Source organism: Prionailurus bengalensis, chromosome A1 (assembly GCF_016509475.1).
Source record: "Prionailurus bengalensis isolate Pbe53 chromosome A1, Fcat_Pben_1.1_paternal_pri, whole genome shotgun sequence".
NCBI lineage: Eukaryota > Metazoa > Chordata > Mammalia > Carnivora > Felidae > Prionailurus > Prionailurus bengalensis.
The window spans coordinates 214,285,484-214,429,662 of NC_057343.1; the positions used below are offsets into that span (position 1 = coordinate 214,285,484).

The 144,179-nt window shown below is 40.7% G+C and overlaps 1 protein-coding gene and 1 non-coding gene across 3 annotated transcripts; one reads left to right on the forward strand and one right to left on the reverse strand.

Annotated features, from left to right (window-relative positions):
* Nucleotides 1-24,259: 24,259 nt before the first annotated feature.
* NPR3 (natriuretic peptide receptor 3) lies at nucleotides 24,260-103,116 on the reverse strand. 2 transcript variants are annotated; one of them, XM_043600367.1, is made up of 8 exons: nucleotides 100,736-103,116; nucleotides 86,706-86,828; nucleotides 76,300-76,466; nucleotides 40,075-40,210; nucleotides 34,295-34,389; nucleotides 32,790-32,925; nucleotides 30,806-30,890; nucleotides 24,260-29,769 (listed from the first exon to the last, which is right to left on the reverse strand). In XM_043600367.1, exons 1-8 carry the CDS (start codon nucleotides 101,490-101,492, stop codon nucleotides 29,658-29,660), a joined length of 1,611 nt encoding a protein of 536 aa, XP_043456302.1. In that variant the 5' UTR covers nucleotides 101,493-103,116; the 3' UTR covers nucleotides 24,260-29,657. The 2 variants fall into 2 exon arrangements, with proteins under 2 accessions (XP_043456302.1, XP_043456294.1); XM_043600359.1 differs by having other exon boundaries at nucleotides 30,806-30,893.
* A 12,626-nt stretch (nucleotides 103,117-115,742) lies between these two features.
* Nucleotides 115,743-115,848, forward strand: LOC122496496. Its single transcript, XR_006300831.1, has one exon. It is a non-coding gene; the product is annotated as a U6 spliceosomal RNA (small nuclear RNA).
* The last annotated feature ends 28,331 nt before the right edge of the window (nucleotides 115,849-144,179 follow it).

Sequence of the window (144,179 nt, forward strand, 5' to 3'; positions counted from 1 at the left end):
GAATCAGGAGGGATTGGAGTTCTAGTCTAGTCCAAACATATAAAAGACACGGCACAATGACCCTAGCATGAGCTCACAGAAGAAAAGCAGAAGCCAAGATGAAGTGGTCTTTCCATCATTAAGAAAACACACAGAAGTCTTGTAAGGGGAGCTCTATAAAGTTTATGTAACGAAACCAGGTGGAATTTGGTGGTGAACATTAATTGAGTGATAATTTTGGATGGAAAGCAAACATAAATGTTCTGGATGTTTTCCACTCTTGATCAGAAAATGCTTAATTTGTCACAGTTTCTTTGAATTTTGAAGATCATTTGAATCCCTATCTGCCATTGAAAGTTGAATTGAGCAACCAGAGGTTAGCTGATCAGATTTTTTCAAAACATCCATAATTCCAGGTATCTAATGAAGAAGTATAAGAAAGACATTGCCTCCTCACACCCATTAGGATGGCTACTATCATAAAAAAACAGAAAATGAGTATTAGCGAGGATGTGGAGAAATTGGAACCTTATGCACTGTTGGAATGCAAAATCCTGCAGCTGCTATGGAAAACAGTATGAAGTTTCCTTAAAAAATTAAAAATAGAACTACCCTATGATCCAGCAATCTCACTCACAATACCCAAAAGAATTTAAATCAGGGTCTCAAAGACATATTTGCATATCCATGTTTATAGCAGCACTATTAACAATAGCCAAGAGATGTAAGAAACCCAAATGTCCATTGACAGATGAATGCAAACAAAATGTATACACATACAGTAGAATATTATTTGGCCTTAAAAAGGGAGGAGATCTTTCCACATGCTATAACATGGATGAACCCTGAGGACATTATGCTAAGTGAAATAAACCAGTCACGAAAAACAAATATTGTATGATTCCACTTATATGAGGTATCTATTTGTCAAATTCATAGAAATAGAAGAATTGTGGTTACCTGGGAGAGGGAGAGTTGTTTTTTAATGGGTATAGAGTTTTAGAATGGCAAGAGTAAAAAGTTCTGAAGATCTGTTTCACAACACTGTGAATATATTTAACACTACTGAACTTAAAAATGGCTAAGATGGCAAATTTTGTGTTATGTGCTTTTTATCACAATAAAAAAAAAGGACTTCCAATTATCTCATTGGCAATAAACTAGAAAGAAACCTGGTGAGAGACTTCTTCACAGAAAACAAGGAGATGTTTGGGAGAAAGAATGAAGTTTTAAGGGGTCTGGACTTGCCTGTCCTTCCTGGTGACTTGGGAAGTATTGAGTGTAATGAGGATAGAGTCGAGATAATAACCTCAGAATACAAAAGGGATTGAAGAGATGTATGCAAGACTTCCCTTCTGCCAACTTGAGGCTCCTCAATTCTGAATGTCTTGATAGATCCGTATCTTTTGATACCACAGACCCACCCAGTCTCTTCTCCTTAGAACCAATACTACCTGAACTGTCAAGGAAGAGTCTTCATATGATTTACACCTATCCATTCGGGGAAGACTAAAAGAAAGTACTTATATCCTGAGAGCTAAAACACAAGAGTGGATTGGGCTTGGGGGGAAACCTGGGGATCAAGTAAGCCAGCAGATATGCATACATAGTTCTTTAGGTTGGAACAAGACATTAATTCAAAACATTCAGGCTTATCTCATTCCTGTGAGAAACCACAGGATCAGAAATAACTAAAAACAAGACCAGCCAGTGGGTCAGAGCTTAAGAAGCAGAGACCAGTAGTCCAGTCCATAGGCATAAATAGGAGCCTCCATCCCCCAGGTAGTAAGTATGACTAACAGAGGTTTAGGGACTCAGTTAGGTGGTCCAGGAGCCACACCCAGGAAACCTGCAGCAAAATGTAACCAATGCCCCTGTTACAGAGCTCTTCCCAGGAATAATACAGACCATTCTGTACAGAAACTCATCTCACCTAAAGAACCAGATTTAGGACTTTGCCAGTGCTTGACCCTTCCAACTAAGAGTAAGAAAAGGCACCCACTGTTTCTTTCTTAATCTCTTTTCATTCCCTTTAATCAGATTGCAAAGACTTTATTTCTGGCAGTATGGGGGATATGATTGCCTGGACACTGCACACTGTTGAACAGATAGAAATACTGGAGAGAGGGAGAGAGAGAGAGAGAGAGAGAGAGAGAAAGTATCAAACATTCTTGTAAATGTATAACTGAGCTCACAAAAAAAAAAAAATCAAGGGAAAGCTCCAGGGTCCCAAAATGCAGAAGGAACTGAATAAACTCCAGAGCAGTAAGAGCATAAGCCAAAGCACCACTGCCCTTTGCATGAAGGGGTGATGGGGAGTTTGCAGAAACCAGGACTTGGGCTTTAACAGCCATGCAGGAACAGAGAATGAATGTTCTAGAGAAATTTTTCCATGACTAGGTATCTCGCTTGGATGACCTTTGGTGGACTTCTAGCCTGCTTGTCAGAACCAGCCCCCAAATCTTTCTTCCCACTGGCTGGTCCTAAAGATGAACATAGTGAGCTTTCTTCAGTGCTTCTTCTGGGTATGTTTTTATCAGAAAGCAGAAGATATTGAAGACTCTTAAGTGTAGTAACAAACCCTGGAGACCCTCAGAGTCTTCTAGCATGGGCAGCATTTAGTCATCCAAGGCCTTCGGCTTCTAATCTTCTCACCAAGATTTACAAAGTTTAGGGATCCATCTTCCCGCCTGCCCCATTACAAGGCTTCTGGATTCTAGAATCTATAGCCCAGGGGATCCTGAGCTTAGAACCTACCTTGGCTTAAAATGAACAGTGAAGCCTAGAATGTTCTTTCAGAAAAATTCAACAGTTATTCCTTTTAGAAGAAGGGAGCTTGCCGGTTTTTTGTTTGTTTGTTTAGTTAGGTTTTCTTTCCTTATTTTTCTTTCTTTCTTTCTTTGTTTCTTTATTCCTTTGTTTCTTTCTTTTTTTTGCATTGGAAACTAGGTTTTGGGGTTTTTAAAATTTTTATTTAATACATTTTTTTAATTTACATCCAAGTTAGTTAGCATATAGTGCAACAATGATTTCAGGAGTAGATTCCTTAATGTCCCTTAAACATTTAGCCCATCCTCCCTCCCACAACCCCTCCAGCAACCCTCTGTTTGTTCTCCATATCTAAGTCTGTTTTTGTCCCCCTCTCTGTTTTTTATTATTTTTGCTTCCCTTCCCTTATGTTCATCTGTTTTGTATCTTAAAGTCCTCATATGAGTGAAGTCATATGATATTTGTCTTTCTCTGACTGACCAATTTTGCTTAGCATAATACCCTCTAGTTCCATCCACGTAGCTGCAAATGGCAAGATTTCATTCTTTTTGATTGCTGAATAATACTCCATTGTATAAAAATGCCACATCTATCCATTCATCTGTCAGTGGACGTTTGGGCTCTTCCCATACTTTGGCTGTTGTAGATAGTGCTGCTATAAACATTGGGGTGTGTATGTCCCTTCAAAACAGCATACCTATATCCCTTGGATAAATACCTAGTAGTGCAATTGCTGGGTAGTAGGGTATTTCTATTTTTAATTTTTTGAGGAATCCCCATACTGTTTTCCAGAGTGGCTGCACAAGCTTGCATTCCCACAAGCAGTGCGAAAGGGATCCTCTTTCTCCACATCCTCACCAACATCTGTTGTTGCCTGAGTTGTTAATGTTAGCCATTCTGACAGGTGTGAGGTAGTATCTCATTGTGGTTTTGATTTGTATTTCCCTGATTCTGAGTAATGTTGAGCATTTTTTCATGTGTCAGTTGGCCATCTGGATGTCTTCTTTGGAGAAGTGTCTATTCATGTCTTTTACCCATTTCTTCACTGGATTATTTGGGTTTTGGGCGTTGAGTTTGAGAAGTGCTTTATAGATTTTGGATACTAACCCTTTATCTGATATGTCATTTGCAAATATCTTCTCCCATTCTGTCAGTTGCCTTTTAGTTTTGCTGATTGTTTCCTTCACTGTGCAGAAGATTTTTATTTTGATGAAGTCCCAGTAGTTCATTTTTGCTTTTATTTCCCTTGCTTCCAGAGACGTGTTGAGTAAGAAGTTGCTGCGGCCGAGGCCAAAGAGGTTTCTGCCTGCTTTCTACTTGAGGATTTTGATGGCTTCCTGTCTTACATTTAGGTCTTTCATCCATTTTGAGTTTATTTTTGTATGGTGTAAGAAAGTGGTCCAGTTTCGTTCTTCTGCATGTCACTGTCCAGTTTTCCCAGCACCACTTGCTGAAGAGACTGTCTTTATTCCATTGACATTCTTTCCTGCTTTGTCAGAGATTAGTTGGCCATACGTTTGTGGGTCCACTTCTGGGTTCTCTATTCTTTTCCATTGATCTGAGTGTCTGTTCTTGTGCCAGTACCATACAGTCTTGATAATTACAGCTTTGTAATACAGCTTGAAGTCTGGGATTATGATGTCTCCGGTTTTGGTTTTCTTCTTCAAGATCGCTTTGGCTATTCAGGATCTTTTCTGGTTCCATACAAATTTTAGGATTGTTTGTTCTAGCTCTGTGAAGAATGCTGGTGTTATTTTGATAGGGATTTCATTGAATATGTAGATTGCTTTGGCTAGTATTGACATTTTAACAATATTTGTTCTTCCTCCAGGAGCATGGAATCTTTTTCCATTTTTTTGTGTGTGTCTTCTTCAATTTCTTTCACAAGATTTCTATAGTTTTCAGTGTATACATTTTTCACCTCTTTGGTTAGATTTATTCCTAGGTATTTTATGGTTTTTTGTACAACGGTAAATGGGATCGATTCCTTGATTTCTCTTTCAGTTGCTTCATTGTTGGTGTATAGGAACACAACTGATTTCTGTGCATTGATTTTATATCCTGCCACTTTGCTGAATTCATGGATTAGTTCTAGTTTTTTTTGTGGAGCCTTTTGGGCTTTCCATATGGAGTATCATGTCATCTGTGAAGAATGAAAGTTTGACCTCCTCCTTGCTGATTTGGATGCCTTTTATCTCTGTGTTGTCTGATGGCTGAGGCTAAGACTTCCAATATTTTGTTTAATAACAATGGTGAGAGTGGACATCCCTGTCTTGTTCCTGACCTTAGGGGGAAAGCTCTCAGTTTTTCCCCATTGAGGCTGATATTAGCATTGGGTCTTTCATATATGGTTTTTATGATCTCAAGGTATGATCCTTATATCCCTACTTTCTTGAGGGTTTTTTATCAAGAAAGGATGCTATATTTTGTCAAATGCTTTCTCTGCATCTATTGAGAGGATCATGTGGTTCTTGTCCTTTCTTTTATTGATGTGATGTATTACACTGATTGTTTTTGTGGATATTGAACCAGACTTGCATCCCAGGTATAAATCCCACTTGGTCGTGGTGAGTAATTTTTTTAATGTATTGTTGGATCTGGTTGGCTAATACCTTATTGAGGATTTTTTCATTCATGTTCATCAGGGACAATGGTCTATAATTCTCCTTTTTAGTGGGGTCTTTGTCTGGTTTTAGAATCAAGGTAATGCTGACTTCATGGAAAGAGTTTGGAAGTTTTCCTTCCGTTTCTATTTTTTGGAACAGCTTCAAGAGAAGAGGTGTTAACTCTTCCTTAAATGTTTGGTAGTATTCCACTGGAAATCCATCTGGCCCTGGACTCTTGTTTTTGGGGAGATGTTTGATTACTAATTTGATTTCTTTACTCATTATGGGTCTGTTCAAATTTTCTATTTCTTCCGTTTCAGTTTTGGTAGTTTATACGTTTCTAGGAATTTGTCCATTTCTTCCAGATTCCCCTTTTTATTGGTATATAATTGCTCATAATATACTCTTATTATTGTGTTTATTTCTTCTGTGTTGGTTGTGATCTCTCCTCTTTCATTCTTGGTTTTATTTATTTGGGTCCTTTCCTTTTTCTTTTGTGATCAAACTGGCTAATGGTTTATCAATTTTGTTAATTCTTTCAAAGAACCAGCTTCTCATTTCATTGATCTGTTTTTTTATTTCGAAAGCATTGATTTCTGCTCTAATCTTTATTATTTCCTACCTTCTGCTGGTTTTGGGTTTTATTTGCTGTTCTTTTTCCAGCTCTTTAAGGTGTAGTGTTAGGTTGTGCATCTGAGACCTTTCTTCCTTCTTTAGGAAGTCCTGGATTGCTATATACTTCCCTCTTATGACTGCCTTTGCTGTGTCCCAGAGGCTTTGGGCTGTGGTGTTATCATTTTCATTGGCTTCCATGTACTTTTTAATTTCCTTTTTAACCTCTTAGTTATCCCATTAATTCTGTAGTAGGATGTTCTTGAGTCTTTAAGTATTTGTTCTCTTTCCAAATTTTTTCATGTGGTTGATTTCGAGTTTCATGACATTGTGGTCTGAAAATATGCACGGTATGATCTCGATCTTGTACTTGTTGAAGGCTGGTTTGTGTCCCAATATGTGATCTATTCTGGAGAATGTTCCATGTGCACTGGAGAAGAATGTATATTCTGCTGCTTTAGGATGAAATGTTCTGAATATATCTGTGAAGTCCATCTGGTCCAGTGTGTCATTCAAAGTCATTGTTTCCTTGTTGATTTTCTGATTATATGATCTGTCCATTGCTGTAAGTGGGTGTTGAAGTCCCCCACTATTATGGTATTAGAATCAATGAGTTTCTTTATGTTTCTGATTAATTGATTTATATATTTGGGTGCTTCACATTTGGAGCATAAATGTTTACAATAGTTAGGTCTTCTTGGTGGATATACCCCTTAATTATGATATAATGCCCTTCTTCATCTCTTGTTACAGTCTTTATTTTAAAGTCTAGATTGTCTGATATAAGTATGGGCTACTCCATCTTTCTTTTGTCAACCATTAGCATGATAGATGATTCTCCATCCCCTTACTTTCAATCTGAAGGTGTCTTTAGATCTAAGTGGGTCTCTTGTGAACAGCATATAGATGGATATTGTTTTCTTATCCATTCTGTTACCCTATGTCTTTTGATTGGAGCATTTAGTCCATTGATGTTTAGAGGGAGTACTGAAAGATATGAGTTTATTACCATTATGTTTCTTGTAGAGTTGGAGGTTCTGGTAGTGTTTTCTGGTCCTTTCTAGTCTTTCTTGCTTTTGGTCTCTTTTTTTTTTTTTTTTTTTTGTCTTTTCTCCCCTCAGAGAGTCCCCCTTAAAATTTCTTGCAGGGCTGGTTTAGTGGTCATGAACTCCTTTAATTTTTGTTTGTCTGGGAAATTTTTCATCTCTCCTTCTATTTTGAATGACAGCCTTGCTGGGTAAAGTATTCCTGGCTGCACATTTTTCCAATTCAGCACATTGAATATATCCTACCACTCCCTTCTGGCCTGCCAAGTTTCTGTGGATAAGTCTGCTGCAAACCTGATCTGTCCTCCCTTATAGGTTAAGGACTTTTTTTCCCTTGTTGCTTTCATGATTCTTTCTTTTCCTGAGTATTTTGTGAATTTGACTATGGCTATGCCTTGTTGATGGTTGGTTTTTGTTGAATCTATTGGGAATCCTCTGTGCTTCCTGGATTTTGACGTCTGTGTCTTTCCCCAGGTTAGGAAAGTTTTCTGCTATGATTTATTCACAAAACCCTTCTACCCCATTTATCTCTCTTCATCTTCTGAGACCCCTATGATTCTGATGGTGTTCCTTTTTAACGAGCCACTGATTTCTCTAATTCTTAAATCGTGCTCTTTTGCCTTAGTCTCATTCTTTTTTTTTTCTGCTTCATTATTCTCCATAAGTTTGTACTCTATATTGCAGATTTACTGCTCTGCCTCATCTATCCTTGCTGCTGTGGCATCCATTCGAGATTGCAGCTCAGTTATAACATTTTTTATTTCATCCTGATGCTTTTACTTCTTTTATCCCTGAAGAGAGGGATTCTAAACTATTTTCAACCCCAGCTAGTATTCTTATTATTGTGATTCTAAATTCTGGTTCAGACATCTTGCTTGTATCTGTGTTGATTAAGCCCCTGGCTGTCGTTTCTTCCTGGTCTTTCTTTTGGGGTGAATTCCTTCATTTCATCATTTTGAAGGAAGAAAAGGAATTGATAAGGTAAAAAAAATTAAAATTAAAAAATTAAAAACACACATACACACAAATCAAATAAATGATGTTATATTGTAGGAGTATTTTGGTCTGGCTATTGAAAAGAGCTTGATAGATTAGAGAAAAAAAGTGGGGGAGAAAAAAAGGAAAAAGGTTGAAAATTTGAGAAAATGAATACAATGAAATAGAATAAAATGAAATGATGGAAGTAAAATAGAATTTGAAAAATTTACAAAAAAAGTAAAAAATATAGTAGAAAAAATAAAGAAAAGTGTTTTTAATAAAAATTGAAAATAAAAATATTTTTTTCTCTTTCTGTATTCAAGAAAAGAAAAGAAACAAAAAAGAAAAAATAAAAAAGAAAGAAAGAAAATTGAATAGATGGACCCAGAGAACAGACCGAAATACAATTGAAATTACATTAGTTTCCCCTAGGAGTCAAACTGTGAAGCACTTTATAGTCCATAAACTAAGCAGGTGGAGAGATTTGTGGTGTTCCTGAAGAGCAAGGTTGGCCCGGTTGGACGGGACTTAATGTAACAGCTCCACTCTCCACTAGATGGCGCTGCTTAGCTTAAAGGGGTGGATTGTGGCGCTTGTAGGTGTGTGTGCACATGCGCTGGAGGAGTGAAAATGGTGTCACCCAGCTACCCAGTCTCTAGTATCAGAACTCTGTGCAATCCCTGACTAGCAATCGCACACCCATCCTTTGTCTCTGGCTTCTGTCCACTCCCCGCTTTTATACTATCTGTGACCAAGCCATCAGGTTGCCAAGCAGCACCTCCCTCCTGAGTTTTATCTCAGATGTGACTGTATTTCCCAATCCCTCATTTCTGAGGGACAGCAGCTTTGACCCACTCAGATCCACTGGGGGATGGTCTCACCAAACAATGGCCAGGTGCTGGCTGCACCCACAAGTGTTCACAGGACCATGCTGCTATCAACGCCCAGAGACTGCGGCTGGGCACCACCCTGCCCCAGAAAAAGTTCACACAATCATGTAGCAGCAGTGTTTCAGGGGTTATGGAAAACCACAACATACATCTGGCACTAGGCTTCACCCTTAATGACCTTGTTCCAGCACCAGTGAATGTGGTTGTTCTCTGGGACCTGCTGGGACTAGGTGGCTGCACAGACTCTACCAAATGCCCTTCCAGCAGTGGAACTGCTTTTCCCCATGTGGACCGAGAACGTTCCAGACCCCACTCTGCTTCTGGGGATTCGCCCTTCCCACAAGAGCACCACCAGGTATTGAGTTGTGGAGTTTCAGACTCTGTGCTCCCCCTTTTATAGATTCTTAATGGAATTTAAACACTCTCCTTTCTCCTTTCTCCCTTTTTAGTTCAGTCCTTGTGGCTGTTTCCACTTTTCCACTGTCTCTCCAGCTGCTTTGTGGGGGGTGCTTTTCCCATACTCTCCCCCCCACCCCATCTCTGTCTTCTCTCCACAAGCAAAAATAGCTCCCTGCCCTCCGCGGCTTCTCTCTCCCCCAGTTCACCTCTCCATGTCATGTACCTGCTGAATTCTGTGGTTCATGTTGTGCAGATTGTTGTGTTAATCATCAAATCAGTTTTCTAGGTGTGCAGATGGTTTAGTGTTGATCTAGCTGTATTTCATGGATGTGAGATGCAAAAAAAACTTACATGCTATTCCGCCATCTCATTCTTTTTTAAAAAAATCATTATGTCCCCAACATCTAGCAACAAGTACTTAAAACATTTATTGAATTAACAATGAATGATTGCAATCCTTTATACAACATCACATAATCAGTCTTTCAGCACAGAAGGGGGGTCTTTTCTGAATTGTGATCTCAATTGTACTTAGAACATTAACAGCCTGGGTGATTTATTTATTTATTTATTTATTTATTTATTTTTTGTGCTGCATTGGGAATCCCATGCTAAAAGGATGGCTTTTTCCTGTCCTACAGACCAGTCTCATGGTCTTTCTCTGCTTCATTGCCTTTCTCACTTTCTTTTTTCTTCTTTCTGGCTTCCTCCTGCTTTAACAACCTTCAAGTCACATACCCAAGTTGAATTTTGTAGGAGCTTAGGGTTTTTTTTAGTCCATTTTTGAAGTATAATTGACATACAATGTTACATTAGTTTCAGGTGTACTGAAACTACTGATTCCACAGTTCTATACATTACTCAGTACTCACCATGATAACCATATTCACCATGTGAGGCCATACAATTCTATTACAATAGTATCGACTATATTCCCTATGCTGTACTTTTCATCTCTGTGACTTATTTATTTTATAACTTGAAGTTTGTACCTCTTAATCTTCTTCATCTCTTCTGCCCACCCCTTAACCACCTCCCCACTGGGAACCACCTCACCTGCCTGCCTGTTTTTAAAGCCAAATGGGACGTCTTTCCTTTAAGAAGTCTCTGTAGTGACAGCTTTGGTCATGGCTACCTCAAGCCTGGAACCAGCACCTCAAGTATTGGAGGTCCCAGGAAATGATATCAAGCTGTTGGGTCAGGAAACCAGTAGACATCTAGAAGGAAAAAAGAAGTATACAGTTACAATAAAAACAGAGCTCCTTATCAGTGATGTCATTCTCCTCAAAGAAATGAGGAATTTTGTGTTTTCCTGATAAATATGAGAAGATCATTAGCTTTGAGGTGACTCACTGAAATGCACCCAGAGTGGCATGTTCACTAGGAGACCCCCATTGGCATTGCAGGCTGTAAATTATGGTCATTCCTAAGAGGTAACAAGAGAGGTTCTGTCAGCTGTGCAATTACTTTGTTTTGGCAGGACACTTTGGATTCAAGAAAACATTGGCTGGAGTTCAAGGCCAAGATTTTGGATCAGCTGCCACCATAATTTTTCAGAAATGTGATGACTGTACCTCAAGAAATAGTTTCCTAAATAGGCTGCAGGAATGTCTCTTGTACATGTTTGAAAGGAATGAAGCTCTTGGGGACTTAACAGTAAAGCTGAGTTATCATGGGCTTCTCAAGCAAAGGGTGAGAAGCCCAGATCACATCAGGAATCTTCTTCACCAAATGTAGTGAAGTAATGAGAGAGTGGCTTTAATTGAGATAGGACATGGCTGGACTCTGTATCTTCTACATGATATACAAACACAGCAATATAAAAATCTATCAGGGTTACCCAGATCCCTTTTTGTCATTGAAAGTTCTATGCTAAACTAAACAGCATAAGCTTCCTACACTTCTCAGTATCCTGTCTGAATCTAATAATAGTGAAGAGGATAAACATGTGAACATCTAAATGATCCCCAACCCTCTAGAGGGCCAGTAGATGCACTCAGTGTCCATTTCTTGCTTATTCACAGTCCTTCATTTACATATCAGAAAGCATCACTCAGACTTGAAAATTTCAGGGGGTCATTGCAATTTGAATACCTAAGTCTATGGCTTGACAAGGAGACTATTCCCAGCCCGTTTTTATTTAGCATAACATTGTCTCTAGACAAATACTCTATTATTAACACTACATATTGTGGTTGTCAAGGGAAATATTTACAATGTACCTAAGTTTCTAATATAGAAAATAAGATAAAATTTGAGTGGTGGGAAATTGGGTGTGAAATTGAAAGTCAAATATTGAGTCAGAAATACCATCACAGAAGCATAGATACGATGCCTACAGAGGAATTGAACATGCTTGGCCAGTGAGGGTAGAAAAAGAAAACACTAGTCCTTTAAGGGCAGTAGCTGGGCCATGCAAATAACAACCTGAAAAGATGAAGCAATCCATTAATTTACTTTCAATTATTACAGTCATTTTATTGATTTTATGGAATAAAATTAAGAATATTAAAAGCACTGTCCTATAAGAGAATTAAAAAAATTGTGGTGGGTCTCTGAGAGTTTATGTAGGAGGCTGATGCTGGATTCCCCCTTCTATTTAGAAAATTATATTCATTACTCTTGAGGAAGCCTGTAAAATTTCTCTGCTGTACTATGAGTGTGCTTAATTGGTTTTACATCATAAATATAATATTGAAAATGCCACAAGTTAAAGTATTCTACAAATGCATGGACTGAGATGTTACTTGGAAAGCCTATTATTTTCTATATTTTTCATCATGTTGCCAACTTCCCTATGTATGGGTATGTGGTGTGTGAGGGTGGGAGTTGTAAATTTAGGAGGAGATGGGGGTTCTAAGAAGTTCAACAAAAGCAAGGCTTCCAATTATCATATTCCTAAGGGCTCTCAATCTTTTGGACCTCCCCTTCCCATCCCCCAAATTCCAATGTACATACAAACCTCACTAAAATATCTATGGCTTCTTGTAAAGCAATTTGGGACTCCTAGCTGTGGCCATAAAAGCATTTTTGTCTCTTAGGGATTTCAGTCACAGGAATCAAATCTTTGATCTCTTGGGAGACCCTCAGGGCAGCACTTTCTCCAGAGCCATTAAGCTGGGAGGTTTATACTAATATTTGAGGTTCTTTTTAGAGTCTGAGGTCCTTCATTCTCTAGCATAGGCTAGAGGCTTTTGAAACCCTAGGCTCTAGTGCTGAGCTTACTGTTTATCAACCGTGAGACTTTGAACAGATCATGTAACTTCTCAGAATATCAATTTCTTTTTCTGTGAAAGAGAAGCATCATTGACAGGTTGCATTCTGGGTTCACTTAGTAGGAAGGGGAGAATGGTAAACAGTTGGTATGTTGGTGAGCATTTAACAGCCAGGTCTCTGGAGGGAATGTGCCATGATTTATAGCATTTGTTGATTTCTGTGGTGCAAATACTCATAACATGACCAATTTCTTTATTATTATTATTATTATTATTATTATGTAATTTATTGTCAAATTGGTTTCCATACAACACCCAGTGCTCATTGCAACAGGTGCCCTCCTCAATGTTCATCACCCATTTTCCCCTCTTTCCCACCCCCCATCAACCCTCAGTTTTTTCTCAGTTTTTAAGAGTCTCTTATGGTTTGCCTCCTTCCCTCTCTGTAACTTTGTTTCCCCTTTCCCCTCCCCCTTGGTCTTTTGTTAAGTTTCTCAGGATCAACATATGAGTGAAAACATAGGGTATCTTTCTCTGCCTGTCTTTCTCTGCCTGACTTATTTCACTTAGCATAACACTCTCCAGTTCCATCCACGTTGCTACAAATGGCCAGATTTCATTTTTTCTCATTGCCAAGTAGTATTCCATTGTATATATAAACCACTTCTTCTTTACCCATTCATCAGTTGATGGACATTTAGGCTCTTTCCATAATTTGGCTATTGTTGAAAGTGCTGCTATAAACATTGGGGTACAAGTGCCCCTATGCATCAGCACTCCCATATCCCTTGGGTAAATTCCTAGCAGTGCTTTTGCTCGGTCATAAGGTAGATCTATTTTTAATTTTTTGAGGAACCTCCACACTGTTTTCCAGAGTGGCTGCACCAGTTTGCATTCCCACCAACAGTGCAAAAGGGTTCCCGTTTCTCCACATCCTCTCCAGCATCTATAGTCTCCTGATTTGTTCATTTTAGCCACTCTGACCGGCGTGAGGTGATAGGTGAGTGTGGTTTTGATTTGTATTTCCCTGATGAGGAGCGATGTTGAGCATCTTTTCACGTGCCTGTTGGCCATCTGGATGTCTTCTTTAGAGAAGTGTCTATTCATGTTTTCTGCCCATTTCTTCACTGGATTATTTGTTTTTTGTGTGTGGAGTTTGGTGAGTTCTTTATAGATTTTGGATACTAGCCCTTCATCCGATATGTCATTTGAAAATATCTTTTCCCATTCCGTTGGTTGCCTTTTAGTTTTGTTGATTGTTTCCTTTGCAGTGCTGAAGCTTTTTATCTTCATGAGGTCCCAATAGTTCATTTTTGCTTTTAATCCCCTTGCCTTTGGAGATGTGTCAATTAAGAAATTGCTGTGGCTGAGGTCAGAGAGGTTTTTTCCTGCTTTCTCCTCAAGGGTTTTGATGGTTTCCTGTCTCACATTCAGGTTCTTCATCCATTTTGAGTTTATTTTTTGTGAATGGTGTAAGAAAGTGGTCTAGTTTCATTCTTCTGCATGTTGCTGTCCAGTTCTCCCAGCACCATTTGTTAAAGAGAATGTCTTTTTCCCATTGGATATTCTTTCCTGCTTTGTCAAAGATTAGTTGGCCATACATTTGTGGGTCCAATTCTGGTGTCTGTATTCTATTCCATTGGTCTATGTGTCTGTTTTTATGCCAATACCATGCTGTCTTGATGATTACAGCTTTGTAGTAGAGGCTAAAGTCTGGTGTTGTGATGCCTTCCACTTTGGTCTTCTTCTTCAATATTACTTTGGCTATTTGGGGTGTTTTGTGGTTCCATACAAATTTTAAGATTGCTTGTTCTAGTTTTGAGAAGAATGCTGGTGCAATTTTGATTGGGATTGCATTGAATGTGTAGATAGCTTTGGGTAGTATTGACATTTTAACAATATTTATTTTTCCAATGTTCATTGAATGCACATTTTCAGATCACAACGCTATGAAACTTGAAATCAATCATAGGAAAAAGTCTGGAAAACCTCCAAAACCATGGAGGTTAAATAACAACCTACTAAAGAATGAGTGGGTCAACTAGCCAGTTAGAGAAGACATTAAAAAATATATGGAAACAAATGAAAATGAAAATACAACAATCCAAATGCTTTGGGATGCAGCAAAGGCAGTCCTGAGAGGAAAATACATTGCAATCCAGGCTTATCTCAAGAAACAGAAAAATCCCAAATACGGAATCTAACAGCACACCTAAAGGAAATAGAAGCAGAACAGCAAAAACACCTCAAACCCACCAGAAGAGAAATAATAAAGATCAAAGCAGAAATAAACAATATAGAATCTAAAAAAAAAAAGTAGAGCATATCAATGAAACCAAGAGTTGGTGTTTTAAAAAAATAAACAAAATTTGGGGCGCATGGGTGGCGCAGTCGGTTAAGCGTCTGACTTCAGCCAGGTCACGATCTCGCGGTCCGTGAGTTCGAGCCCCGCGTCAGGCTCTGGGCTGATGGCTCAGAGCCTGGAGCCTGTTTCCAATTCTGTGTCTCCCTCTCTCTCTGCCCCTCCCCCATTCATGCTCTGTCTCTCTCTGTCCCAAAAATAAATAAACGTTGAAAAAAAAAATTAAAAAAAAAAATTTATAAACCTCTAGCCAGGCTTCTCAAAAAGAAAAGGGAGAGGACTCAAATAGATAAAGTCATGAATGAAAATGGAATTATTACAACCAACCCCTCAGAAATACAAGCAATTATCAGGGAATACTATGAAAATTATATGCCAACAAACTGTACAACCTGGAAGAAATGGACAAATTCCTAAGCACCCACACACCTTCCAAAACTCAAACAGGAAGAAATAGAAAATTTTAACAGACCCATAACGAGTGAAGAAATTGAATCAGTTATCAAAAATCCAAATAAATAAGAGTCCAGGACCTGATGGCTTCCCTGGGGAATTTTACCAGACGTTTAAAGCAGAGATAATACCTATCCTTCTCAAGCTTTTCCAAAAGATAGAAAGGGAAGGAAAACTTCCAGACTCATTCTGTGAAGCCAGCATTACTTTGATTCCTAAACCAGAGAGAGACCCAGCAAAAAAAGAGAACTACAGGCCAATATCCCTGATGAATATGGGTGCAAAAATTCTCAACAAGATACTCGCAAATCGAATTCAACAGCTTGTGAAAAGAATTATTCAACATGACCAAGTGGGATTCATTCTTAGACTGCAGGGCTGGTTCAGTATTTGCAAATCAATCAATGTGATATATCACATTAGTAAAAGAAAAGATAAGAACCATATGATCCTGTCAATCAATGCAGAAAAAGCATTTCACAAAATTCAACATCCTTTCTTAAAAGAAAAAGAAACCCTCGATAAAGTCGGGATAGAAGGAACATACTTAAACGTCATAAAAGCCATTTATGAAAAGCCCACAGCTAATATCATCCTCAATGGGGAAAAACTGAGAGCTTTCCCCCTGAGATCAGGGACACTACAGGGCTGTCCACTCTCATCGCTGTTGTTTAACATAGTGCTGGAAGTGCTAGCATCAGCAATCAGACAACAAAAGAAAACCAAAGGCATCAAAATTGGCAAAGATGAAGTCAAGTTTTCACTTTTTGCAGATGACATGACATTATTATGGAACACCCAATAGACCCCACCAAAAGTCTCCTAGAACTGATACATGAATTTAGCACAGTCGCAGGATACAAAATCAATGTACAGAAATCAGTTGCATTTTTATACACTAATAATGAAGCAACAGAAAGACAAATAAAGAAACGGATCTCATTCACAATTGCACCAAGAATCATAAAATACCTAGGAATGAACTTAACCAAAGATGTTAAAATCTATATGCTGAAAACCATAGAAAGCTTGTGAAGGAAATTGAAAAAGATACAAAGAAATGGAAAAACATGACCAATTTCAAGCTGATGTCACTGAATGTGGAGCTAAGAAGAGATGTACAGTGTGTTACGTGATTATTTTATATTTCCATACAGATACCTTACAGATAGAATAGATGTACTCTCAAATGCATAGAAAATAGCAAAATAATTTGAAAGTGAAATTTTGAGTATTTATTACCATTGTTTTTAATAAAATGAATTTAATTGTAAGCTTATATAACTTAGCTTTGAAGAATGACTTTGTTAACCAGCTCACAAAGTTTCTGAAACTATAATAAATTGTTTTCATAAGCTAGTACAAACAACTCCAGCACAACTCCACACATATTTTCTTTATATGACAGAGATGAACCAGAGAATGACAATTAATTCTTAAATAAGATCTAAGAAAGCTTTTGGGCCAAGGCTTACTTGAATGAGAAGATACAGGATCTTGGATGGGTAGAAATTAAGAATAAAATGCAAAAAAAGCATCCAGACTAATATACAGGGTTTTGGCTTCGGGGGGGTTTCTTTTTTTCTCTTAAGTCAAAGCAGCTAGAAAAAGCTTAAAGTAAGGAAAAAAAATGTTTCAAAAAAGAAAAAAGAAAAAAAATGTTTCAGTGTGCTTTTCTGGAGGATACACTAAGTAAGAAATACAAATACCATATGATTTCACTCATAATCTAAAAAGCAAAACAAATGAGTAAACAGACAAAAAGCGTTATCTGACCTGTAAATACAGAGAACAAACTGATGGTTGTCACAGGAAATGGGGGTAAAGGGATGGGCAAAATGGGTGAAGAGGAGTGGGAAACACCAGCTTCCAGTTATGGAATGAGTGAGTCACAGGAATAAAAGGCACAGCACAGAGAATATAGTCAATGATACTGTGGCAGTGTTGTATGGGGACAAACGGGGACTACTTGGGGTGAACACAGCATAAGATATAGAAAGGTTGAATCACTATGCAGTAGACCTGAAACTAATGCAACATTGTGTGTCAACTATACTCAAATTTTTCAAGAAAAAAATTTTAAGCAGATAGAAAATGCTTAATAGAGTAAGAAAAAAATATTTCAAGTTTGCAAGTGTATTGTTGCATTATTATCACTATCACTATTGTTGTTATTATAATAAACTGATAATTAGTGCTCTGTTTCACTATAGGAACTGCCTGTAAATGTAACTAAAAGTTTAACACTGGAGGCTGGTTTTTAACGGTTTTTTTTTGTTTTTTTTGTTGTTTTTTTTTTTTTTGAGACAGAGAGAGACAGAGCATGAACGGGGGAGGGGCAGAGAGAGAGGGAGACACAGAATCGGAAACAGGCTCCAGGCTCTGAGCCATCAGCCCAGAGCCCAACGCGGGGCTCGAACTCACGGACCGCGAGATCGTGACCTGGCTGAAGTCGGACGCTTAACCGACTGCGCCACCCAGGCGCCCCTGGAGGCTGGTTTTAAGAAACAGTTATGAAAACCTTTGAAGAGGCATGAGATGTCTATTTTGCCAGTAGTTTTGGTTTAAAAATAGCCTGTTAATCACTCAACTAGTCAGAATGTGAGAGATCTCTCAAGGAAGACAAAGATAAACTATTAGGAATCTGGGGTGGACACAGATTTGTGTGGCCTCTAATAGAATCAGCGAGCAAAGATTTACTAAACAGATGGATATCTCTAAGACACTGAGATACAACAAGGGGGAAGCGTGGCCCAGGATCTATTCTCAGGTTACAGTGAATAAACAAGCAGACATTATGTAATCCCATCAGACAACAGACTAATGTCTCCAGACTGATGGATTTCATAATTTCAACTATCATTTACTAATGTTTAATTCTGTCAAGTAAAGACATAAAAGCGGGGGTGGGGGGACCACTGTTATCACTACCATTTGATGATAGAAAAGGTATTCTCACAGCTCAGACACAAAATCATAGTTGTAATCTCACGGGGAAAAAAAAAGCCAAACAAAGCTTTATATATTCAGTCAATTAGTGTTTATGAACATTTCCCTATTATTGTCCTTGTTTTTCTTATTAAAGCACAAACTGCTAATGCTTCCTGGACAGACAACCATCCTAAAGATGTGACATGGACCAATCTCGTGGTCCGTGAGTTCGAGCCCCGCGTCGGGCTCTGGGCTGATGGCTCAGAGCCTGGAGCCTGTTTCCGATTCTGTGTCTCCCTCTCTCTCTGCCCCTCCCCCGTTCATGCTCTGTCTCTCTCTGTCCCAAAAATAAATAAACGTTAAAAAAAAAAATTAAAAAAAAAAAAAAAGATGTGACATGGAAACCTCTGAGCAGCAGTCCTAAATTCTGCTGTAAAGGTAGCATCTTTTTATCATCACGATCAATGTCTGATAGGGCAGTATGCGACAGAGGATTAAAGGTGAGAGGGTCTTTGAGGGTCATCTAGGTATACTTAGGGTGTGAACAACACTAATCTCATGTTGTTACTGTGGCCACTGCCATATTTCACGCCCTGGCTTTGTCATCTCCTGGCTGGGTGACCAGGGCAAGGTGTAAGACTCTGTCTCAGAGATGATCGCAGTGCCTGCCTCACAGGGCTGTGGCAGGGACTGCATGAGATAGTTTAGCCCTGGAGGGTCCTGGGAAGTTTGATGCCACCAGTGTGAGCCATCATTGCTTCTCTCTGCTGGGAACCTCCCACCCACAACGTTGTGCACACCTCAGGGTCCTCATCTATGAAATGAAGTTAAGGAGTAGATAGAATCTACCACACACAAGGTCACATACAAGAAAGATCCCAGGGCCACAGTTATGGGCCAATCTTGACACTAGGAGCCCAAGAACTTGATGTGCTAAAATAGTAGCAACCCCATTTGTTGACCTGCCACTGCATATCAGGAACCACTTGAACCCTTCAAATGACTTATTATTCTCCTAATTGTACCAAGGGGCAAACTGAGGCAAACAAAGGCCTATGGTTTGCTGAGACCCCCACAGCTAGTTTACAAAAACACAGAGATTTAAGCAGGCCATTTGAGAAAATCTAAGTTTTAACAAAATTTCACAAAGCAGAAACATCATGGAGTATTAACCTTACAAAAACTATACAGAATTTCTTTGGGTAATAATTCCCCTGGTGCAGGAAATGTTTTATTTTGGAATACTTAGTACTTGACAAAGAAGATAAAAGGAAAGAAAAGTTTCAGGGAATTCTTTGAAGATCAGCAGTGTGGAAGTTATAATGTTAAAAGGATAAATAAGGTGGCGACTGAAGAGATGGGACAAAGCTACAAGGTTGTTCAAAACAGACAGAGTGCAAGCCCCAAAACCTGATGTAAATTAGTGAAGAACGCTGGATGTAAAAACACTGGGAGTGGAGGGCTCCCAGCAAATTAGAGAGTATTTGCCCCATCAAAGGCATTAAAATTCCTTTTTTTTCTTTCTGCAAACACTAGCTGTCCAAACAGAATGCATCTGCAGAGACTCCAATCATAATCACTGAGACAATAAATGCCCCAGAATGAGGGAGAGCTCACCTGAAGCCAGGGTGGCCGGGGAGGTCTGCAGAGCAGCAGGTATGAACCATAGGGTGAAAAACAGACCCGACTAGAAAGCCAAGGGTTTTCCCGGCAGGAGGAACAAAAGGGATAAAAAGTTGCAGTCAGGAAAGTGTGAGGAATGTTTTGTGTGTGACAAGGAAATCAGTTTGAGGAAGTCAAATTCAGCACAATTTGAACCTAAGGACCAGCCACTAGTAAGACAGTAAAGCCAGACTGAGGGTGTAGAGCTGTGAACACCAGAGGCGGGTGTGGAATCTGATGGGGAAGAGGGAAGCTCATTAGAGGTTACTGAGCAAGACAGTGACATTGTCAAAGCAGCATCTTAGGAAGACCAACATGGCGGCAGTGAAAAGGAGGAAAAGAGGGGGGTTGTGGAGTTGGGAGGCTGCTCTCCACTACTTTGAGGCTGAGGTGATAAAGGCCTTGTTTGGTGGCAGAGAAGATGGACAGGGAGAGATGGATGAGAATCTGACTGGATGTGAAAGGTGATAAAAAGGAAGCCAGGTCTACTTACAGAAGATGAAAAATGACCACTCTACTGGCCTAAGTGGTTTGGCATGGTCATTGTCTAGAAACAGCCTGACTTCAAACCCCAGCTCTGCTACTTGGTAGCTGGGAGGACTTGGGCAAGTTACTTAACCTTTCTGTGCCTCCATTTACACACTTTTAAAGTGACCGTAGTCGAACTTCATAAGAGTGACACATGGATAGTGTGTCATAGGAACTTCATAGGAGTGACACTGACACATTGTTCAGAAAATGAACCTATTTAAGGTGCTTAGCCCATTTATGGTGCTTAACCCATTTAAGATGCGTAGGTCTCTTGGCATGCAAAGAGCTCTCAATAGCTCACTACTGTTACTGAACTGAGAAGGGCACACACTCTTGCTCATTCTTCATTAAATACTGAGAACAGTCATGAGGGGTATACAGTTAAGACACCAGGTGACAAGTTTCATTTAGTTAGTCTTTTGTTGGATTTTTTCCTAAAAGCATAAAATACCTTTGACACCACCCAGGACGCTCCTGCTGGAGGAGCACAGATCTCTCCTGCATAGCTGGTTCTTTTTCGAACCCTCCATGGAGAGCACCCAGCACTGGCCACCACACTACAGGATAAGGAGGGGGTGACACAGCCTGGAATGCAGTCTCCCAGACCTGTCTTACTTGACCCTCATTCTGAACTATCGGAGGCCCTTCTGGAAGAGAGGTGTTGTCTCTATTCTGGTCTCTGGTGTCCCTGGGCCTGGGAGGTACCCCTATAGGTATTAGGAACTTCAGGGCTGTGATGCAATCATCTTCTACCAGCCTGCCTGATGCCTGGTCTCTCTTGGCCCACTGGAGTAGCAGTGGAATAAGAATCCCTTTTGTCTACACTATGCAATCTCCCCACCCACCCACTAACACCTTTATGAGGTGCTGCAAAATCCCAGAATTCCCAGGAGAGACTTGGACTGAGGTCAGGCACTGGTGGGGAAGATGTTCTTCGGGACCCATGAGGGTCTTTTATATTGGGGGGAGGGCAGGCATTGCTCTGACAGATGACAGCTGCTAGCATGATTGCCCCAGGGTAATGACGTCCAGGGAGCAGTTCTTAGGAATGCTAGGTTCTTCAGTTCTTAGAGGTTCTGATAAGCCAGGGCGAGAAAGCAGGTGTGTGACAGTGCTGATGTGCTAGGCCAGCAGGCGCCTCCACCCCAAGGAGAAAGCAGATTTGAATGAAACTTCTCTGGCCCTCTGAGGGTTGTCACTGGCCCACACTGGCCCTTGTCTGGCCCCTTTGGATGGGGGCCAATGTACAGAAGAGGGACCTCTTCCTCCTTACTGTCATCTCTTCCTACAGCAGGGCAGGGCTACTTGTCACCAAGCCAAATTGTCTTGAAAGGCCTCAAAAATGACAAGCTGGGGGCTTTGTCCCCTTATCCAGGGCAACAGGAGAGTATCGTAATTGTCCTACTGAATGCCTCACTCTATGCCAGGCAGGGTTCTAAATTTGAAGTCTTCACAGCAGTTGTGAGGTTGGGACTATGACAATCCCACTCACCACAGGGTGCAAGTCACAAGAATGGAGCCAGGTTATAACCTGGCTCCAACAGTGTCCTCATCTATGAAATGGGAATGATAGAGCTTCAGCAGCTAACGATGCTCAGGGATGCACAAAGCCTGCAAATGGAATTCTTTTCCTTACTTCTAGTTTGGTGTTAATAGATGATTTTTAAAATTGCTATTCTTTAAAAAAAAACACAGCCATTGGTACCTCTCCTATTAGTAGTCCTATTTCTGTCAACTCCAGAAGCCCATGATTTAGCATTAGTGAAGGAGTGTGGTACTAAATCAATGGTGTTTGGAGCTCTGTAGAGCTCCTCTGGGGAACATAGCCCCCACTAGCCACAGTGATGAAGCATATTTGGCCATTCGTGGGATGTTGCGTATGCATGAAGAAGTTCAGAGAGGGATGAGGAGGTAATGCACAAGATGGAGATTCAAGAAGGCCCAGGTCCCCAGGGTGGTCCCCAGGGTGATATGGAAAAACACTAGGAATACTCTGTACATTATGGACTGAATATTTGTGTTCCCCCTAAAATTCATATGTTGAAGTTCAAATCCCCCAGTGTGGCTCTATTTGGAAATGAGGTCACAGGGTGGGGGTGTGATCTAATAGGATTAGTGTCCTTATAAGAAGAGACACCAGAGAGGCGCCTGGGTGGCTCGGTCGGTTAAGCACCTGACTTCGGCTCAGGTCGTGATCTCATGGTTCGTGGGTTCGAGCCCCACATTGGGTTCTGTGCTAACAGCTCAGAGCCTGGAGCCTGTTTCAGATTCTGTGTCTCCCTCTCTCTCTGCCCCTCCCTCGCCCACACTCTGTCTCTGTCTCAAAAATAAATAAACATTAAAAAATAATTTAAAAAAGAAGAGACATGAGAGAGTCCCTCTCCCTCTCTACTTGTCTACCTCTCTCTCTATTTCTATTTCTATCATTGCATTACCTGCCCCACACACACCCATTTCTGGGATTGGTAAGTAATAAATGTGACTTTACTTCCTCTCTGTGAGTGTATTGAAACTGTGCCTTCAATCAAAATAACCCCAGGGTTCTTACTTCCCCAAAGTGCGAGCTCTGATGCTAAGGGAGCTAGCTGCCAACGCTGTGTAGGTGCCTTGTGCCTCCTCATTCATCAGATCAGATTCTGCATGTTGTCAATTCAGTACACTAGCTCCAGCTTCCCAACATTTCTATCTGCCTATCTCCCCGTGCACACATGAACCCAGGAAAGGACATGTGAGGATATGGCAAGAAGACGGCCATCTATAAGCCGAGAAGCCCTCGCCAGAAACCAAATTGGGAGACATCTTGATCTTGGCCTTGCAGCCTCCATAACTGTGAGAAATAAATTTGTTGGTTCAGACCCCCAGTCTTTGGTATTTTTGGTATGACAGCCTGAGTGGACTAAGACAGCCTGTGTTTCCTGGAGGTTTCCTGGCCCCACCCTTCATTTCTGGCTTGCTCTTCCACACCCTTCCCCCAGCCCCCACTCCAACCTCCAGCCCAGAATCAGCATCCGGCTCAGAATCCTCTCAAACACAAGCCCCCAGTATGAGTGGCATTCGTGGTGCTGTCAGGGGACTCCATGGCAGTGGTAGGAGCAGGAAGACCAGGGAAATCGCTATGTGGTGCTCTGGCTTAAAACAAACCATAAGTAATTTTCCAGGTAATGAAGCAGCTTTTTACAACCTTGAGGAAACTAGAGATGCTTAAATCTCATCAGTCTAATGAGCACACCAGAACCTGAAGAACTCTCTAGTGACAAAACTGACTTGGGACCTCTTCAAACTGGGCAATAGGAGTCAGTGAGGCCAACTGTGTAGCTATGCAGTGTTCTCAAGCTGTAGAGATGCAGGTAATAGGATTTCTGAAGGGTTCTTCCCTTACCCTCCAATTCAAGGTTCACCACTCATTATAATATATTGTTTTCTTAGGGCACCTGGGTGGCTTAGTTGGTTGAGCATCCAACTCTTGATTTTGGCTTGGGTCATGATCCCTGTGTTGTGGGATCAAGCCCTGTGTCAGGCTGCACGCTGAGCATGGAGACTTCTTGGGACACTCTCTCCCTCTGCCCCTCTCCCCGACTCATGCTATCTCTCTTTCTATATATAATAAAATATAAAAAAGTAAAATAATAGTAATTTTTTTTCTTATTTCTATAAATTTCCCTTTGCTGGGCAGAAATTCTTGAGTTCTTTCATGGGTACCATTCAAGCAGTACAATTCATCACATCTACTAATTGATCTTTACTTAAACTCACCCTAGGAAAACAAAGTCCCCAGAGAATATGGATATGTGCAGTGTATGTTGGTTGAATTATAAGCAGGAAAAAGTTTCTGTGGGATGTATTTTTAATGAGAACACCATTGTTATAGTGTGAGCATGTGGCATTCTTGCTTAATAGAAACATTTACAAGAACATACATATTTATATCCAAACACCAAATGAAGTAGATACTTTAAATGACCAGTCTGCACCAGAAATAAAAATATATTATACAAAACAGGGGTTATATCCACAGTCATTAACTTTCATTTTCCACACAAAACAATAAATTAAATCACATTATATGCAGATAGTTCTACTTACATTAGAATAACAAATTGTATGTAGCTTGTGCAGCTCTTATTTTACTTTTCTACCATCCTCATGGTAGATTTATATTGGTTGGTAGTCCTATATTTAAGATAACAATGAGTAATAAATGGCCCAGAAGACAAAGGCTACAAAAGCAATCCTCCACAGTGTCTGTTCCATGTCCTCTTGGTTTCAACCATTCACCACACACAGGACACAAAGCTCAGGTTCCCAGGACCCAGCAAAAAGGTCTGCAAACTCACAGCATCTGCATGTTATTGGGAGCGCCTTATCACTGTCTTATAAGTAAGACACACCACACTGAACTTTGTCAGATGTCGGCATTAAATAATAGAGTATCTGGTTTTGAAATCCAAATTTTCCTCTTTCTCAACATTTTCTGCCCAGTTATTGTATGACAGCTTTGTTCCCCTAGCAAACAAAATTTGGTAGTCTATGTTATTATTTACACCCTTGGTGGAAGGGCCCTTTATTCCTGTGCATAAAATTTAGATCTTTAAACACGTGAATCAAAGCAACAGCATCTTTGCTAACTCTTAATTTTGCTTGTTCAAATCTTTCCCCTAGAAATCATTCCACACCTGATACATCAAAGAGCTATTATAACATACAGATTTTTACTTCCGAGACTCAGCTCCCATTGAAACCCTTTCACCATGTTTGAAGTAGTTTACAACATGAACATTAACAGCATCAGCTGGTTTAGAATTGCTTTCCCTTTGGTATGAATTAACGTTAGTGGTTAATGAAAAATTTGAACAAACTCCAATCCAGCACCCTTTGAAAGTCATTTTAATCCTAGAGTCTAGCTGTGGGATATGCCTGCAAGAGACATTTGTGAGATCTACATGCTGAAAACCAAAGCCAGGCTTGTTGGAATATACGCACATCACAGGCTTGAACTGCCCCGAGAGCATGTGTGGTCAAGTCAGCATAGGGTTCTGATCCAAAGCCAGCTACATTCTTATAGGCAGCACTGTTTTCTCTTCTTTCCCTCTGAGGAAGTGCAGAGGTCCTACTCAAGTCTCTACCTGCATGGGCAAGATGCCGATGCATCTTTGGAGCCATGATGGATGGTGGAGGGGTGGGCAGAGGGAGTAGGGGAGAAAGGGTTGGTAAAGACAGTGGCAGCTTGCAATGCCACCCTCTTCTGTTTCTTTCGGAGGATCAAACTCTTGACTTTTCTTGCTGGGTGTGTCCCAAGCTTCTTGCTGAGTCTGGCTATTGAAGATGGGCTAAACTACTGGGTATTCTGTAGTTTAAAGATCAACTGAAAAAGAAACAGATCCTTCTGAACAGCACCTTCTCATTTTCTATGCTTCTGCACTGCCCCCAAAACATATTCCATGTTTTCAGACAGTTTCAGTTTGTCCCAGTGAAGAAGAAATTCAGCCCATTTTCAGCTTCTCCATGAAGCACTAACCAACAGGGCATAACTAAACAAAACCCATGAAATACAGATTGAGAGGCCTGATTTTGGTTGGTGTTTGGCTTTATCCTGTATCCACTCAGGATCTGGGTTCTTTGTGTCCCAAGAAACATAGGTCCGCATTCCTTTCAATTTATAAACACCCCCTTAATACTGGTGGTATAATATTTTACTTGGCGTCCTAAACAGACTTCCACAAATAGCCCAGTATACTCACTCACAAGAAGGTGGTGATGCCACGGAAACGACTTTCTGAATTGTCACTGTATGAGGTCTATACAATAGCTTTAATTTCCCTGCCAATGGCATATCTTACACTTCCAAAATCAGTACCAACCAGAAGGAAAGTGGTAAATTAGGGAAAAAGGGGACACAGGTACCTGGAATAAGCTAACTCTAGAAGCCTGTGAGTAAAGTAAAAATCTGAATTTTAGAGAAGAGGAGAAACGGGCATTATCTTTCCATGCCTTTCTCTTCTCCCTCCACTAAATATAGCATCTGAAATGTAAAAAAAATAATAATAATAACCAAACTATTTTAAAGCCTATGGAACCATGTATGTAGTTCAGGAAAGGGACAAGCTGACAGTTCGGAGAAATGTAATGCTGTAGGGGCTTCCTCATGGAATCTGTGATCAGCCTGGGGGAAAATATGCACTCTATACAGAAATTTCTTTCTGGATAGAAATCATCTGGAGAAGGCTTTTATTTTTGAGTCCAGGGGGGGAAAAATCCCTAAGAAGGTGACAATGATGACCATAAAACCTACACTTATTTCCAACACCATAAGTATATACAGAAAGTATATACTCATTCTGACCTATATAAACATCAGCTTGTTTGTCCAGATGAAAAATACTGATGAAGTTTCCCTTTTGAAATCTGAACACCCTAGATTTCAGGGTAAAAATTTATAGGGTGATTTAAGAACTAAAGCCTTACTCATTTTACTGTATGATATGTGGCTTCTGGTGGAGTATGAATGACTAGTTGTCAAAGGTGCTGTTTAGCACTTAGGAACTTAAATCCCAAATTATAATTTCCAGAGGTCTTAACCCAGGGTAAGCTTGGGCCAAACATCTATACTTTTAGCAAAGTTTTCCAACGTAATAGAGTTTTCAAAACTTAACAGAGTTTTGGTAACACATGGATGATTTCAAGGAGGAAAGAAGTGAAACCAGACATGTAAAGAAGCAATTAGAACTGCTTTAAGATTGGAAGAGAATGGCATGCACATACGAGAAACCTCATGATTTGTTCCGCCACATTTAAAAGACTCAAAATCTCAATTCTACCATTTTATCTGGGTGTAAAATATTAAGTTTAGAACTATTCTACTACTTGAAGTAGAAATAAAAGATATTTGCTTTAAAAATGTTAGAGTTAATGGGCCCCTATATAAATTCCAGAAAGGTTAGAAACATTTATACCCAAAGACTACAACCAGGTAGAGTGATTTTTCCCCTGTAATAAGCACATAGGCTTGAAATTTAATTTTTTTTTACGAACACGAGATGGTATAAAATGAATATCTCTAAAATACATTGAAAATATCATTGAAAAATAAAAATTAGAGAGAAATAAGCTCTCAATTCACGAAAATAAGATAGACGCAAACCTTCCATTATGTTTTCACTTTAAGGAGTCCTGAGCTGTTAAATGTTTTGCTTTTCTAGATTATACCTCCCAAACTCTCTTCCTACATTGGAATTTCTGGAGCTTGCATTTCTTGCCTTCTTTTTCCATCTTTTTTTGAAGTCAGCACTTTTTCCTTCACATCCACTATGGAGAACTACAGTATAGTCATTTCGGTTGATCATAGCTCATTCTGTTATGTGCTCTCCAGCTGCCTGAATCCTATTTTTTAAACGTGGAGGGAAAATATGCCTTATACAGAAATAATTCATTCACTGAAATAATCCATTGGCCGGTTGAAGTAGGAGTGACAGAGGCAGACTCCTCCTGGGAAGCAACCTCGGCCAGCTTCCAAGACACACAGCTTTCACTCTCTCCGCCTCCACTATTACCTGTGTCAACTACGACCTCCATCACTACCAAGGAATTATTCTAACTCCTCTATTTTCCTCTCTATACATGGTCTTTTATAGTCATTAAGATAATTTTTAAAACTATTTTCCAGATGTTCAAAATGTTATTGAGGAAAGCCCCTAGTGACATAATTACAAGATGGTACACTAATCTGGCAACTTCCTATTCTTCTCTCACTGTTTTCTCCATAAATTATAAGCAAAAATGGCAACCTGAGTTTAAACCTCTGTGCAGAGTATTGGGTGCAAAGTAGGTATTCGGCAAATACCTATTCAACTCTGTTCAAATCCCTTACATATACACCCATAACCCACCATTACACGGGTTATTAGCGGATGACTATTAAGCTTTGTGGAATCAACTAAAAAGGAATATAAAAGCTATCTAGAGTCCCTCTTTTAACCAAAACATCACTGAATTTTAGTAAAACGTCATGTGTGCATTTTTTAAATTTATCATCTCTGTGCTTACTGTTAAATTCTAATACTCTTTATAAAGTTGTTCTTGAGGGAAAAGGCTGCCTTAAACCATACTTAATTCCAATAAATTCCACCCTTTATCTTGAAACTCATCATTTGACCAGAACTGGAAGAGGTCCATCCTGAAAATAACTTGCATTTAAAACAGGTAAATTGTTGTTGTATGGAAACCAATTTGACAATAAATTTCATATTAAAAAAATAATAATAATAAAAAAATAAAACAGGTAAATTGTTATACTCCTGTAGAGTCTGTGATCTGAATACAATTCTAGGTCTCTGTAATTAAAGCAGCAATTGGCATTTGGCTATAACCAAGGGCAAGAGGGAAACAGAAAAAGAGAAGCATCTTTCATCATCGTTGTTTTGTGGTACACTTTACCCATGCTTTTAAAATATAAGTGAAATTCAATTTTCAAAATGAAAAAATAGACACATTTTCTAATAGCAAAATATAAGATTAAAAATACCTAAAAATAAAATGTTAGTGTGAAATAGGGTTTTTTTACATTAAAAAATGAAACATTTTAGATTTGCCTTTCTTATATAAATCCTCTTATCTTATTAATAGTTACAACTTTCCAGAATAGCTTTTATGAGACACTGAAGGAGACAGGCAGGAAATCCTTTTTCAAGATATGACATCAGGACCTGAATATATACATTGGACAGAGCATTCCTCAACCTCAAATCCATCCAGCAGCACTAAAAAAAGGAATGCTGTATTTCCAACCTTGAGATTTTTCATTACATTTTCTTCTTTTTGGATGTTAAATTCTTTCCAAGAATATTCTACTTTAAAAATGATTTTATTCTAGCTATAAAACATTTCATTTAAGAAAACCACACGTTGTAGCCTTATGTGAAATGTCCCCAAAAGCCATCAAGATATGGAGACATTGCATTTTCAAAACATAAATCTAATCATAGGCCCTGAAACAGTATGACTATTTAAACAGAGTGATGTTATATTCTCATATTTGCTTGTCATGAGATGAAAGGCCAGGAGGCATATGGTGATTAATAATAGTTCCTGAGCTTCTAAAGAAATTATACAACAAAATGACTAACTGCTTAAAAGAATGAGTTCTTCAAGAGCGCCCCTTCTGTTCCGTTGATGTCTTTCATCCCATCTATCTCCTTAAAGAATCTCAGGGCAAAAGAAAAGGCTTTCTTTTAAGCCACTGAAAAATGGGATCTGATGGAATCTTCCCGTAACTCTCGATGTTTTCCAACATTACTTTCTTCTTGCTGGCTTCTCCTCTCAATGGTTATTCTGTATTTCTTCCTGGGTAAAGGGAAAGTGAATGCAGTAATAAAACCTCAGTTGGCTACAAAATACTATGGTTTCTCTTACAAAGAATGCCCTCAAGGGACATCTGGGTTTGGGTTGATAAATGAGAAGTGACAGAATATGAAACCCTGGTCAGAGATTAAAGCTGTGTGCCCCAAGGCATTATGCACTTCTTCAATGAGGAAAATTGGCATGCTTTCTGAAATGCCATAGAACAAACCTCCCCCTTTTTCCCTGGGTGCCTTGTGGGTTAAGTCTTGTCTGTTCTGCCACAGAAGCTCTCCCTAACTCCCAGGATGTGCCCTAGATAAAGATCAGACTAAGTATACTGTGACCAAAGGAACAGGAATACAATTGTTCCCACAAAGAATCACATACACCCAGAGTTAAATTTCCATACAGAAATGAAGAAATCTTGGTCTAATGACATGAGAATAAGCCACAAACTCAATCACCAAAGATTACAAAGGAATGAATCGCCCTCATCATTTGGGACTATCAGTATCTTGAACACACATAAATATTACAAGTTTACAAGCTTTGGGGCTTAACCACAGTGATAATTGAGCACATGGATTCTCCAAACTGAGCACACACCAGCCTGAGAGTGTAGATTAAGGGCCACCTCCTCCTCTTCAGAAGGTGAACTCAGACACCTATTTCTGAATTGGAGGAAGCTTAAGAATAGGTAAGTTGTTTCTCCTTTGTCTATATTCCCTCTCTACTTACACATTTGGTGGGTAGTAGGAATTTGTGCCAGAATATTTGTGATCAAAGGATAGCAGTGGCTCTGTGGCCAACAGGGGGATGCAACAGAAAGCCTGACCTGCTACCCAGTATGCTAACCCACTGACCACCAAACCACCAGGGTCACAAAGACCATCACAGAAGAACAGCTTAGTTCTTTTAACCACCAGGCTTTGGGGGTAAGAGCAAGATATAGACAAGTCATAGGGAGGACTGTGCAAAGGCAAGTGACAAGGGCAATAAAGGAGAGTGAATTTTAAAACTTGATAAAAACAGTTCTCACCTGAAAAAGTAGAAGGCCATTAACAAACCAGCTCCTAGTAAGGCCCCCACAACAATTCCTGTCACTGCCGATTCTTCTAGACCACCTGCTTAAAAAAGAAACATAGATAATCAGAGTTCATTTTGAGAAACAGAAATGTCTCAAGTTTCATTCACTGGAAGGTGTATCTCAGTTTCCCACTTGAGGCAAATTTTCCCTTTTTTTAAGAAAGATTTTCTAGGGGATCCTGCACCTTCATTTGTTTGCTAAGCGCAAAGCTTCAGAAGCATTTAAGAAAGGACCAGATGGACGAACATACCACTCGAAGAGAGTGAGAACAATGAGAAAAAGCAGGTTCCAAAAGTATCTGAGGAGCACAAGGACTGAAGTTTTAGACACATCCACACTGAGTTCATAGTCAGAGAAGACAACTGGACAGACCATGGGACTGACCCAGCACATCTTACTTTCACAGATGGATGATGACACTTCAAAGTGCTAGAAGATTTGGTGAAAAATGCACTGGGTTAATATTCTGTTTTTAGATGTTCTCTCACCAGAGCCAGAGTTTCATGTCAAAATGTCCTATATAGCTTTGCAAAGATGGGAATAACAACTTGAAACAATCAAATTCAGTAGTGTCCCAGTTATTATATAAACATGACAAAAAGCTAGCTTTATATAAACAGTATAGTGTCAGCCTTTAATGCATTATCTCATTTAATCCTCAGAACAGCTCTAAGAGTTGGGTGCATTTTTTTCATTTTACATATGGGAACACTGAGGTTTAAAGAGGTAAAGGAATACTCCTAGGGTCACAAAACCAGTAAGTTACAAGGGTGGGATTTCAAACCCATGTCCAATAATTCCAGAGAATGTTCTTGACACACTTCTGCCCTACTCCTCCCTGTAATTATCGCATATACATAAATAACATAGTTTGAAGGCTGGACCCAAAATAATAAGCATAAATACATTAGCCTAAAGTGACCAACTGGCCTGAAAGATCAATATTCACTTGGTTCTCCCTCACTAGCTTATCAAAGGGTCTCTCTAAAGCAATGATTTCCAACAGTCTCCTATTTGTAAGCTCCTTATAAGAATGTCCACTTGTGGGGCGCCTGGGTGGCTCAGTCCATTAAGTGTCCGACTTCAGCTCAGGTCATGATCTCGCATTTCATGAGTTTAAGCCCTGCATCGGGCTCTGTGCTGACAGCTCAGAGCCGGGAGCCTGCTTTGGATTCTGTGTCTCCCCCTCTCTCTGCCCCTCCCCTGCTTGTGCTCTCTGTCTCTCAAAAAATGAATAAATCTTAAAAATTTAAAAAAAAAAAAAAAGAATCTCCATTTGCTGGGGCACCTGGGTGGCTCAGTCAGTTAAGCATCTGACTTTGGTTCAGGTCATGATCTCATGATTCATGGGTTCAAGCCCCACATCAGGCTCTGTGCTCTGTGTCTCCTTCTCTCTCTGCCTTTCACCCACTCGTGCTCTCTCTCTCTCTCAAAAATAAATAAACACTAAAAAATTTTAATTACAAATAAAAGAATGTCCACTTGCTTCTATATTTATGACAAGGCTTCTCATGAATAATATATTTTACACTTATTTGCTAATTTGCAAATTTGGGAGTGTTTAAGTCTGAGGGGTAGGAAGGTACCAACAAACTCTGAAGATCAGACTGAGACTTGCTACCCATTTACTATTTGATCTTTTTATTTTCCCCAACTAGCAAGGCCAGATGCTAAGAGATGATACATAGTAAGAGATGGAGTAATAGGGAGAAGTCATCTAGCATTTTGGGAAAAGATGAAAGAGAAGAAAGACCTGGAAACCTCTGGTGAAGGTGGGGTGCCAGTTCGTGAACTGTTCCCCTGGGTTTTACCACGTCGGAAAAAGAAAGCTGAACGTTCAGAACATGAGCTCCTAGAGAACATCTGTCTTTTAAGCTTGCATAACACTGACATTAAAGATGGTGAAACACAGCACAAGTTAAGTCTCTAAACTTACATGATTTGCAAGGAGAGCTGTTTGTGTGCTCCACGATTCTGGTTTCGTCTATTCTCAGTTTTAAAGGTCCCCAAGGATATTTGACATTCGGCCGCATTTCAAAACGACCTTCTTTTCCAAAGTAATCACCGATAACCTACGTAAAAGCAGAAAACATGCAAACTGAAAGGTCGAAGTTATCTGTTTCCAAAGGAGGCATAGGGTGGGCTCCCCTGTGACACTGACTATAGTGATGTGTTTTTGAGGACTTTGTAAGTCAGGATTTGTGGTCACTGATGGTGCTTTCAAAGGAGGGATAATTGAGGGAGAACTGTGGCTCCCCATGGCAGGAAAGTGGTTACACAGAAAACAATAATCTTGGAACTCATGGCTCTTCCCTCGCTCATCCGAGGAGGTGCTGCTTGACCCGTCTGCTGTCTGCCACAGAGCAGCCCACACACAGGCAGCCCTTTGTAAGGCCCCAGTTACTTTTAGGGATGTGGGAGAGAGTCAGGCATCTCATACCCAGATTAAGCCAGTCCAGGTACACAGCCTCATACCACTCAATTAGCTGGGCACATAAAGGGTCAAAAGTATCTTTTAGGAACATCCTGTTTCACCCTCCTCTGTTTGGAAGATTATTCCCTGATTTCAAGAGTTACATTCTCCTCTCTGCTGAATTTATCCCATTTGCACCCCATTTCCAGACAACTTTTTTTTCACTTGGTTCAGTTTTCTTTGATGCTCACTTCAAGGTTCACCCACGGTTCCTGGTTCAAACAGATGTTCCATCAGCTACCTGGGCCCTGATCTAGAAGTACCTTCCCACCCAGGTTCTCAGGATGTTTCTCTTTTTTTCCTGGGCACCAGCACACTGCTCCTGAGTGGCCTGTGACATCTCCCCCTCTGTCTTCTGAAGGAGGGCCAGCAAGCTCTCCCAGGCTAGCTCATGTCATAGTAAAAAGAATTCTGGATAATCACCAAAATACAACAATCACTGGCATGTACGGAGCATGTCCCAAGTACTTTAACCTCACAGCGAGCCCATAATAGACTATTACTATCCTCCCTTTACAGAGGGAGAGACTAGAATGCACATGAGACTCAGGCCACTCCAAGGGTGAAAAATCATTCAGTACATGCAGCAAGTGTCAGGTCCAGCTGGCTCTGCTCCTCCCACAAAGGCCACATATATGTGTACTAAGAGAAAAGCAGCAAGCCCTTTAGGCCAGGGTCACATCAAGTGCTATGGAAACATCAGCCCTGGATGAGAGACATCAAAGAAGCACATTTGGCCACTGGAAACAGGATTTCCCCACTCAGGATAAACATGGAACCGTTTCTTGAAATCTTCCAGGATCCCCTCAACCAGAAGGGAGCCCTTTCTACTTGGAAACTCCTAGATTTCCAGCTCATTTTTATTTGGAGGCTGCTCTGGGGACAGCTATTTGGACACCAGAACAAATGCATTCCTTGGAACCTCAACAAGCAGAAGGAGCAGCCGAGGCAGAGTCTCATTCGCTCACCTCCTGGGTGCCCGCCTCTGGGTCTGTCATTGCAATCACAGAGAAGTCCCCGTACCGGTCTCCATTGGCATCTATGGACACCTGCCCGGCAATACCTAGAGGATGAGACGGGAAGAACTCCAAGTTAGTGACTTCAAAGGCCTCTGTCTGCCAACAAAAACAAGAAAATGAATTGACAGGATTTTTTAAACAAACTCATGCCACAGGGAAGCTCATCAGACTCTGAGCATTTTTGTTGGCATTTGGAAAGACATTGTAATTTCATCTGTGTCTGCATTCCTAAATTCTTAACATTTCTCCATTTAAAAATGAAAAGAAAAAGAAATAAATGACCGTCTTTGGGGAATATGTTTAGAAAAAAAAAAGATTAAGGCTAATCCTGAAAGCAGCATGCTTATCCCAGAGTCTTGTATGAATTAAAAACAAACAAAAACTGCAAAGAGAGAGAGGCTGGAGGTGTGGTGCACTCCTAGACCTGTCATGAGTTCGTGTTATCACTGGCCAAACATTATAGAAGTCATTCTAGGCCCAGGACTCAGTGAATGTGCATCACTATAGGCACACTCAATGTACAGGAGAGCAGAGGGCCTGCTTCACAGGCCATGGGAGCCAAGAGCTAAAGAAGAGCTAGTCTTCACCTTACTTATGTTCATTAATTCATTTTTTTTGTGTTTTGTTTTGGGGGTGTTTTCCCAGTTTTATTGAGCTATAATTGACATACCTCACTGTATGAGTTTCAAGCATCCAGCATAAAGGTCTGACTTGGGTATATTGTGAAATGATCACTACAGTAAGTTTAGTTGACATCTGTCATCTCATATAGATACATGAAGTCACTCGTTGTTTATCCACATGAGTTCTGGGTCGTTACTAGGTGCTGAACTGGACACATTCCCCACTCAAGACAGGGGCAGCCTGGACTAAGGATTTCACTTGTTCGCACTGGAATCTGACTGCATGTATTTTAATCCTAGCTTTCACATTTACTAGCTCTGTGACCCTGGGCAAGGACTTAGCCCTCTGGGTCTCCACCTTCAGGACTGTAAAAGAGGTACACTAGTACCTCTCAGCCAAGAGACTGTTGAGAAGATTAAATGAGCTCCAACAGGTAAAACACTTCCACCAGAAGTATAAAAGAAGTTAGTTGTTTTCTTCTACTGTTAGTGTGCCTGGAATACCACCACTACTGTGCCCGGAATCTGGGAGAGGGCATCTGACCATGCCCATACCACTCAGAAAAGGAGCTGGCACATCCAGTTGGAGACTCAAGGAGGATTCAGTAAAAGAGCAGATCTTTCATAGGAATACTAGTAAAATCCATGATTTAGACAAGCAGCCATCAGGAAGTAGCAGTATTCTAAGCAGAAAGGCCAGCCTTGTTCATATTTACAAAGTCATGGAAGCTGAAAGGAACCAGAGGGACCGTGACATTCTGGGGTAGGTGGCCCATGCGTGTGGAAGGAAGCAGTGAGACGTAAGGCTGGCATAGGATGGCCAGAGCATGGAAAGCCTGAGTGCCCACACAAAGGATTTCAATTTGCTTTGGCTAGCAACAGTGGCTTAGACAGCTAATCAGTAAAAGAGAATATGTATCATTAGTTGATATTAAATGTCTATACTGTAATTTTCATTAACTAAGCAAGAGAATGCATAGGTCAGCCACATTCTAATTAACTAAGGCAATTTGTTTTCTTTCATTTTAAACTGTGTTAAAGTTCAGTGTAATTCTTAGTGTTTCTATTGATTTGATTCTCTCTGGAAGTAAAATGAATGTCTGGGAAAAGGGATCCCAAGGGAAAGTTCCATCCTCTAGTGTGGTTTGGAGAGGGCAAGTATTTGGGTTTACTGTCCTTTTGGTTATGGTTTGAGGGCCCACTGATTTTTCCAGACTTCGGTCTACTTTGCCACAAACAGAATGGAGCTACCATTCATCTTGATTTTTTTGTCTTTCTAATATATGCCGGTTACAGAGGATACACCTATCTTAAACTTGTTTATTCTTGACAGCCTATACAACGTTTAAGTCACATATGTCATTTTTAAACATCATATTTATCTTGGGGCACCTGGGTGGCTCACTCACTCAAGCATCCGACTTCGGCTCGGTCATGATCCCGCAGTTCATGGGCTCAAGCCCAAAATCAGGCTCTGTGCTGACAGCTTGGAGCCTGGAGCCTGCTTCAGATTCTGTGTCTCCCTCTCTTTCTGCCCCTCTCCTGCTCATGCTCAGTCTCTCTCTCTCTCAAATGTAAATAAACATTTTTTAAAATCTTTTGAAAACATCATATTTATCTCCAAACATATTGTCTATCCAAAACCATTTGTTATCCTGTTCAGAGGTGTTTATAAAGAAAGATGTGTTCTTCTAAGGGTTTTGTAGAGTATTTTATAAGACAAGGTGGCCCTAGTAATCCAAGACCTCATTACACTTTAAGCTATTACAATTCTGCCAAGAAATGGGGTGAGAACCCTCAGGGTGGCCAATTAGCAAGTGAGACTTCACCTGAGAGTATTGTGTATAAGGTGAGATTGTCAAGCTGACAGCAGAATTTTCCTGTACATAAGTAATGAGACTTTCCACCCTCATTTCCATTGGCCTGTAGTAGACTTCAAGGTTTGAGCCACAGTCCTATTTACCTTGTCACTCTGACCTCTCCCACAGAGAGGAAATTCAGCTTCTTCCCAGGCCATTTATTGAGAGCCTTGAAAGACGGTCATTGGTTTCACAGTAATAAAATCCAAATTTGTCAAATAACATCCAGAGTATTTTTCCCTTAACAATTTAATGGTCACTTACAGAATGACCATTTCTCAGAGTTCTTTTGGGAGCTACCCTCAGACTGATCATTGTTTAGCAAATAAAATGGGCTTTCCAAATAATTCAAGCCCAAAACTGACATTGGCTTCAATTATCTTTATATCTGGACAAATAAGAGTCTAAGTTTAGACTCGACTATATAGTTGATTGTTTTAGGACTCATTTCATATTGTCTGTGTAGACCTGGCCCTAGAATGGAATCATCAGGATGACCTATGGGAAAATTTAGTCCATGCCCTCTATACAATGCTGAATTCCAACCCTTGTGGGCACCTGCCCTTCCCTTAACAACCTCCTTCAGAATACCAAGAACAAATGACCACACCATGTAGTAAGGAACAGCTAAAAATGGGATGTGGCCTACCAAGGTTGTGTCCACACACACACTAGTTTCTCAGTGTATTGGGCACAATTTCTGGGAAATCTGACTCTGTCCTAATATGCCCCCTGAATTATCTGATTGGATTCCAGCTCCTCAACTGAAGCAGTCACAAGTTGAGCAAGACAATCCTGGAGGCTTATTTGTTTGTCATGTCCTACAATCTGTCTAAACTTAACGTAGATGCTACTCTAGTGTCAAGTAAGACGTGACATTCACTAAAACCACCACAGAGAAACTAAAGCCAATTGTCATCATATTTGCTGCCCAGACAACTGGAACTTGACCTCTCAGCACTGTCCTACCATTCCTAATAAACGAGGGCAGGATGAGGCAATGGAGTGCATTGAAGTCCCAAATGAATATGTGTGTGTGTGTGTGTGTGTGTGTGTGTGTGTAAGCGTGTGCGCTCCAAATCTAGACTTGGCAGTACTTGTTCCCATCACTGAAAAATTTCATTAATTGAATTGCAAATAGATGTAAGCATAGCCCAGTGTATGAAAGGGCTCACAGGAAGAGTTAGTGTGATGTAGGACTGAAAGGGCTCTTGTCGGTCATCAGCTCGTCCAACTCCTTCATACAGGTGATGACAGAGAAGCTCAAAATCCTGTGACAGTGGCTAGGATGCAGGTTCCCTGAACTCCTGGTCCAGCAATCTGTACTCCATATCAGTGGTTCTTAAATGATACCCATCAGTATACTATACTTTATTTTCCACATAGTCCCCGTAAGGACTCCTTTTAAAGACTTCAGAAAGATCATGTCCCTCAAAACTTTCTGGTGGCTTTCTATCTCACTCTGGGTGGAAACTAAAGTCACCAGCACAGCTTCCAGATGCATGTGATTTGTCCCCCACTCCCTCTCTGACTGTGGCTCCTATCACACTGCCCTTCACATGCTGTGCTTGAGCCCAACAGGCCTCTTTGCTCTTCAGGGGGGCCACTCAGCACTCTCTCGCCAGATACACTCACGGTCTCTGTGTTCGCTGCTCTGTCTGGAATGTTTCTCCTAAACATCTACATAATTTCTTTCACTTTACTCAGGTCTCTACTCAACTTCAACGTACCAGAGACCTTCCCCAGCCACTCTCTTTAAATTAGCAGTCCTCCCACCACCCCCTCCTGTCACTGTCTCCCTACCTGCTTTATTTTATTGCCCCTGAAATGGTGTATTTGTTTGTTTATCACCAGTTCCCTCCACTACCTGGAAAGCTCAACTGATTGCAGGGAGGGTCTTTAGCTCACTGCTGAATCCTCAGCACTTTGAACAGTGCCTAGCATATAGCAGGTGCTCAAGAATATTTGATGAATAAATGGATGCAAGAATATAAAATTGACATCTGCAAGGCTCCAGCAGCTGGGTCATTCTCATTGAGTCCCATGTTAATCTATTTGAGACTATCAGTGAAGTGAAAAGAAACCAGAATTCTATACACTATTAGCATGAATTCAGACCAGGAGACCTTTGGGGAAGATATTTGGCAATATTTAATGCACCTTAAAAGGCACTAACATACTTTTGGACCCAGATATCTCATGACTAGAAATATTCCCCATTGGATGTACTCACAAAAATTCATCAAGATGTGTAAGATACTTGAGATAGCATTTTGCATAACAGCAAAAACTGTAAACAACTGAAGTATCCGTCAATAGGAAACTGATTAAAGAAATCCTTGTACAACCATATAGTAGAAAAATATAGAACCATCATTTTAAACTGTGCTGAATCTATGAGTGCTCATACGGAAAAATTTTTTACCTGACATATAAGTTTTAAAAAAAGATGAGATGGAAGAGTGACATTCATTGTATGGTTCCTTTTGTATACATTTTTTTGATAAGATATATAAGTGCATATGTGCTGGCAGAAGGCACAAAATATTTTTAGACTAAATCATAGAAAATTGTTAATAGTGGTTACATTAGGGAGAGGAGACTAGGGTGGGAAGGAAAACTTTCACTTTTCATTTTGTACATTTTTGTACTGTTTAAATTTTCCAGCCAAGAATAGTCTCATTCTTGTACAATTTTTAAATGTCAACAGAGGTTGCTTGAGTGATGAGATTATGGGCCATTTTTTTGCTGTGGTTCATATACTTCTCTGTTCTAAAGAAAGCCACAGCTGATATTCACCATTTTAGAAATAAAATAAAAACAGAGGGCTTGATTAGACTTGCTTATAATCTCAAACTACCCATGATTAAATTGATGAATGTGTATCTGGGATTATTTCATTTAAAACTGATCACAGAACTCTTCACAAACTAATTATTTGTTGTGAATAAGGCTTGTGACAAATTTAATTTGAAGAAGCATAGAGTTGTTATCTAACAATCAAAAGGAGACAAGGTACTTCCTGTTTCAGTGGGATTCTTTCAAAGCACTTTCACAAGATTTATCTCATTTAATTTTCACAACAAGCCTGTGAGGTAGTTTGAACTCGACATATTATCCTTACTTTACAGCTGAGGAAAACAGGAAACTGACAAAGTCCCATAGGTGTAAGAAAGAAAAACAGAACCAGGGAAGAAGCAGCTTGATCATCTACAGAGTGTTGTCATCTTATAGACTAAATCCTCACCTTCAAATGTTCTGTTCCAAGTCTGCTGGATAATTTTCCCTCCATCCTTCTTGCTATAACCAGCTCTGAGTACTTCATGTAAAGCCAGAACATAGAGGAGGATGGCATCGTGGAATCCTTCAACAAACATGTTAACCTGAAAAGGAAACCCCAGTTGGGTGAGCCCAAACACCAATGACTCAACGTTCATGAATAATGTAAGCAAATCAAATGGTTAACAAGTTAGACTCAAGGTTCACAAGCAATGGCAGAGATGGGCAAAGTGTAGCCAACAAGAATCATGCCATGATTTTCCTGGTACTGGCTTAGTGAGGAAAATCCTTCCCAGGTTTAGGAATTTGGAGAGCAGACAAGATATTACACAAGTCAAGGAAATTGTACCTGTTGACGAGGTTAAGTATTCCAGGTGCATCACACTTGCCCATAGTTCCCTCTATATGGGTGCCTTCTTTCTTCCTCATGTCTACTCTCTACCTCAAGCCAACCTAAGTCCAACCTCCCCCTTTAGATTTTCATCTCCATCAGTCACCATGATCTCTCCATGCTCTGAATATAAAACTGACTAAAAGAACAGTAGGGATCCACTCATTCATGTTTGGATACTATTGAAAGCCTACTCTAGTGCTGGTGTTAAGGATTCAAAGAGGAGTGCTATTCCTACCTGCCTGGCATCTGTGGGCACTGCCATTCCTACCTGCCTGGCATCTGTGTCCTCTCTTCCATCAGCAATGGCATCTCAGTTTCTCTTTCCAGTTTGTGTTTGTACTGGTTCCTGTGGATCTGACCATCTCTACCCACCCTCTGGACTACCCCTCCCCACCCCAAGTTCTAAGGACAGGAATGGAAATATGCTGGGCCATTGGTTTATCCCAGCCAGGTCCTGGCTTAAGTAAGATAGCCCTTCCCCTCAAGAAACTTAAGCTCCATGTGAATTTGGGGAAGTCATTTAATTTCTTTGAGCATTGTTTCATTCAATAAGCATCATTTGAAAGTTCAGATACCATATTTAAACCCATTGAACATGAAATGAGAAAATACAATCTTGAAATTTAGTAGCTTACAAATTCTGTATAAAAGTACAAAAAAAAAAAAAGCACCACACGCACAAAAGCAAGTCTTTTTATTTCAGGAGAAATTGTCAAGAATGGAATGCCGTGGAGCAGAATGAATTCGGCATTCCACAGATGACCACCATAAGTCTTTGTGAGGAGGCATTCTATGCCTCATTCCTAGAAAAGGTTCCCATAGGAAGAGAGCCACAACTGACCTGCATCACCTAGTTCAAATACACAAACATCCATAGAAAACACAGCTCAATGTCCAGTGCTACTTGGCCTCATCTCATCCTTAAGGATGGTGAGTCTTGTTTTTTGTCATAGAAGCAAATGTTTTGCATTTGCCAAAGTCCAGTGCTGAGAGGCTGTTTAGAATAATGGCTAGAGCCTGGGCTCACTACCCAGAGCTACCACTTCCTGGATGTGTTTCTCCACAACTCTGGGCCTCAGTTTTCCCTGTCTGGAAAATGAGGAAAATAGTAGTACTTATCTCGTGGGGTTGCTCTTAGGTTTAAATGAACTAATAGATGTAAAAGACTTCCACCAGTGCCTAACAGAGTTGGCACTCACTGTTGGGTTTTATTGTTGTTATTGTCTACATATAGAGAATTATAAACCTAGGGATCCTGCTTAGCCTTTAATTCCTAACAGCAGTATTCAGAAAATAAGCATTCTACTTATGGTATAACATATCTTATGGACCCATTTTACACTTAATGGAAACTAAGACTCCTTGTTCATGCTTTAACATGCCAAGCAGTGTTCTTACTTCCAGAATGTCACATCCTTAATTCTGCCCAAGCATAAGGTGTGCAGCCCGCACTGGTCAGTTCCACAGACCATCTGGGAGAAGAGAGGTGTCTGATCGCAGAAAAGCTCAGAATTAGTTGCAGGGCCCAAAGTCTAATCCTAGCCCTGACACATTACTTAATCTCCCTAATCTTAAATTTCCTCACTGGCTGAATGGGGGTTTAGTGCCTGCTCATCCCACAGAGCTCTTCAGGGGACTGAATTAGTGATTGCATATAAAACATCAGAAACAGTTTCTGGGACTAAGAAAGCAAATGGTAGACATTGGCTTTCACTCTTAACCATCAGCTTAAGTCTCAGAGAGTCATTATTTTCTTAGGCAAAGAAGAATGATGTACAAATAACATCTAGTCAAAGATGATTTTCTGCTGATTTGGCTACGCTAATTCAATTTTCCAAAGGAATATGAAATTTTCACTTAAGCCATGAAGTCATCATGGCTTAAGAAAGTGTGCATGCTGATGAGTTAATGAATTTTAATAAGTGGACTTTAGGGGCACCTGGGTGACTCAATCAGTTAAGTGTCCTACTCTTGATTTTGGCTCCATTCTCACAGTTCATGAGATTGAGTCCTGAATTGGGCTCTGCACTGACAGCATGGAGCCTGCTTGGGATTTTCTCTCCCTCTCTCTCTGCCCCTCCCCTGCTTGCACTCTCTCTCTCATAATAAATAAATAAACTTAAAAAAAATAACATAGTGGTCTTTAGCGTAATTTCTTAGGCCATGGTAAAAACATTTTTCAAAAAAATCTATCTTCCCTAGGATAATTATATAAAACTCATCCTGCTACACAGGGAAGTCATACAGCCCTGGACTATGGGAAATATAAAGTGGCTCAGAAAAACTCTGGTCTAATCCTCTCAGTACTCTGAGAACCAAAAGAGCATCACTCCCCATTAGTCTTTCTGCACTCTCTAATTGAAGGTTTTCCCTCTCCTTGTTCCTGGGGAGCCTAGTCTGAGCCCTGTTAAATTGTAAATTACCAGCCACTGGGTATCAGCTCTCCACTTATCTTCCTCCCCTTCCTGATTCCTGCTCAAAACCTAGGGCCACCATGCTGACATTGGGCACCCAAAGCACTGGACATGCGCCCCAGCATCAACCACCTTCTGGCCCCTCCTCTTCCTTCCTTCTTGCTGTGCCCTCTAAATTGCCCCTTCTACAATTGCAGATTATCTGGCTGAGAAACATGAATTTGGATTACCCTTTTCCTAACAGGTTTGATGGTAGAAGAGAATAGATAGGTTCTGAACACATGGCCAGGTCTGAAAACTCATTCTATCTTGATTTGCAAATGGATCACAAAATTTACCTTCTTTCCTCTCAAAGTGGCTGAGTGTTTCCCTCTCCTGCCAAAATTAGCAGGAGAGCTGCTGACCTGCGCCGAGGCTCACTGGCACCCTGGGCTGCTGCGGAGGAGGTTTCATAACACCTACCTCATAGGACTTCAAGCCAGAAGCAAAACCCCAGAGACCGTCTTTTCTCGAGGAGAACATTCTCACATCCACATGTGTTTTTTAATGGGAGGAAAGCCCATCAGCACATTATAGACACTAAAAATCACAAGTGCAAACATTTTTTTTAATGAGGAAGAAAAAGAGCCAGAGTATTAAGTTGCTTTGAAACATTTTTCACTCGACCTCCAGGCTGAAAGGAACAAGATCATCTGCTCTGTCCCCCTGCCTGTGGTCATAACAAAATTTGAACCTCGAAACCCATGATCCATGACAGATCATGCTATAGTTACTAATCAAAGAAAATAGGATACCCTTACCTGAGTATTCCAGTATTTAGCATCATTTCTAGCCAAAAAGCTCTTCCGTACCGTCATTAAGCATAAGTCTTAATTAAATTCCTAAATGCAGCCATTCCCCTGCTAGATACCGAACAGAGTTAAGAGAACAATGTAGTTCTTGAGGTGCCTGGGTGGCTCAGTTGGTTAGGTGACCGACTTTGGCTCAGGTCATGATCTTGCAGTTTGTGAGTTTGAGCCCCGCATCGGGCTCTGTGCTGACAGCTCAGAGCCTGGGGCGTGCTTCAGATTCTGTGTCTCCCCCTCTCTCTACCCCTCCCCTGCTCATGCTCTGTGTCTCTTTCTCAATAATAAGTGTTAAAAAAAAATTTTTTTTAAGAGAGAACAATGTAGTTCTTGAGCCCTGGGAGTTTACAATCTCAACCAAATAGCCCCACAGTTCCACAAAACACATAGATGAACTCCATACTAGAAAGTTATGAAGCAGAAAGTTATGAAGCAATGAAGGACAAGAGTCAGAGTAATAATTATTTGTGCTGGGTATCATCAAATAAAGTATCTATCATTTAAACAAGATGGAAGTCGTTCATCATCTTCCACTCACTCTGGGAAGTTTTCCAGAACAAGGTAGCATGCTGGCACTAACTCTCTCATCATTTCATCTCCATCCTCCTGATCTTGCCCTTTTAGTTGGCCAGCATCAGATATTCCAAATGAAAGAAAGCCATTTTGCCACTGGCCTTCCTCTCTGATAGTGCCTGTCAGCCATGTCCATTAGTGTTTTTTTATTTTTTTTTAATCCTCTATCATGGGGAAAGCTGAATAGAAATCTTGTTATATTTTAACTGAGCATATAGAGTTGCCATTCATAACATGGCTCTTATCTGTGACAGTGAGCAAAGTCTTTCTTATTTCTCTTTGGAGGGGCAAGTTGGTAGATTGATAGATGAATTCTTCAATGCCTGAGTTCCAAACAAGTAAGCAAAGTATGCTGCATGCCTCAGCTGTTCTGTAAAGTGAGAATGAGTAACACAGCAGTAATCTAGCTCCTGGGATGTCTGGATATCTGAGAAAGACTCTAAAGCTCTCAGACCGAGGCTACTGGGAGAAAGCTACCAAAGTTAAATGCTAAGGCTAGGCTGTCCTGGGATTTTGCTTGTGGTATCCACATAACTCAAGCATATCACACAGTGGTTCTATCTTCCTTCCCACAAACCAATGGTTCGTAATACAAATGAGGAAAGCTGAGGGTGTTGGGCAACATTTCTCAAAAGTCTTTTGAAAAAGACATGATCCTTAACCTCTTACTCAGTTGAAGGGGAGATGGAGGAAAGGGAAATTTTGATGGCTTTCTGAAAAGGTAAGAAGAGAGACGGGTCCAGGACACCCAGAGACGGGTCCATCATAGCAGGAACAATGGCAACTTGTCTAATTAGTAATAAGACCCTCAAATGAAACTTATCCAGCTGGGCCCCTGTTGATCATGGACAGGGGAAAGAAATTGCCTGGGCATGCTACATGGGTAGGCCAAAGGTTAGAGAACATTATACATTTGATGAACACTTTACAAGTGATCTACATGCAATAAAAACAGAGATACTATTTGTTTTAATTCAACTTTCTGGTGAATTAAAAAATTAAAAATCTATAATTTAGGGGGCACCTGGGTGGCCCAGTCAGTTAAGTCTCTGACTTCGGCTCAGGTCATGATCTCATGGTTCGGGAGTTCAATCTTCACATCAGGCTCTGTGCTGACAGCTCAGAGCCTGGAGCCTGCTTTGGATTCTGTGTCTCCTCTCTCTCTGCCCCTCCCTCACCTCTCAAATATAAACATAAAAATTTTTTTTTACTCTATAATTTAGGATAATAGCAAGAACTTCCATAATCCAATGGACATCACAAACTCTTCAACACCAAAAGGCAGAGTTCTTATTCTTACTGGCAGACACTCCCAATGTCTGCTCTTCTGTACTGGGCCTGCCTTCATGGAATTCACACTTGGTCACTTGCTTATTTTAGCCTTGAGGAAAGTTAAGTTGAAAATCTAAATCCTTATCCTAGTTTAAATCTGAGGAAATGCAAAGGTCAAGTGGCTTATTAACAACAGTGAGGCAGCACATCAGGGAGAGAGCCAGAACCCAGTTATGTGCTAGGCCAAAGCATTGCCATAATATCTGACATATTTCTTTCTCCCTATGCTGGGGTTTTCCCTAAGTTTTTCAAATAACTATCTCTATCCTGGGCTCAGCTCCACCCCTATAGCAATACCTACTAGGATTAACTCAGATCTTATAGCCTAGAGTGTGGCTGCCGACAAACAGAGGTAGATTTTTTTCTCTCTCTCATCACCTAACACATAATGCATCATTAAACAAAAGCAGTCCTGAGAAGATTGTTAAGTCAACTTATGACCCCTCATTTGTCTTCCATACCACAGCAACTGACTGCCCTTTTAATGACTGCAGCAGCAGTGGAGGCTAAATGCAGGCACCACAGTGCTGATACATGGCACTCATTTATTTACACAAGCAAACCTCAGCAAGGAAGGCCATGTGGGGCCTGCTGGTGGGGAGCAACAAAGTAGAGGAGGACTCCATGGAATTGGCCTGTTGGAATTGGTGGCTGTGGAGCACAAGCAAATGATAATGACTTAAAAACTCTCCCCTTGCTCATGCAGAGAATTCAGTCATCTGATATATCTACCCTCTGAATGTGTCACACACACATCATATCCAGATGCTTCTCATCACCCTTACCCTTGATGGCTTAGTTGAGAAATACACATACATAATGACATAATTGTCCCTGGCTTTCAGATGATCAAGTGAGCAAAGTCTGCCCTTGGCCTTGATTTCCACCAGTACCTGACCAGATGTACCTCTGGAAGGCTTGGTGACCAAACCCCCAAGACTGCTCTGGACACTCTCTGGCCTCTCTTCCCAGGGGTCTGTGGTCCTGTCAGGCTCAATGTTGAAGTGGGTAAATGTGTATACCAAAATCCAATGAGAGAAGGGCTGGGGCATGCAGCAGATAGTGAGGTAGGCCCAAGCCAGTACAAGGGGTGACCAAGTCAAAGGGAGATGGAGACAAGGAAACATGAGAGGACAATTTCTGGCTTCATTATTTCCAAAAGGCCAAAATCAGAAAGCACATGTAAACTCTAATTTCTCCAACTTGATGACATCCTTTTAGACAACCTGAGAACTTCAGATCACTTCTCCTGAATTTCTTGAGTCATCTATAGATACGATGGCAAGGAAGAGATGAGCAAAAATCCAAGTTTAGGTGGGTTTTTTTTGGGGGGGAGGGGTGGTAGTTACTTCTTTTCATTTCTGTCTTGTATCTTAAAATAAAACCAGTCCCTTTTTCTTTAAGCAATTTCAAGATGTGGTAAGGACTGAGCTAAGATCCAGAACCCTAATTCCTAGTTCTAGCATTTTTGATTTATTCAATCACTGTGAACAGTCAGCAGCTTAATTTTGTTCAATTTTTAATTCAGAGTTTCCCAAGCTGTATTCCACAGAGGAAGTATTCTCTAAAATGTAATGGATGACTCTAGAAATAGCAGTAATGTGTCTAATAAGTTTACAAAATGATAGGTTGAATAAAGTCAAGCAGTTCTCTTTACTGCCAGATAATTATCGTAACAGCTAACTTTTACTGAACATCTCCTACATGCTAAGAGATATGTAAACACTTAAGTTCTACTGCATTTAGTCCTGACAAAACTTTCATAGATAAGTCCTGTTATTATCCCCTGAAAGAGACTCTAACCCTTTAACAGAATGGAGATATCTTGGTCAATTGATTAGGTCAAAATTCCAGAAAATGTTGGGGCGGACAAGCTCTTAGTAGGAGTCCAAACCAGAACTGCCTAGTTATGACATTTATCTTATTGATATGTTCAGCCAACTAATCCTGGAAAAAAAGCTTTGTGCTCTACTTTGTGTTTTTAATTGACTTGGTAGCTCTACAAGTTGAGTACATAGACTGGAAAGAGCAATGAGAGACTATGAATGAGAAGACTAAGACAATGTTCTTCAAGGTGATGGAGGAATAGAACCCACACCTAGAGAGGGAATGAGATGGCAGAAGATGAAAGAAGAAAGGAGGAGAAGGTACATGAGGCAACAAGCTAACTGTCCCTCGTTTCTTAATCCAGTATTTAAGCCAGAGCTAATACAACATGACTCAGATCAAGTGGATCAGGAGTTCTGATAAGTCATTGACTCAGATAAAGTTAACTGTGTTCCAGCAATTAATAAAAAGGCCTGTTATGCCAAAGGAGCATCTAAACAAGCTGGATGTTAAGGATGAGGGTCCTACTTCAGAGACCAGTCCGTTCCAAGCACATCAGCAGCCAAACCATGTAATAAAAGATCTACTAATGTAATGTTTTTGTAACTAGCACAAAACATAAAATATGATGACTTTGATAAATAATAGTAATAAATGTAGCAAAGCTTCATCTACCCAGTTTCATCAAATAAAAAAAAAGATGTCTCATATCAGCAAAGTTTCCAGGTTCTTAAACATTATTTCTCTAAGTATCAAAGTTTTTGAATAATATAAACACTTTTGATGAAAGTGCTTGTAAAATTAGCCACATACATTCCTGCCTTGGTAACGTAAGTATGCTGAATGTGATATTAACTTATTACGATTCTCCATATGTAAGGCTATGACAATAGCCAGTCCAGTAGGCTTCATTACTATTGAAAAGTGTACTGGGGGGCACCTGGGTGGCTCAGTCGCTTAAGTGTCCAGCTCTTGATTTCAGCTCAGGTCATGATCTCATGGTCATGAGATCGAGTCCCTGCAGCAGGCTCTGCACAGAGTGTGAATCCTGCTTGGGATTCTCCCTCTCCCTCTGCCCTGTCCCCATGTGCACATGTGCACTCTCTCTCTCTAAAGGGAAGGGAAGAGAAGAGAAGAGAACAGAAGAGAAGAGAACAGAAGAAAAGAAAAGAAAAGAAAAGAAAAGAAAAGAAAAGAAAAGAAAAAAGAAAAGGAAAGTGTATTGGGCTCTTTACACAATGCTGACACCAGACTTCTATGTTTCTAGATATTCTCACTTCTTCCATTCTGATAGAACATGAGCTGGGACCCACTTCCTTTTCTGAAATGCTTCCTTCCCTTGGCTACTGATTGTTCTGCATCTCCTTATCTAGCCATTCCTGTTGGTGACTCCAGGGTTCTCAACAGCTAAAGAACTAAGTCTAAATGTTTCAGGGTGGTGAAAAACACTCTTTATTATTAGCCACACTCCCAAAAGAACTTTATGCCTTACTCTTTACAAAATCTCTTAGATTCTCTGAGCATGCCATGAAGTACCTTTATGCATTAGCCCCTGGGCTTGGAATGCCCTCCACATGAGTCTTGTCTCATCCAAAGCAAACTCCTACTCAACTTTACTGGACATTCTCAGATTACCCTCTCCAGATCCACCTTCTACCCTTCTTCAACCAGCTCTGTGCCCTGTGAGGCTGGCATATATGGACAACATCAACTGGGCCCCCTTGCCCTCTAGTTTCCGGTTGGTTCAGCAGATGAGAGGGTAGAAGGAGATAATGGTCAGGATGTGAGAGGCTGCACTCGTCCACCAGATACCACAGGTGGTTCTCCCCAACAGCCACAGACCTCATGGATGCTAGAAACCTCTCCCTCCTCTTGCCCCTTCTAGTCTAGGGGCTGTAACAGCTTCCCACATTTGCAGGCCATGAGGTTCTTTGCCATTGTTTGTTGATTTTCCTTAATTCCACACTTACCTTTGTAATAGTCCCTTTACTGAGTTCTCTTTCATTTCCTTTCAGTGTGTCTTTTATTTCCTCCCAGGATCCTAATGGACACATCAACTTTCTGTGAGCCACTCAAACTTGTTCTTGCTGCATCCTTCCCTGAACCACCCAATTCCTCCTTTCTTCCACAAGTACACTTAGTGCACATATTATCTCACTCACCAGTCTATTTTACTCTTTTGCATGCCTCCATACCCTGACATTCCACAAGCACCTTAATGCACAAACCATATGTTAGGTACCTTAGTTTTCCTAGAATCTAGCCCTGCATCTAACACAGAGACTGTACTCACTTGAGTTGACTCCACTGTCACCTGTCACTACCTGTTACTTTCACTGTGCCTACTTCTAGATGCCATCTTCTTCTCTCAGACTTACTACTATTAATGTTCTGTAAGCTGGAGAAAGAAATCACAAAGCTCATTATAACTGTACTTAAAATGGGGGTAAACAGTTTCTGAGTGAGGATTTGAGAGATTCTCCTATAATAAAATAAATTAGATGTTTGCTTTAGCTGCTCAAAAGCCTTTTTCACATACTCTTTGCTTTTGACTGGGTCTAATGTAGTTGAGATTGCCATAAAATTGATTCAGCAGGTACTTCTAAGAGAAAGACTTCCAGATTTTGACACCCAGTACAGGATTCTCATGCTGAAACTAACAAATAATTCTCAGCTAGTAAATGAATGAACCTTTTTTTTTTCTTTTTTTTTTATGTTTATTTATTTTTCAGAGAGAGAGCATGAGCAGGAGGGGCAGAAAGAGAGTGAAACAGAGAATCCAAAGCAGGCTCCACACTGTCAGAACAGAGCCTGATGCAGGGCTTGAACTCATGAACTGTGAGATCATGATGTAAGCCAAAATCAAGAGTTGGACACTGCCGGACATTTTTTCTTTTAATAAATTTTTTGCCATCAAGTTTGCTAAACACACACACACAGACACACACACACACACACAATAAAACTAAATATTATCTCCCCTACAAGAAGCTTAATTCCCTACACATTTTGAACACTGTTTATTAAAAGAAATTAAGGAATTATTGGAAGATTTCAGGTGTGGTAATAGTATTATAGCTGTGTTTTTAAAAAGAGTTCCAGTACTGGCAGAGTAATTTGTATTAGATTAATTTTTCAAAAAGAAATTAAACTCTCTAAACAAAAAGTTTTAAAAAGAACTAATTGAAGACAATGGGAAGTGACTAAAAAGAGGCCAAAAACAGAGGAAATTTGATCCTTGAAAAAATGGACCACATTTCATAAAAACTAAATGTATATGGTTTTCTTCTAAGCATACTCCTTGTCTTGGGGTATCTAGGACTCAAGCAGAAAGTCACAGCCTTCTTGGCTTTAGAGGTCAGAGGGTGTAGTTCAGAGCTGATATTGAGGACATACAATGAGGGAGTAAATCCTGGGCAGAAGAGAGCCACAGAGAAGGGAGCATTCCAACCTGTTTCATAAACTTCTGTCCTTAGTTGATTTTTTTGTTTATTTATTTTGAAATTGGAAGAGAGGGAGAGAAAGCAAGCCGAGGAGGGAGAGAGAGAGATGGAGGGAGAGAATCCCAAGCAGGACCTATGCAGTCAGCACAGAGCCTGACGTGGGGCTCGAACTCATAAACTGTGAGATCATGACCTGAGCCAAAATCAAGAGTCAGATGCTCAACTGACTGAGCCACCCAGGTGCCCCGAGTCCTTAATTGATTTCTAAACTGCACATATACAAGAAAGACACCAAGGTATCCAGTAGAAAGCAACAGCTGGAAAGCTGAAGAAGCTAAGGAACATTTAAATTGCTGCCTTCTAGAGTTTGTAACTTGAGAAATATCTCAGGCTTTCTGGTAAAACCCCATATGGGCCACACCTTAGAAGTAAAGTCTATACCAAGAGACTAAGGATTCATCCTAAAACTGAAAGTAACCCAAAACAGAATCACCTTAATAAAAAATAAAACCAAGCTTCCAAAAGTTCAAAGTGGGTGGTCAGTAATTTAACTGCCTGCTGGAACAAAAATCACTCTTCAGGGGAACATAACTGAATACACTCTCTATAATATCATCCACAACATCTATTACAAACTCAAAAAAAGTAGACATTCAGGGGCAGGAGAGATCATCTATAGTCAAGAAAATAGTGAGTAAAAAGTGACCCTGAAATTATCCAAATGTTGAAATCAGCAGATAAGAACTTTAAAGCAGATTTATATATGTTCAAAGACTTAAAGAAAAAGATGACCAAAAAGAAGGACCAAATGAGAAATCAGCGGAGAAATGTAAGGTTTAAAAAAGAACAAGTGGATATTCTAGAACTAAAAAGTACAATATTGAAAAAAGAAATATTCACTGGATAAGTTTAAAAGCAAATTGAGTCCATGATCTTAAAAATATCAACAGTGGGGCTCCTGGGTGACTCAGTCAGTTAAGCGGCCAACTTTGGCTCAGGTCATGATCTCATAGTTTGCGAGTTTAAGCCCTGCTTCAGGCTCTGTGCTGACAGCTCAGAGCCTGGAGCTTGCTTCAGGTCCTGTGTCTCCCTCTCTCTCTGTACCCCTCTCCTTGTGCTCTGTCTCTCTCTGTCTCTCAAAAATGAATAAATGTTAAAAAAATTAAAAATCAAAATAAGCAAATAAATAAAAATTAATTAATTTTTAAAAAGATATATCAATAGTAAATATCTCAATCTAAAGAACAGAAACTATACAAAGTGAACATATAAACCCCAACTGTACTTTCTGTATATTCTACTGTATATTCTACCAACAAAAAACTGAAGATGAATTTTTTATTCTACTTACAACAGTATCAGAAGACATAAAATTATTAGCAATAAATTTAACCAAAGACATGCAAAACCGCCACACAGAAAACTACAAACATTATTGAGAGAAATTAAAGATGACTCAAATAAATGGAGAGATATATGTTCACAGATTGGAAGATTTAGTGTTTTTAAGATGTCAGTTTTTCCCCAAATTGGTCTACAGATCAATACAATCCAAATCAAAAATCCAAGCAAGTTGTTTTTTTTTTAGAAATTGACAAGTTGATTCTAAAATTTATACAGAAAAAAGAAAGAACTTAGGACATGCAAAACTTCCCTGAAAAAGAAAAGCAAATTAGAGGACTTGTGTTATCAGATTTCAAGATTTACTGTAAAGCCACAGTATTCAAGACAGTATAGAATTGGTATATATACAAATAAATAGATTAAAGGAACAGAATAGAATCCAAAATCCACACTAATATCGTTATCTGAGTTTTGACCAAGGCATTTAATTCACAGTGGGAAAAACAGAATTTTTTCAACACACGGTAATGGGACAAATTTATTTTTAAAATATGGGAAAAAACTAAAACTTGATTCCTATCTCTCAGCATATACAAAAATTCATTTGATAAGGATCACAGACCTAAACATAAAAGCTAAAACTATAGGGGTGCCTGGGTGGCTCAGTCAGTTAAGTGTCCGACTTCAGCTCAGGTCATGATCTCACAATTCGTGAGTTTCAGCCCCACATCAGGCTCTGTGCTGACAGCTCAGAGCCTGGATCCTGCTTTGGATTCTGTGTCTCCCTCTGTCTCTGCCCCTCCCATGCTCACGCTCTGTCTTTCTTTGTCTCAAAAATAAATAAACATTAAAAAAAAAATTTTTAAGCTATATAAAGCTGTGAAAGAAAACAGGATATCTTTTTATCTTTGGGATTAGCAAGTTTTATTAAAGAGAATACAAAAAAGCAACACACATTAAAAAAAGACTTCATCAATATAAAAAAAAAAAACCTCTGCCATCAAAAAGTATCATTAAAAATACCAAGAAGTGAAAAGTTGAAAGAAAATGTTCATTATACATATTTCTGATTTACATTCAGAATATTTAAAAAGGAACTTTTAAATTCAATAACAAAAGTAATAAATAACCCAATTTAAAACTGGGCAAAACACTTCATCAAACAAGTTACAAAAGTAAAGTAAGCCAACAAGCACATGTAAAGAGGCTCAAAATCACTAGTCATCACGGGAATACAGTTTAAAAACCACAATGAGGTACCATCCTACACCCATCAGAATAGCTAAAAGTAAAAAGTTGACAACCCCAAACGTAGATGAGATTTTAAAACAACTGTAATTCTCATACATTGCTAGTGGGGATTTAAAACAATATTACTTTGGCAGATTTTTAGAAAGTTAAACATAGACCTATGCTGTGACCCAGCAATTTCTTTCTTACATATTTACCCGATGAAAATGAAAGCATATGTCCATAAAAAGACTTGTACAAGAATGCTCACTGCAGCCTTAGTCATAATAGTCCCAACCTGAAATAAAGGGTCCATCAACAGGAGAATAGATTGTAAAATTATGGCATATTTATATAATAAAATATTACTCAGCACTTTTAAAAAGAGAAAAGTGAATACATAAAACATGAAAAATCTCCAAAATGGCATATTAGTGAAAGAAGCCAGGCACAGAGTATACACTGTATGATTCCATTCATATAGTATGTGCTATATGAGTTTAAGAGCAGGTAAAACAAATTTATGATAATAGAAATAACAGTATTTGCATCAAAAACAATAAACTACTTAGGAATGAATAAATTTAACCAAGGAACTGAAATATCTGTGCACTGAACACTTTAAGAGATTGATAAAAAGAAGCTGAAGAAGACACAAATAAATGGAAAATATCCTGTCCATTCATGGTTAGGAAGAAATAATATTGTTAAAATGCCCATACTGCCCAAAGCAAGCTATGGATTCAATGCAATGTCTACTAAAATTCCAATGGCAATGTTCATAGAAATAAAAAAAATATCCTAAAATTTGTATAGAACCAGAAAAGATCACAAACAGCAAAAGCCGTCTTCAGAAAAAGGAACAAAGCAAGAAGCATCATACTTCCTGATTTCAAACCATATTACAAAAATATAGCAATCAAAACAGTATGGTATTAGCATAAAAATAGACACAGAAGTCAATACAATAGAATCAAGAGCCTAAAAATAAACCCACACATATATGATCAACTAATCTTTGGCAAAGGAACCAAGAATACACAATGGAGAAAGGATAGTCTCTTTAATAAATGGTGTTGGGAAAACCAGATATCCACATGTAAAAAAATGAAATTGGTTTCTATCTTACAACACTCACAAAAATTAACTCAAAATAGATTAATTCAAAATGTGAGGCTGAAACCACAAAACTACCAGATGAAAACATAGGAGAAAGGTTCGTAGACATTAGTCCTGGCAATGTTTTTTTGGATATGACAATAATATCAAAAGCCCAAGCAGCAAAAGCAAAAACAAACAAGTGAGACTATATCACATCAAAAAGCTTCTGCACAGCAAAGGAAACAGCGACAAAATGAAAAGGCAACATATGGAATTGGAGAAAATATTTGCAAACCATTTTTCTGTTAAGGGGTTAATATTCAAAATACATAAGGAACTCATACAAGTCAACAGAGAATAATAATAATAATAATCTAATTTAGAAACGAGCAAAGGACCCAAATAGACATTTTTCCCAAACAGTTCATACAGATGGCCAACAGGTACAATGAAAAGGTACTCAACATCACTAATCATCAGGGAAATGTAAATCAAAACCACAATGAGATATTACTTCACAATTCTTAGAATGGTTATTATTTAAAAAACAAGGGGTGTCTCCATGGCTCAGTGGATTAAGCATCTGACTCTTGATTTTGGCTCAGGTCATGATCTCATGGTTCGTGAGATCAAGCCCCACTTCAGGCTCTGTGCTGACAGCATGGGGTCTGCTTGGGATTCTCTGCCCCTCCCCTGCTTGAGCTCTCTCTCTCTCCCTCTCTCTCTCTCTCTCTCTCAAAATAAATAAACATTTAAAAAATAAAAACTAAATGGGGCACCTGGGTGGCTCAGTCAGTTGAGTGTCCGACTTCAGCTCAGGTCATGATCTCACCACTTGTGGATTTGGGCCCTGCATCAGGCTGTGTGCTGACAGCTTGGAGCCTGGAGCCTGCTTTGGATTCTGTGTCCCTCTCTCACTCTGCCCCTCTTCTGCTCTCTGTCTCTCTCTCTCTCTCTCAAGAATAAATTTAAAATTTTTTTTAATTTTTTAATAAAAAGTAAAAAAATGAAACAAAAATCAAGAGATAACAAATATTGTCAAGGATGTGGAGAAAAGGGAACACTTGTGCACTGTATGTGGGATTGTAGATTAGTACGGTCATTATGGGAAACAGTATGGAAATTCCTCAAAAATTAAAACTATGACTACCATATGATCCAGAAATCTCACTTCTTGGGTATATGTCTGAAGGAATATCTTGAAGAGACATCTGCCAACCCATGTTCAATGCAGCATTATTCACAATAGCCAAGACACAAAAAACACCTAAGTATCCATTAATGAATGAATAAAGAAACTGGTAGATATACAATGAAATATTATCCAATCATAAAGAAGAAGGAAATCCTGCCATTTGTGACAATATAGGTGAACCTAGAGGGCATTATGCTAGCAAAATAAGTCAGAGAAAGACAAATGCTCTATGATCTCACCTCTAAGTGGAATCTAAGAAAGTCAAATTCATCGAAACTGAGTTGAATGGTGATTGCCAGGGGCTGAGGATGGGAGAAATGGATGGGAAGATGTTGGTCAAAAGGTACAAACTTTCAGTTATAAGATGAATATGTTCTGGAGATCTAATATATAGCATGGTGACTACAGTTACCAATACTATATTGTATACTTGTATAAAATAATAAAGAGTCTTATATTTAGATACAAACTAAAATATTTACAGATGAAATAGAGAACACCTTGGATTTGCTTCAAAATTATCAGGAGTTGGGGATGAAGGTGGGGGAAAGTTTATAGATTAAATTACACTGAGTTATTGAAGCTGAGTGATGGGGGCATGGAGCTTCACTACATCGTGCTCCCTCTTTTTATATATATTTTAAATTTCCCACATAAAAAGTTTTCTTTATTGGGGTGCCTGGGTGGCTCAGCTGGTTGAGCATCTGACTCTTAATTTTGACTCAGGTCATGATCCCAGCGTCACGGGGTTGAGCCCTGTGTCAGGCTCCACACTGATGGGGCTTGCTTAAGATCCTCTCTCCCTCCCTCCCTCTCTCTCTCTTAAAAAAAAGTTTTCTTTACTAATCAGTTCCCTAAATGAACAACTCCAGCCTGGAAAATAATGGAAATTTTCCACAGTTGGTGCGATTAGAACGTATGAAAATACTAACAATCAGGTCAACATTCATGTTTTGTTCAGTCTAGTTCTTTGTCTTCTATCATCAATCAAAAATTTTTTTTAATTTTAAATCAATAATTTTTTTAAAGACATTTATACATCTTAAATATCATGCTAAAAGAATAGGGCAACATACCAAATGATCACCACACTCTCAGTCCCATTTGGAATCCATCATAATGAACTTATCTGAATCATTCTGGAACATATTTTAAGACAGCCTTTGAAAACTATGCAAATAATGAGTTTCATATGCTTACTAACTACCAGGAAAAATAGTCATTCCTTGTAATTATCCTGAAAGTATGCCTTCAGGTCTACAGTTTGAGAATTCAGTTAAGTCTTCAAATTTCAAGAAATGCCCATAGTTTTCACAAGATTGGATCATGCTACATATTATTATACATTTTGAAGAGACTGGTCTTTTTAAGTCTATCTCATTAAGAAAAGTTTTTTATCCCCTTGAGCAATTAAAAGATACTCCATTTCTTTCTTAAAATCTGTAGAGCTAACATACACTCTGCTAATGTGAGGAGACTCATTACTCTTAAGAAAGTTACCAAAATAGTGACAGTATTCTAGATGCAGATGTGTCATGATTTTGAATCATGGCGGTAGTTCCAATATTTTAAAAGGTAGAATAAGACTGAGCTCAATAAACATATTGGCCACAAAAGAAGAAATTCCTGGTATAGCCCAAAAGAATTACAGAATTACAAAATTCCACAACATGAGGGAATTTAGAGCTCCTTCAGTCCAACCAGTGTATTATGTAAATGAGAAACTGAAGCCCACAACTGTTGCCTGATTCACTTGAAGTCACGCAGATATCAGGAGCTACAACCAGAACTAAAGACTCCAGACTCCAGACCAGCACCATCATCAGTGTTAACTTGCTTATCAAGCAAGGCACCTCCCTAAGGATCGAATTCACACGCAGGGCTAGAACACCAAGGATATCAGCCTCTTTCAAAGACTAACATGACTTCTCTAACATAAGATTTCCAAGACCCTATCTGCATATCAGGAGGAAGAAAAAAAAGAACGCAAAAGTTTATCCTAGCAAACACGTTTTTAATTGTCAGGGTAATAGGATCAAGGCGGAGGGGTGGGGGGGCAATAATATTGGATACCAGATTCTTCAATTGTTAAAGAGAGCTCTAGGGCTGCTAAAAAAATAAAAATAAATTTTTAAATTTTTAAAAAAGAAGAAGAAAAAGAAAAGACAAATTGTAAATTGAAATAAGCTAGAAAAAAAGGGCTTAGCCTCATTAAGTCCACTGCTCATAAAGCCAATTCATCATCATTTAAGAACCTGCTATGTTATTTTAAGAGCTGAGACAGGGAACTTAAAGGGGGAAAGTCCTAATTAGAGACTGTGTTCTCAAAGAACTGAGATGTCAAAAATTCTCTGTCAAATATCACTGTCATCTGATGCAAGGACCCTCCCCCACTCCCCGGGCATAATGAATGCATTAAGGAGGTTGGCAGTCAGCTCACATTCTTCCTCTCCACCCACGTTCTTGCATTCATACTGGGAGATTTCAATGTCCCTGTGCATTATTCATTCATCCAACACCATAGCCTCTTGGTTCCCTGACTGCCATTATCTGACAAATTTCATCTGCACTCAATTTCAACTCACTCTCATGCACATGCCCTAGACCAGTGCTTCTCAGACTTTAATGTGCATACAATTCACCTAGGAATCTTGTTCAAATGCAGATTCTGATTCAGTAGGTTTGAGGAATGGGGCACCAACATTCCTCATTTCTACAATCTCCTAGTTGATACTAATGCAGCTACTCCATGACCACTGTTTGAGGAGTAAGACCCTAGACCTTGTCATCACCTGGAGCTGCTCTACTTTCAAAATCCTTGAAAATCTCTTATTGACTATAGTCTCCTACTTCCTACTTCCTTCTGGGGGTAGAACAAGTTCATTGAATTCAAATTTCCATCCTCACTCACCCCCTTTATGCTTATTCCAGTGAAGTGCTGAAATGGAGCAATTCCCAAAAAAAGGATGAGGCAGGCAGATACCGTGTTATCCAGGTGGAGGAGCCAGTGGGAAACTGGAAGCGGGGCCTGCCACTCAGGAGAGAGGTTGCAATTGGAGATACAAATTTAGGTGCTATCCACAGAGATGAACATCCCACCTAGACAAGTGGATGTGCTGCCCAGAAGTGGTGTTTAGAGAGAAAGGGGCCAAGGGAAGAACCCTGGGAAACACCAGTATTTGTGGAGCAAGTGGAAAAGAGGATTCATGAAAGGACACTAGGGGGGACCCCAGTGGGCAGAGAACTTGGAGACGGTGGTGTCTTGGAAGCCAAGGGAGGGGCAAATTTCAAAACAGAAGGAGACCTTTCCAAACTACTCCCCTGTGAAATCCTTCCGGTCAAGCCAGGTTATTTTGCTCACTATTCCCTAAATGTGTCTAATGGCATTCCAACTTCTAAGCTTGGAGTCACTTAGCTTCACTTAGGAGGCTCATCTGTCCCCATCTCTTCTTAACTATCCTTCCAGAGACACCCACACAGACACTAAATTGTCCTCATTGGACCCAGCACAACGCCTTGACCAAAGGAAGGCCTCGATAAATGCTTGATGGTATCCACACAGATTCAAACAATAACCATCTTCAGGCTTAACTATACACATGGTGATAAACTGGGTCAAGTGGTCAATAAAAATACATGTGCACCTAGAGAGCATATGAACTACACCTGAAATCTGTTCTACCCAAGAAATTCTTGGACATAGGGTTGACATAAATACATGTCACTGCTGAGCAGAGAGAAGGAAAACTGTCCTAAAATTGAAATGCATGTAACTTGTATGGCAACACTGGGCAAATCTGACACAGGGCCATTTGCTAATGAAATCAAATCTTCAAGATCTTTATGACAGGATAGAAACACAGCCATCTGACTTCGGTGAGTGGGTAATTATCTCACACAGAGATAACAGGAAAAGGATAGAATAAAGGAAATAATTAATAAAGATCTCCAAATTTAGACCAATTGTCAAATTGTTTATTATACCAAAAAAAAAAAAAAAAAAGATATCCCCTGTTCATCTCCTCCCTGCCTCCAATCACAGCCCGTGGGAGCAAGATTTTTAGAAATTTACGAAATGAAGCAAATTCACTCCAGGGGGGAAAGAATCAGAAAATAAATAGTAATCCAAAATAATTTCTTACAGCTTGAGCTACTTACAAATTTTACAACTGGGAAGAGGACTGAGTCCTTAGCAATATATTATTCTAGTTCCTCTCTTTTAACAATTGGCTGGGCCCCAGGAAGGGTGTCATTTAAAACTGCTACTGCCTGCTGCTTGCAGGGCTATGGGATCTTCTGCTCTCAGCTACTGGGGCTATTTTCTTTGGACACTATCACTCAAAGCGCTTAAGCTTATAAAACCCCTTTACAATCATTTTTCATAACTCCCAAGAGCAACTCAATGCGGTTTTCTCCATTTCACAGATTAAAGTCTCTGGCACACAAGGTGGCATGCCCCAAGGTCACCAATTGTTTTAATGCCCATTAATTAATATTTATTGAACCACTACCTTGGGCTCCTCCACCACATCCACCCACACGGGCAGCAGCATCAATGGCCAGGCCTCATGAACCAGAAATCTACCCTTGGACTTTAAAAACCTGTGGCTGCTGTCAGCATCGAACACCAGAGTCCTGTGTTAGCGCAGTGGCCAACAAAGCTGGCCAGGCCCTGTCCGCCTCCCTTCTCCCAAGCTGGAAGGCTGAACACACGGGCATTCTCTTCTGGCTCCTGTCAAATTATGTGAGATGCAGACTCCTTTTGCTGCTTGCTCTACTCGTGAAATAGAGCAAGGCTTCGTGTAACGGAGTTGAAGTTTCTGAAATCACTGTGTTGCTCTAGCCGTGGGGTGATCTGACTAAAGCAATGTCTCCTGAGCAGAGCTCTCCGAGAAAGAATGAATCCTGACATATGGGAGGTTCTTTCACCTGAGGCTCTTTCATATGTCAGGCTCCTCCTGACAGCAAAATACCACCTTTAGGTTCATTTATGTGAGTCTTCCTTTTCTAGATCCTTCCTTTAAATGTGATATCCTGGTAAGGCCCATCTGCTGAACCCCCAGTATCTTTGTGTAAATGAGTTCTTCACCAAGTAGAAAAAGACGGATGCTGAGACCCTGAGGGCCCAGGAGAACCAGGGGAGAAAGAAAAAAAAAAAAAAAAATCAGAGCTTTCATCCTCTACAATTTTGCCATGTGCTCCTTCACTTACGGTAAGGAGTATAATTGTGGGAGCTAATGCATGTTCTTTCTACAAGCTAGACTGGTCATGTATCCACAGTCCATATTTTATGTGATCTGATAATTCTAAAAAGAAGTTAAGGGGCGCCTGGGTGGCTCAGTCTGGTAAGCATCCAACTTCAGCTCAGGTCATGATCTCACAGTTCGTGGGTTCGAGCCCCGCATCAGGCTCTGTGCTAACAGCTCAGAGTCTGGAGTCTGCTTCAGATTCTGTGTCTCCCTCTTCTCTCTGCCCTCCTCTACTTGTTCTCTCTCTCTCTCTCAAAAATAAATAAACACCAAAAAAAAAGAAGTTAAGTTGTGTTTTCATTGTGAAGAATTTGGCCAATGCCCTCTACTCCATTAAGTGACAATAGATGTGAAAAAAAGTAAAACAGCTTAGCCTTTCAATTGTGAAATACATTTCCACACTGCATTGCTATTTTAGTCATGCATATTTGAGTATATTGTCACCCTTACTGCAAAATATCTTTCTAACTGAAATTACATCACTGTACACAATGGAAATGGAAAAAACAATAATTGTCTTTCAAAAGGTCAAAATGAAACCTACTGCCTGGAAAAGTCCTTTCTCATAGGTACTGTGGCTCTTCTTTAAACATTTTCAGATTGCACCTATTCTGCAAAAAAATAGTATTTTTTGCAATTAAGCAATCCACACCTGCCAACATGTGAAAATCACAAGCAAATGGACAATTATTTACAATCAAAAAAGTACTTTAACCAGGAGATTCCCAATTTTTTAAAACATTCTAATTTGGCACAACTAATTGAGTTAAAAGTTGTAAGAATAATCTATTTCAAAGGATTCTTCCTCTGTATTTCAAGAAAAGGGAAGTAACTATATTTTAGATTTCAGTACATCTTTATTTAAATGTGTTCTGAAAGCCAACTGGTATTTCTTTAGCTGGAAAAAAGAATGGCTTTTAATAAACCATTCCTCTTGCAGTGCCACTGTCTGCTGATTACATTTTCCTAATAAAACTAATCTTATTAATATGTTGGCATGTGAACTCATTATTTTTCTGCTGTTAAAAGCCAACTTGTGGTTTGCTTTTACTCTTTCAAATACAATTAGCAAAGCTCTCCAGTGCCTGAAAGGGTCTTTTCATTCGGACAAATTATTCCCGGGCTGGCTTTAAAGAAAGGGGGTGAGGACAAAAAGGGGTGATGGCTGGTGCACGGGGGAGAGTCTCCTCCATTCTGACGTATCTCTGGAAGACACGAAAACTTGCCTGTGCACAGTCTCACCAGAAGAGGGGCCAACAGGGCTTGCACCCATCAGCTGCAGGTTTTTTCTTACATTACTTTCACCGAAGAGCTAATTTTTAAAAATCTCAATCAGAGTGCACAGAGTCAATTAAATGATACTATTTTAAGACAAGAGGGGGTGAAATGTCTGGCAAAGATTTTATTGATGATCTGATAACTTTTCAACTGATGTCACTTCCCACACTGTTCCTGTGCAAAACCAGTGTCAAAATACAAGCTGGTTTAGACAGCTTTACTGCTAGGCCATCCCCTCATTGAAGGAATTGAGAGTTGTTTTTCAACATTTCGGACTTTCCAAAATGTAATGTCTGCCTATCTAAACAATGATTTATTAAACTTGTCTCTGTTCAAATACCATGGCTAGATACATCAGCTGCTCTCCAGCTTCCCTTTTCGTTTTTGAGTGTCAAAGGGAAACCTGGAAGAGAGGAAATGCCCAAATACATATCCCACCTCCCTAACAATACCGTTGTGCACCAAACACTGCCGGAATATTTGTTTAATTAGTTAAATTTTCAACTTTTAAATAAGGAGAAAAAACAAGCTATGGGTGGCCCGTAACCTCAAACGAGCAAATATTCAAGGTTATAAAATCACCCCCTGCTCAGAATACCTGGTTAGAAATAAAAACAGCAGTTACCAAATTCTACCCCAAGTCAAGAACAGAGGTGGCATTAAGAAGCATGAAACTGAATTTGAAAGCCAAAACACTAAGGATGAAGCATTATTTCATAGAAAAAAGACTCTACATATTCTTTATAACTAGAACACCTTTCTTTAACAACAACAAAAAGCCATTTCTGAAATTAACTGGAGAAATACTAAAAAACAGTTCTGATCCATTCTTAAAAACTACGCTGTAATTTTGTGCTTGCAAAAGTACACTTGTAGCTGTATCTTTGCTAATGCAAACTGAAGACAGAACACTACAATTACTGAATTCATGTATACAAAGGTGAATTATGCATATATAAACAGTTACACATCATAGAATAGTGACCAGTTCAAAGCTGAAGAAAAGTTGGTCCTTTGTTTTTTTAAAGCTGGAGTAATGAAAATTTCCAAGAGACTTTCCTGATGTAATATTACAAGCAGCAGAATAGTACATTGTCATAAAAGTCTCCTAAAAATGGGGGTGGGGGGTTGGGGAGCACTTGTGATGATTGTTACACTGTGATTTTTCAGTAAGGGATATGTACATTCCATACCCAGAGAAGGACAATTCTAAATTAGAAAAACACTTTCCACATGTTAATAACAGAAACCCGGAAATGGGAAAGCTTCTCGAGGTGGTGGCCCAAATATCTGGTTTTACAACAGAGGAAGCCCCAAGAGGTAAAGGGACCTGGCCAAAGGCTTTCTCGGCCCAAGTTCACTGCCCTAGTTCACAGTCAGGAACTCTGCCTTCTCTTCTATAGCTCTTTCCCAGCTGGGCTGCCTTTGGCTCTAGAGTAATGCTGTCTGCAACCCCGGAGATAACTAAGGGTTGGATCACATTCAGAGGAGACAGTCCTTGCATAGGAAGGTAACTGAGCCCCACATTGGGGCCCTCTTAACATGTTTTACATCTTCAAATGTCTTTTAACTTTTTTTCTGAAATATTTTGTTTTACAATAAAAGAGTCCTAGCAGATTCTAGAAAGGGTTTTAAATTGCTACCACTGCATTGTGATAAATTACAAATAACATATCAGGACACAAATAGCTCCCATTATTTTTATTTAAATAACCCATCTTCAAACTTTTAACTGAGTCGACTTGGCTTTTTAAAAAAATCTACTTTAAAACCTAAACTTCTACTTATACTGGCAACAGGATCCCTAGATGATGTTCCTGTATATATACAAAGGAATCACTTACAAGTGAAGCTGGTCCATAAGCTGTATTAGAGGAGTTTAGCCCTAGACATAAAATAGAAAAAGGTCTTCATACACCAGTACGACAAACCTGTAAAAGACAACCGTTTTCTTAGCATTACTGTCAATGTATGTCACTTGTATATAATTGCTTTTAAAGAATCACAGAAGGCAGGTATGTCTGTGAGGGGGAGAGAGTGAGCACTAAGTTGGTAAATCAAGAAAAAGTAGCCACTAGAAGGGAAACTATAACTGAATAGGAATTTCTAAAGGAGCTACAGCATTTGAGGCCAAAAGAAACATGATAGATCCCTCTCTCCAACACACACACTCTCTTTCTTCCTTGCTTTGAATATAAGATTACCCTCCTACCCCTGCACTAACAAACAAACAAACAAACAACAACAACAACAAAAACCCAAGATGCCATCACCATCTCTGAACATTTACACGGTACTGAGAGTCAACAATCCAGGGTGACTTCTGGTAAACCACTCTGGTAAAACGCACATTCCCTCCAAAATCCCTACCAAAACAACAATAAAAATATCTTTTAAGGTATAAACTTATAAGTGGAAAGAGTACAGGAAGGAAATAGATGAGAAATGTCAACAAAATTTTGGAAGCTGGAAAGGGGTAACCAATTCAACAGACCTGAAAAACTAAAACTAGAGTGTGCACAGGAACAGGGCAGGCAGCTCCAGTAAGAAACAAAGAATTCCTGTACAGAGGTTCTAGAATTGGAAACACTAGTTACCTCTGGAGGTAGGGATGCCCTGCAGATGAAAATGGCAGGATTCATTGAAAGTCTAATAATGGATCACTTCAACTCAAGTGCACTCCACCTTCCAGCCATCACCAAACCTTACCCAGAAAAAAAATTGCTCCTTCCCAACCAGGCAGAAAAAAGGAGGTTTATTGGCTGAAGGTGTTGACACAAAAAAAGATCTGAACAGGAAGGTACCAGGCACATCTAGAGCTCAGGTGAAGCATAAAACTGAAAATCAGGTTTAAGTGGAAAGTCTGCAATCCTAAAGGTGAAGCTTCCCCACCATGGGCTCCCAGAATGTAGGAAAGGCTTATGATTCTCAAGAAGAGATTTTGAGAATTCTTTTTTTTTATATACAAAAAAAATATTAAGTTTATTTATTTATTTATTTTTGAGAGAGAGAGAGAAAGAGTATGTGTGCAAGTGGGAGAGGGGCAGAGAGGCAGAAAGAGAGAGAGAGAGAGAGAGAGAGAGAGAATGAGAGAGAGAGAGAATCCCAGGCAGGTTCCACACCGTCAGTGCAGAGCTGGGCTCCGCAGGGCTCAAACAAACAAACCATGAGATCATGTCCTGAGCCGAAGTCAGATCCTTAACCGACTGAGCCACACAGGTGCCCCGTTGGAAGAGAATTCTTTAATGAAACCGATAAGCCTAGGAGATACAACCTCCAGCTAATCATATTTGGGATAACCCTTTGAAAAAGCTAGCTCAACATGTTATTACACTACAATAAAGCCTACTTCTAGACACATTCCCATGCACACAGAGCTTCTAGATAGCCTCTTTCATGGCTCACCCTTAAATATAAACAGACAGCTAAGGATTACCAACAGTTTAAGAAAACCTTGTAATATGAAAGAAATCACAATATTTTTATAAGGAATCTGATGTAAGTAAAATGCAATGTAAGTTAAAGAAAACTTACAAAAAAACACCTTGTGTCAGCAAAAGTAAGATACCAGAATTATAAAAAGCACCTTTGTTTTATGTTCCCTTAGAAAAAAATTCTACTTACTATATTATGACAGTCTACCAGTTATGAAATGGATCCCGACTTCAGGTAAGTTAAATGTGTTCTAGAACTGATGAAAGGATATATGCAGAAAGATAAGACATTGAATCCAGGAAACAATGTCAGGGTACTATTTTTTAGAAAGAGAGGCACTCAGAGAACTCTTAGAAATTTAACATATGATAGCAGAAATTAAAAATTCCAAATATCTTTGGAAGATAAAGGTGAGGCAATCTCTCAGAAAGGAAAAGAAAAATGCAGAGTTGGAAAATGGGAGAAAAAATTAGAGAATTGACTGACAAGAGCCGACATCCAACTTTAAAATTTCTGGAAAGAGCAAGCAAAGTGACCAGCACAAAGATTTTAAAAGACACACACCAAGGTGAAATCATTGTGAAACATCAGAGCACCAGTGAGCCACTTGTCTGCCTTATGGTCTCCAATTCATTTCCCTCCCTACACCTGCTTTGCTTTGCTCTAAATCATAGGAAGACGATTCTTCCAGGCTGCATTTCCCTGTCAGTTGACTTCTGGTTGGTTCAGCCAAAAGAAGCACTGGTGGAAGAGTCAGGAAGTAAGAGGAAAGCCAGGATATGTCTTCCTCTCTCTCACCTCGCCTTAGGTACCATCTCTGGGAGAGGTTGTATTTCTTCCATGCTGCTAGCTCCTATGAGCAGCTCTAAGTCTTTGATCCCGTAAAACTCTTTCTTCCCTGGTCTTTCTAGCTCTGGAGGTGGTAATGGCTTTTTGCTGTTGCTAATTTCTGGCTTGCCTTACTATTCTATTTGGTGTTTTGGCTCTTTCTACACTTTAAAGTTAGTTTCTCCAATTAAATTCCTTCTATTGAAGTATTTAATTTTTCCAGACTAGACTCTGATTAAGCAATCACCATTATGTAAAGAAAATACTAAAGTCTTCGGGATAGAGAAAAAGAAAATAACATGAAAAAGATAAATAATCAGAATGGTAACACCAAAAGCTGCAAAACAATAAAGCAATGTCATCAAAATTTGAGGGAAAATTAATCTTCAAACTAAAATTTTATACCCAGCTAAATAACTGACTATATATAAAAATAAAACAAAATGTTTTCTGATATTCAAAGTCTCAAAAGATTTTCTACTCATATCATCTTTTTCTTCAAAACTAAGGTGAAATTCAACTAAGAAGGAGATTTAATATCCACTAAAAAGGGAAACTGATACAGGAGAAAACTGAAGGAATTTCCAGGTTTATACTAAAGGAAGTAATTACTCTAAACAGGAGCAGGAAAACAAAGGGCTAAAAAAAATCACTAACATCATTCTAGGGAATGAGAATGAAACAGAACTACATGGAAGCAAATTTTTAAAAAGGAAGGAAATTATTAACTTCAGAGAAAAAAAGCTACACAGGAAAGGAAATGTAATCATAGAACACTACACGGTTCTGCTACATGGTTCAATATATATGGTCATAATAATAATAGCTCTTAATAAGGGGGGATAGCTATTATTCAAATTTTATTTTATGAATGTACCTGTAAGTAAAAACTATGCTACAAAATATTAGGAGGATGGGAGGAAAAGTACAGATTTGTAGAGGAAGTGTGCAAAGGAGCTAAATCTTTTTCCATTTTAGGAAATGATGAGCTATATCAAATTTCTCATATCAAAAACAGCAATATCAAGAAGCTATTTTAGAAATACAGAGGGCAACACTAGAAAAAGCCAATAGAAACATTAAGGATTATTGCCTTTAAGGAATGGAAGTCAGGAATAGAGAGGAACAGGACACTCCTGTTTGTCTACAACTCATACAGTACCATAAATTTATTTTTAATTCAGTCTGTTTCTTTTTTTCACTTGTTAGTCAATCTAGAATGGCATATATTATTTTGATTTAAACAACAACAACATCAGGGAAAGAAGGTGAGCTTCACCCAAAGGCAGAGCCAACAGCTCATGAAGCCAGCCAGTGAATGGGCTTCAGAAGTGCCAAACACAATAGGGAGAAAGGGGCAAGGCCAAGAGTGGGATTTACACGACTGAGAAGTCAGACAGGCTGCCAGAGGGGAAGAGATGTCTCCAACACTGGCTCAGCCTAAACCGAGAAATAGTAGCAAGGACAAATTTGAGTCTACCTCTTAAAGACAGTGTGAAAACACTAGGAATTGGAAAGACTAGACTGACTCCCTAGCCCAGAATGAAGGAAGGAAGGAATGACTTGGTATCTCTTTCATCTCAGCAATAAAACTAATGTTTCTCAAATTTAAGATTAGTAAATATTCAAGCATTTAAGTGTTTCTTCATTTTCTTCCAGGGGAGTGATTTCTCAGTGCAGCAGTGCATACACCGTGTTGTGCCCTATCCATGAGAATAAAAGGGGCTTCAGACAATAATTGGGCAAATGGCATGCTGACTAGCCATCATCTAGTTCAATGATTCTTACTTTTTTGTGACACTGACCCCATTAAGAATCAAGTGGGGGGTTCTGGCCCCTCTCTCTAGAAATACGCACATGTTCACTTACACACAAAAGTTTGTACATAAGTATAGAGTTAATGCACACTAAGTCAAGAGATCATTATCCACTTAAAGAGGTCATGGAAACTTGGATGAATTTGGAAGGAACTTCTCACTAAAGAACTAAATGAACCCACTCCACTGTGTTTAATGTCATTTCTCTAGAAACATGGATATTTTCACATATGCACCACATATGGTCTGCTACAAGATAAATGGTCCACATCTCTGTGAGTATCGTCAGTGTATGAGAATGCTTTACACTGAGGCGCGTAATGTTTAATATCCATCCTGGCATAGAAATGCAGATCTTGTGGGCTTCCAGAGCTCGTGGCCATGGATATTTATATACCTGCTTAAGAATTTGTAGGTGATGAGGATCTCACCCCAGATGGGACCACCGCATGGTCACAGATCAAGCTCACAGCCATGTTCTCTGGAGCACTCAGTAAACAACATCTCATGATCTAAGAAATAAGAATTTACACTCCAGAAGAAAACAGGAAATACAGGTTGCTGCTGATGAAGAAGAGACAGAGTCCCAGCAGATTTTGTGAAGTGTGTGAAAGAGTAAGGAGAAATTGGTATTTTAAAAGTGTATATTTGGGGAGGCAGTGTGCAAGAAAAGAGGAGAAGTCCTTCAGCCTGTGTTGCCTGCCAGACTCACTTGTCGGGCTTGAGACACTTCATCTTCAAGTCACGGGTTCACTCCCCATAGTGGGCATGTTGTTAATAAAAGGGTCAGACTGATGTAGTGGAAAAAGAAAGTCACTGAACCAGGATTCAGGGGATGCAACTAATCTTGGCTTGGCCACCACACAGTGCATTCTAAAACCAAATACCAGTGCCCCAGAATTGGAACCACTCACATGGCAAAGGCCAAACACCCATTAAGATATCCTTGAGTCAGAGCCACTGCCCATGTGGGCAACACAATAAAACCACTAGAGAAAGCCAGGCAGGCACTCTGCAAACACTTGTCTGAGCCACGCTGGGAGCCCCTTTGCTACTTGAGGGCCTCTCCAGCAGAGCTTTACTTCTAACTTTAGATTTCTAATGACTGCTAGAGGGTCTTCAGAATCCCCATTGTGAAAACCCATTACTGTCTCCCAATACCATCTCCCACAGGACAAGTGAAACTGAACTCCTGGTTTTGTGGACCTAACAAGGTCTAGGCATAGGATTTATTCAACACTCACCATTGCTATATTGATTGCAGCATACAGGTTACATTTGGAAAGGCCACCTCACCTGACTGGACCTCAGTTTCTACCTTTCCATCACCATGCAAGGAGTAGGTTGAATTTGATGTCCTTCTGGTTTAATAATAACTAAACTAATAAGCATAATAATAAAAGCTTAAGTGTATTGGCTGCTTCCTTTGTGCCAAGCATACAGCAAAAGGATGCAAGAATAAACAGAAACAGACATAGTTCCTGCTCTCACAGAGGTGACAGTCTGGTAGAAGAGGCAAGATTTAATTATAAAATCCCACACATAGCTGATGGGGCTAGCTGTGGGGCTGATGGGGCGCCTGGGTGGCTCAGTCGGTTGGTTAGTTGTCCGACTTCAGTTCAGGTCATGATCTCACGGTTTGTGGGTCCGAGCCCCACATTGGGCTCTGTGCTGACAGCTCAGAGCCTGGAGCCCGCTTTCTGTGTCTCCCTTTCTCTCTGCTCCTCCTCTGCTTACACTCTGTCTCTCTCTCTCCTTCAAAAATAAATAAACATTCCAAAAAATTTTTAAAAAGAAAATTCCCCACCTAGCTGCGAGGCTATGATGGTAAGGATCAGAGTGCCATAAGATAGTTTGGAGCGTCAGGAAAGACACATACGGAGACGATGGTATCTGAGCTGAGATCTGAAGGTTAAGTACAAGTACTAGTTACGGCAGGCATGCAGGAGCATCATACACTTTGGTCTGGAGTATAAGAAACAAGAGTAAGAGAAATAATAGCTATCATCCATTGAATATTTACTAAATGCCTGACATTGTGTTAAGTAATATTTATATACAATCCTTGAGTTCTTTCAACAGCCTTGTCAGTTAAAAATTATCCCCATTTTAGAGTCAGTAAACTAATGCACAGAGTTTCAGAAATGTGCCCAAGATAAGAACTGTAAGAGACAGAGCCAGGTCTATGACACCCCCAGCTTGCATATTTAACCATCAGGTTACACCATCTCCAGTGGTGCCCGTGGGCCCTACTAAAACATGATGTATCAGAATGGAACAGGTCTCCAGTAGGTTCAATAGTAAGAAAACAAATATACTTTTAAAAATATTTTTATATTACCTATAGGAATGGTAGAAATATCATCATAAGACACTTGTACTAATGACCATTACAGTACATGCAACACCCACAGCCCCAATGATAAAAGAGCCCTAAGTAATCTGATTTTCTTTTTTTTAAATAATCCTCTTTTTTAACTTTTTAAATGTTTTTATTTATTTTTGAGAGAGAGAAAGACAAAGCATGAGCCAGGGAAGAGCTGAGAGAAAGGGAGACATAGATTTTGAAGCAAGCTCCAGGGTCTGAGCTGTCAGCACAGAGTCTGATGCGGAGCTTGAACTCACGAACCAAGAGATCATGACCTGAGCCAAAGCTGGACACAACTGACTAAGCCACCCAGGTGCTCCAGCAATCTGATTTTCTATACACCACACACATGCACCCACCAAACCACCCACCAAAAACAAGGGAAACAAGAGTAGATATTTGACCCAGAGATGCTAATGTACAGGCAGCAAATAGCCTGTTATTCTCCACTATACGACCTGGGCAGTAGAAAAGCTCAAAGTCTTGAAGTGTAGAGCGACCAGAATTATGCCAGGAGTGCAGACATTATTAAAATTAGAAAAATCTAGTAATGCAGGTCATTAAAAGGTACAAAAATTTGCAGTTATAGGATAAATAAGTTCTGGGAATCTAATGTACAGTATGATGACTATAGTTAGCAATCCTGTATTGTATATTTGAAAGTTACAAAGATACTAGACCCTAAAACTCATCGCAAGAGGGGCGCCTGAGTGGCTCAGTCTTAAGCGTCCAACTTTGGCTTAGGTCATGATCTCGCATTCCCGAGTTCAGATTCTGTGTCTCCCTCTCTTTCTGCCCCTCCCCCACTAGTGCTTGCTCTCTCTCTCTCTCTCTCTCTCTCTCTCAAAAATAAATAAACATTAAAAAAAAATTTTTTTTAACACATCACAAGAAAAAAGTTTGTAACTATGCAAGGTGATGGATATTAACTAAACTTACTGTGGTAAGCATTTTGCAGTATGTGCATATATCAAACATTGAATTTATACAATGTTATATATCAATTATAGCTCAATAAAACTGGAAAAGAGGAAAATTTAGTAATGTAACTCATTACATTATAATAGAATAAAGAGGAAACCATCTGATTATCTCAGCAGATACAGAAAAGGCATTTGATAAAATTCAAACACCCCCAACCTACACAGGTGATAAAACTGCATAGAACTTAATATGCATATACTATGTTACACACACACACACACACACACACACACACAGGAGTACAAATAAAACTGAGGAAAGCTGAGTAAGGTCAGTGTCAATATCTGTATTGTGATCGTATATATATAATCTTCCAAAATGTTACCAATGGAGGAAATTGGGCAATGTATACAAGTGATCTCTCTGTATTACATCTTAAAACTGCATGTACCTCTGCAATTATCTCAATAACAACTCAAATTTTAAAAGAGAGGACAAAGGGTGAAAATGGAGGGGAAAAGGGAGAGAGGAAGAGAAAGGAGATCAATTTTTTGGACACAAAATTGCATTAATCCATCAAAATTTGTTAAGTTAAAAATATAGGATAGTAATTTTACTTAAAAAATTATAGCCATTCCAACCTCCCAATGTTTTAGTATAGCCTTATAAAAATTTAAAGTTTCAAATTTTTGCATTTTTCTCATTTTTTTAAATGTTTATTTATTTTTGAGAGAGACAGAGAGAAAGCCAGTGGGGGAGGGACAAAAAGAGCGAGACTCAAAATCTGAAGCAGGCTCCAGGCTCTGAGCTGTCAGCACAGAGCCTGACACAATGCTTAAACTTACAAACCTGTAAGATCGTGACCTGACCTGAAATCGAATGTTCAACTGACTGAGCCACTCAGGCGCCCCTCAAATTTTCGCATTTTGAGAATATCACGACCTTTCCAGGGATGCTGCCAACATGCTAAATATGATGAATACAGTACTAACATATATGACATAGTGTCAACGATATATTACAATTTACAGTGCCTACAATAAAAACTGTGTCTGGGGGTGTCAGTTAAGTGTCTGACTCTTGATTTCGGCTCAGGTCATGATCTCACAGTTTGTGAGATCCAGCCTCACATCGGGCTCTGCACTGACAGCGTGCAGCCTGCTTGGGATTCTGTTTCCCTCTCTCTGCCCCTCCCCTGCTTGCTCTCTCTCTCTCTCTCAAATAAACGTTAAAAAAAATTTTTTTAACCTGTGTCCAAAGCCTTTCCCCTAACCTATATTATATAAACTTAAACCTACATTATATAAACTTCGATGCTTGCTATGCTATTTTCGTTTCAGTTATTCCAACAAAATATGTAATTCTTTCAAAACAAAACAAAACTCCACCAACAAAGAATAGAAGGGAACTTCCATAATCTAAGGACTCTCCCAAAAACTTCACACTCAACATTATGTTTAAACAGTGATATGAACAGATATGAAATGTGTTATATGTTCTTTGTAGTAAAGTTAAGAACAAGGCAGGGATGTCCACTATCACTGCTTATATTCAATTCTGTACTGGAATCCTAGCCAGTGCCATTAAAAGTTTTAATAAAATATACTTAATTTAATATGCTTAATTTAATGAAGTATACCTTCAATCAAGCATACTTAGGAGAAGAATTGAAAAGAAAGAAAATTGTCTCTATCCACAAGCCATGTGATTGTTCAAAGAATAAGTGGTAAATTTTAGAACTAATAAGAGATTCCACCAAAGTTGCTGGATTTGAAATTGATAGCAGAGGCCGAAGAGCCCATGATGAGTGTCATGAACTGAAATTCTAAGTAAAGAGATAAGACAACCCATTAGTACAAAGAAGAGAAGCAGAATGACCTAGAAAGGAGCTGAGCCCTAGAATGAAGACCACTAAGTCTTTCTAGTTGTGCTAAACATCTCCTGCTGCATTAGAGCAAAGTCTCACACCTGTGAGTCCCAGCTGCACCAGCTCCTGGGTCTTTGGCTCCCACAGCTCCCTCTCCCACAATAGCCCCCACAACCTCCTGTCTAAACTAACCTGATGAACTCAAAAGAGCCCAACTAAAACACACGTAAGTATGAAAAGTAGACATATTTTCAGAACTGGAATAAATTACTATAACGAGCTCTAATTTCTACTCATAATTTTTATTTATTTATAAAGTCAGTTTTAATGATCCCATCATCAGAGGGAAGCAGTATTAAAATCCACAACTACAACTAATCTCTAAAGCACTGACACATGGTTTGGAATATGTTATGGATCTTTGTAGCAGGTACAAAGATACATACTTCTTTTGCCCAAGAAGTATCATTATGTTGGACAGCCTCTACTGTAATACTTTAACTTCAACAGCCTCAGGTAGGAGGCCAAACAAAATGTGCTCAGTGCCCTTTACATTCTTTCCTATTCCTGAGGCAAAGGATTTGGATAATGACAATACTATCATAGGTTTCCTTCAACTTGGTCTCTATTGCAAAAGTTCTACTTTCATTATTCAGAACCCACTCTCCAATATGGTAGCCACTAGTCACATGACTACTGAGCATTTGAACTGAATTTAGATATGCTATTAGGGTAAAACACACACTGAATTTCAAAGACTTTATATAATAAAAAAGAATATATAATCTCATCCATAATTTTTATATTGATTAAATGTTGAAAGAACATTTTGTATGTGAGTTAAATAAAATGTATTATTCAAATTAATTTGACCTGGTTATTTTAACTTTTAAAAAATGTAGCTACTAGTTTTGAAGGGGAACATGCACCCCAATGTTTATAGCAGCACTATCAACAATAGCCAAATTATAGAAAGAGCCCAAATGTCCATTGACTGATGAATGGATAGAGAAGATGCGGTATATACTTACAATGGAATATTACTCAGTGATCAAAAAGAATGAAATCTTGCTATTTGCAACAACAGAGATGGAACTAGGGTGTATTAATGCTAAGCAAAATAAATCAGAGAAAGACAAATATCACGATTTCACTTCTATGTGGAATTTAAAATACAAAACAGATGAACGTAAGGGAAGGGAAGCAAAAATAATATAAAAACAGAGAGGGAGACAAACCATAAGAGACTCTTAAATGCAGAGACCAAACTGCCAGTTGCTGGAGGAATGTTGGGTGGGGGGACGTGCTAAATGGGCAAGAGGCATTAAAAGGGGGGCACTTGTTGGGATGAGCACTGGCTGTTATATGTAAGTGATAAATCGCTAAATCCTATTCCTGAAATCATTTAAAAAATATAGCTACTAGAAATTTTAAATTACATACATGGCTCACATTTGCATATACACACACCTTTTGGCTTTCTAAATCAGAACCATCCAGTATGTATGCATATGTATATTATACACATATATAGCATTTAAGCCATGAATAAATATATTTATGAGAACTTTTATACGTTATTTGATAGCAAATCATTCTTACAAAGACAGGTATAATATAATAATAGCATAAAAGAGGCCTCATTTATTGAGCTCCAACTTTGTGATACGGATAGCACTAAAAGCTTCAGATAGATTATCTGTAATCCTTCCAACAGGGAGCAGTAGTTTGGACAAAGACTGTGTGATTTGCCCCAGATCACACTCCTAAAAAGTGTTCAACTCAAGCTCTGAATGTAGGTCTGAGGACAATGTCTGCACCCTGTACTCCTTCAAATAAGGAAATCGAGAGAGGCCCTGTTTGGAAGGGACCAAATGAGGCTCGTCTTACGAAGATGGTCATTATCCACTTTGGGCAAGGACTATCCAAAGCCATATATCTATCATTAAGAAGGTGCTCCTTTTCCCCTTTGGACACTGTGGAATGAACAGTTTTGAAAACCGGCACACACACAACCCCCCAACCAGCCTGAGGAGTGCACTGCTCACCCTGCTCTGAGAAAGAATTTGCTGGAAGGACACAGAGTTTGAGCGCCCGCATAGCAAAGTCCACCAGAAGCAGCAAAACAATGGCACCAAGTGAGGTGTGGCCGGCTGTCTTTGGTGCCACCTCTCAGATGAGTTCTCTGCTCAATCCTTAGTGTGGCCAAAGCTTCTGACCCTAGTCCACCCTCGGAAAATGCATCAGTAAAACACCACTGATGGAGTGGGAAGCTCGAGAATACCCAAGGGGAAGTGACGCTACCACAGGAGAGAAAAGCAGAGTCGCCAAAAAGATGGCCGAAAGAAAGAGCCTTCTAAAACCCAAAATATCTTATGCCATCAAGCTTTGGAAAAATTAGGCATGCAAAATTTTGGCATTCCTTCGTCCATCTTCTCCCCCACCATGCTCCCAGTCGAATAAGCCTTGGAAGTCTACAGACATCTGCTCAGCGTGGCCACAAGTACCCACAAAAAGCAATTCTCCTTCCTGCAGCAGTTGGAAAAGTGGGGTGACGGACATGGAGGAGGGGGGAACTGGTCAGAAAAAAAAAGGCGAAAAGTTCAGTGACATTCAGACGTGAACCTAGGGATTTTTGAATGGTTCAGAATAGGACACTGTCACCTCTGATTTAATTAGAAGACTGTTTTCGGGATGCTGAAGGTCTCGGCTCATAATCAAGCACTTACATAATCCTCCTCATTGAGTCCTTGTTTCTCAACAGAACTTTTCACCTCCATGGAAAACTTCTCAAACTCAGGTTTCACTGTCCTCAGTAGAGTGATTGTTTGGAGGGATGAGTACGCTTGCTTAGCTTCAAAGTCATGCTTGTCTCCTCTCTTCCACGAGCCATCTCCTACAGAGAAAGAAAAATATTTATAATTCCAAGGCAGTCACCATAAAAGGATCATTCTCCCTCTTCAGCTGCAGCGTGTCACTACATGTTACTTTTGGCAGCTGGGGCAAGCGGTATTGTCACAGTTCTGCACTTGGATATAACGTGACCACATCAAGATCCTCAAAGGAGAAGAAGGCCTTTTGGACACGTGTTCCTTTGAAATGGGAGAGGAACATAAAAGCACTGTGGACTTCACTGCCTCAACCACAAAACTGTAATTTTCAGCACCTGAGAATCCAGCACTGGAGGAGTAAGAAGTAAATTTGTCTTCCTTTCCATTCACATTTTTTTAATACCTACAATCAACCGTGGAGGTCAACCAAGTTGTTACTACTGTGCAACAAACCTGATGTTATGTAGATGTGGAATGACAGGGAAGTCTATGTGTGACAACACAAGTCTTGTGCACAAGACTTATGCACAAGTATGATAAAGCTGGCACCATTCACAGGGAAAAGTTTGACATTATTGATATTCTTTGAAATATTTCTGGAATCTCTTCAGAATAAAAGCAGCTCAGGTGAACACGAAAGTTTATATCTCTGTAGTGTTGGGAGCACCATAACAATTATTTTTTGGATAATATTCGTCAGTGCATCAATAGTAACAAAATTAAAATTGCTAACATTTATTGGACATATATAACAATAAAAACTCTGTTTATTGAGCACTTTATACATATAAACTCATTGAATCTTTACAAGACTCTCTGTGATTCGGGCACATTATCCTATGTTACAGATGAGGAAACTGAGGCATTGAGAAGAAACTGGGTCCTCCCTGCTTCACAGCACTCCCTCTCACAAAAGCAAAGGCAGATTACATGGATAAGAATCATTACTCTTCTAGTTATGATTTCATTTTTGAGGAAATATGTGGCCTGCAGGACCCCAAAAGGAAACATGGGCTTCCAACATGTGGCAATAAACTGTTGTTTCTATGAATTACCATTATGACCCCTACAGATCTCTGGAAATACAACAAGGAATTCAGCCCACTAGAGTTCAACATCAAAGTCAGTTGTTCACACCAAGCCCCTAGTCCACAGTGGACACGTGGAGCCCAGCAGCTAAGCAGTGAGGATGTCTGGGGAGTGTGCAGCCAGGGCTCGGGGCACTCACTCTGCTCTTATAGACAAAGCTCCATAAACAGTCGGTGGCTCTGGAACTTCTACCACAGCTTAAATCAGACAAACATTAACTAACTGTATACCACACACAAGGTTCTGTGATAGCCAGCACAGGACACGTCATGAATGTCTTGAACAGGCTCCACCACCATCACAGAGGGGTTTAGAGGGGCACCTGGGTGGCTCAGTCAGCTGGGCATCTGACCCTTGGTTTCGGCTCAGGTCATGATCTCACAGCTATAAGATTAAGCCCCCCGTTAAGCTCCACACTGGGTGTGGCACCTGCTTGGGAGCCTCTCTCCCCTTCTCTCTCTCTCTCTCTCTCTCTCTCTCTCAAAAAAAAAAAAAAAGAGGGATTCAGAAATAGACACGTAAATAACTGAAGTTATTACAGGGTAACAGTTAGCTTACTATAGCAGGAGGCAGGGGAATACAAAGAAACAATGCAGAGGGTAGAGGAGGAGGCAAGAGGCTCCCACACTCCTAAGGGGGGTGGTTTCGAGGGAGGTGGAGGAGCAGGTATCGGCTGGTCCTAAATGTGTGAATAGGATTTTAATAGAAGGAGAGCAGGATGGAAAGGCGTGCTTGGCAGAGCCTGTGGCACAGGCAAAGGTGCAAATGTGTATGACATCAAGTAGGCAGCTGGGAGCCTCAGTCTAGAGCATGAGAAAAGGCAGAGGCAAAGAATTTATTTGTGGGGGCATCTGTATAACCATAATCCTATTAATAGCAACCATTTATTAATTGCTTACTCTGTGCCAGGGAGCTGTTAAAAGATAAATAAGACAGAGCTGAGGACAGAATTCATTAAGGACTAGATCCACTCTCAATGAGCACAGATTAAATTTCAAGCCACCAAACAAAACTTGACAAAGTCCTCCTCCTTCATATGAAACCTCCCAAACACCAAGGAAGCGGCAACATGCACGGCAGCTGTGCCCGTAGTGAGTGAGTTACAGCCACTGCCACCAGCCAGGGGACCCAGCGGGTGCTCAAGACCCAGGCAACACAGTCTCTGTTAAGGAGCCAGATCCATTTGCCAGGAAGACCCCCAATTCTAAGAATGTCCAGAACATTCTTCATCCCAAAGAGGAACCCATTTCTTATAAGCATGCAATCAATACTTATTGATTCATTTATAATTGATTTGAGATACCAAGACTCAAAAGGAATGGTATTTTGTAGGCAAAGAGGGTCAGAGTTTCTAAGCTCCGGGAAAGAGTATTCTCCAAACACAGAAGAAAGAAAATACTTAACCCTAAAGGGTTTTATTCTGTGGAATTAGAAAATACATATACAACTGGAAACAGTAACTATCTCTGTTATGAAACTGGAAAACACTCTTTTCTGAAAGAAGTGAAATCCAATGTAATAAATCTGTCTACCACAATCCAAAGAGGAATAACTGTAGAGTTTTGTCTTCTAGAAAAAAAATGGAAACAATAATGCTTAAATAAATCTGAGCCAAACTAAATAGTTCCCTTGTCACAACCATAATCGATACTGTAACTTCTCACTTTTGTGGGCATTTCTTATTGTAATATGTCAGTAACATTTCCCATACACAGGGTGTTGAACACTGGAAAAGCAGAGTTAGCTTGGCATGATGCCCCATCAGCGAGGACAAATTTAATTCAGTAGACAACTGGGTGCCTCTAGAGATTTACGAGTGTAACAGAAGAATGACATGATCAGAATCATGCCTTGGGAAATAGCAATGGATTACTATGGGGAGACACGGAGGGTTCACAGCCACAGTAATCCAGGCAAGAGGTTACAAGAGGCTCTAATGGGAAGTCACACACCAAAAAACCAAACATGGCTCTTTGGGTAGTTAGAATTACAGGAAAATTTTTTCTTTTCTTTTTTTTTGCATTTTTCTGAATCTAGTAAATTATAAATACAAAATATTTACTGCTTTTACAATCGTAAGAGGGAGAGTCCTTGAGAATAAAAGCAGAGGACAGTGCAAGAGGAATCTCAAGACTCTGAAGAGTTAGGGAGTGAGGGACAACAAAAAGAGAGGCACGTCGCTGATGACGCCAAAGAGGAAAGGAAAATGGGATGTTATTAAAGGAAAGCGCAGAGCCAGATGGCGGAAGAGGGATATGAGGTGGAAATGGTAATGACTTCAGTTAGGGTCACGGTCAACCCAAGGTGACTAACTACAGAATGCCCAAGTGACAACACCAGGCTAGAGTTGGAAATAGCAGTCTGACGCCAGAAAAAGGAGTGAGCACTAGAGAGTATTGGATGCCATTTCCAAATGGCTTCAAGTGAAACCAGGGAGTGACCACATTGGATAAGAAAGAGAAGGAGAAGGGTTGAGCACAGACACCTTGTGGATGCTGTTTCTAGTGGGCAGGAGGAGGAAGAGGAGACAGAGAGGAGCTAACAGAGAACCAAAGAATGCTGTGCCACCAAAACCAAGAAAAACAGGGTTAGGGAGTGGGGAAGAGGAGAAGGTGGGTGATGGGCATTGAAGAGGGCACTTGTTGGGATGAGCACTGGGTGTTGTATGGAAACCAATTTGACAATAAATTATATTAAAAAAAAAAAAAAAGAAAGAAAAACAGGATTTCCAGAAACAAATGGGTGGAAACAATACAGAATTCTCTGGAGCTGTGCTGCCTAATAGAGCAGCCACCAGCCACATGTGTGACAATTTACATTTAAATTAATTAAAATTAAATAAAATTTTAAATTTGGTTCCTCGGTCACACTTGCCCACATTTCAGGTGCTCAATGGCTCCGTGTGGCTAGTAGCCACCATACTGGGCAACCTAGAACAGAACAGAGGCAGCGTCACAGAAAGTTTCACTGGACAGCACTGCTTTAGAGGCACAGAGACTTGTTCTGAGGTAGGCCAATGGCTTTGGTAGTGAGGTCATTGGTGACCTTGATGATGGCACTTTCAGAGTGGTGAGCACTAATGTCATATTCTTTCAATGCTCCTGAGCAAGGGATCAAGAAGATGAAAAAGAAGTCTGCTAGTGAAAAGTAGGGCAGGGAAGGTGATTCTTTGAAGTTGGTTCAGGAGTGAGGAAAGTGTTGCTTTGTTTTGTTTTAAACATCATGGAGTCCCAAGCTAGCATTTAGAGTAAGGGCACAGAATATTTGTGAAAGAGGAAGTAACCTGCTCACCATCAAGCCCTCCTGTGGCCAGAGAGCTGGAACTGGCAAAAGGTACCCACACTGGGATAACAAGCTGAAACATCACAGAATACATCCAAGAAATGAATGCCTGGAGTTCACCTGGACTGACCTTGCCTCACTCTACCCTCTCCGAATGTCTAGGTGTTAAATGCTTGTCATGAGCTAGGCTGGTCCAGTCTTCCTCCCATCAGTAATAACAGCACCACTTACTGCGTGATTCCATTGTGAATGGCATTTCCTATAGCATTTCATTCTTTATTCCTCATAAAAACTCCATGAAGAAGATCTAAGTATGATTGCCACCTTCCAGACAAGGAAACTGCGGCTCAAGGAAATTAATGTGCCCCAAGCCACTTAGCTAATAAACAACAGTGGCAGGATTCAAATGCAAGCCAGACTCAAACACTGGTGCCATGCCATACCTGCTCTACCTTCATCTCATCAGGGTTTGGGGTGTTCCAAGCTTTAAAACTGAGCAACGCAATGGGATGACAAAAATGTTAAAAACGAAGTAACACAGAAAGAAAGATCAGAGGAGGAAGAGTCTAAATGTTACAGTTCAAAGATTGTATGAAAGTTCTTTTTCTTTTCTCATGGTCACAAACTGACTTTAATGGGCATATACTATTTTTATAGCAAAACATAATAAATCTAATCTCTCCTCAATGTTTCTATTTTTCCACTTTTAGCAAGTCAATTTATGTGCATCACCTAGCTCTACTTCACTTTCATCTTCACCTTAATTAGTGCTCTCTGAGTTAATCAGGAAGTCAAGAAAGCTCTACAGTAATCTTACAGTCCTGGACAGGATCACCTAAATAACCTGCCACCTAACTTACATCCAAAGACAATAATGCCAATGAATAAGAATGCCAAGAGGTGCTATTAAAAACTCTACAAGGCAATATATATCATCTTCTCTCTAGATTTTGTTAAACCTATCCTTTCGGTCTTATTTTCCATCGTTTGAATCCCCTACCCCCCATAGTATATTCTGAATTCCTGTAACAATATAATTTGGGCAAATCTGATAATTTTTTTGAGTACTCATCAAGACCAAACAATCCAGTTATCAGTAAATATGAACACAGTGTCCATATGTTTTTTTAATCCAATGGCAAGTTAAGTATTAATTAAAAGAGAGTCTTTTCCTAGAACTTGTATGGAGGAAGCACAGGGAGAGGAGGATGTTGAAAAACTTTTCCTGAACATATATCTGGTGATTCAGGCACAGAATCTCAGAGAGGACCCTTTACTGATAATGGACACCAGAATCTTGGTCCAGGTCCCCCTGCCTGCCATAACATTCTGTCTACTGCTTCTACTCTGAGGAGGAAAGGGCTTCAGGGTCTGTGGCAAACATGGACATTTGTTTCCCATCATCCATTCTTCTTTCTCCATTAGTAACAGATTCCTAAATTGATTTGGGACAACAATGAGTCCAGCTGAAAGCGCACATTTACTGCCCTCCCTCACAACTAGGGGTAGCAAATGATATGTAAGAAGTTAATGAGAGAGGCTTCCAGAGAGCCTTCAAACAGAACTGAGTCAACGGAGATGGTCTCTTTCCCCCTTCATCTTGCCTAGATTGAAGACACAATCCCTGGAGTCCTAGCCACCATCTTGTGATCTTGAGGATGGACACCGTTCACTAAGATTAAAGGTGCCAAAAAACAGAAGAAGTTTGCATCCTTGATGACATTATGGAACGACCACCTCTGCTCTCAACTGCCCACCTCTGTAAAGGATAAACCTCTACATTTGTTTAAATCACTATAGGTGGGAGTTTTGCATGCAGATGTAATTCTTAATGCACCTACATCCATTCCTAGGCTGTATTAGATAAAGTTGGTTAATTTGTTAATGGAATGTATGGCCTGAACTTATCTATAAAACTATAAAACTTACCTATAGTTTTATCTATAAAACTATACCAAGAAGAGTTTATGAACTTACCATTTTTTGAGTACTATATATAATCAGCAAAGCAAACTAACACTAATAATAAAGCTAATATTTATTAAACACTCATGTTTCAAGAAGTTTTCTATGTATCTCACATACATTATCTCATTTATTACTCAGCCTGATACGAAGAAGTAAGTACTATTATTATCATTAGAAGAAACTAAGACTTGCAGGGGAGGGCAGGGTTGCATCAATTTGCCAAGAGCACAGCCCCTCAGAGAGACTGATGCCAGAGCCCAAAACCTGACAACCATCAGGTGAAAAAGAAAGGGTACCTAATCAGAAACACCAAGGATACGTTGTAGGTTATATAGAGTACACTGTGTAACTCTGCAATTAAATTTTCAAGAAGCAGAAAAACTGAATTCATGGAAAAAATATGTTTTAAAAAGTTGACCCAAAATTACACTGATTATACACTAATACAACGCAATGAGAAGGACACAGCATCGCTTTTGTAGTACTCTTGCCAAATAAGTTTAAACTCAATCTTACCATGTGAAAACAACAGGTAAATCCAAACTGGGAGACATTCTACAAAATAACAAACTCATCAGAAGCGTCAGGTCATAAGTGACAAAGATTAAGAAAATATCACAGATTGGTAAAGATTAAGGAGATACAACAACTAAATGGTTTGGATCCTGGAACAGAAAAAGATCATTAGGAGGAAAGGTAGTAAATTTCAAATAAGACTTGTAGTTTAGTTAGTAGTATTGTACCAATGTTAATATTCTTATTTTGATAATTGTACTATGGTTATTTAAGTTGTTAACATTAGAGGGATCTGGGTAAAAGATATACATGAACTCTCTATATTATTTTTGCAGATTTTCTTTAAGTCTAAAATTATTTCAAAACTATTTTTTTAAGTTTTTCAAAAATTACCTCTAAAAAGAAGTTAGGTCCAGATACAGAGTTGAATTGTTTCCATCTTTCAAGGAATATTCTTATGGTATATAAACTGTTCTAGAGCACAAAAACAATGGAAAGTGTCCCGATTAATTTTATAAAGCTAATATAAACCTGACATTAAAACTGGCAATACCACCTCAAGGCAAGAAAACTACTGTCCAATCTCACTCATGAATATAGACTCAAAAATCCTAAATAAGATTCTAAAAACATAAAATCAGCAGTGCATCTAAAAAAGTCATCATGACAAAATGTACTTAATTCCAAGAATACTGCAAGGACTCAATATTAGGAAATCTATTAAAAGTATATGTCAAGTGTATTTGATAACATTCACTGCTCATTTCCAATTTTTAAAACCACACTTAAGAAACTAGAAATAAAAGGATACCTTAACATGTGCTTCAGTTCAAGAAGTCAAAAATTAATATAATGTATATATTATATATATATTATATTATATTATATATATAATATAATAATATTCTGGAGGTTCTTGCCAATGCAATAAGAAAAGAAAAATATATATTCAACTTCAAAATGAAGGAAAAACTCTTGTCCTGTATGAAAATGATATAAAAACTACTGGAACAGAGGATTTAATATGTGGAATTCTAAAATAAATAAATAAAAATTCATAGCTTATCTACATAACAACTACAATTATAAAATGTAATGGGAAATGATCACCATCATAGTAACAACCAGAAAACATAACCTCTAAGAATGAACTCAACAAGAATGGTACAGAACATAAATAAAGAAACTGAAAAACTTAGCTTATGGACATAAAAAGAAGTTCAAATATATAAAATAATTTAAAAGTTAGACGATGTAAGGATGCAGAAAAACAGACAATCTCATAGCTTGTTGCAAAAGCATAAAGTGGTAAACCTCTTTACAGGTCAACTTGGCAATATCTATCAAAACTTAAAACTTTTGACCCAGAAATTCTACTTCAAGAAACTTATCCTACAGATAATATGTATGTATAACTATGTGTATGTGCATGTGTGCACGCACATACAAAGCCACTCAATATAGGACTGTTCTTAATAGTAAAAAGCTGAGAACAGCATAAATATTGAAAAATGACAGACTATTTACATAAAGATGGCATATCAGCATTACAAAATACTATGTAGCCACACTTGAAACAGTATCAACACTTTATTAAAAAATATTTTCATGGGTCGCCTGGGTGGCGCAGTCGGTTAAGCGTCCGACTTCAGCCAGGTCACGATCTCGCGGTCCGTGAGTTCGAGCCCCACGTCAGGCTCTGGGCTGATGGCTCAGAGCCTGGAGCCTGTTTCCGATTCTGTGTCTCCCTCTCTCTCTGCCCCTCCCCCGTTCATGCTCTGTCTCTCTCTGTCCCAAAAATAAATAAACGTTGAAAAAAAAATATTTTCGTAAATATGTTTTTTTATAAAATAAGCAAGACGTACATACTTCTACATATTATCAATATACTTTTAGCTGGGTGGCAGAATTATAGTAACTTACTTTCTGCCCTGTGATTTTCTATTTCTCTCAAATTTTCTTAATACTCATGTATTATAATTAGCAAGGAAAAGTAATACAAGCTTTACCTGCAGATGCAAGAAATTCCGGTACCTAATATTTGCATTGCCCTGGCCCATTTATACTGTGCATTCACATCATTTTCTCCAAATAAATACTATGTTTGCATTACCAACTTACAAAACTCAGGATAAATGTTTTTCATTTTTCACCAGTCTCTACTACTATCTCAGTAAACTTAATGCTATAGCCAATAACATAATTACATTCTGATCTGTGGTCAAAAGGTGAAAGCAGCACTTTGCTTATGCAAAGAGAAGGGGAAAGACAACCATGGCAGCAAGGAGGAAAAACATGGTGTTTACCCTACAAGCCTCAAATCTCCAATCTTATCCACTACAGGAAGCTGTAGCTACTTGTGTTTCATCAACTTTTGTTTATCCCTGTGAGAACTGTGTTTTATTATCTGTTTATGCACAATGCTCTATTGCTTGGGTTGCTTGAATAAGCCAGGGTATCAGAGCAGGAAACTGAGGTGGATGCTTCAATGTCTAGATCCTGTCTAACCATATCTCAACAGCAAGAACTGGGAAGTCGAGCTCAGCATAAACAAGCCACTTGCGATAAGCACACTTATGATTCCCTATAACTGCTCAGCTTTGAGCAGTCAAGATGCAGTATTTAAGAAAATGTGCCATTGCTCTATACTGTCTCCTTCAGAGAGAGCCCTAATCACATATGGAGAAAATGTTTTGTATCTGTGATCTTCATAGCCTTCTTAAACACCCTCCATCACAGGAACACTGGGAACTTCCCCGGATCCATTTTAAGAAATTATATTCTTTCAATCATATGTGTTGGTGGATCTCGAACTTCTACAAAGGAGAAGCTTAATGGGCAGTAATCTGGAAGGAAGAGGGGCTGGGAGCAGTAGCTTTTAAAATGTTTTACCTCAATTTACAGTAATAGTTGTTTTACTTTCACACTATAACCCATTACAAACACATGTGTAACATGCATAAATATATACACACATACAATTATATTTCCAAAATAAAAGTTTTATGAAACAATACACATGCAATGTGTAATACACTTTGACATGTTCTATTATGTTGATATATTCTAGTCTATTCTATTAAAAATTATGCCCAAATCTCACTAACATTCTTCCAATAGTCAATCATGGTGGCAACCTGCAGTTGGAAACACACTGAGGAGGGGTCTTTAGGGCCTGGATTTACAACCATCTGGAGGACTGGAGAGAGGTATGCTCACTCCCAAACAAGTCTGTTGCCATCACCAGTATGAGGTATCTGCTTGCTGAGTTCTCAGAGAAGAAAAGCGTGAGAACTTACAAGAAGTCCCCAGAGTGTTCAATATCACAGATTTCTAAAACCCTTTTTATGGAACCAGATCTATTGAGGTAATTCAAATTACTGGCTTTCTCATGACCTCGTTTTGACACCTTCGAGGGAGGGGAGACTGGAAGCGGTATAAGCATTTACCGTAGGAAGAGCTGTTGAAGAGCTCGATGTTGAAGAAGGCGTAGTCTCCACTGGTCATCCCGTGCTTGTGCGCTGCCAGCATGATGCCCCGGACCGTGTCACTGCTTGCACACATGATCACCACTGGGGAAGGAGGAACAAACAACATGCATGAAACACCCCTTCCCAGAGGATAGTGGGGACGCGGAAACCAGGGGAGGGAGACAGGGTACTAATATAGCCCTTAAAGCATCTCCTCACTCATTACTTACTAATTACAGAGGGAGTGAATAGTAACTTTACAGTGGAGAAAGCAAGCGGTCACCAGCATAACCAAGTGATGAAAGCCAATATCATCAACCATGGGAACACATTCATGAGCTTACACCCAGGATCCAAATGTCAGATGGGCAACATAAATCTAATCAGGAGAGAGGCCAAAAACTCAACTTGGGGGACCGTCTATAGAATAGTTGTCCTCTGCTCATGAAAACGATCAGTTTCATGAAAACAAAGACAGCCTGATGAAATGTTCTAAACTAACAAGACTTTTAGGAGCAGAAAATTAAATACCGTGTGTGATTCTGGATCCTAAAAAAAATAATAAAAAAGTGTTGCTATAAAGGGCATTATGGAGACAACCGGAGAAATCTGAATAAGTCTGTAAATTAGATAGCAGTGTTGCGTCTGTGTTCAAGTTTTTGCTTTTCATATTTATACTGTGGTTACGTAAGTGAATGCCCTTGTTCTTAGGAAACACAGACTTAAGTATTTACGGGTAAGGGAACATGATGGCCCTACTTCTCAAATGGTCCATAAAAAGATCATTGTGTGAGTGTGTGTGTGTGTGTGTGTGTGTGTGTGTGTGTGTGTGTTTGAAGAGGAGTAGGAGAAGGAGGAGGGGAGAGATTTGGAATGAAAGCATATGTGGCAAAATGTTAATAATTGGTAACAATCTGGGTGAAGGCTGTGCAAAGGTTCTTTATACTTTCTTACATCTTTTCCAAAAGTGTAAAATTACTTCAAAATAAAGTTTTTAAAAAATACCTCAAATGTATCATCAGATTTACCCAATATAAGCCAGTCAAGTGTGTCAACTGCTTTTAATACTTAACAGCATGGAAAATACATTTTCCTGAAGAAGCAAACTGAATGGTTTGAGGGAGAACAGTCATTTGTCAAATCAGGATTCAGTGAGGGGTATAAGCTTTCTGCTGTCTGAATTTTGAAACACTTTTCTCAAGCTGTCTCAACGTATATAGGAAATAGTTAACAGAATTCCAGGCCCCACCTCATGTTCTCTCAGCTTATACCCACACTTGTCAAACTTGAGAAGCTTTAAACAGCTCCAGAACATTGTTGCCCGCCACATAAGAGCTACATCAGCCAACAGTGAAGTGGGTACCTGGCCGTTATCTAGTTAATTTGATCATTGTTGATGGCCCTGGTCCATCAAAACACAGACCACTGTGTTTTGCTGCATACATGGAAACAGAAGCCCTGGAGAGGTCTGGGGGCTATAACCATATTATCACCATGCATGCAGCCCTCCGCGATGTACACGTTCTTTGAAAAAGCATGGGTGCTGAAAGACGTAAAACAAACCTACGTGAAGGTTTACGCACTTGATATTCTGTTTACTGTACATGTTAATTCAAAGTGTTCAATCATGACTCTGACATTTCTTACCACAAAAGGGCTCTGTATGCAGGGTAAAAGCTCTGAAAAACAAGTTTTAACAATACAAAACTCCTAAAGGTCTATAACTGTGGGGATAGGTGTTATCTGTGCCTGGAAATATTGTTATATATTTGGAATAAATAGTCAAATTCCAAGGTGCCTTAGCAAGGAAGCTTTCAAAGAAACTCTTCATCGCTTATTATGACCTAGACCCTTGTTTTAGCTCTGATTCAATTCTCAACCCTGGAATGACAAAAGAGCCATAGAGTCCTACAGAGCAGCCAATAAGGACAAGGCTGAGGCTGGACAAGTTTGAAAAGCACAGATTCCAAGAGTGGGCATCTGCAGAAGGCCCTGGGAGGCTCTGGCTGACTGTCCAGCAGCTCTTATCAGCTTTTGATCAACTGATCATAGTCTGGAGCTTGGCTCTAAACCCCTGGATATAGAACCTGATTCTGTCAGCACATAAAAAATAGAGTCATTGCTTACAGGCAGAGTCCCAATAACCTAACTCAGATGTTCTGGTTTTTTTTTTTAATGGTTATTAATTTTTGAGAGAGAGAGAGAGACAGAGGGTGAGCAGGGGCAGGAGCAGGGAGAGAGGGGGACACAGAATCTGAAGCAGGCTTCAGGCTCCGGGCTGTCAGCACAGAGCCCGATGCAGGGCCTGAACCCATGAACCATGAGATCATGACCTGAGCCAAAGTCAGAAGGTTAACTGACTGAGCCACCCAGGCACCCCCTAACTCAGATGTGTTTAGGCACCCTGAGACGCAGATTACTTGATTTCAATGATAACCAGAGTGGTCACGAACACATTTGTGTCAGCATATACCTGGGCATGCCAACTGATAAGCCAAATTGTAAGGTAGTAGAATGCTAGTGAGGATGAAATCAGACTCAGGGACGTCAGTTGGAGGATTCAGGCACCCAAAGGCACCAGGCCATACAAGTGCTATACCTGGCCCAGGACCGAGCAGGCGGTGTCGTTAGGCCAGAGCACAAGCTTCCCCAAGTCCTGGACAGGCTATGCCCAACACCTGCCCCTCTATCACTTCTTTGTCTATTTTTACAGTCCTGGCCCATCTCCTCCCTATTCCTATCACCACCAAGACCAAACCTTCTGACAGACATATTCTTTCTTTAAAATGTCAGTACCTGCTTGGGCTGAGCAAGAGTGACCCACAGCAGCAGTGTGTCTATGTAAGCACACTTTGATTATTTTTTTTTAAGGTTTATTTATTTTTGAGAGAGAGAGAGAGAGAGAGCGCGCGAGCACAAGCGGGGGAGGGGCAGAAAGAGACAGACACAGAGGATCCCAAGAAGGCTCTGCACTGACAGCAATGAGCCCGATGTGGGGCTTGAACCCACAGACGGTGAGATCATGACCTGAGCCAAAGTCAGATGCTCAACCGATTGAGCCACCTAAGTGCCCCGATTTTGATTATTTTATACCTCATCCACTTTGTGTTGACCATGTAGTTAAACTCTCAAAAAGGAAATCTTAATTTCCAAGTCCATGGACAGGATATCGTTTTTTTCTTGCATAAAACAAACCCATAATGTACATTATCATCCAGTTTAAGTTGGAACAAGTACTCACAGACACCAGCAGAGCAGAGACAATGCAGAATCCTTCTTGATCTGTAGGCTGTTCCCTAATCTCTTACGGCTATTTCATTCATGCCTAACTCCACAGCAACTATTTTTAACAACTTGCCTTTATACAATCTGCCAGAAGGCTTAAAATAGTTTTCACTAAAATAGCTTTCTCTTCCTACTCATGTTTCATCAGTTTATACAATAACTAATTAAATTACATACTTATGATAATAAGTACAAGTGGTATAAACACATTTGGCAACAACTCTTGGAAAGGACACAGACAAGTGTGAGAAGAGTGTGGGCATACTCAGGAGAAGTATACAACTACCAGCATTCACCAACAGTCAATAAAGTGTACAGAGAAAAAGAGACCTTCAGCTAATCCTACCGGCTGCTTAAATGAAGGTCAATTAAGACAATTTGTGTTGTATTTAAGTATAGTTAAATATATAAATACTAAGTTTTTTGGTCAAACTGTTAAGTTTCTGAAAGAGGGGATGATAGTGTGATCCTAAGTTTCTGGGTGTTCTTCATTCTGCTCTATTTTTCTCTTTGCCAAAGAACTTGTGATGTTCCATGGCATCCTCCACCATCTGATTCCCAGTGTCTCTTCTGTAAGTGACTTCTCACGATCACAATATGTTCTTGCAATCACTCTAAGAAGGGCAGAGAGAGAAGTGCAGAGGGGTGACTACAGAGGTCAATTCAGAGAACCAGAAACAGAGCAGGTAGCATAACTGAGTTAGGAGGCTATCTTTTCCCCCGGCTCAAGTTTCCATCTGGAGCAACCTCTGAGAGAGTGACACTCCTCATCTCTCAATGGACCTCCATTTATCCCTCTCCCCCCACCCACCCCAGAGGAAAAGGACTAAATTGTTGGATTGGTGAGTCTAAAACCAAAAATGGCATGCTGGACCCAGCCTTTTCTTCCTTCCTTTTTTGGGACATGTCTGCTTGTGGAGGGCACATATTAGGGGAGAAATAATAGCAAATAGGCCCTCTTGGCAACAAAGCTACATCCATATTTTCTAATACATTTTACCAGCAGTAAAAACATATTTTCAGAGCACCTGGGTGGCTCATTCGGTTAAGCATCTGAATCTTGGTTTCGGCTCAGGTCATGATCTCACGGATCACGAGTTTGAGCCCCGCATCGGGCTCTGTGCTGCCAGCGCAGAGCCTGCTTGGGACTCTATCTTTCTCCCTCTCTCTCTATGCTCTTCCCCTGCTCACTCGCTCTCAAAATTAATAAACTTTAAAAAAAAAAAAAGGAAAAGAGATGTTATGTCATGAAAGTGAAGCAAGATATGCCATGTGCTGAAAATCAAAAATATGATAGCAGAAATTACAAACCAAAACTTAATAGAAATCTGGGGCATAGTCAGAGGAATATCTAAATAAGAGGAATTTCTTTTTAAAAGACAGGTGGTAGGGGCGCCTGGGTGGCGCAGTCGGTTAAGCGTCCGACTTCAGCCAGGTCACGATCTTGCGGTCCGTGAGTTCGAGCCCCATGTCAGGCTCTGGGCTGATGGCTCGGAGCCTGGAGCCTGTTTCCGATTCTGTGTCTCCCTCTCTCTCTGCCCCTCCCCCGTTCATGCTCTGTCTCTCTCTGTCCCAAAAATAAATAAACGTTGAAAAAAAAAAAAAATTTTAAAAGACAGGTGGTACTGTCAGAATGGCTAAAATTAAATCAGGAAACAACAGAGACTGGCAAAGTGTGAAGAAAGGGGAACCCTTTTGCACTGCTGGTGGGAATGCAAACTTGTGCAGTCACTCTGGAAGTTCCTCAAAAAATTAAAAACAGAACTACTCTACGACCCAGCAATTGCACTACTAGGAATTTATTCAAAGGATACAAAAATGCTAATTCGAGGGACACCTGGGTAGCTCAGTCAGTTCAGTGTCCGACTTTGGCTCAGGTCATGATCTCACAGCTTGTGGGTTCAAGCTCCACAGGTTGGAGCCTGTTTCAGATTCTGAGCCTCCATCTCCCTCTGCCCCTCCCCCACTCACACACTGTCCCCCCCCAAAAATAAACATTAAAAAAAAATTTTTAATGCTGATTCCAAGAGGCACATACATCCCAATGTTTACAGCAGCACTATCAACAATAGCCAAATTATGGAAAGAGCCCAAATGTCAAAGACTAATGAATGGATTAAGAATATGTGGAATACTACTCGGTGATGAAAAAGAATGAAATCTTGCCATTTGCAACAACGTGGAGGGAACTAGAGTGTATTATGCTAAGCGAAATTAGTCAGAGAAAGATATCATATGATTTCACTTATATGTGGAATTCGAGAAACTCAACAGATGAACACAGGGGAAGGGAAGGAAAAATATGATAAAAACAGAGAGGGAGGCAAACCATAGAAGACCCTTAAATACAGAGAACAAACTGAGGACTGCTGGAGGGGAGGTGGGAGGGGGGATGGATTAAATGTGCAATGGGTGATGGGCGTTAGAGGGCACTCTTTGGGATGAGCACTGGGTGTCATATGTAAGAAATGAATCACTGGGTTCTACCCCTGAAGCCAAGACTACACTTTATGTTAACTAACTTCAATTTAAATAATAAATAAATAAATAAATAAATAAATAAATAAATAAATGACAGGTGGCAAATAGGAGAAAAAGAGTAAGAAAAGTAACGTTTTGATCCAGGAAGCCTAGATTGAACATCAAAATAATACAATTCTAAGGAGCGCCTGGGTGGCTCAGTTGGTTAAGTGTCCGACTTCGGCTCAGGTCATGATCTCATGGTTCATGAGATGGAGCCCCGTATCGGGCTCTGTGCTGACAGCTCGGAGCCTGGAGCCTGCTTTGGATTCTGTGCCTCCCTCTCTCTCTGCCCCTCCCCTGCTTGTGCTCTGTCTCTCTCTCTCTCTCTCTCTCTCTCTCTCTCTCTCTCTCACTCTCTCAAAAATAAGTAAACATTAACAGTTTTTTTAAATAAAATAATTTTTTAAAATGTTAAAATATTGGGAGCAAAAGGAAAATTCTAAAATTTTTCAGGAAAAAAAATAACAGATAACAAACAACAGGTCAAGAATCCAAATCAATTCAGCTTCCTAGTAGCAGCAGTGGAATTTAGAAGACAATCCTTCAAATCTTGAGGGAAAACGATTTCCAACCTAGAATTCCATAATAATGTATAAGGGAAGAATGAAGACATTTTCAGTCATGAAAGGTATCAAGCTTTAGCTCTCATCCACCCTTTCTGAGAAACTCCTGGAGGATGTGCTCACCAAAACAAGAGAATAAGTCAAGAAAGACGAACACATAGAGATCTAGACAGAGAGAGATAGGGAGGCAATGGGAGATACAGGGGGGTGTTGGGGAAAGAATCCAGACTGACAGCTGCGCAAACTGCTTAGATAATAACCAAACCGGAAAATTTCAGGGGGCTTAAAATAGAGTTGATAGATGATTTAGTTATAAGCTCGTAGGACACTAAGCAAACAATCAAAAACAGACTTTTTTTTAGCCCAAGGAAAACCAGAGCAATAAAGGAAATATCATTGTAATAGCCTATATGGGCCAACTACAAATAGCATTTAGAAGGCAATAATGATATGACACTGAATGCGGAGCTAACCAAAAATTTTCACACAGCCATTTGAAGGATGGCTGCAAGGAAAACCTTGAGTGTGTGGTGAACACACAGTAGAAGAGAACCAAACTAACATCTTCCACTGGGATGGCAAGAGAGAAAAACAAAAACTGAAATAATCAAAGTAACCTGTTTTCTGGAGGTCTGAAGCCAAATACCAACAGAAATAGCTGCAAGGGTTGAAAATACTTTCCTCTGGATAAAACACCTCGGAATAAATCTAACCAAAGAGGTGAAAAATCTATACACTGAAAACTATAGAAAGCTTATGAAAGAAGTTGAAGAAGACACAACAAAATGATAAAATATCCCATGCTCCTGGATAAGAAGAATAAATATTGTTATTATGTCAATACTAACCAAAGCAATCTACATCAATGCAATCCCTATCAAAATAACACCAGCATGTTCACAGAGCTAGAACAAACAATCCTAAAATGTGTATGGAACCAGGGAAGATCCCGAATAGCCAAAGCGATTTTGCAAAAGAAAACCAAAGCAGGAGGCATCACAATCCCAGACTTCAAGCTGTATTACAAAGCTATAATCATCAAAACAGTATGGTACTGGCACAAAAACAGACACTCAGATCAATGGAACAGAATAGAGAACCCAGAAATGGACCCACAAACATATGGCCAACTAATCTCTGATAAATCAGGAAAGAATATGCAATGGAATAAAGATGGTCTCTTCAGCAAGTGGTGCTGGGAAAACTGGACAGAGACATGCAAAAGAATGAACCTGGACCACTTTCTTATACCATACACAAAAACAAACTCAAAATGGATGAAAGACCTAAATGTAAGACAGGAAGCCATCAAAATCCTCGAGGAGAAAGCAGGCAAAAACCTCTTTGACCTCGGCCGCACCAACTTCTTACTCAACACGTCTCCAGAAGTAGGGAAAGAAAAGCAAAAATGAACCAAAATGAAAAGCTTCTGCACAACGAAGGAAACAATCAGCAAAACTAAAAGGCAACCAACAGAATGGGAGAAGATATTTGCAAACGACATATTAGATAAAGGGTTAGTATCCAAAATCTATAAAGCACTTATCAAATTCAACACCCAAAAACCAAGTAATCCAGTGAAGAAATGGGCGAAAGACATGGATACTCCTCCAAAGGGGACATCCAGATGGCCAAGAGACACATGAAAAAATGCTCAACATCACTCAGCATCAGGGAAATACAAATCAAAACCACAGTGAGATACCACCTCACACCTGTCAGAATGGCTAACATTAACAACTTGGGCAACAACAGATGTTGGCGAGGATGCGGAAAAGAGGATCTCTTTTGCACTGGCTGGTGCAGCCACTCTGGAAAACAGTAGGGAGGTTCCTCAAAAAATTAAAAATAGAACAACCCCACGACTCAGCAATTGCACTACTAGGTATTTATCCACGGGATACAGGTTTGCTGTTTCAAAGGGACACATGCACCCTAATGTTTATTGTAGCACTATCTACAATATCCAAAGTATGGAAAGAGCCCAAATGTCCATCAATGGATGAATGGATAAAGAAGATGTGGTACATATATACAATGGAGTATTACTCGGCAATTAAAAAGAATGAAATCTTGCCATTTGCAACTACATGGATGGAACTAGAGGGTATTATGCTAAGAGAAATTAGTCAGACAAAGACATAGGACTTCATTCATGTGAGAACTTTAAGATACAAAACAGATGAACATAAGGGAAGGGAAGCAAAAATAATATAAAAACAGGGAGGGGGACAAAACATAAGAGACTTAAATATGAAGAACAAAGGGTTACTGGAGGGGTTGTGGGAGGGGATGGGCTAAATGAGTAAGGGGCATTAAGGAATCTACTCCTGAAATCAGTGTTGCACTATATGCTAACTAACTTGGATATAAATTTTAAAAAACAAATTAAATTAAAAATAAATAAATAAATTGTGTGTGTGTGTGTGTATGTGTGTGTGTGTGTGTGTGTGTGTGTGTGTAGACTGAGGAAGGTTACATAAATAAATTCACAGGTAACATCTGTAAAAAATATGAAATTAAAAATTCACTAGTATGGGAAGTTATGGCTAATATTTCTTTTGAAATTAGCATCATGGAAGGCAACCACTTGTTTCTTTTCTCAGGGAAAGAATTTGGGGATAGAAAAAGCTGCTGATTTGATCAAATACTGTTTTTGCTTCAACCAATATATTTGCCAGCAACAAAAATAAAAGGAAAAGAAAAGAAAAAGCTTTCCTCTGGGAAGTGAGAAATGGGAAATACAAGATAGGAAATTCTTGTTCCTAATAAGGCTTGTGTAATCTTACATTTTTTTAAAGTTTATTTATTTATTTTGAGAGAGAGAGAGAGAGAGAGAGAGAGAGAAAGTACAGAGAGAGGGAAGGAGAGAGAATCCCAAGCAGGCTCTGCACTGTCAGCATGGAGCTGGATGCAAGGCTCAAGCTCACAAACTGTGAGATCATGACCTGAGCCAAAGTGAGACGCTTAACCCACTGAGCCACCCAAACGTCCAATCTTCTGACTTTTTAAACTATGTAACTGTGTAACTAACTCCCATAAGATTAATATTTTTAAAAAATACTTCTTTCTGGCTGTTCCTACACTATACAACAATGGGTTTCATTTGCAAAACAGAGATTGCACTTTTATTTTTGTTGTTCACAAAGTTCCATCTACTCCAAAGGCTTTCAGAATTTCAACACTACAACTTACAATGCTTCTTTCTTCCCCTGCTGTGTGTTAGTTATTTTACACTTAACATGCATTCTTTGCTCAAAAATTCTGCTGACCCACCACTTGGTCATTTACCCCAGGCTAATTCTAAAAATAAACGGCTCTTGTACTGATTAAATACTGTTATCTCTACAGTTGTTATGCAGCCCCAGAGTAATGACATATTAATAACTAAAAGGATAAAACTATAGTTCTTCACACAAAAATGTGTGTGTGTAAGACTTCTCGTTCTGCATCTCATAACATGTATAGACAAAACAACTGCTAGCCTCTATTGCTTGAAAAAATCTTTATTTTTAAACTAGCCTTTTTGAAACTAAATTTATTGCTGAGTATAGAATATGAGGGCAGTAGTAGGCGTTAGAATTGAATCAGTTTTAAATAAAGATCATTATTTTTTATGAATATTTACTCAGGTGTGTGTATCTTGGTGATGATATATGTTGGTTAAAGATAAAAGAGGGGGGAAATTTTTAACTATTGATTTCAATGCTAAGTCCCTAAAAGGAATGATTAATGTCCCTTCATTTTACAGTACAGCACATGACCAAATAAAATTTTAGTCATATTATTATTTGAGATGGTGGCATTATCAGTTTTTACCCATTAAGAAATTCAGACATCAGAGCGCCTGGGTGGCGCAGTCGGTTAAGCGTCCGACTTCAGCCAGGTCACGATCTCGCGGTCCGTGAGTTCGAGCCCCGCGCCAGGCTCTGGGCTGATGGCTCAGAGCCTGGAGCCTGTTTCAGATTCTGTGTCTCCCTCTCTCTCTGCCCCTCCCCCGTTCATGCTCTGTCTCTCTCTGTCCCAAAAATAAATAAAAAAGCGTTGAAAAAAAAAATTAAAAAAAAAAGAAATTCAGACATCTGTGATATGATCTTAAAGATGACTTAAGATCAGGGGCGCCTGGGTGACTCAGTCGGTTAAACCTGACTTCAACTCAGGTCATGACCTCATGGTCCATGAGTTCAAGCCCTGCATCTGGCTTTGTACTGACAGCTCAGAGCCTGGAGCCTGCTTCAGATTCTGTGTCTCCGTCTCTCTCTGCCCCTCTCCCGCTCATGTTCTCTCTCGAAAATAAATAAGCATTAAAAAAAATAATAAAGATTAATTTAAGATCAAAAAAACTGCCAAAAATGTTACTTCCAAAAGAGGGGAGAAATGGGAGACTCTCTAGTTCTCTGAGGTTTAACATGGAGTTTTCAAGGACAAAAATGTGGTCCGTCATATGTTTCATACCTGAATGAGCACAAATCCAAACCCAGGATCAGTGTGAAGAGGCCTGATTCTCATCCAACCTCACCGTTTCGGGGAGGAAATTCCACCTCAGAGAAAGTCAGTGCCATGCCCGGCCACACAGCAGCTGAGTGGAGATGCCAAAGCCAGAGCACCTGCTTCTCCTTCCAGGGTTCTTTCCCCACAGCAGGGCCTCACCCCTGCAAGGGCGATTATCATCACATACATAAAATAGTAATAACTATAATAAAACCTCGCATTTACTAAGCATTCAGTGTGTGTCTGGCACTGCTTCAGCACATCCCGTGTGTTAGTTCATTTAGCCCTCTCAGCATCCCCAAGATGGGGTGCCCCAACCACCCCTACTTGACCTGAGGAGCCCGAGGTACCGAGGTTTAGCAGCAGCCCACCTGTTTTGCCAGTGAATGCCTGAGCCAGGGCAAGTGCTCTGGGAGAAGTAAGAGTGATTAGTACTTTAACCACTTACGGAGAAGTAAGAGTGATTAGTAAAATGTCCCCAGAAAGGGGCGCCCAGGTAGCTCAGTCAGTTGAGCAGTCCAGGCCATGATTTTGGCTCAAGCCATGAACTCTCAGTCTGTGGGTCAAGCCCTGAGTTGGGCTCTGCACTGATGGCTCGGAGCCTGCTTGGGATTCTCCCCCTCACCTCTCTGCCCCTCCCCCACTTGCTCTCTCTCTGTCTCAAAATAAATAAATAACCATTCTGGGGGCACCTGGGTGGCTCAGTCAGTTAAGCTTCCGACTTCTGCTCAGGTCATGACCTCAGGGCTTGTGAGTTCAAGCCCCCCACCATGCTCTGTGCTGACAGCTCAGAGCCTGGAGCCTGCTTCAGGTTCTGTGTCTCCCCCTCTCTCTGCCCCTGCCCTGCTCACACTCTGTCTCTCTCTCAAAAATAAACATTTTTTTTAATTAAATAAACAAAAATTTTTTTAATTTTTTAAAAAGGTGCCCAAAGAGAGCTTTGTTATCAAGCAACTTTCTCTCCTGAGGGTACAGAAATGGGGGGGTGGGGGTGAAGGCTTAGGAGAGAAACTTTGGTTGTATATTTCTGAATATTTATATTTCCACCAGGTCACTGCTGGAAATGTATTTCAGAGTAAGCATGGTGGCCTTATCACCTGTAAAGCATACAGTTCAGCCCAGCAAACTTCCACTACTAAATTCAAACGTGGAACAAAAACATAGAAGCAGCAGCAAAAAGACCTGGGAACAGCTCTGAGGCTCCGGGATTTAAAATAATCGGCAGCACCAGACTGTAGCCCAAGGCCTCTGAGCCCCCAGGCCTACCAGGGCACTGGTTCCTCTCTACCCCTCGCCTCAGCCACACCATTGTGAGGCTGAGGGGCCTGTCCTCCTCTGGGCTGACCGCTCCGCTAAGCCAGGAATCGCAGGCCATGTGTACATGGCTCACCACCACCAGCATTTAGACCTTCAGGGCTTTGGCAGCATAGACACCTAGGCGGATCGCGGCCCGCGCCCTCAGGGTAACACGCCCCCGATTCCCAGCCCTTCCTGGCCTCGAAAGCCAGGCCCTGGAAACGCCTGGCCCTCGAAAGTCAAGAGCTGAAAAACCAGGTTCCGAAGAACAGAGGAACCCGAGGTCTGCAGGGGTTTGCGGTAACCTGGGGACAGGGAGAGGGGAAAGAAGTAAACGTGGGTTTCTCCGCCGGGCGTGGCGAGTCCGCAGCGGTTGGACATAAGTGCCCTTTTTCATAATCAGCGAAACCGGCGCCCCGCCTGCTTGTCTGGCAGGGATTCGGCGCAGACAGACTGGAGTTCAACGCTCAAAACTTGGCGGTGCATCCCCACTGTCAACACCTCCCATCTCCTCCCTCTAAAGAGAGCGTTCACTCCGGAGTCGAGTCCGAGTGGCCAACCTGGGAAAAAGGGATTGCCACAGCGCCATCCTCCGTGGAGCCTCTGCCCACTCTCACCTGTTCCTGAGGCCCCAGCTTCCGGTTGCGCTGTGTCCCACGGCCAGCGTCCAGGCGCCTGGCCTTGCCAAATCGTGGGCTAGCCCTGTGTTTGGCTCAGCCCTTCTCCCCTTTAGCTTCCCCGCGTGGGGTCGTGGGGTCGTGGGGTTGTGGGGTCGTGGGCAGCTTTGCCCGGACTGCACCACTGACAATCCAGGAGCGTGCGCGCCGAGGGGGAGCAGAGGTGGGATTCCCTGAGCACCGTGCACCCCAAACCTGACACCCGGAAGGAGGGAACCGCACTTTACTGGGACCTCAGCCCACCTTCACGCAGCCTACGCTGCTGTAAAAGGGGCCTTATTGGGGGCATCTGCAATTAGGTATCCGCGACCACCCGCTTCTCCACCCGCTCGCTGTAGCCATAGCCGCCATCCTCAACCTTGAGCTTTGTTCAGTTAGGTGGCTGTTCAAACCTCCACAGACCCGGGGAGAAAACTTGGTGGGGTACACTTGGAAAAGCAGCACAGCGCCCGCTTCTCCAGTGCTCTCTCGCGCAAAGCCTCAGTCAGGACGCTTTAGAGACCGCGATTTCGAACGCACCGGGGGTGGGGGTGTTAAGTGAACCTGAGTCCAGACACAACGAGGCATTCTTGGTGGAAACCGCAGGAGCTCGTTTATAAGGGGCACAGAAGAAATGAGAAGGGCGAAACAATGACCCTTTAAAAGAAAGCTGGGATTTGTGGAAGGAGCAGCCAGGAAAACCGGACAACCAAGCTAGCCAAATAGCGGCGAGCCAGCAGTGAGTCCGCATACGCTTCCGCACTAGTGGGGGGCGACACGTCGGTAAACGACTGGGCAACAAGTTCTTTCGGCCTTGAGACGTTTTCAGACCATGTTTGGAGCAGGGCATCGGAGTGCGCCCCCAATCACTAGACTGGCGCTGGTGAAGGGGGAGGGAGGAAGAAAAGCCCAAGCGGTTCGACAGCACCTGTCGGACCTGGTCAAGCGGGAGCTGCAGGCTCAGACGCCCCTCCCCCAGGCCCTCTACATTCACCCCGAGATCTGGAAGGGCGATAGTCAAAGGTTGTCGCAGCCAAACAGCGCACGCCCCGGCGAATCCCCGTGTGCGCGATCTCCCCCTGTCCTCTGTGCAGCAGTGAGTAGTGGACTCCGCAGAGGAGCGGACGGGTACGTAGGGAGAGCCGCCGAGAGCGGTAGGGTTAGGGCCGGAAGCCCGGGGCGCGCTCCTGCTCACCTCGCTCACTGGCCTGGATGTATCGCACGATGTCGTCCAGATCCAAGTCTTTGGTCTCATCGAAATTGTAGGCAGACGTATGCAAGCCCTCCTCCTGGAAGACTTCGTGGACCCCTTCGAGGGTGAAGTAGCAGTTCCGCTCCAGCTTGTCATCGCTGTAGACCAGCGCGGCGCGGCTCCACTGGTGGTGGCGAAATAGGGCGAGCATCATCTCACCCATCTTAGCGTATGCGGGTGCCACGCGCGTGAGGTGCGAGTATTCCGTGTCCTTATGCTGGAAGCCGGCGGCTAGTGCCCCTGCCGACAGCATAGGCAGGTCCCAGTGCGACGCAAGCCGGGCCACCGGCGCTGCCGCGTACTCGCACACCGGCCCCAAGATGAGATCCGGCTTGGCGCCGCGTGCCGCCGCCACGCGGTCCACCAAGCTGAAAAGTGCGCGGTTGCCGCAGTCCGAGTCTTCGTAAGCCACATGGAAGCGAGTGCCGGGTGGCAGAAGCCGCCTCTCGGTCCCGTTGCCCTCCACGCTGCGCAACGCGTATTCGATGGCCGGCCGCACCCGGGCCAGGGAGAACAGGTAGGAGTCGTCCTGGGGTAACAATACCAGCACCTCGATCTTCTGCGGCGGCAGCGCCTCTCTCTCCTGGCGCCCTCCGCCGGGGCTGGCGCCCTCGCCGCCACCGCCACCGGTGCTGCCGACCAGCAACGCCCAGACAAGCAAGACGCACTCGGAGAAAGTGAGCACCAGCAGGGACGGCATCGTGCCGCAGGAAAGCGCTTGCCCTCGCTGCCGACTCGCCCTCTGCCCCCCACCCACCCTTCCTCTTTCCTCCCCACTCTTCTCTGCGAGGTCCCTGCGCCCCCTTGGGCGCTCTAAGAAAATAGAATATCCCTTTCACTAACTTAACAAAAGACAGAGAGGAAGAGTCCTTTGCAATGTCACTCGTTTAAAAAAGGGAGAGAGAGAGAGAAGGAAGAAAAAGTTCACCGCGTGTAAACCTGTACGCCTGTAATATATATATATATACTTATAAATAAATATATATATATTTGCCCTCCCTTTATATATACTATTTTACTTAGAGGTGGCTTCTTATTTGGGCGTTGCTAAGATTGCTTTTGAAAGCGTATTTGTAAAAAACAAAACAAAACAAAACAAAAAAAGGAAAGAAAAGAAAAAAAAAGTTAGACTTGTCCAAGTGCTTGTAATTGACGGTGCATCTCCCCCGCATTTGATCTCATTGATTAGCGCCGGTTCCTGGATCCATAGTCCGCGTTTAAATAGCGTGGCAGCGGCGGAGCGTGTTACCACACAGGGCGCTCCGAGGCTGGGCTTGTATTTCCAGCGGGTGGGGGGGGTGGGGGTGGGGAGTGATGGGGGCTGGGCTGGGGGAGCCTCTCATTAACATTCTTACATCAGGGCTCCTCCCCGCACCCCTACCTTCCCACCCTTCCCGGGTCCCTAACCCCAACAGCTCCCAGCTACCCCTCGGCCTTGGCCTTAAAGCCGCAGTCGCCCTCGTCCGCACCGGTGGGAGCCCCCACCACACCGCACCACCCCTGGGGTCCCCCGCCTTACCCTGGCCGCGCACGCGGCAGCGCTTTCCCCAGCTCCAGGCTTTACACAGGGAAATGTGTTTGATAGTAAAGAAGTGCGCACAGGCACACACACACCATGCAAAAAATAACTGGATTAGAGGAAGGGGGTGGTCCTAGAAATTTGTAGTTTCGTTGCAGAACTCCGTAGGTCCCGCTCGCTCTCACCTCTTTCTCACTCCGGCCAAATTCCCTCCTGACGCGCCAACTCGGGGCGGGCACCGACCTTCCTGGTCCCTTGGCGCAAGGTCAGGGAACCAAGGTCCCAGGGCAGACGGCTCGATCGAGGACCCAGAACTCCCAGCTAGCCGAGGCGTTACTTACACCCCTCCCTACCCCGCTTTCCCCTGCTACGCGCCCGCGTCCTCCCCCTGGGCCACGCGGGTTCGCGCTGGAGTCGTAGCGTTTCCAGGATTCCAGTGTCCCCGCGCAAAGCCCCTCAGCCGGCGCGCTCCAAGCAGAAAAGCGAAACTTGTTGCTCCCAAAGGCGAGCGAAGAGTTCCGCTTCTCGAAGTGGCGAATAGTTTGAAGAGCATCTCCGAAGCGTCCTCAGGGTTTTGTTTGCCAAACCAGGTAGCTAAAGAGACCTCCCTAAATCGTCACTCGAGGGTCCCCTGGGTGCAGCAGCACCACCCTCCGCTCTAACCGCTTCTCCTCGCCAGCGCGCGACACACTGTGCTCCGGGTTCTGCACTGCCGAGAGAGGTCCTGTGTCGGAGACCTAGGCTTGCCACTGGTCACAGCCACAACGGCAGTGGGGACAAGGATGGAAACGGCGGTGAAGTCCGCGGCCAGAGGAGCCTCACGGAAGTCCGCCGCGCTTCAGGGCAGGTCCAAATGGAACTTGACCCGCTGAAAGTGACAACACGCCGAGGTCATTTGCAGTGTGAACGTGCTACATTGGACTGGGGAATTCTGATACTTAAAGGCCACAAATTAAAATAAGGTGAAAATGATTTTAAATGGGCTTTCATTAGACTGGGTGTCTGTGTCCACGAATTTCTATTAGTCTTAGACCAACGCCCTCTTTCGGCAGAAACTTGCAGCCGACTGACTGCTATCGCCGGTGCCACCGTCCCAGGCGCTGCATTTGGTTGGTTTGTTGTTGGTAGTTCTTTTCTTTTCTTTCTTTGTCCTTTCTTTCTTTTTTTTTTTTTCTTTTAAACACGGAGGCCCCAAACAGCAATCGCTCTTATTTGTGACGGTGAAAAGGCAAACTGGATTTAAGGAGACGTGGCAACTTCAAGTAACAGCGCTTGTTGCCATTTAAAGCACCTCCTTAACGCTCTTTCTGGCACCGGAAGTGTGATTATGGATAACATTTCACTCTCTGGGTCATTTAGATTTCAGATTATGCACCATGATCCCTAAAACTTCCAAGTAGGACCTTCCAACCCCTGCATGAACTCTCATTTATTTAATCAGAGCTGCAAATCAGCAGCAAAAGAGGCATCTGTATAAAATTTTAATTCCACAAAGAGGTAATTCGCACATACTGGAAATTAGATTTAGCACTTCACAGCAATTAAATCCTCCCTGAACTCCTGGGAAGAAAGAGGATGGAAGGAAGAGGGAGGGAGGGAGGGAGGGAAGGAAGGAAGGAAGGAAAGAAAAAAAGAAAGAGAAAGAAAGAAAGAAAAAAGAGAACACGACTATATCACGAATTCCTTGGGTCTTAAATGGATTTTGAAACTGGTTGCCAGGAGACGTGAAGGAACCAAGGTTTCCTATTACTGCTTTCTGTGCCCTGCGTCTGGGGAACACCAGCCAATGGCGATATGATTCTGCACACTATGTGGTGTGGGTTTATTAGGAGAGTCTGGGGTTTCAGTGGCACCGGGTGTGAAGGCCTCTGCCCCACCGGCACCAAGGGTCACGCCCAGGGCAGTACGTTTGCGTTTGGGTGAGTATCATAGTCTCCCAGGGGCCTTTGGATCAGAGCTCTCAACTTCCAGCCTGTTACTCAAGGACACCGAGAAACCAACCTGTGGAAAGGAAGAGCCCCCAAACTAGACAGCAGAACCAGAACAACCAGCATTACTGCCCATGCTGGTGTTCAAAGCACCCCTTAAAATTTTTCAATGAGCAGAAATTAGGATTTTTTTAAATTGAGGTATAATTAATACATAACATTATATTAGTCTTGTAATATGTATTATGTTGTATAATTTATATACAACATGATTCCATATTTTTATATAATGGGAAATGGTCACCACAATAAGTCTAGTTAACTTCCATCACCATGCATAGTTGCAAAAATGTTTTTCTTGTAATGAGAACTTTTTTTTTTAATTTTTTTTTCAACGCTTTTTTATTTATTTTTGGGACAGAAAGAGACAGAGCATGAACGGGGGAGGGGCAGAGAGAGAGGGAGACACAGAATCTGAAACAGGCTCCAGGCTCTGAGCCATCAGCCCAGAGCCTGGCGCGGGGCTCGAACTCACTGACCGCGAGATCGTGACCTGGCTGAAGTCGGACGCTTAACCGACTGTGCCACCCAGGCGCCCCGAGAACTTTTAAGATCTCTTTGCATCTTTCAAATATGCAATGCAGTCTTAACTGTAGTCAACATGCTATACATTACCTCCCCAGGACTTATTTATTTTATAGAAATTATGATTTTTATTTTTTTTAATGTTTATTTACTCTTGAGAGATGAAGAGAGATGGCATGAGTGGGGGAGGAACAGAGAAAGAGGGAGACACAGAATCTGAAGCAGGCTCCAGGCTCCAAACTGTCAGCACAGAGCCTGATGGGGGTTCAAACCCATGAACCACTAGATCATGACCTGAGCCGAAGTCAGATACAACTGAATGAACCACCCAGGCACCCCCTTGAAATTAGGATATTTGAAGAAAAATCTTTAATTGAAAATATGCACATCATAGGAAACCCCATCAAGTAATTTAAGTATATGAATTGTAATATTACAAGTTTACTTTCCATCAAATTAAAATTTTTCCAAATAGCTGGAAGTCTGTGAATATCTTGACTATCATGAAGTTCTCCAATCTTAGGACTAGAAAAGATTTTAGAAGTCACGCAGCCTGACACCTTTCATTCATTAAGGCCAAAGAATAGAAAATACATACTTAAATATATCTTCATCCCTGAGATTGAATTAGAAATAAGCATTACCACCTATTATACCATCTAAAAAAGGTTTGGAAACAAAGCTAATTTTCATTAAATAATAACAGTCTTTGTATAAAAATTTTATTTTATATGTGGCTAAGTTTTGAAGATATACAGCACACTAAGATAATTATTAATAGGTTATAATAGAATTTTTTGCAGCATTATAATCATAAAAGTGAATCAAACCAAGAAGAGAGGGGAAAAGAAAACAAATAGAAATAACTCATCCCTCAGACTCAGTTTTTAAATACTGTTCCTTTTAATTCTGAAAAACACTGATATGGGGGGGGGAGGAAGATTGCTAACCTTTTCACTTAGTACATTATGGCTACAATTGCTGAATGAAAACAAAAGAAAGTTACAGGGAAGTCCTGGAAAATAAAAGAAAATTACCCAAATGAAAGGCAATGTTAGCTCTAAACATGATTATTACAGAAACTAATAGACTTTTTATAGGATTTAGAAATGTTTTCATCCATATCCACAAACTATATTTTTTTAACTTTAAAATAAAGTGGCCAGTTTTCTATATTCAATTGTTTGGTTGCCAGCTCTTTGAAATGAAAGCAGTGTCTATATGTTAATTCCTCTACCACCAGGAAAGACAGCATTATCTAAGGAACCTCAACATGTAATTCTTTGAAATGTGTTAGAAATGCTATAAGGAAATTTTCTCCACCAGTTTTAATCGTCTGTATGATCTTCTCCCTCACAATCCCCATGGCAATCTCTAAAGCAAGAGCCCTTCCAGATTTTCGCAGAGAACATCTCCCTTGTGAAGCCAGCCCTGAGGTCACATTAAAGAATATTCCTGTGAAGCCTTCAGCCCACAAAGAAAATACCTTCTGGGGACAGAATTGTTGAAAACACACTTCCCCCTAGAGGCAGAAAAGATGAAAGAATATTACACACAATTCACAACATTTCTGTAATTTAATGAGTTTTGTATTGAGGTTTTATTTTTAACATATATTTGATGTTTTAGAGGGAACCATTCAAGACATGGGAGGGAAATCGGTGAATGCCAAAAAATTAAATTAAAACTTTGCCTCTGGGTTTTAGCTTTCTTTAGCAGGGACCCTATTCATTGATTGACCCTTTTTCTTCTATTATACAAATCTAGGATTTTTTCCAGCACTATAAATAATAGCAATTACATATTTTTTCTATTTAAATTTATGATTCAATTTCATCAGAAACTGCAGTGAAAGGTGGCCTTGAGGGATTCTTTTGAAAACACAGCTCTAACAGATTTTCTTCCTTATGGTCAGATTTGTTTCTAAATTACTGTCAGGTTTCCATTAACTACAGATTTCCATTAACTACATTCTGTTTTCACTTCTTTGAAGATGTCCTGAGACAAAGTGACGTTAAAAAGACTTCTGAAAAACATACAACTAGTCTGATTTAACCTGAGTACTGACATGTTTCCTAGGATTTGCAAGCCACATGAAGAATTCTCCTATCATTGATTTAGAGGTAAGTTATTTAATGTAGAGTATCTCATTCACAAAAAACAGCGTATATGCCTCAGCTTCATGCATACCAATACTGACTATATTCTGTTGGTATAATTACTTGTACATTGCATTGAATTATTCCAGAAAGGATTTTTGAAAGCACATAAAAATATAAAGTGGAAATTTGGAAAAATGTCCTTAGGGCAAAATCCACAGCCATTGGGTCCTCCTCTCTTGGATTGTGCTATTCCTTTAAGCCTTTACTAACAGCCACAAACCTCAGCAACATCCACCTCTCCCCTCTGAGCTTCCACCGTGCTCCTCAGGGTTATGAGCACACTCAGTTTTACTTCCATTTCCAGGGAGGCACATCAGGGCTGGGATCCAGGCTTCAGAGTGGCATCCTGGGAAGCCAGCACATGCGTAGAACCCTCACAGCACGTCAGTAGGCTATCACCTCACCTCCTTGGCCAGTTTCCCCACTTGCCCCAATTTTCTTGCTTCTAAAATGGAGAAAATAATATTGTTCTGGTGTTGGGGTCCCTGGGTGGCTCAGTCCATTAACCATTGGACTCTTGATTTCAGCTCAGGTCATGATCTCAAGATAGTGAGATCGAGCCCCACCTCAGGCTCTGTGCTGACAGTGCGGAGCCTGCTTGGGAGTCTTTTGCCCCCTTTCTCTCTGTCCCTCCCCCCCAAAATAAATAAATAAACATTAATATATATATATATTAAAAAATAAATAATAAAATAAAATAAAAATATATATATTGTAGTATATATACTGTAAATATATATGTATTTATATATATTTATATTTTTATATATAAATATTATGTTTTTATATATTTTTTATATTATATTTTTATATATAAACAATATATCTATAGGTAGATAGATAGATAGAGTTGTAGGAGTAAGGATCAGAAAAAATAGATGCAGTCCTTTGTATGCAGGAGGAAATTAATAAATGGCAGCTCTCATTATTAAATTCCTTTCAATGCCTGGTAAAAAGTACTACACCAAATAAGTGTTCAATAAATGTTTATGGAATGAAGGAATTAATTCAAAACCCCAAATGGTGTGGCTTATGTGTAACTTGCTTAGAACTATCTATTGCCTCATCACAACAGACCTCACTTAATAATGTTTATTTGGTGACAGTGGCTTCCCTAGGGGGAAACGCTTTTGGCAATCACTGTGATATTGGCCCTGGATGTCCAACCTCAGATATTTCCTGGTAAGCTTGAGACAAGAGCTAGTTCAATATTCTTCCTTCTGCACAGTGGAGCAAAGAGAGCAGGCACTGATGTTTGCCACCCACAGCTGCCCTTAACATCTAAAAGCCTCCAGAAATCCAGGCTGCCTCCAACCTCAGAGAACTAACAGGAACAAGGGAGACAGGGATACATCACAGAGGGATTTCTTTAAAAAGAGAAAAAAATAGAAGCAGTTGCTCAAAGGGGCAGGACTTTGAGGATGGGGAAGCAATAGAAAGATTATATGGAAGTACAAAGAGGATTGTGCTGCAAGGAACGTATTTATAGATTGTGTACATTATAATAAATAATGAGAAAAGAATAGAATGGTATCCTAATGTACTAAAAACCCAGGTAATAAAAGTATCAGGCCCAGGGCTTAATGCTCTTGTCCAATTCAGCAAACCTTTCAAAATCCCTATAGTGTATCAAGGATAATGGTGTTCTATAGCTTAAACCTATCATATCAGACAGTCATTTGTTTTATTTGGGGATATGATTTGACCCAAGTTATACTTAAATCTATGCACTAGCAATCACATTATAATGGCCGAATATGCTATGTTTAGGAGAAACGTTATAAGGACAAAATTATACCAAATTTCAAAAACATAAATATAATTTTCCTGGTGTTATTACATTACAGTGTCGAACAGTTTGTACTCTAAATTAACAAACATTAACCTATTAGAATATAAACTGCATGAGGGCTGTGATTTTTTTCTTTAATCCTGCACCATTGATAAATCCAAAGAATACAAATTTCCCATAAAACAGAATTTCGAAGAGAAATAGTAAAGTAATGAAAGGAAAAAAGAGATAATTCAAAGAGAAATTCGCTCATAGATACAAACTCACATATGTATAAACTTCTAAATTCATAATTTTCAGAACATTCAGATATGACCATATTGGATTTCTGAGTATACAAATAATCTTATAAGCTAAAAATCCTAAATCTCAATTTTAAGAGGTCTCAACACACTGGTACACCAGCATCTCATCACTCGTGCTCAATTCTTGATTATTTTCTTGCCAGTGAGAAAAATGCAGTATCCTAAAAGAAATCAGCTCATTATCTTTTGTAATGCTATGAACTGGAATTTAAGGTCGATGAGGAACATTTCTGTCACACTAATGCGCAATGCCGTGAGATGCAATTTTTTATTTCTTTCCAGCAAGTACATTCCACTAGGTATTAAATCTTGGATAGCTGATACATAAGACTAAAATAGAATAGAATGCCATGAGGAAAACATCAGGAAAATTCTTGACATTTGCCCTCTCATACTTTTGGTGATCACGTTGTGACATCAAATTTCGCCCTGACACTAGTGGAGAAAATTGTTTCTTCAAGCTGACATTGTTACTTTTCAATTGTTGACAACTCCTTTGGCATTAAATGTTCTTCTTTCCTCTTCATCCATCCTACAAAAATATTCTCTTGTCAGCCCATATTCTCTTTTTCCTTTACTAACTGCCTGGGGGAAATAGTAAATATTATTTTAAACAGAATCCATTGCGTTGCAGACTCTTGGAAGTCTCAAAGTATGACATGGAGAAGACTTTCTACGTGGGCCACTTTCTCGTATTCAAGTGTATATTACATGTATGAATTGTCTCAAATTGCAAATCATTCATGTTGTAATAAATCATTATGGGGTTTTTTAAACCTCAGGTACAAATTTTTTAATTAATCACAACCTCAATTCCTGGCACATTCAATCTGGCACATATCGATCTGAAAGTTTCTTAATTTCTCTCCTTCATTGCTCTCTTCACATTCCTTTTACTCCATGGGATCATCTTTCTGTGTTTAATATATGCCATTGATACATCTATATTCTTGAAAAAGAGTGTTTCTCATGCATGCATGTGTTATTCCAAAATAGAAATTGTATTGTCCTATTTCTCATTTTCACAGAGAATGACATGGATAGATCTTAACTATTAGGTGAAAATTTTACATCCTTAATTTGTTTTGTTTAATTTTGTTTAATTTTTAAAACTGGTGATCTCTTTTTTTCCTAACTTTATTGAGGAATAATTCACAAACATAAGTGTACTTATTTACATTGTACAACGCCATGATGAGATAGACATATATATTGTGGAATAGTTACCAAGGTCAAGGTAATTAGTACATACATCACCTCATATAGTTAACTCTTTTTGTGTGTTTGGTGAGAATGCTTAAAATCTACTCTCAGCAAGTACTCAAGTATACAGTACTCTATTATTTTTTTTTAAGTTTATTTATTTTGAAAGAGAGAGATATATGGTTTACAAATATTTTCTCCCCTTCCATAGGCTGCCTTTTCAATTTCCTGATGGTTTCTTCGGCTGTATAGAAGTTCTTTAGTTTAATGTGCCCCACTTGTTTCTTTCAGCTTTTGTCACCTGTGCTTTTGGTGTCTTATCCAAGGAATCATTACCAAGACCAATGTCAAAGAGCTTCTTCCCTGATTTTGTCTATAATTTTTATGATTTCAGGTCTTACATGTAAGTCTTTAATTCATTTCAACTTAATTTTTTGTGAGTGGTGTAAGATACAGGTTCAATTTCATTCCTTCGCATGTAGATATGCAGTTTTCCCAATATCATATTAAAGAGAGTACCCTTTCCCCATTGTGCATTCTTGTTGCCCTTGTCAAAGATTAGTTGACTATATATGCGTGGGTCTTCTGGGCTCTCAGCTCTGACCACTGGTTTGTATGCCTGTTCTTATACCAAAACCATACTGTTTTGACTATAGTTTTGTAATATAGTTTGAAATCAGGAAGTGTGATACTTCAGCTTTGTTCTTCTTTCTCAGTATTGTTTTGGCTACTTGGGGTCTTTTAGGGTTCCATAAACAGTTTAGGATAGTATTTGTTCTTTGAAAAATTCCATTGGAATTTTTTTTAATTTTTTTTTAATGTTTATTTATTTTTGAGACTTGGAGAGACAGAGCATATATGGGGGAGGGTCAGAGAGAGAGGGAGACAGAATCGGAAGCAGGCTCCAGGCTCTGAGCTGTCAGCACAGAGCCCGACGCAGGGCTCGAACTCACGGACCGCGAGATCATGACCTGAGCCGAAGTCAGACGCTTAACCGACTGAGCCACCCAGGCGCCCCTCCATTGGAATTTTAATACAGATGGCATTGAATTTGTAGATTGCTTTCAGTAGTGTGAACATTTTAACAATATTCGTATAATCCAAGTGCATGGGGTATCTTTTCCATTTATTTGTGTCTTCTTCAATTTGTCTTATAGTTTTCAGTGCACAGGTCTTTCACTTGCCTGGTTTTTTATTGTTCTTTATGCCACCATAAATGGGATTCCTTTCTTTCTCTTTCAGATACTTCATTGTTAGCGTATAGATACCTATAACTGATTTTTATATGTTGATTACATATCCTGCAACTTTACTGAATTCATTTGTTAGTTCTAATAGTTTTTTAGTGGAGTTTTCTTTATATAGGATCATCTGATCTGCAAAACAGATACGATTACTTCTTCCTTTCCAATTTAGATGTCTTTCATTTCTTTTCCTTGCCTAATTTCCATGGCTAGGACTTCCAATATTATGGTAAATAGAAGTGGTGAGAGTGGACATCCTTTTACCTTTCCTAATCTTAAAGGAAAGGCTTTTCACTTTGCACCATTGAGTATAATATTAGCTGTGGGTTTGTCATATAATAGCCCTTATTATGTCAGTGCAGTGACAGCTCCAGCCATGGGGAAGAAGCATAGCAGTGGGGACCAGTGGGGAGTCTGGGCAGCTCCATCAGATGGTTTCTGTGTTGGTGAGGACTGCAGGTGTCCTCAATAGCAAAGGCTGCAAGGGCAGTGAGGCTTACTAGGGTTCTGCTCTCTTTTTCCTCCATGGGGTAAAATCCCTCCAAGGGGATCCTTCTTGGAGCTGAGTTGTTTTGGACAGGGGGAGGGGATGACACAGGTAAAATGTTTCCTACTCTTTTCTATGCAGCCATCCTCGGTTTCTTAGCTCTGCAGAGTTCTGCTGCTCCTTCATTGTAGTCCAGAGCTTCCCCAGAGCTGTTTTCACCAGTTTGTAGTTGTTTACTTACTGGGATTTTTGTTTGTTTTTGTGGGGGAGATGAGTGCCAAGATCTTCCAACCAGCCATGGTACTGAACTACATTATTACTTTTGAATGTTGCATAGTATTCCATAATATTTCACTTATTTATCCTCCTAGCTTTCAACTAGTGTTAATTCTCTGCTGCCAGAAACTGCTCTGATGAAGATGGTCATCTGTGTCCCCTAGAGAGTTTCCCTAGGGCATTTGTTGCCGGGTCAGAGGTGTATGTGTTTGTATTTATTATGGCCAGATTACTCTGCAGTATGGCAGCATCAGTTTACGTCCCCACAAGCTCTACACGAGGGTTTCCTTTAGGAACGTCTTTAGGGAAAAACTTCCTAATGCCTGTTTAGTGTGTCTTCATTACCAAAAAAGAGGGCTGGACCAGTTTCCTCAGACCCTACATAACGGCAGAGTCTGTCTTCTAGATGAAAAGAGAATTTGAACAAATCCTAAACCTGACTTTTAATTGTCTGAATTAGATCACCTACCTCTTCCTGTCCAAACACCGTGGCCAAAGCAATCACATGTGAGAACTGAATAACTGACGGCCCCAAGTAAAACCCCAGTATTGTTACCAAAAGAGGGAGAAAGGATGTTGAATGACGAGAACAAGTGCTTACTAGAGCATATGTTCCTGAAACCACAGCCTTGTGGTTAGCAGGTATGACCCATCCACAACCCTAGCCCAAGCCACAACATCTCTATCCAAGATGGCTCAGGTTTCTTTCTGCATAAAAGACCACCTCAAAACTTAATGGCTTAAAACGGCACCCATTTATTTACTCATGATCCTGTATGTGAGCTCAACCGGGTGGTTCTTCTGGTATTTTGTCTAGAATTCACTCATGTGACTATAATCATCTGGCAGCTTATCTGGGGCTGGAAGATCCAAGAGGGCCTCACTCACATGCCTGGAGATCAACTGGGGCTGCCAGCTGGAATGTCTCCATTCTTATCCATGCAGCCTCTCTGACAAGATGGCCTGCATTTCTTACACAGAGCTGATAAAAGTAGGCAAGCCTCAGTGCAAGAGCACATATCCGGTCTCTGGCTTGACATTTGTTGATGTCTCACTGACCAAAGTGTGTCACATGGCCAAATCCAAAATCAACGTGGAAAGGCATCACATAGGGGGTAAGTACCAGATCCATGCTTTATTGGGAGCCATTAAAATTACAGTCTACTATCCTAGAGGACAGTTCCACAACATATTACACTAAACTTGTGTTTTCCTGAGAGTCACCTAGAAAGAGGTGGGACTCACTGGCCAAAAACTGAAACCAAGAAAGACAAACCTAGAGAAATATTTGGCTCTTCTGGGGTGAGCCAGCCCAGGAGATTGAGGAAATGCTGACATAATGGGTTCTAAGACAACACCCCTACATGGAGACTGGGGAGAAGTTCAAAGTACAAAAGAGACAATGTGACTTCGAGCTTTGTAGCACAAGGACATCTTCTGAACAGAGATTCTCAGCCATAGAAGCAATGTGTGGTAGAGAGGGCTAATTGTCCACCCAATACCCATTCTTCCCTTTGTGCTTATTAGCATAACCCCATTTTATTCAAGGCAACGATCTTCTCTAATGAAAAACTATATTGATCAGCCTCCCTCAAAACTAAGTATGGCAGTGTGAAACTAAATACGGCCAATCACACTCTGGAAAACAGTATGGCGTTTCCTCAAAAAGATAAAAATAGAACTACCCTACTATCCAGCAGTTGCACTATTAAGTATTCACCCAAAGGATACAAAAATACTGATTTGGAGGGATACATGCACCCCAATGTTTATAGCAGCATTATCTACAATAGCCAAATTATGGAAAGAGCCCAAATGCCCATCGACTGATGAATGGATTAAGAAGATGTGGTACATATAATGGAATATTACTCAGCCATCAAAAAGAATGAAATCTTGCCATTTGCAACAATGTGGATGGAGCTAGAGAGCATTATGTTAAGTGATATAAGTCAGTCAGAGAAAGACCAATACCGTATCATTTCACTCATATGTGGAATTTAAGTAACAAAACATATGAACATAGGGGAAAGAAAAAAGACGCAAACCAGAAAACAGACTTTTTTTTAAATGTTTTTATTTATTTTTGAGACAGAGAGAGACAGAGCATGAGCAGGGGAGGGACAGAGAGGGAGACACAGAATCTGAAGCAGGCTCCAGGCTCTGAGCTGTCAGCACAGAGCCGGACGCAGGGCTCGAACTCATGGACTGTGAGATCATGACCTGAGCTGAAGTTGGACGCTTAACTGACTGAGCCACCCAGGCTCCCCAAAAACAGACTTTTTTTTTTAATTTTTTTTTCCACGTTTTTATATATTTTTGGGACAGAGAGAGACAGAGCATGAACGGCAGAGGGTCAGAGAGAGAGGGAGACACAGAATCGGAAACAGGCTCCAGGCTCTGAGCCATCAGCCCAGAGCCTGACGCGGGGCTCGAACTCACGGACCGCGAGATCGTGACCTGGCTGAAGTCGGACGCTTAACCGACTGCGCCACCCAGGCGCCCCCCCCAAAAACAGACTTTTAACTACAGAGAGCAAACTGAGAGTTACTGGAGGGGAGGTGGACAGATGGATGAACTAAATGGGTAATGAATATTAAGGAAGGCACTTGTGATGAGCCCTGAGTGTTTTATTAAATGATGGATGAATCACTAAATTCTACACCTGAAACTAAGATTACACTGTAGGTTAATAAACTGTAATTTAAATAAAAACTTGAGGAGCGCCTGGGTGGCTGTTGGTTGAGCATCTGAATTTGCCTAGGGTCATGATCTCACAGTTCGTGAGTTCGAGCCACACGTTGGGCTCACTGCTGTCAGTGCAGAACCGGCTTCCAATCCTCTGTTGCCATCTCTCTATACCCTTCCCCCATTCATGGTCTCTCTCTGTCTCTCGCTCTCTCTCTCTCTCTCAAAAAATAAATAAGCATTTTTTAAAGATAAAATCAAAAACCCAAAAGGATAAAAAAATAATAAAATAATAATAAATATGACTAATCAAATGTAAGTAGAAATTAATTGTTGGGTAAAATTTCCAGGAAGACTCTTAAAGGGGAGGCATACTGAGCTCCTTGGTCTTTTCCCTTCTTCCTCCCTGGAATATGTACATGATGGCTGGAGTTCCAGCAGTAATATTAGACTGTGAAATGACCTTGGGAATGGAGTCCTTGTGCCAACGATGGTGGAGTAGAAAAATCAGTATCTGGGGGCGCCTGGGTGGCGCAGCCGGTTAAGCATCCGACTTCAGCCAGGTCACGATCTCGCGGTCCGTGAGTTCGAGCCCCGCGTCAGGCTCTGGGCTGATGGCTCAGAGCCTGGAGCCTGTTTCCGATTCTGTGTCTCCCTCTCTCTCTGCCCCTCCCCCATTCATGCTCTGTCTCTCTCTGTCCCAAAAAATAAATAAACGTTGAAAAAAAAATTAAAAAAAAAAAAAAGAAAAATCAGTATCTGCACTCGCTTTGGCAGCACATATACTAAAATTTGAATGATACAAAGAAGATTAGTGCGGTCCGTGCACAAGGATGACACACAAATTTGTGAGCATTCCACATGTTTAGGTGATGTGGAGTACACTTGTGATGAGCACCGGGTGATTAAAATAAAAAATTTAAAAAAAAAAGATTTTAACAATGGTGGCTAGATATATGTCAATAAATGTTTAGGGGTGCCTGGGTGGCTCAGTTGATTGGGTGTCCGACTTCGGCCCAGGTCATGATCTCCCGGTTCGTGGGTTCGAGCCCCACATTGGGCTCTGCGCTGACAGCTCAGAGCCTGGAGCCTGCTTTGAATTCTGTGTCTCCCTCTCTTTCTGCCCCTTCCCTACTCACACTCTGTCTCTCTCTGTCTCTCAAAAATAAATAGACATTGAAAAAAAAATTTTTTAATAAAATAAATGTTTATAGTGATGACTGAAAAAAGAAAAGAAAAATCAATATCTGAGTCCCCAGTGACAGACTGGTAGGCTTCTTTTACAAGAATGAACAAACTATATTATTAAGCCATTCTTTGTTTGAGTTTTTGGCCAATACATCTGAACTTAATCCTAAATAGTACTACTCAAGGTAGATTGAGTATATTTTGTAAATTGGGTTATTTGTGGCTTCTTGAAATTTGGTGTTTATTTTCATTTTGTTCTGTTTTACAGAAAGTCTTTAGAAGTTCTGTTCTTGTTCCAGTTGTACCCAGAAGCACAAGGCAAGAGAATTTTGCCCAGACAGAGACTGTGTACAGGTGGGTGGTGGTAATAACAAAATGAGAAGACACATAAAGGTCATAATTAGAACTACAAATTGGCTTCCCTTCACCACTTTTACACATTGATAAACTTAAACAGTAGAGGTTCTGAATTACTAAGAGAAGAGAATTATTCTTCATACATCCTAGAGAGCCATCAGATAAACCTTGAACATTCTTTAAAAGATAGAAAATATTTGGACACAGAAAAGAGAAGACAATGGACATTCCAAACAAGGGTAGTCTCATAAGCATGAACTCTGAGTCAGTGACAGTGTTCTGGATGGACTCAGAGGAATGGACTTGTTAGGGTGAAGGGTTCATCTGGAAAAATCATAGGACTATGGTTTGGAAAAAGACTAGAGAAAGGTTTTAATAACATTTTAGAGCCTGATTATTTCTCCCGAAATCATCAAGCAGAGCCTGAGGATTTTCTAGGTAGGGGGATAATATGATGAAACTAAAGATTTTAAAAGGTCAGTCTGGTCATGATATTAAAGATGGGTTTGGAACTTAAGGGAGTCTAGAGGTTAGAAGAGCCTTTGACGGTTCTTATAATAATCCAGATGTGAAACAGTCTTTTCCTGGATGGACTAAATTGATAGCAACAGGAATGGAAAGGAAGAGGAAGAGGTCAGTAAAGGCATATCGAAGGAAGTCATCAGGACAAGAGGACTTAAAAGTTTTAAGTAGCACTATCATGGTTATTAGGGAGCTTGTTTCTCTGAAAAACTAAGAAACTAAAAAAAAGTGTTACTGAGACCTATTCCAAAAAGCATTAAGGAAAAGTTTCTGAGTTTTTAGGTCAGATACCAAAGTCAAAGTATATCTGAAAATCAGAACAGTCAAACATATTCAAAGAAAACAAAAATGTTCAACCTGAACAGTCCCATTATTAAGCTGTGTCACCCAGACCCATAGAACAATTATGGAACTGTATACCTTTTTGTAGATTTATAAACTTCTCTATAGGGCAATCCAAGTGAAATGGTTAAAACCATAAGCTTTTTTTATTATAATTTTTTATTAATGTTTATTTATTTTTGAGAGAGACAGAGAACATGAGCAGGGGAGGGGCAGAGAGAGGGAGACAGAGGATCTGAAGATGGCTCTGTGCTGACAGCAGAGAGTTTGATGCAGGGCTCGAACTCACAAACTGTGAGATCATGACCTGAGCTGAAGTCGGACGTTCAACTGACTGAGCCACCCAGGTACCACAAAACTATAACCTTTGCTAAATGCAGTTTGGTATTTTGGACTGGATCCTGAGATACAAAAAGGACATTAGTGGGAAAACTGGTGAAATCTGAACAAAGTCTAGAGCTTAGTAAGTAGTAATGTACCAATATTAAACTCCTAGTTTGAGCAAATGTACCATAGTTACATAAGATGTTATTATTAGGAGAAACTGAGTATGTTAACCCATTCGGGCTGCTGTAACAAAAATACCATAGACTGGGTGGCTTGAACAAAAACGTTTATTTCTCACAGTTCTGGAGGCTTGGAAGTCCAAGATCAAGGTGCTGGAAGATTCAGCGTCTGGTGATGGCCCACTTCCTGTTTCATAGAGAGCCGATCTCTCACTGTGTTCTCAGATTGTGGAAGCGGTGAGGGAGCTCTCTGGGTTCTCTTTTACAAGGGCACTCATCCCATGCATTAGGGGTCCACCCTCATTACCTAATCACCTCCAAAGGGTCACACCTCCCAATATCATCATACTGGGGTTCAACGTATGAACTCTGGGACAGAACATTCAGTCCATAGCACTGGGAATACAGGAACTCTCTGTATATCTTTGTAACTTTTCTGTAAATCTAAAACTGTTCTAAAATAAAAAGCCAGAAACTTGAAGCCAGTCAGACCTAGACTGAACTCCAGCTGAATGAATTTAGGCAATTTCCCTAAACCTCACTTTCCTCACAAATGAAAGAGGGCAACAATAGTACTGATCTCATGGTATTTAAGGACACAATACAGGTAAAATCCAAAGTGCCCTGCCTAGTACCCAGTAACACTCAGATTTATTTGTTGTGGTATTGGTGAACTTTATTCAAAAGTGTTCCCAAATAACTCACAAAGTAATGGAAAGATCTAAAAATTTGCTGGTCAAAAAACAATTCAACCACAACACACCTACCAGAATGACCAAAATCTGAAACACTAACAACACCAAATACTGGTGAGGATGTGGAGAAACAGGAACGCTCGTTCATTGCTGATGGGAATGAAAAATGGTACAGTAGTTTGGCTGTTTCTTACAAAACTAAACATACTCTTACTATATGATCCAGCAATCATGTTCCTTGGTTTTTACCCAAAGAAATTTAAAACTTATACCCATACAAAACATGCACATGGATGTTTATAGAAGCTTTATTCATAATTGCCAAAACTTGGAAGCAATCAAGATGTCCTTCAGTAGGTAAATGGATCAATCAACTGTGGCACATCAGACAATGGAATATTATTCAGCACTAAAATAAATGAGCTGTCAAGCCATGAAAAGACATGAAGGAACCTTAAATGCATATTACTAAGTGAAAGAAATCAATCTGCAAAGGCTGCATACTGTACGATTCCAACTATATGACATTCTGGAAAGACAAAGTTATGGAAATAGTAAAAGATCCCTGGTTACCAGAGTTTGGGAAGTGGACAGAGATGAATACAAAGAACACAGAGTATGTTTAGGGCAGTGAAAATCATCTTTTTAATACCATAATGATGGATATGTGTCATTATACATTTGTCCAAACCCATAGAATGTACACCATGAATGAATCCTAATGTCAACCATGGGCTTTCAGTGATTATGATGTGTCAATGTAGGTTCACCATTTGTAACAAATGTACCATTCTGGTGTCAGCTATTGATAATTAGGAGGAAATTATACACATATGAAGGCAGAAGAATATGGGAAACCTCTATACCTCCCTCTTAATTTTGCTGTGAACTTAAAACTGCCCTTAAAAAGGAAGTCTTTTTTTTTTTTTTTAAATCTCTTGGATAAATACCTAGTAGTGCCATTGCTGTGTCGTATGGTAATTCTATTTTTAACTTTTTGAGGAACCTCCATACTATTTTCCAGAGTCACTGCACCAGTTTGCATTCCCACCAACAGTGTAAGACGGTTCCCCTTTCTCCACATCCTTGCCAACATCTGTTGTTTCCTGTGTTAATTTTAGTCATTCTGACCGGTGTGAGGTGCTATCTTATTGTGGTTTTGATTTGTATTTCCTTGATGATGAGTGACATTGAGCATCTTTTCATGTGTCTCTTGGCCATCTGGATGTCTTTTTTGGAAAAATGTCTGTTTATATCTTCTGCCCATTTCTTAACTGCCCATTTCTTTTTATTTTTTTATTTTTTTTAAGTGTATTTGTTTTGAGAGAGAGAGAGCACATGCAGGGAGCATAAGAGAGAAGTAGAGACAGAATCCCAAGCAGGCTCCACAACATCAGCTCAGAGCCCCACGTGGGGCTTAAACTCACAAACCGTGAGATCGTGACCTGAGCCGAGATCAAGAGTCAGACGCTTAACTGACTGTGCTACTCAGGTGCCCCTTAACTGCCCATTTCTTAACTGCATTATTATTTTGGGTGTTGAGTTTTATAACTTATAACTTATATTTTGGATGCCAACTCTTTGTCAGATATATCACTTGCAAATAATCTTCTCCCATTCCATAGGTTGCCTTTTAGTTTTGTTGATTGTTTCATTGGCTCTGAAGAAACTTATTATTTTGATGAAGTTCCAATAGTTTATTTTTGCTTTTGCTTCCCTTGCCTCAGGAGACACATTTAGTAAGCAGTGTTGCTATGGCCGATGTCAAAGAGGTATGGAAGTGTTGAATCATTAAATTCTATACCTGAAACTAATATTATACTATATGTTAACTAACTGGAATTTAAATAAAAACTTAAGAAAAAAATGAAGTATTTCTTTAAAGAAATGAAAAACATTCATATTTGATTTTTTATCGAGGTATAAATGACATACAATGTATTATTTCCAGGTGTACAACATAATGATTAGATATTTGCATACCCTGGGAAATGATCACCACCATTAAGTGTAGATTACATCTGTCACCAAACATAGCTACAGAATTTTTTTCTTGTGATGAGAACTTTACTCTCTTAGCAACTTTCAAAAATGCGATAAAGTTATATTCACTATAGTCACCATGCTATACATTACAAGATTTGATTTTTTAATGAGATTGGATTTAATGTTATAGGTACTGTGATGGTCACTTTTATGCATCAACTTGGTTGAGCTGCAGTCCTGCAGTTATTTAATCAAACACTAATCTAGGCGTTTCTAGGTATTTTGTAGATATAATTAAAGTCCACAATCCTGTTGACTTTAACTGAAGGAAACTATAGATAACCTGGATAGGCCTGATTAAATCAGTTGAAACGCTTTTAAGAGTAGAACTGAGTCTTTCATGAGGAAGAAATTCCACCCGTGGATAGCAGATAAGGCTCTTACTCAAGAAATCTGACCTGCCTTTCCTGCAAACCTGCCTTATAGATTTTGGACTTGCCTTGCCACCCCCACAATCACCTAAGCCAATTCTGTGGAATAAATCTTTTAATATATATCTCCCATTGGTTCTGTTTCTCTGGTTGAACCTAGACTGATACAGGTAACTTCACCTAAGATTCTGGATTCACGGTATGCCACCTAAGGCAGCTTGGGTTTCTCCAATATTAATCTAAGGTGACCAATGTTAAACAAAGTTGAGGTGACAGAAATTCATTAATATAATGCAGAGGAATGCATTCTAGGTGGGTTTATCATGTTTCCCTCTTTCAGCTCACACCCAAAGCAGTATGGAGTAGAGCCCCCTTCTGACCAGCTGATGAAGGGGCACAGGGCTGAAAATGGACTGCTGCCATGCTGTAGTCAATTCAGGGGCAGCCCTGAAACACGGCAGTGAAGGGAAGTATTCACAAGGAGCAGAGCTTTGGGCCGAACACTTAGTCATCCACCTCATGTGGAAAGAGCAGGGGCTCGAAGTAAGAGCATTCACAGACCATAAATGTATACCATTGTCCACCTCTGGTGAAATACAAACTGTTCTAATCCTCCTTTCGGGAATGGAAAGGAACACATTCATCAGTGTTCTTCAGTGTTCATTCACATCAGTGTTCATTAACCACTATCTGTGTGCCTGAGGCTTTGTGTACATGCCCAAATCTGGCACAACAGCTGCAGTTCAAGATATTACCTGGTTGAGTGGTGGTAATCGTCTGTAGTCCTCCGTGATCAGTCTAGATTTTGTAGGGGCCGAATCTGTGAATTAAACAGGGATGCATGAGGGCCACTACCCCCTACATCACTTAGGGTAACATGAGCCTGTGCTATTTCCTATGAGGATGTAATATTAACTGGGCTGGGGCAGTGGGCAGGGGATAAGGAGTTTCAGGGATTCCCACTGTGGTGCTCTTATCTTTCAGGCCCAGGAGCAAATGTAGAGGTTCTGCCATATGCCAATTTAGGGACCAGGGAAATGGCCACTGGTCAGTCTATAGACCCAGCTAACCCGCTAGGAAATAGACCTGGGTCAAGACTCTATTACTGGCCTCCCACTTGCCCCCACTGTAACAGTGATCCGTAAAACTGCTTTGGGTTCTAAGATAGCAATGTCAACTTGTCCCCTATGTCCAACAGTTTTTGAAATGTTTGGTTATTCCTTTTCCCCAGTGGTTGGTTATCTAAGCAAATGGCCACAGGTCTCTCTGGGAAAGGACTAGAGGAAACATTACTATATCTACTTGTCATATTGTTGCAGTATCTTTCCTTCTGGAGACATGGCTCTTAAATTCAGGGTATCGGAGTCTTAAAACAGCTCATGTCTGAAAACTAAGCAAAGGATTATGACTTTTAGGTCTGGCTGCATTCAACCCTTTTATCATCCATCCTTGATTTCTCTCAATGGTTTAAATTAAGCAATACCTTTGTTGCCTGCCCATCTGTCTTTCTCCCGGGGAGCACATCTATTAACCAACTCTGTAGGCTTCTTAGACATCAGATCCACCCACCCCCATGACCCTTCAATTTTGTAGCCCCATTGCTTCTGATGATTAAAGACCTGCTGGTCTTTATTATTTTGGAGTTCTTTTATCCCCTTCTTATCAGGAAACCCAGTTCTATCGTCAGCCCTGTACTACAGGGACAACAACCAAAGAGTGAATCTGGTGCCCTCTCACCAGAGCATTCTTTAATATGTTGATAAGTGGACTGTTCTCTGGGCCCCTCCCCAGAATGGGCTTTCTGGCCTTCGATTATATGTCCATTCCAGCATGCACTCCTCTCTGAGCTTTCTGACCTACTTTTCCACCATCTGCCACAGCAGTTCTGGAATTTCTACTTCACTTGGTGTGGGCCTTGCCTTTCTTCAAACTTTCAAGAACTATCATTTCCCAGGGTCATTGCCAAAGGTGTTAAATCACGTATCATGGAAGAATGCTCCCGTGATCAACTCTTATTTCATTAAGCTCTAATCCCCCTTCAGTTGGCACCCTCAGGATCCAGTTCCATCTCTAACCTCCCGGCTGCTGTTCGCGCATGTCAGTGCGTTCCCTCATACAGCCTCTATCCTCCCTAGCAGGTTGGCACTTCCCCAGCCGAGTTTTACTGTGATTTAACCCTGCTTTTTGGCCTGATAGCCAGGTCAGGAGATGGGTGTAGATCCTGAGGGGGCTTCATATTAGTTACATGAAGAATCATTCATCATGTTAGGCAGGTGATTTTCTTGTTTGGCTGCATGGTGTGGGGATGCCAATGAAGGTGAAAATTGAGATGCCGAAGTGATCTCTGCAATGCATATTCATCAGGGTTTTTCCCCCACGGCCTCCCCAACCCCCACTCCTCCCAATTTTAGGACAATCTAGGTGGGATTCGGTGCTCTGCCTCCCACTGTGGAAATCAGGTCAAGGAGAGCCTTTCCTCTTTCCATTCCCTACCAGCCAGCACACAGCTGCCTGGCTTCTTTTTGCCGAGGTCCAGTCATCTGGAAGGAGGGGCGCCTGGGGGGCTGAGACTATTAGGAAGACATGGACGTGTCAGAGAGGCAGGTGACCTTGGCATTACTGACCCGGGAGTGGCTGGCGTGGCTGCAGCCTTGCTTCTGGCATGTGTCAGTCCTGGTTCTGATTCTCAAGCAACTGGGACTGGCTGTTCTCAGCGCCTCACCTATATCCCCTCTGTGTGCTGCAGCCCAGAGTCAACCGCCACTGGCTGCATCTCTAACTGGAGGCTTTCCCCAGAGCAGGAGAAGCCTGCCCTCCCTGTGCTAAGGGCAGCTGGAACGGTGGGACAGTGAGCAGACCCAGAGCGGTCCCCAGGCTAGGACTAACAGAAGTCAGTGCATAACCATCCCAAAGCCCGCGATCCCAATGCCCGCCCCACGTAAGCAAGCTAACTCAAAGATCCATGTTTCCACAGGTTCAAAGAGTTCCTTCCGCTGGGGGGTCATTTCAGGGGCCCACAGTGGTAGCTGTGATTATACACCTTGTATCAGCTGCCTCCCTTCCCATCTCACTTCACCACCCACCTAACCAATGTTTCTGCCACCCCCCAAATAAGCTACTTGCTTTCAAAGTCTTTCCTCAGAGTCCGCTTCTGGGGCACCAAACAGGTTTTCTTCAGCAAAAAAGGGATTTCACTGGGAAGCCACTGGAGGCAATGCAAAGCTCACAACCAAGCCGTAAAATAGACAATCCACAGAACTCAGCAGGGGTAGGCCCAGCAAGAGCCTAGCCCACATGCCTCCATATCTCTGAGAGGAGCCAGAGTCTGAGAGACGGTCCAGTCTGCAGACCTCAGTTCCAGGGCTAGCCCTGGCTGTGTGTGCAGGTTGGAAAGGAGAAAAGGTTCCCTTTGGCTTCTGACATGGAAGGTGGGTGTCTCCTCCCATCAAGACTTGTAACATGAGCTGGGTGCTCTTACAAAAAAAGTTGAACTCTTAAAAGACGGGGGAAAAAAGGCAAATGTCTACTCCAAGCAGAAAAAAACTTAGTGGCCTTGAGTGTATTTCAGTCTCCAGGGTGATGAAGAAGATGTGAAGCCACTGGTTGTTTTCTGCTGTTACCACCCAAATAGTAATCATACCCGTTGCCATCTGCTTATCAAAATGTCTGTGGTATGAAAGCTTTATGACAGTCAAAATGTCATGTTCCTTCCCAGGGCGCCTGGGTTGCTTCGTGGGTTGGGCATCTGACTTTGGCTCAGGTCATGATCTCACGGTTCGGTTCGTGGGTTTTGAGCCCTGCATCGGGCTCTGTGCTGACAGCTCAGAGCCTGGAGCCTGCTTCAGATTCTGTGTCTCCCTCTCTCTGCCCCTCCCCCTGCTTGTGTGCGCTCTCTCTCTCTCTCAAAAATAAATAAACTTTTTTTAAAAAATGTCATGTTCATTCCCAATCTGATACTGAAATTTTTTAATCTGTCATTTCTTAATTTTCCTTTGTAAACTCTATTAAGATCTACTCTCTATATTTGCAAAACAATTCATCTTTCTCTTATACTAGATGTTCCATTCCCCCCAGCTTCCTTTATATTATTATAAGTCATATCTCATTTTTTCTTTTTTTTTTCCTAATCTCACAAGATCATAAGGGCACAGAACTGAGATCTGAGAAGGCAATATAGCATAATAAGAGGAACTCCTTTTTTTTTATTTTATTTTTTATTTTTTAAAATTTACATCCAAATTAGTTAGCATATAGTGCAACAGTGATTTCAGGAGTAGATTCCTTACTGCCCCTTACCCATTTAGCCCATCTCCCCTCCCACAATCCCTCCAGCAACCCTTAGTTTGTTCTCCATATTTATGAGTCTCTTCTGTTTTGTCCCCCTCCCTGTTTTTATATTCTTTTTGTTTCCCTTCACTTATGTTCATCTGTTTTGTCTCTTAAAGTCCTCATATGAGTGAAGTCATATGATTTTTGTCTTTCTCTGACTGACTAATTTCACTTAGCATAATACCCTCCAATTCCATCCACGTAGTTGCAGATGGCAAGATTTCATTCTTTTTGATTGCCGAGTAATACTCCATTGTGTATATATGCCACATCTTCTTTATCCATTCATCCATCCATGGACATTTGGGCTGTTTCCATACTTAGGCTATTGTTGATAGTGCTGCTATAAACATGGGGTATGTGTCCCTTCGAAACAGCACACCTGTATCCCGTGGATAACTGCCTAGTAGTGCAATCGTTGGGTCGTAGGGTAGTTCTGTTTTTAGTTTTTTGAAGAACCGTAAGAGGAACTCCTTTTTGAGTGCTCGCTCCACAAGAACAAAGCACAGTTTAGTGCTCTACATACATTATCTCATTGAAACCTCACAGTAACTCTCCAAAGTAGGCATTTCAGCTCCATTTCAGAGATGATGAAACTGCCTTCAAAAAAATGGAATGATTTGTCTGCAGTAGCACAGGTAGTATGTGACAGGGCTGGGATCCGAACCCAGTTATTTAATTTGAAAGCCCATATTCCTAAGGAGTATTCCACAAGCAAAATAAGGGGTTTAGATTCAAGCAGAACTAGGATCGAACTTGCCAGTGTCAACTGTCACTCTCATAGTGAAGAGCGATTCAGAGCCTACCAACGTGGTGGGCTTCCGGACTCCATAGCTGTGCTGAACACCATCTACCCTCCTTGCTTCGAGAAATCATTGTCAAAGAGTTTTCCATTTTAGCCATTAATCTTTTTTTTTCATTTCTTTATTATAAATTGTAAATGCATGCATCTATATTTTGACATATATCAGAAGTGTTTGGTCCTGCTAATAAATTAAGAGGAAAGGTCTCTACCAGAGGGTTTTCTAATTTGAAGATCTAAAGATGGGCTTGGAATTGTCACAGAAAGAATCTCAAGTAAATTATTAATATGTCAGAATTTTAGAACTGGAAGAATTCAGCCAGTCCAATTCTTTGATTTCACGGATGGAGGAGGGCCTGGAAAGTGAAGGGAATACCTTATTGCCACCAACTGAAGACAAGCCAAGAATTAAGGCGTGGTGACTCTATCGTTCCTCGGTACGACAGGTTTTATTGTATTACCACACATTATGTTATTAAGAACTTTTGCAATTTTTGTCCTGAGCCTGCAGTGTGTAAACGTGCTACTCAGTGAGCATTTAATGTTTGAGTTAATTTTCTACATTTTCTCAATTCAGCATTTCATCAAGTAAGTCGTTTTTTTAAAAAAGCTATCTACCAAGCTTATTTTTCAGAGGGGGAAAAAAAGTCTTTTTTAATATGTACATAAGCCCTCAGGTTCTATTTCTGTTTGATTTATACTTTCCTATTGAATCACAGGTTTTCCTAGAAGCGCCTGTGTTTCCTCATCTCATTGTTTGCCGGCACTTTTCTGTTTCTCAGCAGGAGTTATTTTTAAGCTGCCAGAGCTATGGAGATCAAATGGAGGCTTTGGTTAACATCTTTTACAAGCCCATTACTGGGCTTTGGGGAAAGAATCGCACTGGGTAAAATTTCCGTTTGCTATAGATAAATTTTTGTCATTTAAAATCCAGGGGCCCTCTTGTTTCATGCAGCTATTCAAAGATTATAAAGCAAAATAATGGATTATTTTCTTCTTTTGAACAAGGAAAGACCATGAAGATCCAGTTAAAAGTAAAAAACAAAACCCAGATTGTAATACCCAAAGGGTATTCTGTATTATCGGGGGAACCACTTTGTCCACACAGTGTATAGAACTTCAGGGTTTGGGCATTCCTAAAACCTCAGATGCCCACCAGCCCTGCATGGATGTTGCCATAAACCGGGAAAGGCTAAGGGATTGGGACCCCAGGCAGCTTTAGAATGTTTATGGTTAAGGAGAAAAGGTAGGTGTTCTAAGATGTACCAGGGATTTGTTTTAGTCAAATATGGTGGTGACAGACAGAGAGACAATTGCCTTTGAAAGAAGAGTTTATTCCTTACATTTCCCAAGGTGGGGGCATGGAGACGGCCACCACACCACACAGGGCCAGGGCCCCAAGGGAAAGCCAGGAGGCAGAAGCAGCAAAGGAGAAAGGATGACCCAGAGTCTTTATTGTGGTTCCTGGGGGAAGAGAGGGGTGAGGCAGGATTGACAGATTTGAGCAAGTTTAAGATTGAGTAGTTTGAATAATTTTGCAGGGCTCTAAGCTAGAGGGGTGGTCTCCAGTTGCCCAGTACCTGATTTAGGGCAGGGGAAACATTGGTTTGGCGTGTGAGTGAAATAAAGGAAGTAGCTGGCGAGTCAGACTTTGGAGAGTCAGACTTTGGATGGGTTAATGTGCGGATGAAAACGACACTCACCAGGGAGCTGTTGGGGCTCCAGGAACCAGCCAGCCCTGGGAGGGGCAGTCTCTCCCCAGCCAGGGCCTCCCAAGATGTCAAACGTCATAAAATATGGAAAATAGAAATCATGATTAATACAGGCCCCTATTAGGCAAGTCGTTCTTAGGCGGAATTAACCAAAACCGAAATGTCATGTAGAAGTGCTATTTGATATTTATCACCTCTTATGGAAAAAAAAAAAAAAAAGGACATGTATACAAACTGTGGCTTTTACACATAATTCTGTACCAGACATCACTCCAAGCGGTAGGATATGGAGCTGAACTAATCACCTAAATCACAAAAGCATTACCTTCAGTAAGTTTTACATTGTTGCAAGGACACATGCATGCTTTACCCTCCTCCTCCCCAATTTAAAATGCATGTATATTATTTCCACATAAATTTTTTTTATTTAAAGAAATATTACTTTTCAGGTCATAGCTTTCTTTCTTTTATAGGTTGTGGTTTTAGTTTAATAGAATAAAATTTTTAAATTTTTTTTTCAACATTTATTTATTTTTGGGACAGAGAGAGACAGAGCATGAACGGGGGAGGGGCAGAGAGAGAGGGAGACACAGAATCGGAAACAGGCTCCAGGCTCTGAGCCATCAGCCCAGAGCCGGACGCGGGGCTCGAACTCACGGACCACGAGATCGTGACCTGGCTGAAGTCAGACACTTAACCGACTGCGCCACCCAGGCGCCCCAGAATAAAATTTTTAATGTGTTGATCAGCAAAACCTGTCATAACAGCTAAAGATTGAAAACTAACTATCCACAGCTAAGAAATTAAGTAAATTATGAACTATCCATACAACGAACCATGAAACAGGTATTTAAAATAATGTTTAGAGGAGCCTGGGTGGCTCAGTGGGTTGAGCCTCTGACTTCGGCTCAGGTCATGATCTCACAGCTCTGTGAGTTTGAGCCCCGCGTTGGGCTTTGCTGACAGCTCGGAGCCTGGAGCCTGCTTCAGATTCTGTGTCTCCCTCTCTCTCTGCCCCTAACCCACTCTCATTCTGTCTCTGTCTCTCTCAAAAATAAATAAGCATTAAAAAAAATTTTTAATGTTTAAAGATTTTTTAACTGAAGAATAAAGAAGTGCTTTTAACATACTTAATGGAATAAGTTATAAAATTATGTGTCCTATATAATTAGCTCTTCTGAAGAAAAAGACATTTATATGCATTTAAAAAACAACAGCAACAAAAAAAACACTGAGAGGAGATGCACCAAAATAGAATCCACAGTTATATGGGTTGTGGGGTTATAGTTTACTTATTTTCTTCTTTTTTCTTGTATTCTTAACATTTTCATAAGAAGCAGGGCAGGGGGAGCGCTTGGGTGGCTCAGTTGGTTAAACATCTGGCTTTGGCTCAGGTCATGACCTAACAGTTTGTGAGCTCGAGCCGTGCATCAGGCTCTGTGCTGACAGCCTGGAGCCTGTTTCGGATTCTGTGTCTCCCTCTCTCTCTGTCCCTCCCCCACTTACAATCTCTCTCTCTTTCTCTTTCTTTTTTTTTTCTTTTTTTTAAATTTTTTTTTAATGTTTTATGTATTTTTGAGACAGAGAGAGAGCATGAGCAGGGGAGGGTCAGAGAGAGAGGGAGACACAGAATCTGAAGCAGGCTCCAGGCTCTGAGCTGTCAGCACAGAGCCTGACGTGGGGCTCGAACCCACGAACGGCGAGATCATGACCTGAGCTGAAGTCAGACGCTTAACCGACTGAGCCACCCAGGCGCCCCTCTCTTTCTAAATAAACATTTTAAAATTTTTTAATTTTTTCATAAGAAGCATGTATTATTTTATAAAAATGAGAAAATAAAAATTTTATTTTTATTATATTGGAGTTTCTTTTCCCAAAGAAATTTTCTCCTACTGCCGGTTCGGCTGGTCATAAGGTTCAACAGGCAGGGCAGCTGGGATCTCAGCCAGACTTACGCACAACCATTTCTTATTCCAGACCCTATTTGTCCTAAGGCATACTTGTTTCTTGGTAAGACATCAAAGGGGTTTGCTACCTCCTGACCACCAGGTCCCATTAGCCTAATTCCATCCTCTACGGGATATCAAAATGACCATTGTCCTCCAAACTATACTGTGATAGCAAGAGAACTGACTTAGCCTAGGGCTAAGCATATGAGATGGGATATATATTCCAAAAGCTTCGGAAAATACAATCTGTCACAACATGGCCGCTGAGTGCAGATTTGGGTTAGCCAATTTAACGCACTAAAGTCAATACGCTAAATGTAGAATCCCTGAAGAGCACTCCAATGTTAATAATTCAGACCAAAAGAGCCTTAAATAGTGTCCCTTTTTGTCTAACACCTTTACAGCCTGCTCTCACAGTTGCTCCCCAGACTCTTGTCAATACAGATCAGTGACATCTTGTGGCTTTGTATAAACTCTCTCTTCCCAGACCAGCCTTTGTGCCTCTCTATCAGGGCTCTCTAGGCTTTAACTCTTGTTATGGGCCTGGAGGCAATGAGTGATGACATTAGTTTGGGAGACAATTGCCAGGTATAAAAGACTTTTTTAGAAGAGGAAGCCTTGTTCCCTCGAAGAGGGGTGGGGTTTCCTCAGTTGGCAAGGGAGTTCAGGGGAATTTACAGACTGAAAGTTCTCAGCCTGTCCATGTCTGCCCAAATGTCTTCAAACCAACCGCGTCTCATGTCCCGCTCCAGGCCCACCACTGCCCTTACCCCAGGTAAGCCTAGCAGGTATAAGCATTTGATCGTTTTTGTACCTCCTCACCCTTTACCCCTCAGCCATATCAACCCTGCAGTCACAAAGAAGGAAGGATTCCCTCAAAGCTGTCATGGAGGCCTTCGGGCTCCCTGTGTGTATTCTTAAGTTTATCTTTAAAGCTTTTCATTTCTCTTGGACTGTCTAGGGTTCTCAGAAGGAGCCAGGTGACTCCATGATCCTTACAAACACTACTATCGCTATAGCAATTAAGTCCCACAGCCACTTGATCTCTCCACGCTGTGCCCTTCACCTGCACTTCACTTCTTGCTGTCAGGCAGTGATAATTTGGGTAGGCATGATGCCACTGCATGCCATGAGTTATCTATGTCTCTTTCTCCCCCACCAAGTAAGTGATCTCTGTGCTTCTTGAATATATACACAACCCAATCCCAAAATCCCATTTCAAGGGTCTGTTTTTGGAGTATAATATAAATTATAGGCTGGGTGCCATCCCTTAGTTCCATAATCCCATAGAGAACTCCAGAAATAAACCACAGATAACCACTGTCCCCTAACTTCACACAGGCTGCGTCATATTACATCACTTTTTACTCTAAAATCTCCGATCTGTCATTCTTTGGCTAATTTCTTTTCCCATCCTCACTTGGCTTTTAATTAAGCATTTCCCTGGATATGCTTAATTCCTTGCTTTGCACTTGAAGCAGATTATCAATGTACTTCTTCAAAGCCAATGTTTTTTTCCGAGAAAAATATGGGTGGATTTAATTTCTTTTCTCTTACTACTTCTGCGCCCCCAGCACGTAGTTCAATGACTGTCTCATAATACATATCAAAACTGTAATAATAGCACCTTATATTGTAAGTATTTACTGTAAGTTTTATGTATCTTGTCTCATTTAATCTTCACAACAATACCATGTGGTTTATACTATTAGTATGTGCAACTTACCTCTGAGGAAACAGGCCTGGAGAGTTAAGGTAGCATGCTCAAGGTCACACACAGCTGGTAAGTCAGAGAACCAGCTCTATTTGATGCTAAAGCCGCTAAGCTCCACAGTTTCTTTCAGTAGTGTTTATAGAATGAATAGCCAGATGAGGAGCCCCAGTAAATGCTATCCATATGACTTTATTTCCACATTATTTTGTTGACTCCAGACAAAACTTCCTAGCATTATCGCTAACCCTTTCTACCAGACTTTACCCTTATGGCCCCATCAATGGTTGTGTATATATAACAAACCAACTCTGGCTAACCTTATCAAAAATAGAGGGATTCATTGAAAGGTAAGGTTAGCCTACAGAATTAAAGTAATGGCTGATCAGCAACTTTGGGGAGGGACAGAATCTAGGCAAACCCAGGGAATAAAGTAGCAGGAATTAATAAGCAGGAAGCTGTTTGGGGCCTCCACCATTGGAATGAATCAGCGTCAACTATTTTCAGTCTTTGTGTCACTGTGCTTCAAGCCTCAGATTCCAGGGAGAGTCTGCCTGACATCATCTGGATCCCCTGTCCAGCCCCAGGCCAGGGAATGGGAGTGGAGGCGGGAGGGGGCACTGTGACTGGCAGTTCCACCAAGACTGCATTCCAGAAAGGAAAATCAAGGGGCAGTAACCAGAGGTTGGCTTCATGGGTGCTGGGCAGGCAACAAAATGTCTGCTGCAATGACCTTAACACATCCAAGACCAGAGGAGAAAGACGTGGACTACTGAAAATATCCAAAGAAATGCACGACAAAGGCTATTCCTAGAGAAAAGGTTCAAAATGTTTAGAGCACCATGTATCAAAAGGACCGCTTTTAACAAAATTTTTACCAATTTAGCCATCCAGGTGCCCCAAAATAAATAAAAGATTTTATGGACCATCTAATGTTGTCTTAAGTTACTTTTTACTGCAATGTTACTTAGATGTGTACAAATATCAAAACAGGAGTAAAAATCCTTGGATTTGTAGCACTTATGAAATTATAAAGCACAACAAATTTTATTTATTTATTTATTTTAATGTTTGTTTATTTTTGAGAAAGAGAGACCGGATCCTAAGCAGGCTCTGCACTCCTGAGTTGAAGTCCAGGCTTAACCACTGAGCCACCCTGGTGTCCCCCTGGTGTTTTTTATTTTATTTTTTTTTTCAATATATGAAATTTATTGTCAAATTGGTTTCCATACAACACCCAGTGCTCATCCCAAAAGGTGCCCTCCTCAATACCCATCACCCACCCTCCCCTCCCTCCCACCCCCCATCAACCCTCAGTTTGTTCTCAGTTTTTAAAAGTCTCTTATGCTTTGGCTCTCCCACTCTAACCTCTTTTTTTTGTTTTCCTTCCCCTCCCCCCATGGGTTTCTGTTAAGTTTCTCAGGATCCACATAAGAGTGAAAATATATGGTATCTGTCTTTCTCTGTATGGCTTATTTCACTTAGCATCACACTCTCCAGTTCCATCCACGTTACTACACAGGGCCATATTTCGTTCTTTCTCATTGCCATGTAGTACTCCATTGTGTATATAAACCACAATTTCTTTATCCATTCGTCAGTTGATGGACATTTAGGCTCTTTCCATAATTTGGCTATTGTTGAGAGAAGCACAACAAATTTTAAAATTCAATGCAAACAAAAATGACAAAACCACTATCATTCAAGTTACTTACATAAGTTGAACTTGACAAAGGACATTTTTCTGAACCTGAGCTGCTCTGCTCCCGATGTGCAGGTGGTAGTGACAGCTATGCTGCAGGCATTTTGGAGTTTAGCACTGCTGTGCTATCGCATGCCTGCTGATGACTCAATTCTCCCGCCACTTTATCCCTTCAATCCACGGGGAAACCTCGGGACAGCATGGCCAGGTCTTTACTTGGCCTTCATTTGGCATGAAAATATCTGTGCTTTTTTCTTATTAACCCAGGATAGAGTACTGTTTTCTGATGTGAACGAGTCAGAAACACAAACGCACATAGAGGCACAAAAATTCCTGGCAGTGCTGTTATGAGATGGTCGCTCAGGTGATCCATAACATGCTGATACTAAAAGTTTTTAGAGTACCTTAGACACATAAATGCAACATTTAAACTTTCTTATGGAGAACTCACAGATATCTGAGACTGCATCCTTTGGCACCCAGGGATCGTGAACCCCAGTTTGAGAAACAGTGTTTAGAGCCGTGGCATCATCCTTAGAATGTGTGATGAACCCTTTGAAAAGGGTACTACAGGGGCGCCTGGGTGGCTCAATCGGTTAAGCGGCCGACTTCGGCTCAGGTCATGAACTTGGGGTCCGTGGGTTCGAGCCCCGCGTCGGGCTCTGTGCTGACAGCTCAGAGCCTGGAGCCTGTTTCAGATTCAGTGTCTCCCTCTCTCTGACCCTCCCCTGTTCATGCTCTGTCTCTCCCTGTCTCAAAAAAAAAAAAAAAAAAGTTAAAAAAAAAAAAAGAAAAGGGTATTACAATGATTTGCTGCTATAAATTCCTAGATATGTATTTGTATAAAATTTCCATATGCCTTCTGATAGTTCTTATGCCCTTGATATTCTGCATACTGTATATAAAGAGAAAAAAATACTTAACAGCCTCTTGATAATCTCTATGGAGTGGGCGAAAACTCCAATTTCTAAGAATACAGTAATACATGTCTGTCAAATTGCATAAAAAATCATGTTAATTGAGCAGAGGTTGAGATTCTGACCATTCCTCTAGTTATGAAATGGCTAATAATTATCTAGCTATTTTGAGTAAATGCACATGTGGAGAATTTTGCTTTCCAGTGATTGTGAAACACAGCACTTTATTTTAAAATGTTTCTGATCCAGTAAGGCTGAACGACATTCTGCTCTATTTAAAAAGATCAACTCAACTAAATTTTGCAAGCATTGACTTTCTAAATACATTTTTTTAATTATTCTAAATTATATGGCTGAGTTAGACTCAGAATTACAGCCCCCTAATAAGGAACAAAGCACTGATAGCTAAAAGGAAATGCTTTCATATGTAAGATAGAGTCCTCCAAGAATGTTTGAATTTTGCATTTACATTTATAAAATAATCTCAGAAAGCTTAATATCAGCATGTTATGATTATCTGGGTGACCATCTACAACAATGAGAAGGATTTAATTATCACCGGTGGCATAGGTCTCTTTAATTTATAATTATGCCTTGCTTTACAAGTGTCTTGGAAACATGAACAAATAGCACTGAGAATATTTCAGTAAAGAATAGCTCTCATATTGTCCATATAGGAAAAAAGTAATCTCATGTGTGCCAGTTCCAAATGCCAAATCATCTGAATGATTCTGATTACATAGATCAACAGAACTAGTTAATGGGCTAGGTTTATGAAGAGAGGCTATACAGAAACATGTTCTTAATATTTAGTTTCATTTTACACAAAATATACCATATAATCCCTAATCTCCACAGTTAGAAATCCAAAGAATTTGCTCTTAATAGTAATACATTAATAGCAGCATGTTTTATCAACAGTTTACATCTATCTGTATGAAAACTCCCATGATAAAATTGGTCACATTGAAAGAATGCAGGGTTGAGCAAGTTTAATTATTTGCACAATTCAAAGTGATTGTTGAGAAATAACAAAAAAAAATTTAGAGATTTTTGCATCATCTGTCACTTTAAAATGTCACCTTTTACAGTATGTTTTATAAGAAAAATTAGAACACTTTAGAAATATCAGAAAAATCTAGGATTCTCCCTTTATTAGTTGTGAGTTGGGGGAGGAGGAACTATCCTGCAGAAAATGTCAATCATGCTAGTGTCTTCATTTTCAAACTGGATATGAGCTAGCTTATGAGTATCACGTGATAAAGTGTAATGGGTGGGCTTTGAAACTAGACTTTGAATCTGGGTCTGACTACAGGCTTTGCCATTTATGAATTGTGCGATCCAAAGCATCCCCTTAACCACTCTGAACTTTCGTTTCATAATTTGAGGTGAAGAGGGTGATAAGACTTACCTGGAGGAGTGAGAGGACTTGGTTTCTTTCCCGGCTCTCTAATTCACGCTGTCATTTGGACAGTCACATGACCAGTCCAGCCTCCTATCTTCTAAGAAATGAATGTTTTAGTGGTTCTCAACAGGAAAGGTTACTCTCCTCTCCACGGGGGCATTTGGAAATGTGTGGAGTGGTTTCTGGTTGTCCCCAAAATTAAGGGAATCAAGAATGCTGAATAGCCTGTAGTGGGGATGACAGTCCCATACAACAAAGAATTGTTCCATCAGGAAATCAACATAGCCCTTTTGTGAAACTAACTAGATCATCCCTGACCTTTTCACTTTGACATTTTAGCTTTTATTTCAGTTTCATTGTTTCTTTACAATCATGTTGGATGAGCCAGATAATTAAATGCTGTGAGCCACCATGATACACATGAGCATGTTGATCAAAATGAAGACTTGTGGGGTAAAGAATGGGCTTTGTTTTTGTTTTTGTTTTTGTTTTGTTTCTTAGTTGGAATGAAGTGCTCAAAGCAAGCCTAAGAGCATGTGAAATAAAAGCTTTCCTGGAAATCATTCCCAAAGCACTCCAGGCTAACCAACCTTAGGCCTTAGACAAAAGAAGAGTTCTCTGCCTCTGCAAAGACCCACCCCTTATGCTCCCACCTCCTTCCTCAAGACAGACCTCTTTCCAGGACGACTGATGGTGGTTTCACAGGAAACTCCCAGCCTCCACTCCCAGGACTGTACTATTGTTCTTTAGCCCCAAAAGACATCAGAACGCATTTCTATATCAACACGTTTCCCAAATGCAGTATTCAATCTTTAATAACACCACGTGGGGTCAGCCAAATCCCACCCGTGTCCCTTTGCTCCAAGCAAAGTTTCTTGGCACAGCTTCTCCTCCAGCATAAGAGAAGACTGGGGACTGCGTGTGTTCCCAGACTCTTCAGGGTCTCTGCTTCTGATATGGGAGCAAGAATACACATTGCACCAATATTTGGAGCACTAACATACAAAACATCATGGCCTGGATCCGCACCTAGAAAAACTCCACTAATACAAAAATAATGGATAGCAAGGCGGCTCTGTCCCTGTGGGTCCCTGTGCACATAGACAAGTCATTTAGCTAATACCTGTCAGTTCCAAAAGAAGGCCTTTGCGTCTCCTTTCATTACTAAAGGCCTGTCTTGACTAGTTTCCCCAGAACAAGGGGACAGCTGCCCAAATAAATGAAAAGTCAGGAGTTTCCCCAGCTTCGGCTCATCAAGTGTTCAAACACTGTGGGGTACATATCAGTCAGGATCCCTTGTTACAATCCAACAAACATGCAATGATTGCCTCTTGGGTGTCAGGTGCAATGCCAAGTCTTAAAAACACAAACAAACCAAAGAAGAAAAACAGCTCTAGACTCAGGAATAAACATGTATAGAAATTCAGTGACCAGTTCCTGATAAACCAATTCTAGCAAAAAACCTACTGCTATACATCTCTTTGGCAAGCCTGAGAACTCTGAAGCCAGCAAACTCAAGTCGCCCCTGATGGGCATTTCTAGAAAAGAAAGAATGGAAGTGGAAATAGAATGCCTGAAAATAGAAAATGAAGGTAAACCACAGAGCATTTCTCCAATGAAAACTCAGGAAGATAAAGGAAACTGGGAGAAGCCTACTTCCTTGGGATTGTACTCTGGGACTGTACAGAAGGAAGGAACTAAGACATAGATAAGAGGACTTGACAGCCAGGGCCGAGCAGAGACACGGGGTGCCCCGGGAAGGCCAACAATTTGGCACGTCTTTGGATCAACGCTATTTTTTTTAAATGGTTCAACATTTATTTAGTGAGGTTAAGGTTAGGGTCCTTTCATTCTTAAAAAGTGTGTCTAACTCCTCCTCCTTCTGCTTTCCTCTTTCCTTCTCAAACCATTCAGTCCTAAAGCTACCAGATGAGGCAGGAAAAGGGAGGAAGAGGGAAGAGGCCACAGTGGCCCAGAACAGGATGTCAGCCAAGCAGGGAGAGTGCAGCGTCCGTCTGCACACTGGGGTGCCCCGGTGGGGTTTGTCAGAGCTCTGCACAAGAGGAGTGTGTCCTTACCTGGGAGGCACCAGGTGGGGGTGCTGGGGCAAGCTGGAGAAGGGTGTCTCTGTGGAGGGGAGCGGGGCAAAGGGCACCAGCACTCTGGAGTGAAGAGAGCACCTGGGCAGGGGAAGGGTTGGCAGCAAAGATGGAAGATTGGGTGATCAAAGAAGTAAACTATGGTTGTCCTCCTTTATCCGCAGAGGATACATTCCAAGACCCCCAGTGGAGGCCTGAAACCACAGAGAGTACCAATCCTATATATACCATATTTTCTCCTGGACATACGTATCTATGATAAACTTTAATTTATAAATTGCACACAGGAGAAGATTAACAACAATAATAATAAAGTAGGACAATTATGGGGCGCCTGGGTGGCTCAGTCGGTTAAGCGTCCGACTTCGGCTCAGGTAATGATCTCATGGTCCGTGAGTTCGAGCCCCGCTTCGGGCTCTGTGCTGACAGCTCAGAGCCTGGAGACTGTTTCAGATTCTGTGTCTCCCTCTCTCTCTGACCCTGTCCTATTCATGCTCTGTCTCTCTCTGTCTCAAAAATAAATAAACGTTAAAAAAATTTTTTTTAATAAAGTAGGACAATTATAACAATGTACTGTAATAATAGCTGTATGCATGTGGTCTCTCTCTCAAAAAATCTTACTGGACTCACGCTTCTATTTCTTGTAATGACGTGAGATGATACAATGCCTATGTGATGAGAGGAAGTGAGGTGAATGACAGAGGTGTGGTGACCTAGCATTAGGCTACTAGTGACCAGACAATAGGTTAGAAGGAAGCTCGTCTACTTCTGGACTGAAACCAAGGAAAACGAAAACTCTCAAAAGAGGGGACAACTGTAAAGCTAATGGAGCCAGGTTTCTCACGCAGAAGAGGGGTACAAATACAGAAAGGAAGGAAAGAACTTTCATGGTGATGGATTCAGACTGAAGGTATTGGCATGAGGTCAAGAGCTTCAATAAATAGCTGATACAGAACTTATTATAAACTTAAGTGTGTGTTTCTGTACATGCATATATCAAGAGAGAAGAGAGACAGAGAAAGAATCTACCTACTAAAAGGGCCTGGAAGCAACAATGTTCTGATAACAGTGAACACACCCAGCACCCAGATTTGGATCCTAAACACCACTGGCCATTAAAAGGAACCAGGGCTCCCTGAGGAAATGGCTGACCCTCCCCAGGCTGGGGCAGGGAAAGTAGAAGATGAACCCGGAGAATCTTATGCCAGAAAGCAAGAAGCGCTCAAAGAATGAGGGGACATGCCAAAAAGGACACAAGCCAGCCTGCGCAGGGGCCAAAACAGGGACAGTTTATCAAGATAAATTACAGCCGTCACAGATTATTACCCAAACACATGAACCCATATTCATATTGGAAAAGCAATCAATGAATTGTCAGTTTAATGAGGTACAGGATGTGTATGCAGTTTTAGAGGCTCTCCCCACAAAATACTTCCTAATTACAAAGAGGAATAGAGAAGTCTCAGAGGTAAAAATGTTCTGTGTTGTACTTGCAACTTTCCTGTGTCATTGGTCAAAATTATATATTTTAAAAGTATATGAGAAATGCTAATTTGATTCTGATTGAAACAGAGTCAGTGGTCTGAAAAAAAGTCAACAGAACATTTCCAGCTTTTCTGTAGTTCTTTCCTTTTGGAATTTTCTAATCCTAGCCAGTTATCGGGAGGTATACTAAATAATAAAAGAAATCCATCATTTCTTCCATCCACACAAAGTTCCCTGTGCCATGCTTTCCTCGGTTTCAGAATTCCAGTTGCCTGGGACTGCTCACTTTTAACTGACTGGATGGGACTGCGTGTGGGCATCACAAAAACAGGAGACAGAGCTTGGCACTCGAGTTATTTTATTTCTCCTCATAGGTACCGTGTGTCTGAAACAACTTACCTCTGCGTTACTGCATTCCAGATGCCTGCTCCCACCACCCGCCCTGGGCTCTGCTGGGGTCATCACATTTGGAACCACAGTGAGTGTGGGAAATGACTCAACAGCCCGACTTGCTGACTATTTGGGATGGGCACACAGAGGCAGAGGAAGAAAAATGTTTCTTATTGCTTACGTGCCATCTCAGCAAAGATTATCTGCATGCATATTGCTTCAAGTACAGAAGAAAGACCTATAAAGTTTCTGTCAAGACTGAGCCTGGGTGGCTCAGCCAGTTAAGCATCGGACTCTTGATTTCAGCTCAGGTCATGATCTCACAGTTCTGGCCTGACAGCATGGAGCCTGCTTGGGATTCTCTCTCTGCCTCTCTCCCTCTCTTGAAATACATAAGTAAACTTAAAGAAAAAAAGTTTCTATCAAGCACGTTTAAATTATTTGTAGCATATCCATATGACTATTTTAAGATGTGTAAAATGCTATGGATAATCCCTCTCAGAGCTGCCACGTATGGTTGGTCAAGCTGTGCACAAGGGCACCTGGCTGATTAAGGCTGTGTCCATCCAGAAAAAGAGATGCATTTTAAGTTTTGCACAGAGGAACTGTATGGCCTAGCAGCATCCATGAATGTATTATTTTTACTTCTCTAACTTAGTGAACAACAACAAAAAATGGTGTAAAAACTTTTATATGTTCACTTCTGACTCCACTACCTCAACTCCTTAAAATCTTATTTTTCAACTATAAATTCCCCTTCATTACAGAGTGTCAGGAACCTCTCCTTGCAATTTGAGAAAACTGGAGAAATAGGACAACATGGTACTTGCAGAGGAAAGACTGTACAAAGTACTAGGTGAGTGAAAAAGAATGGCCACAGGAGGATTGCAGCAGATTTCTAAATAGTGGTCACTTTTAAACTCGCCTGTAACATTCGTATAAGGCAGAAATGTAGAACTGGTAAAGTGGCCTTCTTACATTTGGATGATGTCATGTTCAATATGCAATATGATCATGGTGAAGAGATAATCCTGTGTTCATTATAAAATATTTACCTAGCACATAGTTCCATAGAGAAAACTCATGTCTACTGCCTAAGTCCCTGGTTGGGGGGGGGGGGGGGAATCTGGAACATTAATTTTACCCTGCTAAAGCAAGTTCATGCTGAAATTACCATACTGGAGAGGTTTTTAGCAAGAATTAGTGTTAGAAAACACACACACACACACACACCTTATCCCCTTTTCAAGTGGGATTTTGCATAAGAGTAAAACAAGAGGATACACTCTCACTGGCCATGCTATTTAGACAGACAAGCAGATTACTAGCTGTATTATAATTAAAGAACTGCAGCTCAAGTCCTAAGTCAGGGTACAGGGTTGAAAATCTACACATCATTCACTGGCTTAGTATGTAGTTTGACCCCATAATGGAACTAGTTCAAATTTCTTTTTAACATTATATTATAGATTTTTAAATGTTGCTTTTGGGGCACCTGGGTGGCTCAGTCAGTTAAGCGTCTGACTTCAGCTCAGGTCATGATCTCACTGTTTGTGGGTTTGAGCCCCGTGTCAGGCTCTGTGCTGTCAGCTCAGAGCCTGGAGCCTGCTTCGGATTCTGTGTCTCCCTCTCTCTGCCCCTACCCCTCTCGCACTGTATCTCAAATATAAATAAGCATTAAAAACAAAAAGAAAATTGTTGCTTAAAAAAAAAAGATTGCTTTAAAAAATAAAATCCAACTCTGTTATGTCTTATGCTTAGATTTTTTTATTAATTATTATTTTATTATTAAATATTTCAAAATACACAAGGGAGTATAGAGAATGATACAATAAACACATGGTCCCTACCACTTAGCTATAACAAATATTTTTGCCTTGCCATATTCACTTCCCATTTTTTTGTTAAAGACATGAACCCCACCCGTGAGGTTGCTGCTGCCTATGTAGCCCTTACCGATGTCGTTCCCTCCCTCCTGCCCGGAGGAGCCCACTACTCTGAAGCCAAAGTGTTTACATCCCAAGCATATTTTTAAACTTTAACCTCCTAAGTATATAATTCTATAACTTGGGTTTTTTCACTTAACACTAGATTTTTAATATTTCTTCCATGTTAATATACATACTTCTAAGTCATTTGTGCTGGTTACTGTAGGTTGTATCAGTAGTTTATGTATCCATTCTGCTACTGAAGGAAATCTGAGTTGTTTGCAGTTTTTCACCATTACAAACAAGACTCTGATGAATAGTCTCATGCATTTTTCCTGGAGCACAGGCATGAGAGTTTTTCCAGAGGCCTATCCATTCCATTTGCTTTTCCATAAAGGTTGCTTAAATATAGCAGATTTATATGGCTGCAGCTAGCTACAGGTTGCCAAGAAATTCTTCCCTTCGCAGAGGAAAACATAATGGCCAGGGAGGGCTCTCTGGGTGACCTGGGCCTCTACCATATACAATGGCTCTTACAGAAGCCCCCTCCCTTGGCGAACAGCAGGAACCTTCCCGCCTCACCCTCCTCCATGGGGAGAACTAATAATACATCAGGGCATGCAGCTTTCCTCCTGAAGGTACCCAGGCTAGTGCTTATAAAACCTGAAACAGACCAATGGAAGCACTGTGGAAATGATGTATGTATGTGGCAAACAGCCAAAGCTGTTTGGAGGTTTAACAGTGAACATGACAGCTGTGGTGGGCAGATTAATGGCGCCCCACCCCCCCCCCCACCAAAGATTTCCACATCTAATCCCTGAAACCTGTGAATATGTTTCCGCACCTGGCAGAAGGGACCGTGCAGGTATAAGTTAAAGACCTTGAGAAGAGGTGACTATCCTGGATTATCTGGAAGGAAATGGGGTCCAATGTAATCACAAGGGTCCTTAAGGAGGAAGACAGGAGGGTCAGAGTTGGACGCTGGAAGATGCTAAGCCTTTGAAGATGGAGGAGGGGCCACCAACCAAGGAATGTGGCAGCCTCTAGAAGCTGGAAAGGGCAAGGAAAGGGATCCTCCCTTAGAGCCTCCAGAAGGAACACAGCCTTCCCAGCACCTTGATTTTAACCCAGTGATCTTGGCCCAGCTTTTACGTCTGGCCTCCAGAAATGTGAGGTAATACATTTGTGTTGTTTTAAGTCACCGAGACTGTGGTAATTTATTACAGCAGTGGCATGAAATGAACAACAGCAAAGGTGGAGGAGGACCCACCTGTGGATCCTCACAGAAAAGGAGGCACACCTCACCCTACCCATCTGAGAGAACAGAGCCGCCAGTGCAAAGACTAACTTGAAGAAGACCGTCATCCTTCAGGACTGCAGCCATTGGCAGACAACACAAGAGCTCTGTGCATATCCCCATTGGGACTTGGGATTTGGCAGCCCATCCCTGCAAGTAGCCAGTGATGGCCTCCACAATTTAGTGGATGCGGTGGGTTGCAGTAAATCAGTGTGTTGTTTGTGTGATCTTTCCCATCCAGGATCTGGAGGAAACTCCCTGGTATCACTTGCTTCCTAGTCAACCCCTGAGTTTGGAATCTGAAGCCTTGTCTGTCTGTTCTAGGTCTGAGGGCTGCTCCCTGACCTCCCCCCTCCCCCTACCCATCTGGGATCCTACACTCTGACCTCACTTTGAGCTGGACCTCCTGCCTGGCTGGACTCCTGCCTGCACCCTCTCACTTAGATGGGAAACCTCCAGATGTTGACTCCTGACCTGTCCCATCTGAGCATGTCTGTGCTCTGTGACAAATCTGGATCTTGTTGTGTGTCCTTCCCTGGACTTGTGACCTGGTTTTGTTTGTCCTCCAGGTTGGCCTGACCTCTGAGGCCTAGATCTTGACCTGACTAACTGTGATTTTTATTCAAAGCACACTTCCCAGCTAGTTCTGCCTCTCCTTAGTTTAGTGTCCCTGTTAAAACAAGGGTCTTTCTCTCCTGCAACCTGAATAGAAGAGTAGCCACAAGAAACTGACAAGCTATTTCAGTGCCAGGAACTGTGCTGGCATCTCTATATACATATCCCATTCGATCCTAAAAGATCCCAGGGTGTGTCAGAGTTCAGAATACCAATGCCCCAAGCCTTTTCTTCTGGAAAACACAGCTTCCTCCTTTCAGAGACCTGCTCCCCATCATGCTATCATGAAGACCATGTTGATCTAATGGAGGTGGCTAATCGTGTTCTCCACTCTGCCAGCCATGGTAGCAGTCAATGAGCTGAGCTCATTAGCACACGTCACCCTCCTGCCCATCAAGACTGGAAGTGTGACCTCAAGTCGGGCTAATCAAAGCCCTTCTCCAGAATGTTTTCAATAGAGCATTACATGGGAGGATCCCTTTCCTGGGAAATAGGTGAGGCACAAGCTAAGAGGTGAGAGCCAGGTCACCAATCTCATGGGGAAAGCTGGTTGAAGAGAATGAAACAGACCCAAGGACACAAGAATCACACCGAGAAAATAAACTTTGACAGCATTTAAGTCTCTGGAGACGCACAACACACAGTGTTTCCAAGTGTGGGCTCAGAGTCAGACTGCCTGGGTAACCTTGGGAAAGAACCTCTCTGAACCTGAGTTTCACTTTTGCAAAAAGATAATAATAGTATTTAACTCATGGGGCTGTTGTGAGGATTGAATGAATTAATGCATGTGAAGCATGTTGAGCAGTGTTTGGCTTGGCACATGGCCCTCC

Coding starts and splice junctions, on each gene's coding strand:
- NPR3 (XM_043600359.1), bottom strand. CDS start 101,492: ATGCCGTCCCTGCTGGTGCTCACTTTCTCCGAGTGCGTCTTGCTTGTC. Junction 86,829..100,735: donor CATCCAGGCCAGTGAGCGAG/GTGAGCAGGAGC, acceptor CTCCTTCCCCAG/TGGTGATCATGTGTGCAAGC. Junction 29,770..30,805: donor ATGGCCTTCTACTTTTTCAG/GTGAGAACTGTT, acceptor CCCTTTACCCAG/GAAGAAATACAGAATAACCA.